General features: G+C 46.5%; 4 protein-coding genes across 4 annotated transcripts in view; 2 read left to right on the top strand and 2 right to left on the bottom strand.

The window, feature by feature from the left end:
- The first annotated feature begins 31125 nt into the window (after window positions 1-31125).
- SLC25A48 (solute carrier family 25 member 48) lies at window positions 31126-71529 on the top strand. Its single transcript, XM_064595587.1, has 8 exons — window positions 31126-31373; window positions 36834-36877; window positions 41547-41618; window positions 43607-43865; window positions 59249-59506; window positions 61918-62051; window positions 69541-69670; window positions 70610-71529. Exons 1-7 carry the CDS (start codon window positions 31328-31330, stop codon window positions 69661-69663), a joined length of 936 nt encoding a protein of 311 aa, XP_064451657.1. The 5' UTR covers window positions 31126-31327; the 3' UTR covers window positions 69664-69670; window positions 70610-71529.
- Window positions 71530-83340: 11811 nt separating this feature from the next.
- Window positions 83341-86097, bottom strand: IL9 (interleukin 9). Its single transcript, XM_045889331.1, has 5 exons — window positions 85981-86097; window positions 85844-85882; window positions 85726-85758; window positions 84409-84540; window positions 83341-83451 (listed from the first exon to the last, which is right to left on the bottom strand). The coding sequence occupies exons 1-5, from the start codon at window positions 86095-86097 to the stop codon at window positions 83341-83343; spliced, it is 432 nt and encodes a 143-aa protein (XP_045745287.1).
- A 40925-nt stretch (window positions 86098-127022) lies between these two features.
- Window positions 127023-133275, top strand: LOC123852494 (F-box/LRR-repeat protein 21-like). The gene is given in 4 exon segments (XM_045886544.1): window positions 127023-127388; window positions 127838-127960; window positions 131649-131820; window positions 132632-133275. Coding segments are annotated over 4 exon segments (1305 nt in total).
- Window positions 133276-138365: 5090 nt separating this feature from the next.
- LECT2 (leukocyte cell derived chemotaxin 2) overlaps window positions 138366-142987 on the bottom strand; it is an 8275-nt gene continuing 3653 nt past the window's right edge. The window contains exon 4 of the mRNA XM_045886553.3: window positions 138366-138709. Coding sequence (XP_045742509.3) covers window positions 138543-138709 — 167 coding nt within the window. The 3' untranslated portion in view covers window positions 138366-138542. The remainder of the gene's footprint in view (window positions 138710-142987) is intronic.

The following is a 142987-nucleotide window of genomic DNA, read 5'->3' on the forward strand; positions in this document are numbered from 1 at the left end:
CCAGTGCTGTCTGACTCCCGAGCTGAGCTCCACACAAAATGACTGTTGGCCTTCTATTGGCGTGTCCCAATCTGCAGGGCCTTTCACACACCATACCCCAGTGAGGCAAGGAAGGTGGGGATTATGATCCCCTTGAGAGATGGGTACTCGGATCCCAGAGAGGGTGACATGTCCAGAGACACCCAAGGCTGGCAGCAGAGTCAGCCCCCCTGACACCCACTTCTGTGTCCTTTGCCTAAGCTGCACGACCCCTCCTATGACCCTGGAGCCTTGTGTGGCTGAGAACACATTGACGGAATAGTAAGGTGGTTCTTCATGGGAACCAGTGGTCCTTGTGAGCCCAATATTTGGTGTGGCTGGTACTAAATGACAGTGGATTCCTCAGAATGGTTTGATGTCCCTAGACGGTTCCAGAAACCCTGAAGCCACTGCTTAGCCCAGCCCCCCACACAATCGTGGCAGATCTTGCGCACCTGATTGTCTCCCACAACCCACTGCACAGAGATGCCAGGGTCAAAAAAGGAGAAAAACATTCCAGGCCTAGAAACTGCTGGACTCACACCAACCAACATGGGGAGTGAAGCAGGGTGGTGTAGGGAAGGGAGACTATTTTAGGCGGTGGGTGTGGTGGAAGCCTCTGGCTGGTGTCAAGAAGCCGGGGTTCTGGCCCTACCCTCCGACCCTGACCTGCTGCACTATCCTCGCATTCTTGGGCATATGCATGTGAAGATGCTGCTCAGAGAAAGGGATGTTCTGAGGGGCCAGGAGCGGAGGGGAGCCTGGCTAGAGGGCTCTGCGCTGCCATCCCCATTTTAACCAGCATTGTTCCATGTCCACGGGATTGCATGTTGGGGGCCACCTAAAGTTACTCGTGGGGAGGATTTCACAGCTGAAGCTGGTTGCAAGCCCTCAGCTAGATAATCTGAGCAAATCTCTGCTCTCCAGAACCAAATGTAGGAGGCAAGAGGGAAAAAACAAGTTCCTGTAGGAGGAAGAGACTTCTAACAGGGTGTGGGTCAGGGAAAGGGAGAGAAGGACGCCAAGAAGAACTGTGCGTCCACTGCAGGCCTCGGATAGCCTCGCTCGCTGACAGGGATGACGCCAAAACTCTGGGAACATTCACCTGGACGCAGCCCAAGGAAGATGCGGCTGTGAGACCCTGAAATCGTTCTTCGATGATTATTAGATGGACTGTGGTGACAGCGTGTTGCTGAAAACCAGCGGTGAGCAGCAGAGCGGGCATTCAGCCCAGGTATGTGCGGCTTCTGCAAGCTGGCTCCAGAGCATCCCTGAGCAGGGTTCAGTCCACACGGCTCTGGATCCCATGCTCATGGCAAATGGTGCCTTGTGGTTTTGCCTTCGCTGTCAGCAATTCAGAAGGCCCAGGGCAGAGCAAAAGTTTAGAGTCAAGTATCTTCTTCTGAGTCTGTGTGCAAAGTGCGGATTGAACAACCAGGGATCAGGACTTCTTTGTTCTCTTCTGTCCTCTGCATCTCTAACGTTGCTCCTTTGTGTTTGCCCTCCACAAAAACAGCACTGGGTCAGGCCATCTGGCTCTGTCTGCTGGTCCATCCTCCCAAAGTTCCGTGCTTCCTGTCCCCATGTTTCTCATGCTGTTAGCAGCAGCTGGTACCTTCTGGGCAGTTTGACCTCGTAAACCTGCTGTCTGAGGAACCTGGGGTGGGTGTGTGAGCGCAGAGGGAATTTTGCCTGCAGTTTCTCTTTCCTTCCTCTTTCCAGGCACTTGGCTGCCCCTCCATGTTTTTTCATTATGGGAAACAGGCAGGAACAGGATGTAGATTTGAATCACACCCCATCACTTACAGGGATGCGTGACTTTGACCTTGAACAAGTTACTTGTTTCTTTGAAGACTCGGTTTCCTCACCTGGAGAGATGCAGCATTACTGTTCATGGACTCTGCCCGGGAGAGGCTGAAGGAGGGGAGAGCCTTACCCCATCCCAGCTGAGCTGAGGGACAGACAGCCTGGCTGGGCCCCAGATGGGAAGAAGGGAGAACAAGGCTGGCATTCCAGGACATCATTCTCTAAGACCCCCTGACCATCGGGACAATGATGGGGGTCATTTCTATTGTTTCCAACAGGAGTGATTATTTACGGGTACCGCATCTCTCCACCCAGGCTGCCCCTGAAGGCCAGAGCACAGGTCCCCAGGTGACACTGTAGTCTCACTACACAACATCTTCTACTCTTCAGAGAGGCCTGCCTGGCTAGGTGTCCTTTGGCTAATGAAGTAGCTGGGCCCAGTGGGCTCCAGCTGAGGGCTCAAAGCTTTCCCTCCTTCACAAGGCTCCTTGCAAACACATGTTTTCATGTCTTACCCCCTCTGCCCTTAAACTCTTTGAACTCTCCATCGTGCTGCAAACCTTGATAACAAAGCCCAACAATGTTTTTTCTCATTGGCTAATCAATTTGCTATTCTTTGAGCTACTGTAAATCTGCAAAAATCCCTCTTCAACAGGCCCTGTTGGCCGGAGCCATTTCGATTGGTAGCAAGTGGGAGTGACTGAGTATCAGGGAGGGAGAATGAATGAAGGGGTCATCAGAGCCAGGGACCCCCACGTGCATACAGTCCTGTGCAATTCCTCACTCGCTCCTTTTACTTAAAAAATGACAAGAGACCACAGTGTAACCGCCAGAGCAGAAATGTTGCTTTAATCACTCCCAGTCCTGTCATTCAGGCGAATCAACTGTTGTTCATCTTTGCTTCTCCAGCCTGCCTGTGAGCAGACATGTTTCTAAGCAGCTGTAATTGCAACACAATTCTGTATTCTGTTTTTCCCCCTTATTTCCTAAGTCTTGCCTCCCATTACCACAGTCTTTCTAGGTATTGTTTTTAAAGGCTCACTCAGTTGTGCCTTCTGGAATTTACTGACCATCCCCCTGAATGGCCATCACGTCACATTAGCTGGGAAACAAGTATGGGGGTCATTTGTGCAATCTCTTAGTGTTATGAAGTCTAGAAGTATCTGGCAGGAAAATGCTTCCTTGGGGCAGGCATATGACTGTTCCAGGACGGGAGCTCTTCTCCTTGCTTCATTGTTGAAGGAGACTCAGGCCCAGACTCCTTGCACACATACTTTTGTCTCTCAACAGTACAAGCAGAGATCATTCCTATTGCTGCTTGTCTTCAGTGTGAATTCGTCTCCCTCTTCAACTCCTCCATCATCATCCTCCTCGCCATCTTACTCAGGGCTGCCATTATTGAGTGCTTACCCTGTACCAGGCACTGTAGTCTCACGTCATGGCTTTATTCAATCCCATCAGGTGCTGTTGCTGTTGTTGTCTTCAGCTACAGATGGGGAAACTGAGGCCCAGGATGCTGAAGTAGCTGCCAGAACTCTAATAGCTCTCAACGGTCAGAGGCTGCCTGCCTCCAGGTGGGGGAGCCTTTATACCATCCAGCTCCTCACGGGAGGACCTTTCTTCCAGAGCAGGGTTTGGTCTGAAGCCCCTAGGATGGCCACTGGGCCTAAGGAGGCTTACTGTCTTAGTTCCTCTAGGCTGCTATAACAAAACACCATAGACGAGTAGCTTACAAACAACAGAAATTCATTTCGCACAGTTCTCGGGGTTGGGAAGTCCGTGATCAAGGTGTTGGCAGAATTGGTGTCTGGTGAGGGACTGCTTTGCTGTATCCTCACAAGGTAGAAGAGGCAAGGGAGCTCTCTGGGGTCGCTTTTTTAAGGGCACTAATGCCATTCATTAGGGTTCCACTCACATGATCTGTTCACCTCCCAAAGTCTCCCCTTCCTATTTTCTTCACCTTGGGGATTAGGTTTCAACACAGGAGTTGGGGGGATGCAAATATTCAGTCCATAGCATTTATCATAATGAATCTCTCTCTCTCTCCCTCAACCCCACAAGAATCCTGGGCAGGATGGAACTTGCCTGGCTAAGATGGCAGCTGAGAGGTCATGTGTCCTTTCCAGAGACTCCAGGGATGGGACGGGCCTCCGCCAAGGTCATGGGGAGAGTTATTGGCAGAACGGGGCTAGCATCTGGGTCTTCTGACTTGTGAGCAAGGCTCTGTCCTTCTCATTTAGAAGTCATTTCAAAAGACCGCATCTGAAATTGAGGGAGAGGCTTTAGAATTACCAGGTCTTCTGTTCTTAGAAAATGCTGGTGCTGTCCCATAGATAGCCCAGGGCAGGAGAGAAGACCAGAGAAGAGACAGTGCCCAAGCCCAGAGATGGAGGGCAGATAGAATAGACTTAGAAGTGTAGGATATACAGCCCTGGGGGCCCTGAGCTCCGTCTCAGCCGGCCGACTCAACTTGTCAGACTTACCACAGAAGCTCCTACCAAAGGGACTTCTAAAAAGGTAAAGGCTCTTCGCTCTTTTGAGTCTCCCATGGGTAGCAAAACCCCTTGAAAGGGGCCTTTATTGTGACTACAACCTTTCCTGAGCAGAATTAACCCAGAATTAAAGCTGCCACAGGAAAAAAGGTAGTTTTACAGATTCTTTCAATGGGTATTTATTGAAACTTTCTGTGTCAGGTAATGGGAAGAAGACAGCTGAGCTTCCTATCTTTGTGGGGCTGCCGCTTTGGTGGGGATAATACACTAGTAAACAAGACACTTCCTGAAGGTAAGTGCTATGAAGGACACAAGTGGGGAGATGCTGTAGGGACTGTGGGTGGAAGTGGGGGCAGGAAGCCAACTTGGAGGGAGTTGTCAGGTAGGGCCCTTCCCAGGAGGAAGCACGTGTGTTGAGACCCAGCAGATAACTGGGAATCTTCCCAGATCTGGGGGCAGAGCCCTCAGACTGGACAAACGGCAAGTGCAGGGGCCCTGAGGTGGGCAGTTGAGCAACTTGTAGGAAGAGAAAGAAGACTGACGGGAACAGTGTTATTTTTTTTAAAGATTTTATTTATTTATTTGACACAGCGAGAGAGGGAACACAAGCAGGGGGAGTGGGAGAGGGAGAAGAAGCAGGTTTCCCGCTGAGCAGGGACCCCGATGCGGGGCTCCATCCCAGGACCCTGGGATCATGACCTGAGCCGAAGGCAGGCGCCCAATGACTAAGCCTAGCCACCCAGGCGCCCGGGAACAGTGTTATTGAGGTTCAGTGTTGATGCTGTTTAGAGCAAAGAGAGAGACAGCCCACTGGGCTTGTTGGCCTTCCTCAAGACAGAACATCCACTTGGACTGGATTCTTCTTGTCTCTGTAAGTCATTACTGTGTTCCCCTCCTCGACGCCTGTGTTTGCATGCCTGTGTGGCTGGTGCTCTCATGCAGACAGTAGCTCTTCTAGACCAGGCCTCCCTCCAATCTCTCAGTACCCTCAATCTGATGGCTTGTTTACATCTGATAGCTGTGTGTCCTCACTAGAGGCCATTAACATGGCATTTCTTGGATCTCATCAAGTAATAAATCATGTTATGTTTACCTTTTGTTACTAGGCGAAGTGCTAGGGTTTGCAAAAAAGAAAAAAAAAAAGAAAACAAAACAAAAACCCCTGCCTGTGGTTACTTAATTGGAGAAAGCTGCTCTTGTTATAGACACTGAGCTAAACAGGCCATTAGCTCTGGGAGGAACAGCCCTGAGCAAGCCGTGCCTACTCATTTGCTGCTTGCTGATGGACACCGACTCCAGATCTCACCTGGGAAGAGACGGTGTCACTCTTCCATCCTGCCCATGGGCGGGGTTGATCCACGTGTGCCTGGCACTGAGGTCGGCTGCTGGAGTCTGGCGCTGCCCAGTGGCCCAGAGCTGACTGGGGAGAGCCCCTGACATCCTGGGTCCTCTCTTCCCCTTCCTCTCAGGGCTGCCAATGGGACAGGGGGAGGATGTGCCATCAGGGGCTCAGAGGAGGCTCAGGCTGTTGGGGACCCCCCATGGCCCTCATTCTTGCCACCCTGGTGTCACTTGGTTGCTGAGTATTCTGGGCTCCCTGCTGGATACAAGGCCTTTGATGCATCCCCGAGTAGCACAGCACACAGGCCCAGGTCTGCCCGTTTTCTGGGGACCATCTCATCTCTGTCCTTCTTATTCTTTTTTTGTTTTTTTGTTTTTTAAGATTTTATTTATTTATTTGGCAGAGACAGAGACAGCGAGAGCAGGAACACAAGCAGGGGGAGTGGGAGAGGGAGAAGCGGGCTTCCCGCCGAGCAGGGATCCCGATGTGGGACTCAATCCCAGGACCCTGGGATCATGACCTGAGCCGAAGGCAGCCGCTTAACGACTGAGCCACCCAGGCGCCCTCTGTCCTTTTTATTCTAATGAAACTTTTAATTTGGAGATCATTGTAGATTCACAGAGTTGTAAGAAATAATACCGAGAGATCCTGCATACCCTTTACCCAGCTTCTTCCAGTGGTAACATCTTGCAAAACTATAGTACAAGATCACAACAAGGATATTGACCTTGATAGTCAAAATACAGACATTTCCGGGACACCTGGGTGGCTCAGTCAGTTAAGTGTCTGCCTTTGGCTCAGGTCATGATCCCAGGGTCCCGGGAACGAGTCCCTCATTGGGCTTCTTGCTCAGCGGGGAGCCTGCTTCTCCCTCTGCCTCTGCCTGCCACTCCCCTGCTTGTGCTCTCTCTCTCTCTCTCTGACAAATAAATAAATAAAATCTTTAAAAAAAATACAGGCATTTCCATCACCCTAAAAGATCCCCCAAGTTTCCCCTTTATAGTCATGGCCACTTCTTCTTGCCTCTACCCCTCCTTAACCATTTGTAACCACTAAACCGTTCTCCATTTCTATAATTTTGTCATTTTTGAGAATGTTCTAGAGAAGGAACCACAGAATTACAGAATGCAATTATAAAATGTAACCTTTGGGGATTGACTTTTTACACTCAGCATAACTCCCTGGAGCATCATCCAGATTGCTGTGTGTGTCCGTGGTTCTTTCCTTTTTCCTGTTGAGTAGTGTTCTGAGGTATGGACATACCGCAGTCTAACCTTTCACCCACTGAAGGACATCCATGTTGTTTCTAGTTTGGGGCTGCTGTGAATGTAACTGCTGTTTATACTCATGTGTGGATGACATAAGCCTTCATTTCTTTGAGATAAACGCCCAGGAGTGTCATTGCTGGCTTCTGTGGTAGTTGCATGTTTAGGTTTAGAGGAAAGTGTTTTCAGGAGGGAATGTTCAATGTTACCTTCTCACTATCAGTATATGCGTGATCCAGTTCCTGTGTATCTTCCCCAGCATCTGGTGTCGTCACTATTTTTTATTTTAGCTATTTTGACAGATGTATAGTGAAATCTCATTGTGATTGAGGTTACATTTCTGTAATGGCTAATAACATACGTCTTTTCATGTGCTTATTGGTCATCAGTAGATCCTGTTTGGTGAAATGGCTTTTGTCTTTTGTCCACGTTCTAGTTGGACTCTCTGGTTTTTTTACTGTTTGGTTTTGCAAGATATTTATGTGGTCTAGATACTAGTCCTCAGTCCTGTATGTGGTTTGCAAATACTTTCTCCCACTCTGTGACTTGTTTTTCATCCTCTTGCAGGGTCTTTTTCAGAGCAAAGTTTTTATTTTTAATGAAGCCCAATTTACCAGTTTTTCCTTTGAGGGATTGTGCTTTAGATCTTATATCTGAGAAATCCCTGAAGATCTTCTTCTATTTTTTTGTCGAAAAGTTTTATAGTTTTACATTTTAAATTTAAGTTTGTGATCCGTTCTGAGTTAATTTTCATATTAAGACAAGAGACTTAGGTTGAGGATCATTTTTTTTGAGAGAGAGAGAGAGAGAGAGAGAGAGAGAATCCTAAGCAGGTTCTACATCCAGCAGGAGGCCAACACAGGGCTTGATCCCACGACCCTGAGATCATGACCTGAGCTGAAATCAAGAGTTGGACGCCTAACCGACTGAGTCACCCAGGTGTCCCTGCTTTTAAACTTTTGTCAAAAGTCAGGCATATTTGTGTGAATCTTTTTCTGGGTATCTGAATGCGTCTCCAGCGATACGCATTGCTGTAGGTACATAGTAAATCTTGAAATCAGGTAGAATGATTCTGTTTTATTCTTTTTCAAAAATTATTCTAGCTATTCTAGTTCCTTTGTCTTTCCATATACATGTTAGGATAATCTTATAAAGCTACAAAATATCTTGCTGGGATTTTGATAGGAATTTGGGGTTCTATCTTTTTTATGTGACTTTTCTATAGTGTCTATAGTGTATTTTATATAGTATTTTTAATAGGGTGGAAATAATTAACAAAAAGAGAATTATGAACATCTGCAAATCTACCACTATATATATATATATATCCGGTATAGACTGTTTCATAACCAGCTTTTACTTAGTATATTAAGACTCTTTTTCAATGGCAACAAATACATTTCTATGTTATAATTTTTAATTGTTTCATAATATTTACTTGTGTGGGTACAGTATAATTTTTCTGACCAATCCCCCATTGTTGGATATTTAGGGTTTTCCTTTAAAATATTTTTTTTGTTGTTTATTTACTTTTCCTTGTTAGAAACAACACTGTGGTAAATATCTTAAAGCTACATCTCTGTAAATATCTTCAGTTATTTCCTCAGAAAAAGCTTCTGTGAGTAAAATAGCTGGTATCTTCTTGATTCTTCTGTGTTTCTCTTCGCAGATGGAGTTCCAGTTCTTTGAGCTGAAGCTCATGCTTGGTTATTAGCTCACAAAAGGATTGGGCATCAAACCACTTTCTACCTCTGGCTTGCCTAACACGTTGGCTTGGAATGCCCTCACCCCCACCTGGACCAAAACTGCACATGGGGGATCCAAGTTCTCCTCAGCTCTCTGTTTTTAACTGTCTTGGAGGCTCTCCCTGTAGTTCAGAGCTCTAAGTCCTATTTCTAACCCCAGATGTAAAACAGATGGGAAATGGATCCTGTGCCTTACTCTTAGAAGATTTCCCCTCACCCCTATGTTTGCCTAGTGATTCTCTGAAGGCTGTTCTTCCTTTCTGGAAAAAGGTACATGGGGACCCATGGGGCCTCTCCACCTCCACTGTCACTTAAAAGCCTCTCTCCCCCACCCTGAGTAGCGTGTGACTATTTTAAGAAAAATTCTTTAAGGGCTTCAAAGAGTAATAGGATAGTCTTCCGGGATGATTATTAAAATTCTTGAATACATTTAAGGGATTTACATTTTCAAAGAGAGAATGTTTTCTGTTTGATGTTGAAAAAAGATGATTTTTTTTCCATCCCTGTGAATTTAAATAATTTGCTTGACTTTTTAGTGGATAACCACAGTGCTCTTACGTTCTGGATGTGGCATTGGTTAGAATCCTCCATGATTGACTGCAGGGAGATTGTGTGTGTAAATGATTTTGAAATATGTTTTCAAACCAACGGCCATCTGTAAGTTGTCAGCTTAGAAAAAAATGGCATCTTCCTTGCATAGAGAAATTTCATTTCTTTGAGAGAAATAGTCTCTCTCTCTCTCTCTCTCTCTCACACACACACACACCAGAAATACCAGTTTTAAATGATCTTTAATGTTGACCCAATGGATACCTTTCAGAAGAAATGGAATCAGTCTTCCCCCTTGTGGAATAACTAGGAAAGTGTCTCTTTTCCAGGCTAAAAGTTACACGTAAGAGTCTTGAGGGAACTGTAGGGTGTATGATGGTTTTCTGCCTCATTTAAAAGTAATTGTGAGTACATTTTATTTAAAATTTGTGTTAAAGTCACAAAATGTCTCTATAGTGCTGATTGGCTTTATGACTAGTATTTTAAAATGAGACACAGGAAAAAATAAGTACAAGGTGTAGTGTGAGACATGGTTATTTTTATATATAATAGAATGTTTTCAGCTATATATATATTTAAAACTTTAGAGTTTCCTGTCCCACATCCCCAGAGTACTGGCAACTGCATCAGGTAAGTCAGTCTTAATGTCCCTGTCTGGATCTTGTTAGCTGGGAGGTTTGGGCAGGAGCTTTGGGGACTCACAGGAGAGGTGACAATAATGATCACTGTCATTTGGTAGCAGGTTATTCTATGTCAGTCATTCTTCTTAACCTTACTTTCTAAATTAATTCTCATAAGAAGCTTAGGCTGTTATTGTCCCCGATTTACAGCTGAGGCATTGGAGACTTGGGTTATATTCCCCAAAGCAATACTGCTCAGTGACAGAGCTGGGATGTAAAAGCCTCTGTCCGCATGCACCCAGAGGGCACAAGGCGAACTCCCTGCTGGGAACCAGCATAGCACCAGAGCAGCCCTGGGTGTTGGCGAAGTGCGAGGCCTGGTTCCTGCCCCCGGGGAGATGGTGGCCCTTCTGTCTGTACCCCAGCCTGAGGGATGCGGGCAGAAGAGGTCTGAGCACCTCATGTCCCAAACAAACACATAAAACAAGGCAAAGTGAAAACGCCCCCAACCCTTGGCTAGAGGAAGCAAAAGACTAAGTCTGAGGATGGAGAAGAGGATCTAGAATATCTAAAGTCCACCTCAGAGGACTTTATGGGCTACATCGTGTCCCCTAAAATTCATGTGTTGAAGGCCTCACCCCCAGCACCTCCGAATGTTAACACCATTTGGAGATCAGGTTTCTTTAAAGAGGTAATTAAGGTAAAATGAGGTCAAAGGAGACCACGTGCAGACTAGGGAGAAGGCCATCATCTATGTACAGGCCAACAAGAGAGGCCTCAGAAGAAACCAGCCTGCAGGCACCTTCATCTCAGACTTCCATCCTCCAGACCTGGGAGATCACTTTCAGTGTCTAAGCCCCCCAGTCTGGGGTACGGGGTTAGGGCAGCCTAGAAGTGAAGAGAGCATCTGTGGCCACCTGGGCCATGTCTTGGAGGAAGGGAGTGGGACTCCCCTGTGAAAGAGAGCACAGTGGGGGGATGCACCAGGGCTGCTAGGGGTGCCTGAGGGGAAACTCGCTTCTCATAGCAGAGAGGCAGCTGGATTGTAAAAGACCTGGGGCACCGGACCATACAGTTTGGATTTGCTTTCCTGAGCAAGAGGGAGCCACCAAAGGTTTTTGAAACCCTGGGGCCCTGGTCTTGCGTAGCAGCCATGAAGAGGTGGCTCTCTAAGAGTCACCGGAAGCTCCTGGCAGGTGAAGAGGAGCATCCACCCCACAGAAGGGCCTGAGGGGCTGGCTTTAAACTGTACGTAAGGGGAAGGGCTAAGTCCAGCACACATCGTGGAATGAAGAAAGCACATGGTGACGTGTGATTCCTTTGATGTGAAATTAGTTAGCGTCATCCACACCTATAGACACACGTGGATGCAGGGGCTAGACCGGAAGGGGTGAAGTGTCGTGGATGTGGCCTGGAGTGCAGGTCTTCTCACGTCACCTGTGTGTTCTCCCCATATCTGATTACAGCTTTTAATCAATGTGTCAGTTGACTTGGCGTTTTATTGAAAAAAAAAAAAAATCTACTTTACTCTTGTCCCAGGCAGAAATATCTGAAAAATCGTGGCTTTGATGTCACAATATTATTTTTTCTAATTTATGGTAAATTAAATATATTTGCTGTTAAAATTAAAACTATTTACCTGTGTCACCTGAAATCATTTGCAATGGCAAAGTGATTAAATACTTCGGCCTCAGAGCCGAGCTGCCTAAATTTGAATTTCAGCTGCCCTTTACTACTGGCCTTTGATTACCCTCTTTAAACCTCATTTCCTTGTCTTTACATAAGGGTAATAATGGCACCTTGTATATAATCCTGATAGGATTATTAAGAGGACATAATCAACGACAACTGATGAGCACAGTTCCTGGCGTAGAGTAACTACTGAAATAAATGCGACTGATTAAAAACTGGTTAGAGAGACTTCTGCTTCTAGTCATGTTAATATAGCTGGTACTGGATTTGTTCTCCCACTGTGAACAACTGGAAAACTGGACAAAGTAGGAAGCTACTATTTTAAGACAGTGGAAAACAGGAACTGCGGGACAGGGATCTAGGAGAGAAAGGAACAAATGAAATGAGCCCTAAAATCTCCCCAGCTTTCTGCAGGATTTAAAATGCAGCAGGGAAGGGACACGTGCAGAGCACCATGACCTCTGGGAGTCAGGAAGGCAGAGATCGTGTTCAAGGAGGATGAGTAACTAGAACTTGCATGTGATTCTACTTACGAGAGTTTTGGGGGAAAGGGAAAATCACAGGGACAGAAAACAGATTGGTGATTCCATGTGGGGTGAGGAGGGTTTTCAGCCAAAGGGCACAGTGCGTGGTGCCCTTGAGGCGGCTTATAGCAGCTCACGAGAGCCTGGGCTGCATATCTCTTCCCAGCTGCACATTTAAGTGATGCCATGTCAGCAGTTTGAAACTGGCTGGGGCAGGAGTATTTACACCAGGGAAATTAGCAAACAATCAAGGCTTAGTTCTGTTGTGTTGTTTGTTTTTGAGAGCTGGTTTACCAGCACACCACTGGGCAAGGGGGAACTTGGGGAGATAATGGAACTGTCTATGTTGATTAAAGTGGTGGTTACTTGATGAGATGCATTAGTTAAAATTCATAGATCTGGGGCGCCTGAGTGGCTCAGATGGTTAAGCGTCTGCCTTCGGCTCAGGTCATGATCCCAGGGTCCCGGGATCGAGTCCCGCATTGGGCTCCCTGCTCGGCAGGGAGTCTGCTTCTCCCTCTGACCCTCCCCCCTCTCATGTGCTCTCTCTCATTCTCTCTCTCTCAAATAAATAAATAAAATCTTAAAAAAAAAAAACAAAAAACAACAAAAAAATACGTTTCTATGAATGTGGACATAGGATTTTAAATATTTGTTTTTTAAAAGTTCAAGTATATTTTGAAAAAAGACAAAACCAGGGCACCTGGGTGGCTCAGTCAGTTAAGCGTCTGCCTTCAGCTCAGGTCATGATCCCAGGGCCCTGGGATAGAGCCCCGCATTAGGCTCCCTGCTAAGTGGGGAGTCTGCTTCTCCCTTTCCCTCTGCCCCTCCCCCTGCTCCTGCTCTCTCTCGAGCTCTCTCTCCAGAAAATAAAATCTTAAAAAAAAAAAGGGACAAAATTGGCCAACGACCCTACCTGATTTCAAGGCATATAGTAAATTTGCAGCTAAATAATGCATGCTCAAGGACAGAACCAAGTCAATATAGCATAGTCTTAGAGAACTAAACTTAGATTTGAATTGCTACATACGGAAGGCAAAGCAGAGCACGTAGCTTGATCCTAACTCAGTTGATTGCGTGCTGAAACAAAAATATGGATTTCTCTGGAGGATTATATACAAGGCCCAAAGTCTACACAACATAACATTCACAATGTCTGGGACAATTCCATATAAAATTCCATATCCCACCATATAAAGAACCAGGAAAATGTGGCCAGTTCTTCAGGGAAAAGACAATGAATGCCAACCCTAAGGTGTCCCATGCATTGGAACTATCAAACAAAGACTTCAAAGAAGCTATTATAACTATGTTCCATTAGGTCAAGAAAAACACATTTGGAATGAATAAAAGGATAGAAGTTCTCAGCAGAGACATAGGACCTATAAAAAAGAGCCAGATGGAAATGTTAAGACTGAAAAATACAAAATCGGAAATTTAAAAATTTACTGATTTCAATAGCAGCCTGGTGATGATGAGGGGGGGGAAAAACCCTATAAACTTTAAGATAGATCAATGGAAATGACACACTCTGAAGAATAGAGAGAAAAGAAAATCAGAAAAAATGGGAAGAGCCCCAGGGACCTGTGGGAAAGATACTTAAATTTTTAAAAATTTGTTCAGTTTAATTTTTAAAAGTTTAATTCTGTAGAGAAGGTATTGTGGAGGTGACATGGAGCAGGAAGGGGGCAATCCTGGGGGACTGGGCACAGGCAGGTCAGGAAGGGGAGGCAGATGGAGATCTGACCCCACCATGGGAGGTCCTGGAGCCACTGCAGGGAGGGGAGAGCCCAAGGATCCCCTACCCACTTCCCACTGTGTGACTTCAGGTGGGCAGCTGCGGCTTGGAGAGGGGCAGATGGTTGCTCAGGGTCACAAACATCGGGAAGGGGTAAGAGTCACAGAACGGAAAGCAAGAAGGGGCAGAAAGAACTCCCAGCTCATGAGAGTCACCAAGAACCCTCACTACCATTGCAGCTCGATTCCAAAACCCAGCCCCCACCACATCCTAATAATGTTGTGGAGCAGCCCCCAGGTCAATCCATGCCCCTCAGGGTGGGAAACCAGAAACAGGAGCTAGGTGGCCCCTCAAAGGTGTCACTGGAGTCCCAGAAGAAGAGGAAAAATCAACTGCAAAAAAAAAAATATTTGAAGAAATAAAGTCTTCCCAGATTTGGTGAAAGACATAAATTGACATATTCTGGAGGCTCTGCAAACCCCCAAAAGGATAAGGTCATTGGAAACGATGCTTAGACACATTATAAACAGCTAAAAATGAAAGATAAAGAAAAATATAATCAAAATAGCTAGAAAAAAACCACACACTACATAGAATGGAATAATGATCGTGGTACATCCATACAATGAAAAAGCACTTAGTAATAAAAAAGGAACACACTATTGGTACACGCAAAAACATAGAGGAATCTCACAAGTATTATGCTGTGTAAAAGAAGACAAAGTATAGAGTGTTTAATTCTAGTTATGTAAAATTGTAGGAATTATAGTCTATATCAACAGAGAACGAATCAGTGGTTGCCTGGAAAGGGAGGGACAGATTACAAAAGTGCATGAGGAAATTGTGGGGACTGATAGAAATGTTTGTTATCCTGATTGTGTACACTTTGGTTTCCCAAGTACGTACATTTGTGAAAACTGGTCAGATCGCATACTTTGAATATCTGCAGTTTGTTGTACTTCAATTAGAACAATAAAGTTGTTAAAATGGGCAAAAGGTTAAAAAACTTAACAAACGAAGGTATATAAGTTGACAATATGCACAGGAAAAGATGCTCAACATCATTAGTCATCAATGCAAATTACAACCATAATAATATACCAGTACACACCCACTAGAATGGCAAAATTTTCAAGTGATGGCAAGAATGGGAAGCAACTAGATCTTTCATACATCAATTGCCACTGGTAATGTAAAATGGTGCAACCTTGCTTTGGAATCAGTTTGGCAGCGTTTTTTGTTTTGTTTTTTAAAATATTTTATTTACTTGAGACAGAGAGAGAGAGAGAGAAAGTACAAGCGGGGAGGAGGGTCAGAGGGAGAGGGAGAAGCAGTCTCTGCAGAGCAGGGCTCCATCCCAGGACCCTGAGATCATGACCTGAGCTGAAGGCAGATGCTTAACTGACCGAGTCACCCAGGCACCCCAGTTTGGCAGTTTCTTAAGTATATATACACTTACTGTACTATCACGCTACTCAAATCCTAGGTATCAACCTAAGAGAAACAAAAACTATGCCCACACAAAGTCTTATACGTTACTATTCGTAGCAGCTTTATTGATAATGGAAACACCTGGACTGTCTGTACACTGATGAGTGGATAAGCCAACCATGTTATACCATACAGTGGTGTCCTCCTCCTCAGTAGAAAGGCGCAAACAGAACACCAACACATGGATGAGTCTTAAAAACAAAATGTTAAGTAAAAGAAGCCGCACACAAAAGTACAGATTGTGTGATTCCGTTCATTCTAGAATAGACAAAATGAACTTATGGCATCAAAACTCAGATCACTTGTTGCTTGGGACTGGGAGGCCAGGGTGGGGGACTCTCTGAAGAGAGGCATTTCTGTATATTAATTTTGGGGTTGTTATGTGGATTTTTAGGTTGTAAGTAATACACATTATGATGTATGTAAACTAGACTTCAATAAAGCTGATTATTAAAAATATGACTATAATGGGGACACCTGGGTGGCCTGAGTTGCCGAGTGTCTGACTCTTTTTTTTTTAAGATTTTTTTTTTTATTCATTCGAGACACAGAGATACAGAGAGAGAGAGAACATGAGCAAGGGGAGAAGCAGAGGGAGGGGGAGAAGCAGGCCCCCCACTGAGCAGGAGCCCGATGCGGGGCTTGATCCCAGGACCCTGGGATCATGACCTGAGCTGAAGGCAGATGCTTAACCATCTGAGCCACCCAGGCGCCCCAAGCGTCTGACTCTTGGTTTCTGCTCAGGTTGTGGTTTCAGGGTCACGGGATTGAGCCCTGCCTCAGGCTCTATGCTTGGTTTGGAGTCCGCTTGGGAGTCTGTCTCCCTCTCCCGCTGCCCCTCCTCCTAATCGCTCTCTCTCTCTCCAATAAATAAATAAATTTTAAAAAATAGTAAAAATATGACTGTATAATGAATTACAATCATGATAAAACTAAAGAGCTCAAGACAATTTAGCACTGGTACCAAGAGAGACAAAGAGGAACAGAACCATAAATAATTTTGAGAAACTGACTTGCGTTTACAATAGTTAAGAATTTCGAATGTGGTTACTCTGGTATTTCAAATCAGGTTGGTGGAGGAATACATTATTCATAAATGATGTTGCATCACCATATATAACTCAAAATAGAAAATAGAATTAGAGCCTTATCTATTACCACTTACAAAAAATAAATTCCATGTGGATTAAAGAGTTACATCTACCAAACAAGAAAAGCAAGCTTTCATGGCCCAGGGTAGGGGTGAGGGGGATCCCGGCTGGGTCACCCTGTGCTTGGAGAAGCTTGAGGTCCTGGCGATGGCCGGGTCCCGTGGCCCTGTGCGGTGTGTCCGGGCTCCTGTCTCCTGCCCTAGGGCTAAGGACTACCTCTGAAAGGCCATCCGAGTGCTGAGCCTCAACTCCCCAGACGGTAACACGGCACCATAGTGGTACCATTCCTGACTCGAAGGGCTGTAGCAAGGGCTGCCTGAGGGGAACACCCAGCATGGTAGCTGACAACAAATGCTGGTCTCTTCCCCCGGGGCAGGAGCATCGGCCTGGGACCCAAGCTGGGGATGGTGGCTCTGTGGGGGGAAAGCAGGCGTTCGGCATGAGCACTTCTTCTGTCCTCTCACCTGGTGCTCATGAATGACTGGGGAAGACCCACAGAGGAGAGGAGGCAGGAGCAGAGAGCCAAACGGGCTGAGGCACCCAGGGAAGGAGGGGTCCAGACAGCCCTCGGCAACAACATGGACCCTTGGGGGGAGCCCTCCTCAGCTTCCACTGGCGGTGCTGGGGCACTCTCTGAGTCTCTGGGCACAAGCCCCCGAGCAAGCTCACTGGCCCTGAGAGCTGATCTGATTCCCGAAGCTGTCTGCCTCCCCTTTGTTTCCCCCGAGTCTCTGGGGAGAGCTGGATTAAGTGGAATTAGAGGCAGGTGAGGATCACAGGTGTTGGGCGCTGGGACAGGAGTCTCCGTGGTAACGGAGCCATCTGGCTTTCTTGCCTGGCACCAGGCCTTGTGACTTCATGGTAGAATCTTCTCTGACAGGCAGAGGGGAATTTGCCAGGGTGAAGAGCAGGCCAGGAGGAAGGGACCTGCCAAGGGCAGCTTTGTCTTTCTCGCCAGAGTTTAAAGATTAGCCTTGATCATGTCACAACTTGGGGCCACTGCTGGCTCCAGGATGGATGCCAGAGGCGGTGGCCGAGGGACAGCATACGTGGCGTTGGGCACGTGCTGCTTTGCCTAGCCCCTCTGGAGAGTAGGTGGGGGCACACCTGGCCTCCTTCAATCCAGAACCCACTGATGAAGCAGAACCAGGGCCCAGGTGGGGAAGACTCAGGTGTAAGAGAGCCTCTGGGTCAGCACGGCGGGATGGCAGGAAGGGTAAGGCCTCGGGGAACCCAGCCCCTGCAGGGACAGTGCAGCCCTAGTGATGGGCTTCTCCCCATAAGCTGCTCAAGAGGTACTGCCAGGGGAGCCCTGCAAACCTTCATTCTTGTGGCAAATCCCTTCACCCATGCAACCAGCCCTGTGACCCACCTGTATGTGGTAGGGTCCTGGGGCTGCCCGAACCAATCATCACCAACTGGGTGGCTTAACACAGCACAAATGCATTCTCGAACAGTTCTGAAGGCAGGTTCCTTCTTGCGGGCTCAAGGAGAATGTGTTCCCTGCCTCTCAGTTTCTGGCGGCTCCTTGCTCTCCTGGCTTGTGGCAGCACCACTCCAGTCTCTGCCCCCAACGTCATATGATGCTCCCTCTGTGTCTGGGTCCAAATTTCTCCCATAAGGACAGCAGTTGTTGGGTTTAGGGCCACCCTAATCCGGTATGACCTCATCTTAACTTGATTGCATCTGCAAAGACTCTACTTCCAAATAAGGTTGCATTCCCAGGGACCCCGGGTACATATCTTGTGCCCCCACACAGTTCAGACCACAATACCACATAGGTCACAGCTTCGGAATAGGGTGGACTTGGCCTCAAACCCTGGCACCGCCTCTAGCCCGTCTTGTTTCCTAGGCCCAGCAAAGCTGGAACGGGCCTCCTGTGGATTGTCTGAGAGTGAGGACTACAGAGGGCCCATGGGGTGTCTAGGGAGTGGTGGAAACTTAGCACAGGGAGCCCTGAGCTGGGCACCAGGACTCAGGGGAAGGGGGCCTGGTCCCTGCTCTTCTGGAGCTCTCAGTCTCTCAGGCCTTGGGCTCTCACCCAGGGTTAGGACTCCCAGTGGCGACTACGCTGGTGAAGCTGCACACAAGGAGTTAGGACCAACATGACCACATGACATGGGATCAGGGAGGGAAACTCAAGGCCAGAGGCCCCAGCAAGGATCAAGAAGGCTAGGGCCAGACCATAAGTCCTTCCTGCGGGACTCAGAGTCCACAGGGTACCCCCCGGACCTCACATGTACCCATGGGCTCTGGGTCTGATCCTGATTGGCAAAGGTGGACAAAGGTTACTGACAGGTGCTCTGGGCTTCTCTGTTCCCTCTGGGCCTGGGGAGTAATTCCTCATTCCCCTCCCCAACCTCACCACAAGACATGTCTTCCCCTTCCTATTGACATGGAGTCTGGCAAGGACTTTGTTCCTGGCCAAACCCAGTGTAATATTCTCTTTCTTCCTCCTTCTCTCCCTCCCTCCCACCTTCCTTTCCTTTATTCCAATATTTGGTATCTGCCATGTGCCAGGGCTGTTCTAGGTTCGGAGGATGCAGAAGACAGATGGGCATTGCCTCAGTGGAATTTGTAACTAGTAAGATGAGAGATATTAATAAGTAACCATGCAGATGAATGTTTCATAGCAGAGGAGTGGGTGCTCTGAATGAGGGGCGTCAGGGTGGTGGGAGTCAACAACAGAGTGATGCGGCTAAGTCAGAGAAGTGCAGAGAGTGGCCTGGAGCCAAGGGCTGAAGTTGTTAACCAGGGAAAAGGAGAAGGAAGAGATTCTAGGCAGGAGCATTAGCAAAGGCCCTGAGGCGGGAGGCTCCTTGGTGAGTGAGAAGGACCAAGAGGTCTGTGTGGCTGGACTGGACAGTGAAGGGAATTTGAGATGACCTGAGAGTTAGCAGATTAGCCCAGTCATTTGTTGGAAAAGTATCAGTTGCATGCCTGCCATGAGCCAGGAGCATCAGACAGACAAGACCACCACACACCAGAACAGGCAGACCACAGAGCAAGAACATTCCAGTGTGGGAGATGTGAGGGATGAAGTGATCAGGACTCAAGGCAGGGGTGGGGAGATGCAGGGGTAGGGAAGGCTCCTCTGAACTGAGAGGCGAAAGGCAGATCTGGGCATAGGCTCTAAAGCTGGGCCAAGCTGGGTATGACCGAGGAAGGGCAAGGAGACTGGTGTGTACAGAGTGGAGCGAGCAGGGGAGAGGGACGCAAGGCCGGCTGCAGATGCTGGTGGGGTCAGGTCCTCCAGGGCTCTTGGGTAACCTACTCACGGCTGGCCACCACCGCTGGGCTCTAACAAAGGAGAGCTGCACTCAGGTTTATGCTTTGGAAAGCAAGACCCCTCTGGCCTCCAGTGTCAGCAGGAACGGGGACAAACCTCGGGGGCAGGGAAGCTGGGCTGCTGTAACAGGTGGAACCCCTTTCTCTTCCCAGTCACCCCAGAAGAGCTGTGAGTCTGATCCCAGGGTCTCGGTCTCCCAGAGCCTCCTGGAGGAGGACGGCCCAGAGCCCCTGTCCCAGCACCTCCAGGCCAGCAGCCTCGACCTCTCGCATGGGCCCCTGGTGGCCTCGGAGTACCTGCCCTTCTTCCGCACCTACGGGAAGCTCCTGGCTGTGGAGGAGCCCGCCCCACTGCGCGAGGTTGGCAGGGACCGAGGCAGAAACCAGAACATCAGAGAGGTGCCATTCCCTGAGGACCCAGAACCGCCCAGCGGGTTCTTCCCCTACTATCGCTCCAAGGAGGAGAGTTTTCCCAGCCTGGTCCTTCCTGGCAGGTCATGTGGGGGCTCCCGAGACCCACGCACAAGGGAAGAGGCCCTGGCTGGCTGCTTCTGCAGCATGACCGTCAGCTGCGGGTGCTCTGTGAGTGGGGGGCGGGTGGGGGAAGAGGAGCAGCCCCAGGCCCCCTGGCATCCTTCAGACCTCTGTCCAGAGGTCTGGGACCCCACCCAGCAAGCCAGGCCAGTACCCGTGCCGAGGTCCTGCAGTTGCCAGCGACCCGGATTTCTGGCCGAACCTGCGAGCCTGGCTCACCATCATCTTGTCTCCTTCCCATACAGGCAGTCTCGGCAAGCCCGGGCACCATCCCCGCGTCCTTACGTTCTCCGCCCTGCTGCCCCATCCTGCTGGTCTCGGCAGGCCACTCCCATGACAGCAGGCTGGCTGTCCCTCTCTCCAGGGATGCTGGCTTCAGGGGCCACGGCCTTTGTGCCTCGGGACCCATGCTGCGCTACAGAACCCCTGGGGAGGAGCTGTACTCCAGCCCTGGGCCTCCTTCCTCCCCGTCAGGGGGCCGGGAGCCCACGGGGAGCTGCCCAGGCCTGGTGCAGCCACAGTGTGAGGGAGTGGAGCTGGTAGCAGCAGGAGAATGGGCCCCGGTACCTGCTCATCAGCAAAAGGTGAAGGTGGCTGGGGGCGAGGCTCCCAAACTGGCCTGGGACCCTCTGCCTCGGTGCCTATGACCTGCAGAGTGGGCAGGAGGATCCCGACGGCTGGCAGGCCCTTCCATCCCCTCTCAGTCTACTTCGGCGGGGGGCAAACACGGGACCCTGTGCCCTGCCGATGGGCAGCTCCATACCAGGGTCCCACTCGGCAGGCCTGGGGGCTGCCTTCTCTTCGGGGAATGGAGGGGAGATGCTCAGCCTTGCCCCACGACCCCACAGCCTCAGGAAGTGGCCCCACAGCCCTGGGGGCTCCCTTGGCCCTCCTAGCCAGAAAAACTGCCTGATGACAAATGGAGAGCATCAGCCCCAAAAGGGGCTCCACCGAGGGGATGTCAGCCTGGCCCAGCACTCGGACCTCCCCACGGTCCTGGTTCTGCTCTAGCCTGCCCCAAGCTCAGAGGGAGGGAGCAGGGTCCACGGAACAACCGAGGGATACAGACCAGAGACTAAGTTGCAAGGGTTGCAACTGATGCCCTAACGGGATGCTTTGGAGAAATACGTGCAGCTTCCATGTATGGAGCATTTGCTATGGGTTAGGGATAGACGCTGTGTCCACTCCATCCTTCCAGTGAAGGAACAGGCTCAGAGAGGTAGGCTGCATGCCTGGGCTCATACAGCTCACAAACAGCGGGCTGGGATTCATACCTGGGTCTGTCTGTCCTCGGGGCCTGAGTACTTAAAACCCTTTCCTCTACACCCCTCCTCAGTGAGTCTCCACACAGCAAGGAAAGGGCCAGCGACCCCCTGTCAAGCTTCCTGGAGGCCATCCCACAGGCCTTCCCTCCCTGCCCCCTTTCCTTCCCTGGCTTATGGCGCTTGGGAGTAGCAAGCAGAGGAAAGCAACATAACACACGGCTACCGAAGACCTGCCTCCCTGACCTCTGCGGGTAAGATGTCCTGGTGCCCCAGCCTGGCCCCAAACGCCAGGCTCACCCCATGCCACAGCAGATGGCCCCGAGGCTGAAGCACGCGGTTACGATGACAGGACTCCCCCCCCCTCCCCCGGGGCAGTGAGCCGTGCCTCCTATTCGAAGCAGTCTCTTGGTACCCACGTTCACCCTTTCTGTCCCGTGGCACTGGTTTCATGCTCCCACCCCTCCCCTGTGATGGCTGGATCCCTGTCCCTCCACCCAGCAGGACACCCTCCCCTGCTGCCCCATCTGCCCGAGGATGGCAAAGTTGAGAGGACGCGCGCGAGGAATCAGGCGGCCGTACTTCGGTTACCTCCAAGAATTGCTTTTTTAAAAAATGCACTTTTTAAAAAAATTTCTGAGCCACTCATATGATTTCCCTTCGGGCTGGGCTGACAGTAGGGTGAAGACATTCAGTGCCCTTGCTGGAAGACTCCTTGGCTTTGTTCTTGGAGGGGGTGACTGGTCTTTCCCCCTTCCGTGTCCCACAGGGCCGGGTCCAGCCAGCGGGTGTCCCTGGGCTCTCGTCGCCCTCAGAGAAATGGACTGGGCTGGGAAGTGTCTGGCTGCCTCTTAGAAACGGGGGCCACTCTCCCCTGGGCCAGTCCAAGCTGGGGTGGCCGTGTGGCTTCCTGTCCCCACGCGGGCGGCCTCCCAAGCATCAGCAGGGCCCCCCCGCCAGTGCTCCCGAAGGAGCTGGACGAACGTGAGTGGCTCGCGTGCCCAAGAAAACCGCCAGTGTTTCGGGACGGAGAGTTTTCTGGAGTGAGCAGTTTGCAGGAAGGATCTGGGGCAAGAGACGACCAGGGTGAGGGAATGGGCTTACCTGGAAGAGCAGTCTGCTTGCTGCTCGTCAGTCCAGCCGGCATCGGCTGGGAGTTCTGTGCTGGCACAAACACATGCACGAACACATGTCAGGACACAGAGGCCGTAACAAGGGTAAGCGCCACCTCGCTGCCGTTGTTTACCCTGTGCCAGCCCGGGGCTGAGCACTTCACGTGCAATGAGGAGGAGTTAAGAACGATTTCGTCTAGGGGCGCCTGGGTGGCTCAGTCATTGAGCCTCCTGCCTTCGGCTCAGGTCATGATCCCGGCGTGCTGGGATCGAGCCCCAAGTCAGGCTTCCTGCTCCGCGGGGGAGTCTGCCGCTCCCTCTGCCCCTCCCCTGCTCATGCTTTCTCGCTCCCCCTCTCTCAAATAAATAAATGGAAAAATCTTAAAATACAATATAAAAAAAAAGAATGATTCTTTTAGGCATGATTGGCGCTCCCATTTCACAGATGAGAAGGTCTAGGCGCAGGTTGATTAAATGGCCGAGTGAAGAACCCAGAGCCAGAAAATAGTAGAGCCAGGCTGTGAACAGATCTCAGCTGGACCCCATGCGTTTGACCGTTATGCTTAGACCATAGTGAACATTACATTACGCTTACGTTACGTCTATTAGATCTCGAATTCTCTGTAATAAGTCATCTCAGTGGCTTCAGATAATGACATACCTGTATTTTCTCCCAGTTGTGAGGGTCGGGAACCTGGCAGCAGCTCGGCTGGGTGGCTCTGGCTGGGGTTTCTCGTGAAGTTGCGGTCAGGGTATCGGCCAGGGCTGTGGTCACCCGAAGGCTTGACGGGGGCTGGAGGCTCTGCTTGCTCGCTCTCACAGCTGGACTCTTCCCACCTAGCCTCACGAGTCCCGGATTGTCACCTTCGGCATACTCTGTGGGTCACGCAGATGAGCTGTCATTCAGTGTGGAAAGAGACCTCACAAGGGCATGAATGTAAGTGCTGGGGGTCCTCCTGGACACTGGCCACCGAAATGCTGTCATACAAGGTCCAGAGCCCGATCCTGGTGACTCACAGGGGGAGCGAGCTCGTTCACTGAGGCCGGTGTGCAGGAGGGAGAAGGTGGGGCTGTGGCCGGCTGACGTCACAGGGGAGCTGCCGCAGGACCACGCGGGTGTGGGCCAGTGGGTGGCTTCCCTGCTGCCCCGGCCCCAAGGGGCCTTGTAGTGGGCCTGAGCCTCCTCCCTGGCCGCAGGTTTTGTCACTTAGCAAATCTTTCTTTTAGAGAAAATATAATCCATATGGTTTGGGATTTTGTTCTTTTAAAGTTTTCCTTTGTACTTTGTACAGAATTGAGATGTCTTTGGAGTCCTTTAAAATCTCTCCTCTCTTAACAACCAGAAGTCTGCTCTTTGCCACGTTCACAGGGACCCTGGAGCAGAGAACAATGGGATTTGGGTGGGTTCAGAGCTGGAGGTCTGGTCACACCCTGTGTCTTTCCTTAAGGCGATGCATAGCAAGTAAGAAGGCCTGTGCTGTCCCTGGGTTCGAATCCCTGCCCACCTGTCCCCTGGCCCCGTTCCCCAGTCCTGGCCACCACCCTCACACAGAGGGCATTTGGTTGTGCGTGTCCTGGGGTGACGGTGAACTGCCCAGGCAGGTGTGGAGAGGGAGACCACAGCCCTTCTGAGACGCTTGACCAGCACAGGCCTCCGCTTTCCCTGGACAAGATGAGCAGGTCCTCGCTGAGAGCAGAAGCTGGTTTGCAAGGAGCCCAAGCCCTCCTCAGCGTGGGTCAGGGAGGTTTGTCTCGGTGAGATGCAGATGGCTGCAAGACGGGTCCTCTGTCCACTCACAGGGAGCAGCACAAAGCCTGAGGACCACCTATAGTCACTTTGCTGGCCAAGGTCCTCCACCATCAGACCCCCAGCCTTCAGCCTCCCCTCCCACAGCAAGGAGCCTCTTCAGGGTCTCCTGCCTTCCCTGACTGGCATTGTTCAGGCTCTTGCCTCCGCCCACCTGCCCTTCTCTACTACCTTCATGGGTCAAAACCCAGGTTGTCTCTTTAGGATCCGCTCAGATGTCACCTCCTTCCTGCGGCTTCTGAGTCTGCCCTCGAGACTTTCTTCTGTCCCTCCTGGCCTGAATTCTTTACAGGTCATCCAGAGTATGGAGTTTCCTGGCCTCCCCCCAGGACCCTGTAGCTGATGTTTGGAGAATGCATGATAGGGGAGACCCCCCCACATGGCAGAGCTGGGGCAAACATCTTCAACACAAACTTCTCTCCTGAGTCAGCAGCTCAAGCCTTCTGCATCCCCGGCAGGTTGGTCCCCAGTAGGTGTTTAGCCGGGACTTTGGGATGTGGTCTCAACTGCTGTACTGGATCCTTCCACCCCTCCTCCCATGCCCCTCTCCTCTTGCAGAAACCAGTCCACTCTAGATCTACCTGGTCCCCTGACCTGCCTAGCCTCCACCTGTCCTGGGCACCAGCCCACTGATGTCCATCAGTTGAGAAGAAAAGCCCAAGGTGGGCCAGGCTTTCCTTGCTCTCAGACGCGCACAGAACCAGCTCGGCCCATGGGAGTCTGTCAGGGAGGACAGGACAGAGGGTATCCCAGGGCATTCCCCATGATTACTGGGGCATCTGCTCCAGAAGCCCTAAGAATATGAGTGTGGTTGGCAAATGTTCATACCATCTTATTGATGGTGGAGAAACTAAAGCCCAGAAGTTAGGACATTTATGCAGATGGGCCAGGGCAGGGATGGGGGCAAGCAAGGGCTTTGGAGAAAGTCACCTCAACTTTCTGAGTCTTAGCCAAGAGGCAGCACCTTGGTTAAGAGCTGGGCCCTGGAGTCATACAGCAGGTGTGTAATCAATCCTCCATTCACTGGCTGTGTGGCTTTGGGGAAATTGCTTAACCTCCCTGAACCTTACTCCTTTCACCTATAAAATGGGGAATTTCCTCACAGAATAAAATGAGATGTTATAGGTGGAGCATATAGTACTGGGCCAGCTTGGAGCCCTGGTTTAAAAAAAAAAAAAAAAAAGACCCTGGTATATTCAAGGTCTTGATAACTGGGGCATTCTCCCTCCAAGAACAGTCAGCTTGGAAAAGCCTCAGATGGATCCTCCTCAGTCCTCTCAGAAGTCCTCTCTGGCACGTTCAGATTCCTCTGAGCCTCCCAGGTCAGCTCCTCTTTCACTGCCCAAGTGTATGCTCTGCCAGCCCCGGGCCAAGGAATCTGGGCCCAGAAACTCCCCCTGGGGCCGCCAAGCTGGTTTTTTCCTCCCGGGATCCCAAGTGCTGGACGGCAGCGCCCTCTGCTGGCACATCTTGACAAGACACCCAGAGCTGGTGTCGCTGCGGCCCAGAATTTCATACTTTTTGGATACTGCCTAAGACGGAAGTCATCTGTACTCTCCAAAAGACAGAAGGGGAAACTGAGGCCTGGACTTGCCCACGGGGCCCAGGGAGGCAGCAGCAGCACCAGAAGTAGAGCCCAGGCCACCCAGTCTTCCAGTGGCTGCTTTGCCCCCCGGCACAGCCCTGCAACTCTGTTTCTTAACTTGGAGTCAAACTGAATTGCTGCTGGACCAAATACAGTCTGAACATGCTCTGAATAGACTTTCTCAAAGAACTGTCAATAAAGGAGGGAACGTTGCCCCAAATGAGAAGCTCGAACAGCACCTTAAAAATCACCGTAGGGGCTCTTTTCTCTTTCCATTAGAGTCAGGGAGGGATCCAGAGAGCTCCTACTGTCTGAGGCCAGTACAGGATGGATGCAACAGGTGCAAATGCCCAAAGAAAAAGACAACATACACATGTGTTTCCACTCCATTCATTTGCATTCAGCAGTCAGGAAGTCCTGTTCATCTGCTCCGTGGCTGAGGCTTAGGATGCCATGGCGGTGGATGAGTCAGAAGAGTCCTATGCTCCCAGGCGTCCCAGGCATTGCTCGAGGACTGACCAACATGGTAAGGGGTGGAATGAGAAACAGGGATGCCTCAAGAGGGACAAGGGCTTGACCTTGGCCCAGGGGTCTGGGGAGGCCTCTAGGAAGAGGACGTTTCACCTTAGGCCTGAAGGGAGTAGAAGCTCTCCTCCAGAAATGCAAGAGGAGGGAGCCACAAGCAGGAGTGGTTAGTGCAAAGGTCCTGAGGTGGAAAAACATCTGGTAGCTTTGAGGGCCTGAAAGGAGCCAGGCTTCTGTGACATGCCAAGAAAGGCCCAGGGCCTCATCTGCTCTGCCTTGTATCTGGACCCTGTCTTAAACTGTCGGCAGTCAGCAGGCCTTTCTGACTTCTGCTCCACAGCCTTCCCCATTTAAGGCCCACTGAGTGGTGGCTGTCCACCGGGCCTGTGCCAGGTGCTGCAGGCTTACAGGAGAATAAGGCAGCACCCTGTTCTCAGGAAGACAGACTAATCTTTAGAGGGTGGTAGCCGTGATATGGATATGCCCGAGATGTTCTGGAAACACACCGGGGAGAGAGCAGATCCAGTGTGGAGTGGGGTGGTGAGTGCTTCATGGAAGGCATGTCAGGAGAAGGTGGGGGCCGAGCTGAGTCTCAAAGGAGTCAGGTACAGGGGTTAGCCAGGGAAGCAGAGGAGAGGGTGTTTGTAATAGGAGAACATGTGTGCACGGTTGCATGCAGAAAGCAGGTGGGGTTTGGGGGGCACACTGCCCAGCTGGGGCTCCAGCCTGAGGGGAGGTGGTAGGAAGTAAGAAGTGGAAAGGCCGCCAGACCCAAGCCCGCAGACCCTTGCATGCCAAGCTGGGGTGTTGGAATTATGCTCAAGGCCATGGGGAGTCATGGGAGGTCCCTCAGCAGAGGAGGGCTGGAGCAGATGGAAGGTTTCAGAATTTCACTGCGGTAGTGGCTGGAGGCTAGACAGGGGACGGGGCAGAGCATCTCTGTCACCCTGATGCAGGCACACAGTGGTACAGACCTGAGCTCGGCCACATAGGGAGAGGTCAGAAAGGGCTGGGCGTCAGGGTCACGGAGGAGATGGCTGATGGCATGAGGCCTGGGGCAGAGAGAGGAATCAGACCACATCCAGGGTCTGGCTTGGGTGACGGCTGGGTGGGGAAAGAGGAATACTTTGGGAGTTACAGAGTTCAAGGGACGTGTCACATTAGAGATGATGTGGGGCCTCCCAGGTGGCGGAGTTGAGTAAAGAAAGGTGTGTGAAGTCTGAGTGGGAGCTGGGATGTGGCTCTTGTGAGCAGAGAGGCGTGGGCGTGGTTGGGACAGGGGGGCCATGAGGGCCCCGAGAAACCCCGCACGGAGGGCCACACAGGGGAGGAAGCACCAAGGAGGGAGAGCGGGACAGCAGAGAAGGGGAGAAGAGCTGAGCGGGGGGCGGGCTTCCAGAAGGCGGGGCCACAGCCGCAGGCCATGGGGCAGGAGTCCGCTGACCCAGGACTGCGCTGCTCAGGCAAGGCCCGTGGGGAGGGAGGACTTGGCTGGGAGAGCCTTGAGGAGACGGAGCCGTGAGGCTGGAGAGACGCAGTGCAGGCGCCCAGAGCCTGAGGCCTGGAGGCCATCCCTGACAGCCGCCTGGCACACAGCTCCCTCCCAGGGCTCTCACCGTCACCTCCCTGTGGGCAACCCAAACTGCCTCCTCTCTGTCAGCTCCCAAGAGCGGAGACTGGCCCATAGCTGGGGCTCAGGGAAGTCGTCCCCTGAAAAGGCGAAGGAGAGGTGGGAAGTGGGCCGCAGGTGGTCAGAGGTTAGCAGCCCATCCCACGTGTGTACCCCACGGCAGCAGGAAATGCTCCAGGAGGGTACCTCTCAGGAAGAGTTGAGGGAGAAAGGAAATGGGGATTTTTTCTGGCCCTAGCAACCCAGGGAACTGACCGCTCTGTGCCTCAGTTTCCCTACCCGCTCCCTCCCAAGGGTAGAATATAAATGCGTATGGCAGCATTCCAAATGCTCCCAAGCAGGGAAGCCAGGAGTCAGCCACAGACCAGACCCCCTCCCCAGAGTGAGCATTCGGCCAGGTCCCCCGGCCTAGTGGTCTGGGATGCTCCAGGCCTGCCCCTTGACTGCCACTAGACCTGGGTCCTCCCCCTGCCTGTCGGGTGAGGTGCCTCATGCACAGGTTGGTGGCACACATTTGGGAATGGAGCACAGTGGTGTATTCTGGAAAGGAGCCCACACCTTCCATTCTGTTGCACTCATTAGCAGTTTAAGCAGTAGCTTTCGGGGCCACTGCCTGCCACCTCAGGACCTGCCAGTTACTGCTGACATGGGACTGAGGAATGACAACCGGCCTGGGGGTCCTCCAAGAGAGAGGGCCTTCCCACCTGTTGACTTGCTCAGTGGTGAACTCACAGAAAGGCCACTCTTGGGAGACCTTTCATTTCTTAGAACTGTCCCAGCACATACCCCAGACCTGGTAGGCGGGGCATAGCTTGGGGGTCAGTGCTGATGGTGAGCCCTGACTCCTCAGCAGGCTTCTAGGCCCTTCTCAGCAAGCCTCAGTGGTCAGACTTCGTCTTGCTTTGGAAGGAGGCGGCCTGGGTGGTGGCAGCATGATGGCCTGGGTGAGGTGATATGGACGTGTCAGCGGGAGAAGAGCGGGCCCAGCAGAGGCCCCTTCTTCTAGACCATACCCTCACGATGTGGGGGTGCCAAGGCTGGGGTCCTGCTGGAAGTTAGCATCAACTCACCTTCCTTCTTGGAAGGAGGTCAGGGAACTCCCATTGCGCCAAAAGCACCTGCACACAGCCAGGCCATGTGCCCCAGTGAGCGTGGACCTCCGGCTGGGTCCTGGCTGGGTGCAGAGCTTCCCTACAGAGAGGATATCTGAGGGACAGAGGACTACCCCTCGGCCTCCCTGGGTGGCCCAGGGCGGACAGTGTAGGCTGAGCCTGGATCTGAGGGGAGCTAGGCCCCTGGAGAGCTGTACCTGAAGATTAGACACGACCCTGAATGTCCAGGTGCTTGCTTGCGTGGGTGCTGAGTGGGACATGACAGGGATGCCAGTTAGCATCAGTTCCCGGGGCTGGGAGATGGAAGAGAAAGCCCACAGCTGATTGGAATCAGTGCTGTCAGAGTGGTGTCCGGTGAACGCAGGGTCCCACCCGGGAAACAATCGGTAGGGGATATACGTATGTTATGTAAGTGTGGGGTTTAGCTGGGCAAGTCTGAAACCTGGAGTGCAGGCTGCAAGGCTGGAGATATCCAGGCAGGAGTTGGCACTGCATTCCACAGGCAAAATTTCTTTTCCCTGGGGGAAGCCTCCATTTTGCTCTTTTAAAAAGTTTTTTTAATTCTTAAAAAAATTTTTAATTTTATTTTTTGAGAGAGAGCGCGCATGAGCGAGAGAGAACAAGCAAGGGGGAGCAGCAGAGGGAGAGGGAGAAGCAGACTCCCCACTGAGCAGGGAGCCTGATGTGGGGCTCGATCTCAGGCCCCTGAAATCATGGCCTGAGCCAAAGGCAGCGGCTTAACCGACTGAGCCACCCAGGCGCTCCTAATTTTTTTTTTTTAATTATTTTTAAGTAACCTCTCCACCCAACAGGGGGCTCAAACTCAAGACCCGAGATCAAGAGTCGCATGCTCTTCCCACTGAGCCAGGCAGGTGCCCCTCCGTTTTGCTCCTAAGGCCTTTAGAGCAAAGATTGGGTGGGACCCACTCAGGCGATCAAGGATAATCTCCCATACTTAAAGTCACCTGGTTTGGGCTGCGAACCGTATCTATAGAGATAGCTTCCTATCTCTATATCAAACACCTAGGTTAGTGTTTGATGGAATCACTGGGTACTGTCGCCGCCGAGCGGACACATAGACCTGACCCGCGGCAGGGCTGATAACGAAGGCCTGCTCACAGCCGCTGCAAGGAGGAAGTGGAACCCTGCACAGCGCCCCGGGCACAGCCTCTGGCCTGAAGACCTCCAGAGAGCGAGTATTTATTTAGAGCTGACTTGGAGCCTACCTTTGGGCTAGGGACTTTGCGCACACTCTTTGAGTTACTCTTGAATAGATAGGGTTCTGCAGCCAGAGAGGCGTGCAGGCTGTGGCCGAGAAAGAGTCCCTAACCTCCAAAAAGGACCTGCAAAACTGTGTGTCCTGTGTCTTTCATGGTGAAACCGTCTCCCAGCTTTCAATCAGCCCCTCGGAAAACGAGGGGCTTGCGGCCACGCTGGCTGCTCGCTGCGCCTTCAGTTAGCGTTCCTTCAGCGCTGTTTTACGATCCTATCACAGCGCGCTCTTGGGGCTTGTGATCGCGTTCTTGCCGACTCGGGATGAAGCCGCCCTTTCTACCTCTTGTGATGAACTTGGCAAAACTCTCCCTGACATCCCTTGCCGTGTCCCGGAGGAAGTGTGAACAAGGCAGGGCCGGCATCTTCGCCTCAAGGCCTGGAGAGAGGGTGTGAGGGGGCCAGGCGTGGGCGCCGGGGGGAGGGGGGGGCGGGGAATGCGGCGCCCCGGGCCCCAGTGTCCCCGGGCCCCAGTGTCCCCGAGCGGCGCGGTGCGGCGCCTTTAAGGTCCGCTGGGGGCGTGCTAGCCGCGGCCGCGGGCGCTCGGAGAGGTGAGAGCGCGGCGGCGCGGAGACCGGGCGCTCGGAGAGGTGAGAGCGCGGCGGCTCGCGGGCCGGGCGGCGCGGAGACCGGGCTCGCGGTAGGAGCTGCGGGGCGCTCGAGGCTCCCAACTCCTCCCCCGACACGCGGGCCGGCGGGCCACGCGCCGCGGACTCGGACTGGGCACCGGCCCGGCTCCAGGAGCGCGGGGCGCCGCGGCTCCGACCATGGGCAGCTTCCAGCTGGAAGACTTCGCGGCGGGCTGGATCGGAGGTGAGCCCAGCCCTGGACGGGAGGGAGCGTCCCGGGAGGTGCGTGTGCCCGGGAGAGAAAGAGAGACCGGCCGCGTTTTCAGGCCGTGCCGTGGTGGGTCTGGGAGCCCCGCACCCGTGCGCCTCCACCACGCGCGCAGCGTGCGCGCCGCCTGCTACCGGAGTGCCCCGCCGCCCCGCGGCTGCTGGCCTCGCTGCCCCTCGCCCGCTGCCCCACCCGCGTCGCGGGTTCCCCCGGAGCTGCGGCTTTGCCTCCGCGTGAGGACCGGGCGACCTGGCCCCGGTAACTATTAAACCGGCCGTCGAAGCCGACAGCCAATGGAGCGCCCGGGCGCGCACACACCCTCCGGAGGCCGGCTGTGCGCCTGAGTGGGGGGACGCGGCTGCAAGAACTTGCGGGTGAGGGTGGCGATTGTCCCGGGCGCGGGATGGGGAGCCCGGCTTCGCGGTCAGGCCGGCCCTAGGGGGCGCCCCGGCTGGAGGGTGCGGGGCGCGCCGAGCTGGGAGCCCAGCGCCTGGCTGCAGGTGCCCATTGCCAGATAGGAGGAACCCCTCCTGTTTTCAGCCTTTATGGACTGTCACTGCTCGCGGCACTCTTGGACCCGCTCCTCCCTTGGAGTCGCTCCTGGAGCGGCTGTCTGCTGGGCCCGGGATGGGTCGGCTTGGGCAACAGTTGCATCCATTTCCTTGCTTCTCTGATCGTCTCTTTACAGTAGGTTTATTTCTCTACTTTTGTCAGCTACTGACGGGGTGTGGGGAGGGTTTGAGAAGCACTAGCACGTATTGTAAAATATCTTTCTTTTTGGCCATCTAAGAGAATCATCAGAAAAGGGATGTTGGCAAATGCAACCCCTGCCCGAAGTCAAAAGCAAAAACAAAACCAAAACCTGAGGTGCTGAGACAGAGGCTATCATTAATATGTTTGTGCCCCACCGAGTGTTCTAGGAATGAAGACCAGGAGATTTATAGGAAAATGAAACAAATAAAAAGAGCAACAGATCAGATAGCGTTCCAGGATCCCTTTCTGAGGGCTGCTCCCGCCTCTGTCCCCCAGCAGGTGGCTGCAGGGCCCCTGCTTCTTGCTGTCATGAGCAGAGGAGGTCCCTTTCACCATAAGCAGTTATTTTGCACAGGCTTTCTAGACCTTCCTCTCCTAACTTTACCATGGGGCGGGGGGCTGTACCCAGAGACCCACTAGCTGTGTTCAGGCCCTCTTTGGACAACTAACTATCAGCCATTCTGGGGGAGAGCCTTCCGTACTTAAGGCTATCCCCTTACGTAGCCAGACCAACTTCAGTCGGGCTGTCCTTGGCTGGGTTTGAGGGTAAGGCTGTCCGAGTAGCTGCAGGTCTCTGATGACTCCGGGGCCCTCCCCAAGTCACACAGTAAGTAGTGGATTGTCCTTTATTCTGCGATCGTCCTCACTTTGTTCATGTTAACATTTTGTTGTTGTCTTTTGGTTTGGGGGTTTTCTTGCTTCCATGAAGTGAGGATGAGCGTCGTAACAATACTCAGTCGGTAGCAGGTGCTGTTGAAGTGCCACAGGTATTTTTAAAACAACTTCACTGAGGCTATTTTATGCATCATAAGATATACCCATTTCAAGTATACAATTCGGTGATTTTTAGCAACCTTACCAGTGTTTCAGCCATGTCCGTAAATTCGTTCTAGCACATTTTCTTCCCCGGTAAGATCCTTCATGCCCATTCACAGTTAAATTCCATCCCCTCCTCCCTCTGGGCAACCATGAATCTACTTTCTGGCTCTATAAATTAGCCTTGGTCTCATGTCTATTGATGTATATTTCTTTGTAGCCCCAGTGAGGTAGCTACAATGATTATATCCTCGTGTTACAGACGAGGAAATGGGTACACAGAGACATTCAGTGACTTGCTCAAGGCCATGCATCTAGCTTGAGCCCTGGGATTCCAACCCAGACAGCCTGGTTCCAGGGCCATCTTAACCCCTGTACTCATCTCTAGGTGTTTTCTTTCTTAATGAACTTGCAGAATAAAATTCCACCATGACATCCTTTACATTTTGTTTGAAGTTTTACTGGTCCGTGAGGTCCTCAGGTCTGGAAACCAGTGACCTGACTGTCCCATTTCTGATCTTTGCATTCCCTGCTTTCAGATGTGTGGGCTAATGAGTGACCAGGGAGATAAACATCCAAGGTGAGCTCTGAGGCTGCTTCCCTGGACTAAGGGATGCCCACAATGAAGGGGGCACTCACTAGTGAGCAAGCAACTAGAGTCTGGGGACCAGAAGTCCTTTCTTCCCTTGCTGGGAGGGGCTCCTACAGAGTGAATACTCCAGCTTCCCTCTGCTTGTCACCTTTCGGCCTCTGCCCACTTCCATGGGAAGGAGGGGCTGAGAGAGGTCTGGTGGTTCTAGATGGAACACATGTCTGTTCTGGGGTTAGCTGGTTCCTCTGCCCCTCTCTCTACCTGTCTCATATTCCAGGACTGCCTTACCAGGTTAAATCACCCCTGCTAGCAGAGACGCTTCATTCCTCATCAGCGTGGCAGGGAATTTATTCTAGAGGATTGGTTGCTGTTTCAACCTCACAGTCACCAACTTCGACAACAAGGGCTTCTTCATCTACATGACCTCAGGGCAGTCTTGCTTCCCACTGAAGCTGTTTGGGCCTTGTGACTCTGTGTGGATGGGCATTTTTCTGTGAGAAGAAAAATTCTTCTTTAATTTAATTTAAATTTAATTTAAATTTAATTAATTTAATTTAATTTAAAGAGGGCTTCTTTAAAAAAACAAAACAAAAACAAAAAACAAATAATAATAATAAAAAAACTGGATAGTGACAGCATCTCTTTTTGAACAGCCTATAAGAGCCAGGACTTTGCTGGTACTTGACTTTCATTAGCTCATTTCATTCTTACAATGGAACTGTGAGGTAGGTGCTAATATGACTCCCACCTACACCTGCTAAAAGTGAGGTCTAGAAAAAGTGAAGTAACCTGTAGGTAACCGAAAAGTTTCTGGGTTTTCTCTTCACACCTTCCCCGCTTTTCTTTGAGGTAAAAATCACATAACCTAGAAATAACCATTTTCAAGCATCCAGTTCAGTGGCATTTAGTGCATTCACGGTGTTGTTCATCTGTCAGCTCTGTCTAGTTCCAAATTTTCCTCATGCCCAAAGAAATCCCTGGATCCATCAAGCAGTCACTCCCGTTTCCCCTCCCCCCAAGCCCTGACAACCCTTAACCAGGTTTCTGTCTCCGTGGATTTGCCTGTTCTGGATAATTTGAGTAGATGGAATCAGACACAATGGGACCCTTCTGTGTCTAGCTTCTTGCACCTAGTGTACCGTTCTCAACCTTCATCCACACTGCAGTATGCTTCGTTCATCCCCACTGATGTCCAACAAGATTCATCAGAGGGATTTACCACATGGCATTTACCCACTCACGCACTGATGGACGTTTGGGCTGTTTCCACCTTTTGGCCGTTGCAAATATTCCTGCCGTGAACATACGTGTTCATGCACTTGTTCCAGTGCCTGTGGTCTCTTCTTTTAGGTCTCTCGCTAGGAGTGGAATTGCTGGGTTGTATGGTGATTCTTTGTTTCACTTCTTGAAGAAATGACAAGCCATTGCCACAGTTGTTGCAACATTATACATTCCCATCCCAACATGCAAGAGTTCCAGTCCCTCCATATCGTTGCCAACACTTACTGTTTTCCTTTAAAACAGAACAACAACAACAAACAAACAATTATAGTCATCCTAGTGGGTATGAAGGGAATCTCCCTGTGATGTTGATTTGCCTTTCCCTAATGACTAATGGCGTTAGGCATGTCTTCATGTACACATTGGCCATGGGTATATTATCTTTGGAGAAATGTCTCTTCATGTCCTTTTCTCATTAAAAAAAAATTTGTGTGGGGGGGGTCACCTGCGTGGCTCAGTCGGTGGAATGTGTGACTCTTGATCTCAGGATTGTGAGTTCAAGCCTCCTGTTGGGTGTGGAGCCTACTTTAAAAAAAAAAAAAAACTTTTTTAGTTTTAAGTATTTCTTATAAATTCTGGATACTAGACCCTTATCACCTATATGATTTGCAGATATTTATCCCCATTCCATAGGTTGTTTTCACCTTCTTTATAGTGTCCTTTGCTGCACACAGGTTTTTTTTTATTCTTATGTTAATCCCCATACATTACATCATTAGTTTTAGATGAAGTGTTCCATGATTCATTGTTTGTGCACAACACCCAGTGCTCCATGCAGAATGTGCCCTCCTCAATACCCACCACCAGGCTAACCCATCCTCCCACCCCCCTCCCCTCTAGAACCCTGTTTGTTTTTCAGAGTCCATCGTCTCTCATGGTTCGTCTACCCCTCCAATTTCTCCCGCTTCATTCTTCCCCTCCCGCTACCTTCTTCTTCTTCTTCTTTTTTAACATATATTGCATTATTTGTTTCAGAGGTACAGATCTGAGATTCGACAGTCTTGCACAATTCACAGCGCTTATCAGAGCACATACCCTCCCCAGTGTCTATCACCCAGTCACCCCATCCCTCCCACCCACCCCCCACTCCAGCAACCCTCAGTTTGTTTCCTGCAATTAAGAATTCCTCATATCAGTGAGATCATATGATACATGTCTTTCTCTGTTTGACTTATTTCACTCAACATAATACCCTCCAGTTCCATCCACGTCGTTGCAAATGGCAAGATCTCATTCCTTTTGATGGCTGCATAATATTCCATTGTATATATATACCACTTCTTCTTTATCCATTCATCTGTCGATGGACATCTTGGCTCTTTCCACAGTTTGGCTATTGTGGACATTGCTGCTATAAACATCAGGGTGCACGTACCCCTTCGGATCCCTACTTTTGTATCTTTGGGGTAAATACCCAGTAGTGCAATTGCTGGATCATATGGTAGCTCTATTTTCAACTTTTTGAGGAACCTCCGTACAGTTTTCCAGAGTGCACACAGGTTTTTAATTGGTATGACACACAGTTTATTTTTTCTTTTGTGACTTGTGCTTTTGGTTTCATATCTAAGGATCTCTTGCCATTCTAGGATCAAGAAGTTTTCCCCTGTGTTTTAGTAAATGATTTTTATAGTTTCAGTGTTTCCATTAAGGTCTTTGGTCAATTTTGAGTTCATTTTTGTATATGATATGAGGTAAGGGGTCTAACTTCATTCTTAGGCATGCGGATACCCAGTTGTCCCAGCACCTTCACTGTCCTTTTTTGGGGGTGCTTGTTTCTAGAGGCAGAGCCCACATTTTACTTCATTTTCTATGCCTTCCCCAGTGCCTGGGCTGGTGCCTAGCACATTGCTGGGGGGTGGGAGGGCTCTGGGAACTGGGCATTGACTGAACGAGGGGATGTGAGTGCCCGAGCCGTCTGTCTTATCCCAGGAGCCAGCCGGTGCACGTGAGGAGTCCAGGGGCTCAGTGACCAGGTCGTCTTCTTTGATCAACAGGTGCAGCGAGCGTCATCGTCGGCCACCCTCTAGACACGGTCAAGGTACTGCGGCCATGTTTGCCATTACTTCTTGGAAAGCGGCCTGGAGTGAGTCTGCCTCCAGCAATATATCTGCTGTTTCTGATCCCAAGACAGTCTCCAGCCCAGGGCCGAGGTTCTGTGCCAACCCCGGAGGGTGCGGGCCTGGAGGACTGGTTTGGAATCATCCCTCTCCTCTCGTTACTTGGCAGCGAGCTTGTTTTTGTGAATGCCGCATTTCTGCCTCCAGGTTCTCAGGGGCTGTGGGGGAGGGCCAGGCAATGGAACGGATCCCCTGCCAGTCTCAGCAACTGAGGAACCGGGAACGGCTTCCGGCGTGAGGTGGCATCTGAGTCCAGAATTTAAGGTTGGGTTTCAGGTGGTGAAAAAAGATGTTCCAGGCTCAGAGAGCAGCAAGAGCTAAGGCACCAAGGTGGGGACGCTGTGTGGGGGTCATGCTTGGGAAAAGCCAGCATGGCTGGTTTGGCTGATGCATCAGGTTTCTGAAAGCAGCTATAGAGCAGAATCCAGGAAAGGTGGGTCAGCACTCAACCCTGGGAGGCCTTCACTATCAGATTAGGACTGCGGACTTGGGTTGGGAATGGGAAGCCATTATAACTCTGGGAAGCGCAGGAGGTATGAGGACTCAACAGGGCCATCTGGTGGGGGGGGGGGGGGGTCATCCACGCCCCTTGTTCTACAGATGGAGAAACTGGCCCAGGAAGGGGAAAGGGCTTGCCTGAGGTCATGCCAGGTGTTAAAGCATTGAGGAGTGAGGGAGTGAGGAGCTCTACGAAAGGACATTCTTTGACTCCACGCCCATCCCCGCCCCCTGTTCCCAGGAGTGAGCAGGACTACAGAGCCATACCCTGGGAGCACAGCTGGTCCCAAATAGTGCCTTCTCACCCCTGACTTGCACATTTCTATCTAAAGCTTTGCCTGGATCGTGCACTAAGAGGAACCGCTCAGGCTTTTCCCAAGTGGCTGCTATAGTCACTCCCCCCCCCCCCCCCCGTCTTCTTCCCTGTATGACAGTGGGCCCCTCCTAGGGCAGAGACGAGGCCTGCTTTCTTCTTGATGGGGGATCAGCCTATTTGTCTTAAATAGCTTAAGATCTTTCCTGGCTCTTTGTGTCCCCCGTATGGGCCCTGCTTTTTGCTCATACATCAAATGCATACTGGACACTTTCTGTGTGTAGATGGTATGGGGATAGCAAGGCATCAGTTGTAGACAAAGCAAATCCAATCCCTGCCCCTGTGGGCCTTCCAGCTATATTCCCAGCACAGGCAACCTCTGTGTCTCCCTGGTTAGAACATCCTTCCCTTACCCCCAGCTTGGCCAGGGGCTGATGGAGCTTGTTGGAGGTGCCCCCTCCCTGCACAGGCAAGTCTGGCCGCCTGAAAAGGCTGGAGTGCCCCTCCTTCTGTCCACTCTGCCCCTTGAGCCTCTGAGAGAGCCCTTCCTGATGCATCAAATCCAGTGTCTGCCCAGCCTGAGAAATTCCTCGCTCAGGGTACCAGCCTGGTGATGCCAGCCTTCATGGCTGGCCTGGGCCCAGCCCAGGGATGTGGCTCAGGGCCCTCGTTACTCCCCAAAACATGCTCCTTCCTTCCTTTCTTCTGGCTGACATTTTCTCTGGAGTCCCTACCTGAGAAAGGTCCGGGCAAGAGCTTTAGAGTTGGAATAATCTGGAGTGCGGTCTCAGCCTGCCTACCTACTCTCCTGTGACCAGGGTGCAGCATTTTACCTCCCCAAGCCTTGCTCTCCTCATCTGAAAAATGGGTAAAGAGCACCTCCCGACAGGGCTGCTGTGAAGATCGTCCCTGTGGCACTGAGCATAGAGCCATGAGTGAGCCATTCCTACCCTGATGAACACACATGCTTGTGTGTTGTGAGGGACTTGTGACTTGTCCAAGGTCCCAGGCCTTGCCTTGGGAAGAGCCGAGCTAAAAGCACCTGGGCTGCTAACCCAGGTCAGAGGCTCCTTCCCTGCCTATGGATGTCCCATCACTGGTGGGAGAGTCAGCCCTGGCTGCTTGGTGGCCGTGAAGCTGGGATCCGGATTCTCACCTGACTCTCTGCCCACATGGTGCATTTCAGGTGTATGCCTGATGCAGTGTGACCAGGGTTTCCTGATCAGGGCTCAGCCGCCTTTAGACCAGCTAGCGAACTGTAAGAGAACAGATATGCGTTGTGGTAAGCCGCTAAATTTGTCGTAATTTGTTACAGCAGCTATAGGACAACTAATACAAGAAGTCAGCTTTCTCCATCTGTAAAACGGGGACAGTACCCAGGCCGAGCGGCATTTGTGGGATTCTGTGAGATAAGTTCTGGAAGAGGCCCAGTACTTCCCCAAGAATGCAATTGTCACACACTAAATTCCAGCCCCTATTGTAAGGAGGCCCTGGAGGCGTGTGCTATGTGGCTGGCCTCCGTGGCAGCCTCCTCAAGTGTTCAGCATGGCTGGGGGGGCCGTTGCTCCATGGTTTTGAAACTCTTGTGTGATTTGGGTTTGACTCCTGGGTTGAGTTTCCTCATGTACGGTTTGCTTGAGTGACTCAGGCATTGGAGTTTTTCAGTGGAACTTGATCCTTCTTGGGGCCTCAACCTGTGGATTCAGTCCCCAGAGGCAGCCCTGTCAGCGCTGGGGCCAGTGGAGAGAGCATTCACCCCCATGCCAGCCTTAAATGGGGGAAGAGAGGGAGGCCTGTGCCCACGTCCCCTCGCCCATAATCTTGTCCAGGTTGGGGATACCCCACCCCAAGGTAGAGCTCTGTGGGTCTGCTCCACCGTGAAAGCCCACTTCTCATCTCGCTGCGCCTTCCCCCATGTCTTCACCTCCAGACAATTAAATACTGCATTTTCCCTCAAGCAGCCCACACTTCTGACCCCCAGGTCTGTTTTTCCCCATGGTACTTGTCATCATCAGACATAAATATTTGCTTGGGAATTGCCTATTTTTGACTCTTTTTTTCCTCATCCCCACTTGGTTCTAAGTTCCACGAGGCCAGGAAGTTGATTTCCTCTACTGCTGAATCTCCTGAGTGGAACAGTGGCTGTTGGAAAACAGGCCTTCAATCATACAGGTTGAATGAGTCAACCGCTACATTTCTTTGATTATGAAAGTAACACTTATAAAAACATATACCATTTACCTATCATGCCTGTGAGAGTGCTACAGATTTCCCATGGATATCTGGGTCTCTAACCCTGTTGAGATGAATGCCAATGAAGCTCTCAGCCATGCTATTAGCCAAGGTGGTTAGCTTGGGGTTGGGGGTCAGGGAGGGAGAATGTGGAATTTTTTTATTCAGAAAATTTATTCTCCTATTGTGTACTTAAAATTATTTTTAAATTACGTAAATTGAACATAATGAAAGTGACCCCTGTCTGTCATAGGAAAGTTGGAAATGAACCACCATTCAGTGTAGAAAAACATCGCCCGTGATTTTCACCTCAGAGACCAACACTTTTATGATGTGTGTTCTGCCAGAGTCTTCGCTCCTTGTCTACACACTAAGCTCAGGCTGTTGGCATGACGTGTTAGTCTGCACCCTGGGTCTTAGTCCTCACGGGACCCTGGTTCGAGGGGGTAGGGTCCAGTCACCCCTTCTGTGGTTCTCAGAGTTCCTTCTTACCAGATTCAGGGGGGGGTGCCCTGGCACTTTTGTGAGGCTCCTCAGACCCTCTGTGGCTGTCTGCCGTCTGTTACCAGAGCCAGCCTCCATTAGGGGACACATGTCTTCCCCTCCAGCCCCTCATTTAGCCAGTGCAAAGGGGACATATGCCAGGGCCATGCTCAGCGTGGGGACAAGAAGGAAATATGAGACAGCCCTGCCATAGAGAGGGGGCCCAAATAAACCCAAAGTAAACAGACAGAGAGATAACGCCATTGCAACATTGAAGCTCAGCCCCCAGAGATAAGCAGGACCTGGAGGAAGAGCCTTCTGGGGGAAGGAAGAGCCAGTGGAGAGCTCAGGCAGGGAGGGGGAGGGGGAAGGCGAGGCCAGGGACTGGGGGATGTGCCACATGGTAGGCACAGAGGGCAGGGCCATGGAGGAAGGGGCACGCAGGGGTGAGAGGCAGGCTCGGTGTCTACCCAGGCCTCTTTGACACTGGTAGAGAGTGAGGGGTTTACTCTGAGTCTGATGGGAAGCCACCAGTGAGCTGTAAATAGCGATTCGCTGTTGTCAGAAATGATCAGTGTGACTGTTGTGTAGACGCAGGCCAGGGACTGAGAGGGAAGCAGGAGGCCAGTGGCGAAAATAGCCCACCGTCCAGGTAAGAGATGAAGGGGCTCTGGAGCCACGAAGGGAATCCTTAGGATGGCAGAGTGATGGGCAGCAGATGGGGCAGAGCCCCGGAGTAGTGCTTGTACTCAAGAGACAGGGGTCACATGTCCCCCAACAAGCATCATTTTTGAACAACAAATGGACTTTTGTTCTTCTCTCAGACCAAGACAACTTCTGCCACACTCAGCAAGGCTGGAATGGGACACTGAAGGAGGCAGTGTGGGCAGAGGACAGAGCACCAGCCTGGAGGGGACAGAAAGCCAGCCCTCCTTACTGGCTCGGTCGCTTTGGGCAGGGCCTTCCCCTCTCTGGGCCTCAGTGCCACAAGCCTAGCATCTCTGGGGCAGTGAGGGCGTGAATCATCTCGGCCTGGGCCCTCACCTCCTTGCATCTCTCCGCAGACTCGCCTGCAGGCCGGCACCAACTATGGAAGCACCCTCAGCTGCATCCGCACAGTGTATAGGAGGGAGAGTGTAAGTGCCTCTGGGGTGGGCGCTGGAGCAGTACCCCTCCGGGACTCCTGCAGAAGGCTCGAAGCCTGCCCGGGGCCTGGGCGCCGTGGCCATAGCCCCAACCCCAGCCCGTCAGGCCGGAGGCCTGTTCATTCCTGCTCATCACATTTGGCTCGGTTTTGCCTCCTGTCTCCTCATCTCACACCACACCTCAAATATTGTGTGTCACCCAAACTTAACCCTGCCATCTTGTGCACTGTTACTGGGGGGGAAAACTGATTTTGTGGAACCTCTCTGGAGAAATTCTGAGGAATCTAGAATCACAGAGTGGAAAATTCCTGCAGAAACAAGGGGACCTGTCAGTTTTCACAGCCAGAGTCGAGGCCGGTAAGCCGTGCGCTCACAGGCTTCCCTTCATCCAGGGTGGCTTTGAGCCAGGCACTTGGGATTCCAGATGCCCAGAGCTGGCTTGTCCCTCAGGTTGCTGAAAACCAGGGGACCCAAGGTTTTCCTTTCCAAAGAGGAAAACCTGAGTAATATTTTGTGGAAGATGTATCAGGTGCCCTTCTTAAGAATGAGGATATGCTTTCGGAAGACTTTCTAAGGCCCTGCCTTGGGGAATTTAAAATACATTTTCTAATTAATGATGAAATGACTTGACAATTTAAAGAAATGGTCAATAGCAGCCCTGGGCTTTGCCTTGAGTCCCTGGAAATGTGGCCCCGTTGTCGACCACCGTCTCCACAGCCTCCATCCTAGCGACTACCCTGGGGTTCAGGAGCCTCCTGCCTGCTCCTGGACTTTTTCCTCAGAGGTGTGTTTTGTGTCAGGGCATTGCTCGAACTCTCTTGCTGGGCTGCTTTACAATGGACTGCAAACTTGGTTCAAGCTGCGCAGGGTGATGTGTGATTCCCCAGTTCTCTGAGAGGTGGCCATTGATTCTGTCCACAGTGCCTGCCAGCCACAGTCCCAACCCCGGGGCGTTTTGTGGGGACTGTGGGCATTCCTTGGAGACACAGCCCCTCAGGGCTAAGTGGTGTCCCCACGTTATCTGAGGGAGCTTGTTTTGGAAGAAGAACCTGAGGTGGGGTGTGTGTGTGTGTGTGTGTGTGTTTGCGAGGTGTCCTAGCTCTGGCAAATAGGATGCACAGACCCAGGTTTGTGTGCAGCCTGCAGTTGGGACAACAGCTTCCTGGTACTTTTTCATTTTTGGCACAGGGCTGAAAGTGAATGCTGCCCTGACTCCTCCAAGGGCCTGTGGAATATTCCAGATCTCAGAGGAGTGTCTGTGATGTTCCCCCGAGAGTGCAGTGTGGAAAGGACCCTCTCCTCTCAGCCTCCAGCACCCTCTGCTGTGGTCTCTGCTTATGTGTAGAAGAAGCCTCTTGGTGCTGTCCTTGTGGGAGCTCCCCTTCCCTTAGACCCTCACCACACACTTAGCACGTTGAATTTTCATCACCTGTCAGTTTATCTGCCCCCTCTCCCCCGAGTGTGGGTTCAGTGAGGGCAGCGAGTATTTCGTTCTTACAGTTGTCCCCCAGGGCCTGGCACATGGCAAGTGCCTTAGAGAATGCTTTTGGTTGAGTGGCAAATGAGGAGGGTATGGGGTGCCCCGCAAGTCCACTACCCACGAGGGCTCCATGCAGCCTGGTATCTTTCCAGCCCAACAACGCTGCCACTCTGCTGGCAAAAATGGGTTCCAGGCCCAGGGCACCCTGACTCAGGAAACAAAACTGCCTACAGAAGCGGGTTCTGCCCCGGGCCAGAATATGCCCTGCCCGGGAATGGAGAGCGACTCCTCACCCACCTGGTCCCCGCCGTCAATCACCTCAGCATCCTTTTTTTATTCTTGTCGCTGACATAATGATTTATTTTTCCCGTGGTGTCACCTCACCAGCCTGCAGCCTTCAAGAGGGCAGGGTCTGTGCCCAGGACCACACGGGGAGCCTGGCGCCTGGCCTGCAGACGGCCCTGGGCCCTCATGCTCCTGCCCCCTGGTTTTCCCACAGGTGTTTGGCTTCTTCAAGGGCATGTCTTTTCCCCTTGCCAGCATCGCTGTCTATAACTCGGTGGTGTTTGGGGTCTTCAGTAACACGCAGAGGTTCCTCAGCCAGCACCACGCCAGGGAGTCCGAGGCCAGCCGGTCCCGCACCCTGTCGGACCTTCTCCTGGCCAGCATGGTGGCCGGTGTGGTCTCTGTCAGCCTGGGGACGCCCGTGGACCTCATCAAGATCCGGCTGCAGATGCAAACACAGCCATTTCAGGAAGGTAAGAGTAGGGGAGGGGGCCTGGCGTCTGGGCACCTGTGGCCCTTTCCTGGTCCGCCAGATCTGGGATGTGGTTGCTAATCTCCTTTTCGTTGAGCAGAGCATCTGCATTGTCATGTAAGAGTCTGCAGTTAGCATTTTGATCTATAGTAGACACTGTCATTAATTATCAATTCCGTGCCAGGCACCTGCTTAGAGCTCTGGGTACGTTCTCTTAATTTGTCTTCCTAACAGTTCTGTAAGGTAGGTGCTGTTACAGTTTTCGTCTTACAGAGGAGAAAGCTGAGGCTCCCAGAGGTGAAGACACTTAGACAGGGCCACATAGGCACTGAATGACTGGTAGGTGAGGACCAGCGACATCATTAGCAGTGTCCAGCACAGAAGGAAAACGGGGGATTCCTTGTTCAAAATTTAAGAATTTTAGAAGAGCAACCCAGAACATTAAATCAGGCCCGGGGCCCTGAGGGACTCAGAGGTCTCAAAGCCACACCTGTCCCCATCCCCAACACCAGGGAGTGCCGCCACGAGGCCTCACCCCTGCACCACCCGAGGCAGGGGGAAGGGGTCGCTCCTCTTCCCCTCCTCGACGTTCTGGTTTGAGCTTCATTTCTCGGTGTGCTAGACAGCCCTCCTGCCCCATTGCCGAGTCTGTTACTTCCTCCCGCCCGAGAAAGGAATGTGTGTGTCTTTGCTGTGCTTTGGATAAAGGAGGATGGAAAGAATGGGAAGGCACTTGCTGTGCAGAGTAGAAAGTACCAGCTCTCGAGGAAAGATGAGCTCGGGTCTTAGACAGATTTCAGTATCTCCAGGTTTGGTTCTTGGCTCTGATGCCACTCTGTCTCTTCAGGCAAGATTCTGCTCCTGCCCGGGCCACTGTCTCCTTCCTGCATAATGGAAGGGCTGGATTTGTGGTCCTTCCTGACACCCCAGATATCTGATCTGGGCTGACAGCTCTCCTGGATAAGACCCCTCTCCCTGGCAGCCTTCTGAATGGCCTGCATGTGAGCCCTCTGCCACAGAGGCTGGGCTCAGCTGGGCTCCACAGCCAGAGCCCCGATAGTGCACTCGGGAGCATTGTCCAGCCCAGCCGCTGTCCTGCACCCAGTCCCGGTGCCTTGATTCAGTCTGCACATCTTGCCCAGCCCAGGAGGTATCCAGGACAAGACTGCACATCCCCTGAGCATGATGCTGGTATCCTCACTGGGGCCCATGGAGAGCCTGGGACCAGCTGTCCTAAGAAGTTGGGTCATGCCTGGGGGAGGCTCAGTGCCCGTGGGCCCCTGGTCACTGTCGGCATGTGGGGTGATACAGGACCACAGCAGGCTGGCTCATCCTGAGGGTTGCAGCCTACCCTCCTTGGGGCCATTCAGAGAGATACAGGGCAAGGGGAGCCCACCTCCATCTACTTGACCTACTGAGCCATGCCTTGGTACAGTTTAGTTTCAGCAAAGGGTGGCGTCTCACAGAAGCGTTTGAAGCTCGCCGATCTGGTCCTGTCCCAGAGACAAAAGCAAACATGTTGAGGAATGAAGGGCATCGTGAGCAGATTGAGAACCAGGAGGCCTGGCCCCCAGGTTGGCATTGGGCTCTCTCAGAACAGCTTGTGTCAGTCCCAGGGGCAGAGGAAACCTCTCTCCCTAAGTCTTCAAACTCGTTGGGTCCAGATGTTGGCAGAATTACCAGTGATGGGTCTCCTCTGCTCCTGGGGGCAGACCTGCCTCCTTCACAACTTGGGCACTTTGACCCGGGAAGGGGAGGAGGAAGGGGAAGAGGAGGGGTGAGGCGTGCATTTCTCTATTGGGCGAGGGGAGGCACAGCCAGCCTGGACACCAGGGAGCTGTTTCTGGAAAAATGCCTTCCTTAGAAACACCTGGGACACTTGGAAGCAAATGAATTGATTCCATCCTCTGTCCTGTCCTCCTCCACCCCTCCCTTCCCTGCAGAGGGTGCTAGAATGGTAACTAACTCGGCAAGCCAAGGCCTGAACTACAAGGGATGCTGAGGCTAGGCGAGAAGCCTCTGGAGCTTGGAGGAAGGATGGGAGGCAGTCAAGGAATGGGCAGACCCAAGAAGGTTCCCAAAGCTGGGTGTGCAGGGGCAGCCAGTTTTAGGGACGGAAGCAGCCCCCATCAGCAGCTGCTAAAGCTGCCAAGACACTCACCGTATGCCTGATACCGTGTGTGCCCCGTTTACTTAACACCCACCATAGTACTGTGAGGTCCATATGTCCATATGGCTGCTAGCCCTGTTCATTTACCCAACATGCTACGTATGCACCTGCTATGTTCCAGACACAGAGCTAGGAGCTAGGGACGTAGCACTGAACAAGAGTCTACATCCTAATCCTCCTGTCATGTTCTTTCCAGCAGACAGGAATTGGGCCACTCCAAATGTGGTGGTGGGGAGGGAGCAGGACAGGCTGGGGGTCAGGAAGGGCTTTGAGGCAGGTAGTAGGAGGGTAGAGGGATCGGTGCAGATCAGGGCTGTGCACCTGGTCAGGGACGCATTGAGGGTTATCCCTGCCTGCTCGCCAGGGCCGCGAGAGCCCGAGGTGTAGCTCTCCGCGGCTTGAGGTTGTCAGCTCATTGTTGTGCCAGAAGGAAACCTGTTCGCTTTAGTCGATCCCTTGAGGCAGCGACAGAAAGTGAGCATGTGTTTACTCTGTCCTTTTCAGTGTGCCAGGAAACTGGCCTTGTGTGAACCCCGAGAAGGCTCTCAATGGGAAGCCAAGGGAGGTTCCTGCAGGCCAATGTTTCTGAGCCCTGCAAAGTTCCAGGTCATTAGCACCTGGGCCTGGGGACTTAGCAGGCAGTGCAGAGACAAAGGAGACAGGCAGCTTACCTGAGCAAGTGCAGGCAGGGTAGAAACCGAGATTGGAGGGTCTGTCTGAGCCGTGCTCCTCAAGCCTCTGATCTGGGCGAAGCCAGGTCCCAGCAGGGGGGGTGGGGGCAGAGTAACCAGTATTTACTGAGCCCTTCTCCTGCGCCAGGGCCTAGTCTAAGAGCTCTGCAAGTGTTTTATCTTTCTATCAACCCAATTCCTAGAGGTTAACAAAGGGGAGCCTGAGGCCTCAGCAGCTTCTGTAGCTGGCCTTGGGTCACTCTCCTAGTAGGAGGTGGAGCTAGGATGCAGCCCCAGGCATTCTGACTCAGGGCCCACTGATGCTCTGTTGCTGTTTCTGCCCTGGGATTTTGTGGAAGCTGAGAAGACAGCAGCTTTGATAACACCTGGGCCTTTGCACAGACTCATCACAAATCTAGCTTCAAACTTGAGGGAGGAAGCGGGCTGGGAGCATGTCTCCAAAATAACATTGCTCAAGTAATGGGCACAGCTCATGGATTCCCAGGGATGGGTCTGAATTCCGTGGCTTTGGGCCGCCCCTCTCTGCCTGGCCCACCGTTCCTCACCTCCCACCCCAGCTGCTTGCGGGAAGGTCCTTGGTGGCTGGGCAGGATCGCTACTGGGGCTGGAGCAGGGCAGGCAGGCAGTGCTTTCTGCCAGGAATCTCCCCAGGAAGGGAGGAGGATGCGGTTTCCTTCTACTTGTACCTCAGAGACCCTCTAGGCCAGAGATGGAATCTCAAAGACTCACTGGGACCAGGGAGGTAACATAAGCGAGCAGAGGTGCCTGGAAAAAGGTACCCTCTTCCATTTATCTTGACACCCACAGCCTTGCTAACCCATGTTTCATTTTTCCTCTTTTGATCGAAACTGGACACAGAACATCTTTCACTTTCCGTATCACTCTGCTGTTACAAAAGCAGCAACTCCAGCCCGTGTCCACTCTGGTGCAGGGGAGTAATAGGGAGTGGTGGGGACTGTGGCAAGCCCACATCCTGTCCGAGGGGTGCCTTCGACTCTGTTCCAGCTCATGTTTGCCACATGGCCGGGATTGGAAATTGCCAGATAATTTAATTAAGAACAAAAGCAGATGCAAACACCACACCATGAAGCCCAAAGCAGTGCGTGGGCGGGTAGTGTGGGGCTGGTCCTGGCTGCGAACTTGTGGTCTCGGTCCTGGGTCAGGCCTGCTCTGCAGGGTGATTGTGCTGAGATGGGCATTTCCAGGCAGCCTCGGGCCAGGCATGTGGTTTGTGGCCTTACCCCAGAACGGCCTGACCACTTCCTGGGTGGAGGTGATGGGCTGTGAGGGACTGCGCCCGTATACTGTGCAGGGGGCTGGAGGCCTCTGGCATCTTCCTTTGGGACATGTGACAGGGAGAATGGAGGCCGCATTGAGGTAAGAGGTGAGCTTACCTGAAGGCTTGCAAATATAAAGCCACTGAGCTCATCCTGATAATCTATTAATGGTGACCAGTCGTTGAAAATGTACACAAGCTAGAACATTCAATGTGTAGGGAGAAAATGTCCATCCACCCAAATCCAGTCACTGTTAATACATTAATGTGTTTCCTTTTCCTTTTCTAAATACATAGATTAAATATGTTAAGAAGTTGTACTCAGACAGTTTCATGTCCTCTTTTTAACTCAGTTTTATAACACACATCTTCCATAATGTTATGGCATTATGAAAATGGCATTTAAAATTATTGGCAAGAGACGACTAATATTCAAAATAGACGTGCAGTATTCCATCACCGTGCCTGTGTGCGCACACACGTATCGAGAGGGATGATACAGTGTGGCAAAAATTCAGTTTCTGGAGTTAGGCTACCTGCTTCTGGTCCTCCCTCCACCACAACCTGGGAACTCTAGATAATTCCCCTCACGTCACCAAGCCTCCGTTGACTCATCTGCAAACCTGCCGTCGTCACAGTAGCTCCCTGTAACTGGGAGAGAACAGGATGACAGACTGCACGTGACGATCCGAGCATCGTGCCTGGCACCCCGCACACCTAAAATAAATGTTTGCTGTACTACACTTAGGTCGCCACCTTCCTAGTGAGGGACATTGACATTGTTGCTGGTTCGTCCTCTTTTAAACATAGTGATGTGATCGGGAAATCTGTCCATACGGAGTTGCCCTCCTTGTAGGATTATTTCCCTAAATATGTGGGCTCTTTGCTTCATGAATGAGTCAAAGGGTCTGGTCATTTTTAAGATTCTTGGCCCATACTGTGAAATTGTTATACAGAAGGGTTTTTTTTTTTTGTTTTTTTTTTTTTTAACCACATTCCATCAGCAGTTGCTGAAGTTGGGAGGGAAGTTCCATGTGGCCCCCACTGGGGTTGCATACTAAACAGCAGTTAGCCCTCATGAAAACTGTTGCAACTTCACGGAGGTTGCTCCTGGCGCCCCTGCTTGGCAGCAAAGAGAGGCTGGCCTGGGTTCAGTTGGCTGTGGCCTGCACTATAAGGCACCGGTGGAAAAACCCTCCCTCTGGAAGTCATCCTCGCCCTTTGTGTGGGCATGAGCCTCCCTGGGTGCCCCGCTGGGCCCGAACTGGAATTCAGGGCTGTGGTCCTGGAGGCGGGCAGTCCCTCCACTGCCCGGGCCAAGTCACATCCCGGAGGCCGATGGCCAGTGACACTTACTTCTCCCCAGTCTGGGAGCTTTTGGTCTGTGTTTTCATGGAGAGCCTCATTAATGTGCAAATCACAAAGGCCTCAACACCCCGGGAGGGCAGAGTTTGGGAACTGGAGGAGAACTCAGCATTAACTCTGTGCCGACCGACCGTCCTATGACTGCACCAGGCCCCGTTGGAGACAGAGTGCTGAGTGTGCCACCTGTTGGGACTCACTCTCTGGCTCCTTCATTCACAAGCCTTTCCCGAGCTCTTGCTCGGAGCCAAGCAGAGTAGATAAATCAGAGGTATCAGGCACACAGCCCCTGCCTTCAGGGAGCGCACAGTCTGGTGGGGAATCAAACGTGTAGCAGAATGAGAAGGGCCTGTGGAAGGCTCTGGAACCTCAGAGTCTGGCTCTGCAGGTCAGGAAGGCTCCAGAGAGGAAGCGGCCACTGATGGGGTGTTGGAATACTGGCTGGGCTTTGGAGATGGGCACGTGGGAATGGAGCGATGTTTCGGACTGAGGAGCACTGTAGGCACAGGGTCGGAGTTCTGACTACAGTGCGGGGAGGGGAAGGTGCAGGGGGAGTTGTGAAGAGCTTGGATTTCTTAGCTGAGGGTGGGCTTAGGTGGCCTTTCAGCAGACAGTGAGGCATCTTGGGCAGCAGAATGACCCGAGCAGAGCTATGTGGGAGGAAGGTGGTTCCTTCAGGAGAGGTAGAAGGGGTGGGGAAAGTAGAGGTGGCGGGTTGATTTTGGGGGCGCTGCCGCAGACCAGGTGAGAAACGGGAACAGGGGCCCCAGGGCCTTGGGCTTTGGGAATGGAGGGGGTGGCTGATTGGAGGTATCGGTGGTGGAGAATCAGTGGGGCCAAGCAGGAGAGAGGGCATTGTCTGAGATGGCCCAGGACTGCACAGTTGGGTGACTGTGAGGGAGGAGTCCCTCCCCACCCCCCCTAGCCCCCCCAGGGAATGAAATGACAGGTGAAGTGTGTGAGGCAACACTTGGTGTGGGGCACGTGATCCATACACACTTGTTGTCAGTGCGGCTGTTTTGGAGCCTGGCAGGAGGGCAGGCTTGAGCGAGAATATGCCGAGTCTGGCTTGGTTTGTGTGCCAGGTGTCGCCGCTGGAATATCAGGGCTGGAAGAGGAGTCTGGGCTGTGACAGAGAAGGGACAGCTGAGGCCATGAGTGAGGTGCACATGCAGGTGAGCTGCAGAAAGGAAGAGGTGGAGATGAAGGGGAAGACTCAGGAAGGACTCGGGGAGGAGCTCCCGCAGCACCAGCAGCCGTGGTCCTGGCTGATCCCATGCCATGTGAACTGTGCTAACGCATGCCTGCCATTGCTGGGTAAAAGAGGTGCCGTCATTCTCTTTCTCTTCCAGATGGGGAACCTGAAGCTCAGGTTGGGTTTCGGGTCCGTGCTCCCTCAGGTGGGACTCACTGCAACCGGGCATGGCCCCGGGCCGTCCACCTCCACTGCCCCCGCAGGCAGAGTCCTGGGAAACTCTTGTCACCAAAGTAGGCAAAAGGGAATCAAGAGGGGAGAATGAATGGCTGAATTGGGAGGTGACACTAGGGACAGAGAGCAAGGGCTGGGGCAGGAAAAACCTTTTGTTTCTGGGCCGGGAGAGGAGAACAAAACAGACAGTTCAGAGAGAATGTTGAGGGCAGGAGGAAGGAGGTTGGGAGAGCCCTTATCACAAGGCCTGGCACTAGCGTGTTCAAGATGACCTGAACAGAATGAAGGGGACAGAGTGTGGCCAGGATTTGAGGAGAAGGTCCTAATTTCTGAGCATGCCTAGGCAAGATAAATAGGGCTGGAATGGTAACATCAGAGAGGGCCACAGGAGGGGTGGACCTGGCTGAACGAGATCATCAGCCACACACCAGAACACAAAGGCCGTCTGAGCCCAAGGATCCACATGATGACAAAGTGCGGTGAAACCATTTCTCTGATTTTTCTGAATCTTCAGCAGTGTCTGGCTGGGAAGGTCGCCAACTGTGCCTCAGAGGCCCTCACCACATCAGTTTGTCTCTTTGGCAACATAGTTTTATTGCTACCATAAAGATATGTGGCTGCCAAGAAAAACACTCTTCTTTAGGCAGGTTGGCCTTGGGGAGGAGCAGGCTTCTGATACAGCAGATTTTTCAAGACTTTCCCATTGCAGGACAAGAATAACTGATGCTAAGCTCCCTGAATGTTGCTCCATTTAACTCCTGAAGAAGAGAGTCTGTGTGGGGGGACAGGAGGAATCCTTGGAGCATGACAAGGGACTGGAGACAAGCCAGGACCATACAGCCTGAACCTTCTTGTCAAGTAGGCTGTGGGCTGCCAATAGGAAGTGAGGGCTGGAGCCATAGCAGCCCAAAAGTGAAGGGAGGAAATTTGTGAAGAGGCCAGGCATTGAGCCATGTAGTTCAAGAGGAGTCCCTGAATTCTGGATGGTTTGGCTGAATCTTTCCCAAACTGTGGTCCCACACAGCTAGCAGAAATGAATGACGGTGCATACAGTGTAACACACCATTGTGAGGTTACATACGTGGGTGACACATCCATTTGGTCTTTCAATCAACTGATGAGGGCAGGTATTGTCCTGATTTGGGGACTCAGCACTAGTATTGGTAATTGTTGGCCCTGTGTGGGCATCCACAGCCTTCCACAGTAGGCTTGGCTGCAGGCAGTTTTAGCACTTCCGGAATCTGGAGTCATATCAGGATAGGGATAATAAAAATAGGAATGACTGTTTGCCTCAAGTAAAGTACATTTGCCAACATTGTCACTCAATTTTCACAAAAGCCAAAAGAGGTGGCAGGCTATTTATTCTTCCCCTTTTGTAAGTGGTGGAGGAAACCGAGGGCCAGCGTGGTGGAGTCTCTTGTACCAGGTTGAACAGTAAATAGAAAATGAGCAGCAAAGCGAACCCCAGCTGCTTCTAATCCAGGGCTCTTTCTGCTAAACCATTTGCCTATGATGATTCCTTCAGATCATAAGGAAACTGCTGGATTCTTTGGAAATAGGAACTGGGCAAGAGCTTCCTGGTTGGTAATTTTCTGAGGAAGCTCCACTTAGAGGGAACTGAGAGCAGTTTGACCAACCTGCTCAAACCCAAATCACAGAGCTTCCATGGCATTTTGGAATAGCGCGGTAGCTGGGACCATGATTTAGGAGTTGCTTTTAGGATCTGCAGCCTCTGGCACAAGGACCAGATAGGACCAAGCCTGGAAGAATGCCAGGCATGGGAGGGAACCTTTGGGAGGCCCAAGTCCTGAGAGCTAACCAGTCAGATGCTCACGTATTTATTGAATGGATGTTGAGGCACATACGGGACATGGTGTCAGGCGCAGGGTCCCAGTACTCTGGGAAAAGCCACAGTGTGTTACTCATGTCATCAGGAAACTCACTGCATGGATTAGGGTAAAACAACATGCTCAGAAAACAATAGCATCCAGAACAGACCTTATAAAAGGGGTAGAGCCTCTGGCATGGGCTGGTGGGGGGGGGTCCCAGGTTTTCCTAAGAAAACCTTTTAAATACATTAAATGGGGTCCAACCCATATAATAGCAGCTGTACATTAAGTGCCTTTGGATTAAGAAACCTCATACGGTAAGAAGTTACTATAGATAATTAGTATATTTAAGTAAATTTTTGTTGTGTTCCCCACAATAGCACCTACACATAGGAGAAAAATGGTCACACGTGTATGTGAGTTACTTTAGGAGTCCTGTGAATCTGTAATGCCTGCCAGTTTGTGGGTCCCTTGAAATAAGTCCATGCTCCCAACTTCGATTTGACAGCCCACTGGCCTAGAAGTATTTGAGCACAGAAAACATGGTAACCCTGCACATCACTGACTGGGGACGTGCAGGACCTCATCTGTGGATGGCTTAGTTATTAAGGATTTTCTGTAGAAAGTGACCTGTTGAGAAGTAATGCTGTGTTTTCATTCCACGTCTGACTATACATACACAGGAGAAGTCTCGTGGCACTCTCCCTTCTAAAAAGTGGCCAGGCCTTTGTGTTTCTGAGGGCCGGCCCCCTCTCAGTGCAGTGGATCAGTGACCAGCCATTGTGTTTCGGCTGACTTTCCTGTTTCCACAGTTATGGCCCATTGAAGAAATTGAACAGCAATATCTGAGAAAGGAAAGAGATGAGACTTCTCCATGCTTGTATCTGGGAAGGGCCCAGCAGTATGCTGTGGCTATACCCCTGGCTTCTGAGAGGCCAATCTGTGGGGACCCAGCCTGCATCTAGGCTGGTTCAGCCCCTCTGAAGTGGAATAACTCCCAAGACGTGGCTGTGTGGGTACCTGTTAGGATTGGCCAAACCTGGAAACTCCTACGCCCTACAGAGGCACCTGCCTCCAGAGGGACCTCCTCCTTGCTCAGGCAGGGGCCAGTGAGCAAGATACCTTCCCCTGGTGCAGAGCAGTGAAGTCAAACAGCCACACCATGTAGTCTAAGGAATGATGGTCCCCAGCTCCTGTGCCTCCTGCCTCCCAGCAGCACGGACCAGGTAGGCCAGCTGGTCGAGGTGAGGGAGCTTGGAGGAGGGGGGGGGGGTTAGAACTGTGTAGGCTCTCCTCTGCTCCTGGATGAAGATTAGGAGCTGGGTAGGGGCCAATTTCATTGACTCTGAGCATCCTGCCTGTCTTGATATAGGGGGCTTGAATTGGTCCTAGCTGAATTTGGGAAAACAAACAAAACCACATGCATCTTGAGTGTTTCAGGTTTTTAATCCATACGTATCATAGGAAAAGGTATAGGGTCTTCATTTAGAGTACAGAAAAAAGTGGTGTCAATAGCAAAGCCTCATGATGAAAAATCAAAATTTGATTCGTAATTTAATCCTCATTTTAGGACAAAAAATTCTAATTAGAGAAACTAAATTCATTTTGTGCCAGAAGAAAATATGCCCTATATGAATCCCTTTACATGCACGTGTATACTTCCAAGCCAAGCCCTGAAGGTTCAGGAACAACAGGCTGAGAGCTGGTGGTTCAGTGTGAGCAGAGTACTCACCCAGCACCTCACCACCTTCCTTGGGTTCCTTGCACAAACAACATGCAGATCCATGGATTTCAGTTGGATGGGAGTTGTGCCTATTTCCAAAAGCTGCTTGCCGGCAACCTCCCAAGTCCATTTTTAAAGGTCACCAAAGTTTGTTTTAAACAGCTAGAGTTACCAAGAACTCTGATTCAGCCCTTCTCTAAGTGGAGCTGCCAAGCCACGCCTCCCCAGGCCCTGTCTCCCATACCCCGCCTCCTGCCGCCCCACGTTGCCCAAGCCGTACCTCCCTGGGCCACGCCTCCTAAGCCGTGCCTCCCCGGGGCCACGCCTCTCAGGCCACGCCTCCCCAGGCCCTGTTTCCCAAGCCATGTTCCCCGGGCCACGCCTCCTAAGCTGAGCCTCTCAGGCCACGCCTCCCCCCCCCTCCAGCCCCAGCTCTCTGGGCCACGCCTCCTGGGCCACGCCTTCCAAACCGCACCTCCCGCCTCCGGGGCCCAGCCTCGGGGCATGTCTTGGTTGGAGCAACTGATAAGAGTTGCCGCTGTTTTCTGCTTTGTGGTCCCATTTGAATCGCCCGGGGCCACTGTTGCTAATGCAGGTGGGCCCGTAACGACCATCGACCAGTTGAAAGATTTGCTTCTCACTGAGTGACACATCACTGATGTCGCAGAGTTCTTATACCTTGAAAGGCAAGCAGGAGAGGGTAGGTAGGCTTGGAATCTTCGCTGTGTCTTAGTGGGCTGTGACCAAAACAGGTTGCCTCAAGAATAAGACGTCATTGGGTGCCTGGGTGGCTCAGATGGTTGGGCGTCTGCCTTCGGCTCAGGTCATGATCCCAGGGTCCTGGGATCGAGTCCCGCATCGGGCTCCCTGCTCCTTGGGAGCCTGTTTCTCCCTCTGTTTCTCTCTCTCTCTCTGTCTCTCATGAATAAATAAATAAAATCTTTAAAAAAAAGAAAAAAAAAAGAATAAGACGTCATTTTCTCAGTAGGGTGTGGTGACCCAGGTGCGTGCAGTTGTCAGAACTCTTCAACTGTACACGTACAAGCTACACCTCTTATTGAATGCAAATTATATCTAAATTAAAAAGAAAGCTAATAAAAACTAGGATAGGAGGCCGGAGAAGAAGACCAGGGGCTCCTGAGCGTCATTAGTCCTCATGGGAGGAGAGGTGAGAACAGGGAGGAAGTCCGGCCAAGAATGCATCATCTCAGTGTGATAACGAGGAAACATCAAACAAACCCCAAATGAGAAAGGTTTTATTCATAAGGAGGGAGGCAGCATACTCATAAAAAAAAATGTTGGTGTCATTAATAACAAACAAAAAAGCTGTAGAAATGCTCTAGATTAAAGGAAGCTAGGGGCACCTGGCTGGCTCAGTCGTTGGAGTGTGTGACTCTTGATCTTGGGGTCGTGAGTTCTAGCCCCACATCGGGTATAGAGCTTACTAAAAACAAAAATAAATAAAGGAAGCTGAAGAATTGTGACAACTGAATGCAGAAACTGGCTAGACTAGATTCTGCACTCCTGAGGGGAGGAATGCCATACAGGTCAGTATGAGATCAAGTGATAATTTGAGTATAGACAGTACATTAGGTAAAGTTATTGTTAATGTAGATTATGAAACTGATAACTACTCTGACAGGTAAGGCAATATCCCTATTCTTAGGCAACACTTACTGAAGCATTTAGGAGTAAAGGACCATTTGGTATCTAACCCTGAAATGGTTCAGAGAATAATAATATGTATGTACATGTGAAAAAAATATGCATTGTGTGTACAGAAGAATTTTCTTATTGCTTACCTTGGGAAAAAAGGTTAAAAAAAACCCCAAAGCACAAGTTTGGGTCTTGTTGACATGGCCGGTTCAAAGTTTGTCAAATATTTTTCCAACATTGGCACCTCCAAACAAGGAAGATTTTTATCAGATACTTTCCTATCAGTAACTCCTGAAAGCTACATCATACCCATAGCTGATTCATGAAACCCTTGATTCCGGGTCAGGTCACTGTTACCTGGAGATGAACATAGCCCAGGCAAAGTTTATGCACTCGGACAGGGGCATCTGTTCAGTGAGAAGGGAGGGGAGAGAGAGAGAGTGCACACAAACCATAAAGCAAATGAGGTAAAATGTTAACAATAGATGAATCTGGGGAAAGGATATATAAAGGTGTTGTTTGTATAATTTCTCTTTCTTGCCCTTTTTTTGCAAATCGAAAATTATTTCCAAATAAGTGTGTATGTGTGTGCGTGCTTTAACACTGGGGATGAGGGAGCTAGAAGGAGTTCCAGGGGCTTTGTGTCCAGAAGGAACTGGCTGCCAGTTAGATTCATGTCAGTATTCCGGAGGATGCCAGTCCCCATGACAATTATATTGCTCTAACAGCCATAAATGGATAATTCTCAAGCAATAAAAACTAGATTGCTTATGTAACAAACCTGGTAGAATATGAGAGAAGTTCCTTATTGCTTATCCTGGGAAGAAAAGGAAAAAAAAAAAAAGTACAGGTTTTTTGTTGACAGGGCATCTTGAAGATTGGGCAAGTATTTTTTTCAACATCTATACCTCTACCCAAGCAGAATATTATCAGGACACTCTCCTTCAATCAGTAACTTCTGAGAGCTACATCATACCCGTAGTTGATTCATGAAAACCTTGACTCCTGGGTCAGGTCACTGTTATCTGGACATGAGCATGGCCCAGGTAAAGTTCAGATGCTGACACAATTATATCTATTCTGTCTCATCCCAGAATTTCCCAGGGTGACCCTGGCAGCATCATAGTGGATTTGGGAAAGGAAGGGGTGTGCAGTGCTATCTCAGTGGGCTTTCAAAGACCATAGGGTCTGATCTTGCTCTGAGCTCAGAGGGCCCTTTGCCCGCAGAAGTGGCCACCGCCCTTACTCCCTTCCTGGGGGGATCTGCTGTGGAAGTGAATGGGACTCAGCCTCCTGCCCACACTGTAGTTGGCTGAATGCACATGGCCGTGATTAGTCTCTTCCCCCTACACAAAAAGAAAATACAGGATTCATTGGTTCAAGCACACTTCCCCAGGCAAATAGAAAGCTCCCCTTCTATCTCACCTTCTTCTGGGATAAGCGAAAGGACAGGTTGCACTTGACTCTCAAACCTTCAGTTTGGACTATGGAATCATGAAGCTGAATCTTTGCTCCTAACCTTTCATCTTAAGAATGGGACTATTTGGGGAACTTGGAAATTCAGCTGTTCGGTAATGAAAGTTACTGCCTCTTTGTCAGCAAAGTGCAAAACCAAAGTGAGATGCCACATACAGGGAATGAAACCCAGGTGGTAAAATAGGTGTGTGTCACAGGCAAGCTTCGTTCTATTTCTTTCCTAGTGATATCACGTTAGTTCTTCAGGAACGGAATGTTGAGAATAAGAGCCCACTATATCTGCACTGGGACTGGGAGGCCTCTCTGGTCATGAGTCAGAGCTGAGCTAAAGGGTCTGTAGCAGGGGAGATGAGCATCAGAGAAGCAGACAGGGGAGCCTGGAGGAAGGATTAAAAGGAAGAGACAGGGCCATTGCTTGCTGGCCAAGGCTGGAGGGACAGAACAGATGGCTCTCCAGCCCATGTATCCTCCTGATTCATGCTGGTCACCTCAGTCTCAGTAATAACCTGTGGATAACTTATTCTCCCCCTACAGCATTTCCAGTACCATGCGGAGCAATTTATAGGTATTATTTTATCTATACTCACCTGTTCTCTTCTTTTTCCTTTAAAATTTTTTCAGCTTTATTAAGATATGATTGACATATAAGTTTAAGGTATACAACTTGATTATTTAATATGCATGTGTATTGTGAAGTGGTTACCAAGGTAAGGTTAGTTAATACATTTGTCATAGCCTATAGTTACTGTGTGTGTGTGTGTGTAGAGAACTTTTAAGATCTACTTTCTTTCTTTTTTTTTTTTTTTTTAAGATTTTGTTTATTTATTTGACAGATAGAGACACAGCGAGAGGGAACACAAGCAGGGGGAGCGGGAGAGGGAGAAGCAGGCTTCCCGCTGAGGAGGGAGCCCGATGCGGGGCTCGATCCCAGGACCCTGGGATCATGACCTGAGCCGAAGGCAGACGCTTCACGACTGAGCCACCCAGGTGCCCCTAAGATCTACTTTCTTAGCAACTTTGTATACAATAAATTATTGGCCTGTTCTCTTATTTTTTTTTAAATAATTTTTTTAAGGATTTTTATTTATTTATTGAGAGAGAGAACGATAGAGAGAGAGCATGAGAGGGAGGAGGGTCAGAGGGAGAAGCAGGTGGGAACCCGATGCAGGACTCGATCCCAGGACTCCAGGATCATGACCCGAGCCGAAGGCAGTCACTTAACCAACTGAGCCACCCAGGCGCCCAAGTTAAGGGACCAAAGGCCAAAAAAGGTGGCCTACCGAGGTCAAAGAGTTTTTAAGTAGAGGGTTCTAGATTTGGAACCAGAGCAGTCCAGGTCCAAACCTCATATGCTTTTTTACCACACTGTGAACAAGTACCCACACATACACATGAACACGGAGTACGTTGAATTTGCAACCTCTGCTTTAGGAAAGAGTTGAGTACAGCTTGCTCATCTTTGATCTTGGACATCGGCAGTCGGTGCTGCTCACAAAGACATAGTGATGGTTGACCAGAAACCATTCAGGCACCTGGTGCTTTCTCCCGGCAGACACTGTCTCCAGTCTGGCTGCACAGCTGGCTGCATGTGTTGGCCTTCGTCTTGGGACTTGAGAATCTTGGTGTGAGCTGCTACGGTCAGCAGTTCTGGTAAAAACCAGCAGGCCATGCGAGTGGAAGTTGTCAGTGGGCCGGGCTGGCTCCAGTGCTGGAGATTGGCCTGTCTTTTGTCCCCTGTGTCCCTTGCCATTTCTCCCCCCTGTCTTTGCAGGCAACTTTGGTTTGAAACCCAGGGCCGTGGCTCTTGGGGTGCAGCCAGTCTACCAGGGAGCTGTGCATTGCATCGCAACCATCGTGCGGACTGAGGGCCTGGCAGGCATGTACCGAGGTGTTGGCGCCATGCTGCTGAGGGATGTCCCGGGCTACTGTCTCTACTTCATCCCCTATGTGTTCCTGAACGACTGGATCACACCCGAGGCCTGCGCAGGCCCCAGCCCCTGGGCCGTGTGGCTGGCTGGCGGCCTGGCAGGTAAGGACCGCCATGCTGACCCCTGTCCCTGGGCTGATGCCTGTAGTGGGATGCCTGGGGAGCCCATCATACCCTTCTCAGCCCAGGGAAGGGCACGATTCATCCAGTCACTCGTCCAGCAGTTCTGTGTTCAGCACCCACTATGTGCCAGACCTGGCCAGACACAGGAAAGCCTGGGTATGGGGAATGGTCTCCCTCTTTTTTGCCTCTCCTTCCCTCTGGACCTGTGGGAGTGGCAAGTCCCTCTTCAGGGTCGTTGGACTTTCAGTCAGAAGATGTATTCTGACCATTTCTTTTGTGTCAGGTATTACTGAGCTTTGAAGAGGAAATCTGTTATTGCGGTTCACCTTTTTTTGAATGTTGACACAGCAAGCCTTTCTAATGTGAGAATGTCATTAACTCTGTAAGGGAGGAGTCAGTCTCCCCATTTTTCAGATGAGAAAACCGAGGTTCAGAGGGATTAAGTGACCGACCCAAGGGCACACAGCTAATGAAGACAGTATAGCAGGGGCTCGCCAGTCAGCAAGATCCCAATTCAAATCCTCATCTACTCATTCGGTGACCATGGACTGGTTACCTACTCTCCCTACTCAGAAATCACACAGCATCCCCACTTCATTTAGGGTAAAAAATCCGTGTTCTTACAGTGGATTTCAGTCCCTTTATGAACCAGCTGCCTGTTACCCTTCTGCACTCCTTTTCTGCTCCCCTCCCTTTGCTTGTTCTGCTCCAGCCACCCAGGTCTCCTTGCTGCACCCTGATCATGCCTGGCTTCTCCTCACCACGGGGCCTTTGTACTTGCTATGCCTGCTGCCTGGATTTAGCAATATGTAGGTCACCAGGGACTGTGACAGGACCCATTTTGGCAAAGAGAAGGGTGTGAACACCCAACTGAAGTGGGATCAGGAGAGAATGGGATGGAAGAAATTGGACAGTCCAAGGACACACGGCATGTCTGGGGTTTGGCTGGGCTGTGATGGGGAAGAGAGGTATGCAGCTGTAGCCAGAGTGGGGTAGGGAAGTCAAGAGAGCATTGCTTTTTAAGAAGGCTGATAACATGGCATGTGTGATGTTGACAGGAAAGATCTTCTGGAGAGAAGAAAATGATCATTCCTCCTCCTCTTCCCCCCCCCCCCCCCATCATCATTAGCTAGGCTCGAAACTCCGCAAGCATATAACGAAGCCCTTGTCTTAGCCACCAAACACCAATGTCCGCCCTCTGCCCCCATGCATCTGAGGCCTGGCCTGTGCCAGATCCTAGTAAGTGATTAATAAGCACTTGCTGGCCGAGAAGACACACGAGGCCCCATTCGTTCTTGATTCTGGTGAGAGCAGGTTTGAGTGGCCTGGTAGGCAGACCACGTTTTATAAAACCCTGGCCCGTGGGCTGAGGAACAGGCGAGTATGCCAGGGCAGCACCTGGACAGTCTCCAGGGGAAGCAGCCCCATTATCCCGGCAGGGGGCAAGAGGGAAGGGAGGTGCAGAGGATTCCCAGAGGATCATGGGCAGGAGCCCACGGGGGCTGGAGGCTGGGATGGGCAGAGGGTCCAGGACAGACTAAGGCCTCATTTGGGAGTCTCTGGGCAGCAATCAGTAAACCTTGCAAACCAGCTGCCTTGGACTTTGGCCTCAGTTTGTTTTTCTCTTCCTGTCTAAGGATGTGCCAATTTTAGTGTTTCTACAGTAACCTGGCATTGTTTTCCGAGAGTCCTTTAAAGTCATCAAAGCGCTCAAACTAGGGCACCTGAGCTTCTCCAATGAAGATGACCTAGTGTTACATCGTCCCAAGGCTTCAATTTCAGATGTCTGGAAAAGGGGCAAGATTTGTAAAGACCTTCCTGCTCTTTTCAGGCCTTAGTTGGCCCTCCGTTGGCGAGTAGCCGTCTGCAAGTGTTCGCTTAGCTTCTCTGTATTCAGAGTCCCTTCTGTCTCTGGGGAGCTGCAAGCCTTCTGCCCCAGCCTTCACTCTGGGCTCTCGCCCCTGGTGCCCTGGAAAGGCACTGTGAAGTATTGGTGGGGCCTTTTCCTGTGTCTCCAGTAAAAGCTGCTAATAAAGGTGTCCACTGACAAAGCGCTGGCTGTGGGCCTGTCACTGTGCTAAATGCTTCACGTGCATCCATTTATTTGGCCTAACAGGAACCCAATGAAGGTAGGTACTGTTGCCCCATTTTACAGATGGCAGACTCAAGGCCTAGAGGAGGAGACTTCTACAAAGTTCCACAGTGAGTGGAAGTTCAGGGATGGCCTGAAGTGGAAGTTCAGGGATGGCCTTCACAGGTCCTGCCTGAGCTCTGCCCGCTTCCCCCAGCAGCTTGTTAAGCCTGTCAGTGGTAGAGAGGGGCAGGGAGCCACGTCCCCTCCAGACCCCAACCAGCCAGTCCCTGACACCTGTTTGTCTCTCTCTTTACAGGAGCAATTTCTTGGGGGACAGCGACTCCTATGGATGTCGTGAAAAGTCGACTCCAAGCTGATGGGGTTTATTTAAACAAATACAAAGGCATCCTGGATTGTATCTCCCAGAGTTACCGGAAGGAAGGTCTTAAAGTAAGCCCCACCGCAGTGATGTGGGGTCGGTGTCAGTCCCTGGAAGGTGGGCCAGACATTTGGGGGGATGTGAGATTACAGAGGGGAATCAGGAAACCGAAGTACTGGAGGTTACCATATCAAGCCCTACTTCGATCCTTGTCTCGTCTAGTCCATGCCCCAGGCTGGTGGAGGAGACAGGCTCAGAGAGGACTGGTAACCTACCTGAGGTCACACAGCTGGTGCATGGCAGAGCTAGGACCTGGGCCCGCATCTGTGTGTCACCAAAGCTTACCTTCTCATCAGGAAAGGCTGGGGGCACAGCTTCCTCACTCACTGCTCAGTGCCTCGCCCTCCTCCAAGTAGGGGGTCCCAGAGCCACATCAGTCATCGCATCTCACAACATCCAGTCCCCCGCTCTGTCTTCTGTTCCCTCACCCCACTCGAGTCCACACCCCGTCACCTCTGGTTTTGGCTATGAGGCAGCCTGCAACCTGGCCTTGTCTACCTTCTCTTTCCTCCTCCCTGCACCCAAAGGGCTCGTCTAAATCCAAGCCCCTTCCTGTCTCTGAACTGTCCTAGGATGACGAACAGCATTCCAAGTTTGGCATCCAAGGCTATAAACAAAATCATCCCTGTCTGTGTTGCCTCCCGTGACACCCCCTAGTACCCTTCAGAGAAACCATCATGCATGTTCTGCCTCCTTGGGCCCCCAGCTTTCGTGGCTTGCCCCTTCAAGTCAGCAGGCTTGAGTTAAAGCCAGCCTGGCTACTCATGAGCTGGGTGGGGGAAATCCAGGCAACTTGTTTCCCCTCTGGGCCTCAATTTCTCCAAGGATAATCATCCTCACCATGAACAATAGGGATATTTGTTAGTGGGATTAAATTAGGCATATAAAAAGTGCTTAGCTTCATGCATAACACACAGAGTATATTTACAAAGAGCTGCTTGTCATTGGCTTTAGTATTAGTATTAGTAGTTTTACTAGTGTCAATCTTACTACTGAACACTGGACCTTTCCTCACATGGCTGCCTCATCCCCCACCCTCCCTGCTCCAGTGCATCCAAACTCACAAACTCTCTCTCTCTCTCTCTCTCTCTCTCTCTCTCACACACACACACACACGTATTTACTGGCCAAGTCCTTGTTCTCCAAGTGCTCCCAGACTGCAGCTGAGAGGGGCTGGAGCCAGTTCATAGGCTCTCTGCCTAGTACCTGATACACAGGAGGGCAGGACTTTTGGGTCCCTTAGCATGTGGTGCTGGATCCCACAACTCCCACAGAGGCACCTGTATGGGTGGATGGATGCCCAACTTTTGTTGTTGAGGTGGGGACAAGATAGGGACATTTTGTACTTCCACGGTGCTGGTGTCACTCTCTTCGTGTCTTAACCTTTATTGAGGTTTTTATTTCTTCATACAGATTCAAGTGCTGTTTCATTTCACCCTCCAGAGCTCCTTTGAACATTTCTTGCAGGGTAGATCAAGTGGCAGTGAACTCCCTCAGCTTTTGTTTATCTGGGAACGTCTTCATTTCTCCCTCAGTCTTGAAGGATAGTTTTCCTGGATACGGGATTCTTGACTGACCATTTTTTCTTTAACACTTTGAGTATGTTGGCCTATTGACTTCTGGTCTCTAAAGTGTCTGATAAGTAATCTGCTGTTAGACTTACTGAGGATCCTTTGTATGTAATGTGTTCCTTCTATCTTGCTGCTTTCAAAAGTTTGATTGTAATGTGTCTTGTGTAGGTCTTTTTGAGTTTATTTTACTTGGAGTCATTAAGCTTCTTTGATGTTTATAGTCAGGTCTTTCACCAAATTTAGGAAGTCTTTGACCATTATTACTCCAAATATTCTCTGCCCCATCTCTCTTCTCCTTTGGGACTCCCACGATGCATATATTGATTTGCTTGATAGTTTCCCACAGATCCCTTAGGCTTGTTTCTTTTTCTCAACCGCAATAATTTCCATTGTCTTATTCTTTTTTTTTTTTTTAAGGTTTTATTTATTTATTTGACAGAGAGAGCGAGAGCAGAAACACAAGCAGGGGGAGTGGGAGAGGGAGAAGCAGGCTTCCCGCCGAGCAGGGAGCCCGATGCGGGGCTCGATCCCAGGACCCTGGGATCATGACCTGAGCTGAAGGCAGACGCTTAACGACTGAGCCACCCAGGCACTCTCCATTGTCTTATTCTTTTTTTTTTTTTTTTAAGATTTTATTTATTTATTTTGAGAGAGAGAGAATGAGAGAGAACACATGAGAGGGGATAGGGTCAGAGAGCAAAGCAGACTCCCTGCCAAGCAGGGAGCCCAATGCGGGACTCGATCCCGGGACTCCAGGATCATGACCTGAGCCGAAGGCAGTCGCTTAACCAACTGAGCCACCCAGGCGCCCTCCATTGTCTTATTCTTAAGTTTGCTCTTTTTTTTTTTTTTCCCTGCCTGTTCAAATATACCTTTGAATTCTTGTAGTGAATATTTCACTCGAGTTATTGTACTTTTCAGTGGCAGAATTTTTGTTCGGTTTCTTTTTGGATTTTCTATTTCATATTCATGTTTTCATTTTGTTCATGTATCATTTTCTTGACTTTCTCCATATCTTCCTTTAGTTCTTCAAGCATCTTTAAGACAGTTCTAATGTCTTTGTTAGGTAGATCTGCTATCAGGTCTTTTTCAGGGATAGTTTCTCTTGATTTATTTTTTCTTTGAATGGACCATACTTTCTTGTTTCTTTTTATGCTTTGTTATTTTTTATTGAAAATTAGACTTTTAAATTGAATTATGTGGTAACTCTGGAAATCAGATTTCTCCCCTCCTTCCCCAGTGTCTAGTGTCTTTTGTTACTGTTTATTGCTTCACTTTTTTGATTGTTGTAGGCTGTCTCTATGCCAAAGATCAGCCTGAAGTGTAAACTTAAGGTCTTCTCAGGTCTTTTCTGAGCCTTTCTCTGCACATGCATGGTTACTTTCCAACTTTCCCCATACATGCAGTTGCTTTTGAATGTCCTAGTCTTTAACATCTAGCTCCCAAGACGGGAAAAAGAGAAAAAGAGAGAAATGAAGGGGGAAAGGGGCATTGGCCAGAGGAGGAAGGACTTGTGGGGTAGAGGAAGAAGCAGAGCCTAACTTCCTCTTTGCACCTCTGTGATCAGAAACAGCAATCAGTGATCAAAACACAGATCTCCAGTATTTGCAAGACAGGGTCCTCATTGCCAACTCTGGCTTCCACAAGCTGTGTGTGCAGGTTGCTCCCAGAGCGTCTGTGCACCTACCTGCCTGCCACAGGTCTGGGGGTGGAGGATGGGTAGCTGCTACCTTGCTAAGAGCTAAAACGGATTGAAATTAACCAGATTTACTGTCCAAACCTTCTCCTTGAAGTTGTAAGCATTCAATAAACCCCAGAATTCCAAAATGGTTACATCAGACAGATTCCGTCAGCACAGTTTTTATCTAGGTAAGGAAACAGATTGCTGGCATTTCCCATTCTGCCACATTTCTAGAATCCTCACCTCACTTGTCTTTTTTATTGTTTTAGCAGAAGCACTGTGATTCAACCAACAAGCACAGAGGGACACATAAGAAAGATTCAAAAAAGATGCTGTTTTATTTGAGATATTCTTGTCTACTATTAATTAAAATACTAATGTGTCGAGTTATTCAAATTAATGTCAAAATATTAATGTGTCCTAATTCTATAAAGTCTATAGAGGCTAAATATTTTGCTGATATTATTTCCTCCAAAAATTACTGTGCTCTGTTAAAAACAAAGTCTTGGAAGGCAACTGAAGTCAGAGGATTGATTTTTTAATCTCAGTAGCGTTGGTCCATAGTTTATATTCAGAGACAGGTTTTATTTTTTATTTTATTTTTTATTTATTTATTTTTTAAAGATTTTATTTATTTATTTGAGAGAGAATGAGAGACAGAGAGCATGAGAGGGAGGAGGGTCAGAGGGAGAAGCAGACTCCCCGCCAAGCAGGGAGCCCGATGTGGGACTCGATCCAGGGACTCCAGGATCATGACCTGAGCTGAAGGCAGTCGCTTAACCAACTGAGCCACCCAGGCGCCCCAGAGACAGGTTTTAAATAATGGCAGCAGTATTCAGCTTGGATTAACCACTCACTCACTGAAAGTCATTTTTAATTTTTTTATTAGTTGGTTTTAAAAATAGATAATACATGAACATAGGAAGTTTCAAAAGATATAAGAGGATATACTGTCTAATTGTCCCTCCTTGGTCTTCAGTCTTCTCTCAAAGGCAATCACTGTTGTGAGTTTCTTATAACATATTCCAAAAATATTCACGGACTGTGCTGTATGTTTGTATATGTGTTTGCACGTAAACATAAACGACAGCATGAAGAAAACATCCCACATAGCCCTGGACAGCTGGCTTGTCTCATAGCCCTTCCCAGCAGCAGGAGGAATGGGTTTTCTGGGGGCCCAGTGGATGGCTCCCGTCCCAGCTGACTGTGCGGCCGGCTCTGTGGAGCATCATTCCCAAACAGTTTGTACTGTGGCTCATTGAGGCAGGGTAAGCCCACCTGTCCCCGCTGCACTATGGACGGAGAACTCAGTGGGAATGAAGACTTGGGAAAGAGTAGAATAATGGTGATGGTACCCAAGTTTGGCAGTTCCTTGTAACCCGCTTAATGATTACTGAGAAAGCAGCCTTTTTGATAAAGGGAATTAGAAGTCTAGGACTTTGGGGGCATCCCCGAATCCAAAAAGAAGTCCATTCTCTCCCTGCTGTGAGTCCGTTCTCTGCCTGCTGTGACATTCGTCATGGGCCACTTGGGCCATTGCTCACACTGGGAGGGTTACTGTCTGAGATGAGGAGGCCAGAGGAGGGACTTGGTATCCTTCAGCTGCATGGAGGTGGCTGTTGGGAGGGGGTTTGTGACAGTGGCTTGAGATTGAATGACAGTAAGGAGAGGTGGAGAGGAACATTTGTAGGAAGAGCCGTTTCCTGAGGCAGCAGAGTTGGTTGCCCTTTGGTTCTGCCATCTGGGGACTGGAGCCACCCCTCCACTCCCGGAATCCCCCACTACCACTAACACCAGCAGGACTCTTTCAGCTCAGAGACTGTTTCCTTTTCACAACAAGGAATTTGTTCATTCCATCCATCCATTCATCCATCCACTGATTCATTTAGTAAGACTTACAAAGGGCCCACTGGGCCAAGAAAAGCATTAGATGCTGGGGGTTCTGAAGTGTAGATGTTGGGGATTCAGAGGTGTAGATGCTGGGGGTTCTAAGGTAAACCACACACAGCCCTGCTCTCACTGCCCTGAGGTTATTAATGGGGGTACAGACAAATGATGGGTGGGTAGAGACAGTGTGAGAAGTGCTGTGATGGCAGAAATCCTGAGTGCACAGAAGACAGCGAGTCACAGTCCAGCTTAGGGTGGCCCTGGGAAGACTGCTGGAGAGTGCAGCCAGGCCGGGGAACATTCCAGCCGATGGAATAGAAGAGACCCAGTGGTGGAAGAGAGCTGGCTCCCTGGAGGAACGACAGGTTGTTAACGTGCCCAGAATGTCAGGTGTAAGAGGCTGCCCAGAGAAAGTGCAGGGCCCGAGCAAAAGTGTCTTGGCAGACCAGGGAAGGGTGTAGACTTCCCTGGGCAGTGGGGAGCCATCGAGGCTTCATGAGGAGAGACTAGGTCTGGTGGTTTTGTGTTCCAAAAGCTCAGGGTAAGAGCCAGCAGGTCTGCACTTTGCCATCTTTGGACCTCACAGCAGATCAGGCCAGGGCTGCTGGAGGGAGGTCATGTCTGTATGTCTGGAGTGTTCCATGGTTCCCGCAGGGCCCAGCACTGTGGGAGAGGCGGCCCACACTCCAAGCTGGGCCCTGCCTGGCGTGACCTCATAGAGCAGAGCCAAGCCCAGGCCCGCAGGGGAGTGTTTATGGGCACCCAGTGTGGAATTTTCCTTTTGGAGCTTGGGCCAGTTCCTTGCTGTTATTCAGTCACTCTGGGTGAGCCTGGGGAATTCCAGAAAGGTTAGACATTAGATGTTACAAATGTCCTGCTTGCCCCTTGCCTGAGTCACTCCAGGGTTTGGCTGAACCTCTTGCTCCCCTCTGGGGTCCTTGTCCATCAGCTCCCTTCCCTGTAAGGGGTAAGGCTTCCCCCAAACCCACAGAGGCCATTCTCCCCCCACCACAACCAGGCTGTGTCTTGCCGGCTGCCATGGAGTTCTAAGGTGCAGGTGCCCCTCCTGAAGACCCCGTGACATCCTGGCCGACGACAGTGGCCTCTTCCTACCCTGACACCACAGTGCCTCACAACCAAGGAAACTGGGGAAATGTAAAAGGGCTGGATTTCTACTTCCTCAAAATTATACTACCGGTTCTATTTATTACACTTAGTAAATATACAGGAGTCGGCAAACAGGTGTACGTCGTATTCCTGACAGTTCTTGGGTCGTTTATGCTTGGGTAGGGTTTCCTTTAGACGTGTTGTCTCTTCCCAGGGAAGACATGTGAGGACAGGTCCCTCCTCCCCCAAAGCCCTGATCTGTTCTCATCACATTCTAGATTGTATTGTAATTATCCCCACATGGGGCTTATCTCCTCCGAGTAGGTTTTGAACTGGGCAAGGGCTGGAACCACATTACACTGACCAGTTTCTACCCAGCACTAGGCAGGACGACTCAAGGAGGAAGTGAAGCATCTTATCATATGCCCTAGTGATGGGAGGGATAGAAGACAAATACAGGGTTCTCGTATGAATGGCTGAGTTAAGCAGCTCATTGATACAGGCCAGTCCCCTCGGCACTCATACTAATGACCGAAGGTTGAGTGTCACTTGGCGTAAGGATGGCTCCTGCTAACAATGAGGGTGATGGGACCGTCAGCAGTTCATGAACGCTGGCTGCATGGCAGGCCCGGTGTAAGAGCTTTGAAAGCATCATCTCGTTTCCTTCAGCAGTCACATCAGCTCAATAGTATTGTTACCCCATTTTGCAGTTGGGAAGTTGAGTTTCAGAGACTTTGCCACTTGCCCAAGTAACACAGCTATCGAATGCCAAAGCTGTGTCTCCACTTCATGCCTAAAAGTATGGCCTGAGTTCTTCCCCGCTCTGCCCCTTGGGGGACATCCTATGAAGCACCTGGTTGCTCTGTCCGCCATTGCAGAGTGAGTGCAGTGGAGAGCTCGGACGGCCAGGTTCCAGAGAATCTTGTGTGTGCGTGCATGTGCGTGTGGGTACGTACATGAGAAAGAGCTGCAATTAAGCAAGTGTATGTGGGTGTTCATGGTCAACAGTTTGCCCCCAGTATTTAGTGTATGTGCACCAGGCCTGGGAGGAAAAGCCCAGTCCCAGGGAATGTGGGTCGAGGCAGGGGCATGACTGCGGCATCCGGGGTGGTTTAGGCTTGCAAGGGTCCTTTGGGCTCTATAGAGTCCAGCCTGGGACAAGTGGCCAACATCCCCAGTCCGTCCTCTGCGCCTCCGTGGTGGCGCTGCGGAGGGTCTGGGTCAGTCCTCTGATAACGCTGCCTCCTGTCACAGGTGTTTTTCAGAGGCATCATGGTGAACACTCTGCGCGGCTTCCCCATGAGCGCCGCCATGTTCCTTGGGTATGAGCTCTCGCTGCAGGTGCTCCGTGGGGACCACACCGTGACCAGCCCCTGAGCGTCAGGTCAGTGTGCTTCCTTCCCAGCCCACTGCACCTCCCTGGGGCTTGACACCCTCTTCTTTGCCATGGACACGTCGTGACTTTCTGAAACGTCCCTGTCATTCATTTCCTATCTAATCTGTGTCACTTCTGGGGCGACAGTAGCCACCCCTCTTGTCATCAGAAGGCCCTTCTGAAATGCCCACCCGTGACTGGTGGTGAGCCGGGTACTCAGGAACTGAGATCGGCACAGAATATGCCTGTAGATAGTGAGCTTACCGATCTGTTTTCCCACCCAGCAGCTTCAACAGCCCTTGGAGAGAAGTGTATTTCACTTTACTCTACAAATTCAGTGGCTGAGGCCCAGAAATGAGGACTTAAAGCACACTGCCCACCCTCTGTTACAGGGCACCATCTCCCCACCTCCCTAGTGGACTCAGAGCATGAGTCTGAGGGCCATCAATGGGCTCTCAAAGCCCTGAAGGGACAGCCTTTGCCCTCGTTCCCTGCCTCCCATATCCTTTCTCGGTCCCTCTCTCATTGCAAAAGATCACTGCGGTCCCAGCGTTCTAAGAAAAGCAATCTGAGCAAGTGACTCCCTTAGTTAAATGCCCTCAGTGATTCCCCATTGCCCTTTAGGTAAAGCTTTAGTCATCAACCCCAACATCACCAGCATCCTGAAAATAACATTCTCGCTCTTGCCTCTGGATCTTCGCACATGCTGTCCCTGCCTGACACCATCTTTTAACCGCCCCCCCTCCTCCCCCCGCTTGTCCTTGGCTTCACCAACTCCTCTTTGTCATCCAGGCTTTAGTCTAGAAGTCTCTTCCTCCAGGAAGCCTGCCCTTATGCCTCAGCCAAGATGAGCTGTGCCTGCTGTAGGCTCTCCCCCACAGCCCCTGCTCAGCCCCTACCACATCCCCTTTGCATCATAACTGCCTGATGACTTTCCTCACTCCCCAGCTGGCGTGAAGGTCCCGGGAGAGCTACGACTGTTTCTTCACTTCTTTATCACTGGTGCCTCACACGGAGATGGCCACTCAGAAACATTGTTGAGAAGATGGACGATCAGCTTCCAGTATCCTCTCAGCTCCTTCTCTTCTTTCCCCCACTGTTTCTCCTTCTCTGGCTCCACACTGGTAACCTGCAGAGCTGAGAAGATCAAGGGGGATGAGTCACTGAATTTTTTAGGTAAAAAGAAACCATTTCGCTTCAGTCTTGGTGACTGCAAATTCTCTCAAGAAGGATGGTCGGGCGCCTGGGTGGCTCAGATGGTTAAGCGTCTGCCTTCGGCCCAGGTCATGATCTCGGGGTCCTGGGATCGAGTCCCGCATCGGGCTCCCTGCTCCTTGGGAGCCTGCTTCTCCCTCTGCCTCTCTCTCTCTCTCTCTCTCATGAATAAATAAATAAAATCTTTAAAAAAAAAAAAAAAAGAAGGATGGTCTTCGTCAGAAAGGTCTAGCAAACCGCCCTGCTGCCTCCCCTGGGGCAGCAGGGGCCTGCTGGCATGTGTGGATGGGGCCAGACCCTAGACCCCGGGAAGGGCGTGATGGATCAGGCTGACAAGACTGAGCCCAGGGCAAACCCTGGAACGCCGGCTTTTACGTCAAATACTGCAGCTCTTCACTAAAGCACCCACCTTCACGGCTCGCCTGGCTCTTGGCCCTCTCTTACAAAAGGGAAACAGGAGTAACACATTTTGCATACTTAAACATCTTGAGTGAAGCACAACTGTCCTTGGGTTTTGTCCGGGGCAAGGCAGAGGAATGGTCTGGTTCTCAAAGCTGTGCTCAGATACCAGCCACTCCCCCCTGTAACCAGATGAAAGTGGCTTTCCAGAAAATCCTGTAATAAAATCAGTGCCTCTTTACTGTGGGGAAAAAAACCGAACATATAAATAAACAGAACAAAATACAATACCTGTTTTATGCAGTATCTTATTACTCATTCTTCCCATTTAAGAGTTCAGGAGCATCTGTCTATGTGATTAAATACTCAGCAGCAAGGTGGCTGGAGGGCCAAGCAAGGCCTGGCGGCACCCGGAGTGGCTGGATGCTTGCCTGAGATGTCGCACCAGCCACTTGTCACCAGCCTGCCGATTGGCTACTTCGGGAGGAAGGAAGAAGTTTCTAGCAAGCCAAATTCTGATGGTCCTGGATTGGGCCATTCAGAGCAGTGAGCACCCCAGTCGGAAGCTCCCCTTTCTGAAAGTCCTCTCACGGGCCATGAGGCACAGATGGGTGCTGGCCTTGGCTCTGCAGGCGTGGGCCTGGAGGCTGTGGCTCTCCGGTGGAAGAGGAGGGTCCCCGGTGACTTTTCTGGAGCCTCATCCTGCACAAGTCTCATGCAAGGAGTTACAACTTCCGAGGCCCTTTATCAAGTCCTGGATTTGGATTTACCAAGTAGCTCTGAGTTCATGGGCAGGTCATGCTCTAGGCGGCAGGAGCACCCAGTCTCTGAAGACGTGGACACCTGTGCCTCCCTTGGGAGTCCAGACTGGGCACGGGGTGAGACATGATGTATGTCGGAGAGCCACAGAGCCCCGCGGTCCCCGCGAGGGGTGGGAGGGTGACTCTCTCTCGTCCCTGGGTGTAGGTGGTGGGAAGGCACGGGATTGTTCCCGGTGTCTGCAGCGAGCAGAGTCCAACCCCCGACTCCTCCAGCCTCCTTCCAGCAAGCAGGGGCAGAGTCCTCCCTCACCCCCACCAGCTCCGTGGAGGAAGAACGCTGACTTTTCATTCATCCTCTCAGTTATTTCTCCCCCAGGATCACACATATGAGTGACCCAAGGGCTGTGTGAAACCCAGTGAATGCTGCATGAGGCGGTAGTTTGGGATGTGGTTAGTTTTATCTGTTCACAGGGAGATACCAGACTCAGCACGAGAAAGATGACCCTTGTTGGTAGAATTGGGGTCCCGGCCTTGTCAGGTGTCAGCTGTTCGACTTGTTGGAAGCCCCTGATTCCAGCTGGGCCATCTCTACCCACCGACCAGGATCCACTGTCCCAGAAGCTTCCCGGAGTAATGCTGGCCTGCCTCCTGCTGTGACCTTCTTGCTCCAAACCTCACTGATCCACTTTCAATTCCTGAGAAATCCAATTTCAAGAAAAGCAGATACATTCTTCCTGGAATACCTTTTTTTGAACATTTAGGAATAACCCCAGACAACCTCTTCGCACTTCACATCTGTTCTGGTGATCCTCTGTCAACGGTTGCTTCACAGAAACGATTTTCTCAATGGGTTCCTGCCCCTTAGATCTTGCTGACTGATAACCCCAGTTAGATGAAAGCCTTATTTTTTTCATCCTTTTCCCCCAGAGCCAGCGTCACCTGGCCAGAGCGGGTGTCGCCTGCCCACAGCCTCATTTGGCTACCGCGGGAGGCGGCCATCCAGAGAAGCCATGGGAGTGGATTTACGGAAGAGAAAGAGGGCCTCCCCTCCACCCATGCTCTGGGCCGGGTGGGCACTCGGCCATCGGCGCTGACCGCAGAATCCCTTCTTTCCCCGATCTGAGGACTCTGTTCCTTACCTCCTGGCTGGGGCCACTCAGCAGCTGCCTGCAGAGGGAGCGGTGGACCGCCGACTGGCACCAGCTAATTCCGACCCGTACTGGCTCCTGGTCCAAAGCTGGGTAACATCGACCTTGCCCCCCACGCCTGCTGTGGGCTCGCTGGGAGTTCGTAGAGGAGTGCCGTTGTCTCCACGTTTCCAAATAAAAACATCGAAAACCTCTTTGGGTCATTTCTGAATCAGATGTTTCTGCCTGGCTTCCAAGGGACACTGACCACCCTCATTCTTTAGATCGCTACAGCGATCTCTACAGAGATCTGCACCCTCCTCTCGGTCTAGATCTCTGCGGGTGGCGCCGGCCCACAGAACCCCTCCCCGCAGTTGAGGAGGAAAGCAAGGATGGCAGTCAGGCTTCTCTTTGCCCAGCTGCGATAGGTGGGCAGGGCGGGCGCGGCGGAAGGAGAGGAAGCCTGGTGAGGGCCTCCCCATCTGAGCAGTGGCAAGGGCTGATGAGGCACTTGGGAGGCGGTGGCGCTGAGCGTGCTGGGATGGGCCTTCTCTGGGCCTTGTGGTCACATGGAGAACAAAGCCCAATAAAATATTTTGTCCACAGTCTGGTTTCCAGAATGGTTTCATTATTCTGAATTTTCTCTCTCACTAGAACCACATGGGAAGGCCACTGCTCTTTGGCTGTGCTGTGGCATGTGTCCATGATGCCACTCTCCCTTCTGTGCCAACGACAGGTGCCCCTAATCAGTCATAGAGCCTTTTCCTGACGCGCTGAATGCCACTTGAGAATCCCCAGCGGAGGGCCCTGGGCAGCCACCAGCAGCCAGCAGAACTGGCATAGATTAATTGCCATTCTTAGCTTAAATCCCAGTGGGGAAAATATCCTTAGATTCTTTTCCTTTCCCCTTTGAGACTGTTTTCCTTGATTTCCCTGTTCCCTCCTGCTGCAGTACAAAAAAAAAAAAAAAAAAAAATCAGTCACCAGAGGCCTCCCTCAGCTCATGAACTGCAGAATCACCACTTGGTGGCAGCAGAGGTCAACGGAACCATCCAGAGATGTGAGCTGGTAGCTCGTGACCAGGGTCCTCCGTGGTGAGAGTATCTGAGCCCCATGACACTTCTCTTCCTGTTTTCGGGATCTCACCATCTACCTTATTGTTGTCCTTATACTTCTCTGTGGTGGAACGAACCTCAGACGAGAGAGAATTCCGCCTTGCGTTCCAGTCCAGGCTATCCTCAGCTACCTTCGTGAGCTTGGCAAACTTTGGCCCACTCTGGGCCTCAGTTTTCTCATCTGTAAAATGGGGTATTTAACAATGGGTCTCCATTATTTACCTATTAGGGCTTTAGTAAGAATCAAATGTAAACGTGGTTTTGTAAACTATAAAGTAAAAAAGCAGGAGTTTGAGACGGCAGGGGAGGGGATCACTTATGTGATTTTTCTGGTTTCTTGTTTTGACCTCCTTTCCTCTCTGTGAGTCTGGGTTGTTTGCAACACAGGGTGGCTGCTGTGGTGTTCCTTGGACCTTGTCTTTACAGGTGAAACCCCAAGAACTACAGGTGCCTGGGCCCTAGGCCTTTGGACCTCCAAATGGACATGCAGTGAACACGCTCGGGGTAGGGTGGATACGGATACTGATGTGGTTCTTCTGATGCCTGGGATGTCTGATGAATCACGGATGCAAGCCCTTCAGGATGCTGACTTCTAGTGCCCCTTGCTGCCAGGCTGACATCAAAGAAAGGCTTTCCAGTAAACATTTGATCCCCCAGAGAAGCCCAGCCCATGAGTACCTGGGAGCTAGAAGAACCATCCAGAGAATCGCTGCTTCTCTCCCATGGCTAAGAGTGGGGAGGGGCCAACATGCTCTGAGACTAGTCACCCCTGCCAGGCGTAGGACCCGTCCGCAGTTCCTGTGCCTCCTGCGTCCCAGCAGCACGGACCAGCTAGGCCTGTGGGTCCACACCCATACGTCCTGGACGCACCCCTGCATCCTACCTGTGTGTTGAGCCCAGCACCTGGCACTCACCACATGCTTCACGGGTGTCTGCTGAATGAGTCCACCACACCCTCAGGGGTACAACAAAGAAATAAAGCCTTTTAAATTTTTTCTTTAAGTTTAGTTTTTTTCAGGCCTCCATTCCGTCTGATGGCAGTAAAAAGTAATTTTGCCGCTTCGTGGTAAAACTCCAGAAACTTCAAGTCAGGCAGTTCAGGATTTTCTCCTTCTCCTCCCTCTCCTGGGGATGACTTGGGGGGGGGGCTTGGGGTACAGGGAGAGGCTCCTGGCTCTTGGGAGGTGCTCCATCCTATGCCGGCGTCCTTCCCATCTCGTCCTGGGGCACAGCCTTCCCTCCGTGGGGACTCCTGTGGAAGCATCTTTATTCCTGTCTGGTCGTGGCCACGCGGTCCATGCACAGCCATATCTGCCCAGCCCCGGGCCCCGCTCTGTCCTCTGGGAAAGCCTTGGCTTCTCCATCAGAACTACTCAGGGGCCTACATCAAGCACATCTTTGGGACTCCCTATGCCACACCCTTTGCCACACCATACCACAATCCTAAGGACCCCACTGAAAAAATATTAGAACCAATAAACACATTCAGCAAGATTTCATTCAGCATCCTGAAGGGCTTGCATCCGTGATTCATCAGACATCCCAGGCATCAGAAGAACCACATCAGTATCCGTATCCATGTGCTAATGGTAGGAGGTGTTATCGTGTCAGACTGCTGTCTTCCAGGACAAGCAATCCAGAAGGCTTCCATTCTCAGGTCCTCACCCCTGCCCGGAGTCCTGCCAGGACCGGTGTCTGCTGTCATCCTCTCCTCTCCGACGTCCGTCTGATACTCGTGGGTGATAAAAGCACTCAACAAACAGAAGAGAAGGGAATTTTCTCAACCTGATACAGGGCATCTATGAAAAGTCTGCAGCCACCGTCACACTCAGTGGTGAAAGGCTAGATACTTTCCCACGAAGATCGTGAACAAGACAAGGAAGGCTGCTCTCACTTCCATTCCACATCGCATGGAGGTTCTAGCCAGGGCCACTAGGCAATAAAATGAAATAAAAGGCATCCAGGTTGAAAAGAAGAACTAAACCACCTCATGTGCAGATGATATGATCTTGTCCATAGAAAATCCTAAGGACCCCATTGAAAAAGTATTAGAACCAATAAACACATTCAGCAAGATTTCAGGATACAAGATCAACAACCGAAATCAATTATATTTCTATACCCTAGCAATGAACATTCCAAAAATGAAATTAAGAAAACAATTCCATTTACAATACCATTTGAAAAATGAAATATCTAGGCATATTTTAACAGAAGTACAAGACTTGTACACTGAAAACTACAAAGCCTCATTGAGAGAAACTTTTAAAGATCTAAATAAATGGAAAAGTATTCTATGTCATGGGTCAGAAGACTAAATATTGTTAAGGTGGCAAGACTCTCCAAATTGATCTATAGATTTAATCCAACCCCTCTCAAAATCCCACTTGGCTTTTTCTTTGGGGAGAGGGGTGCAGAAATTGACAAGCTAAAATTCATATGGAAATGCAAAGGATCCGGAATAGCTGAAATCTTGATAAAGAAAAATAAAATTGGAAGACCCACACTTCCCTACTACAGGGCTACAGTAATCAAGACAATGTAGTTCTGGCATTAGGAGAGATACGTAGATCAATGGGATATAAGTGAGAGTCCAGAAATAAACCCTTACACTTACGGCCAATTGGTTTTTCCAAGGGTGCCAAGACAATTCAATGGTGAAAGAAGAGTCTTTCCAATAAGTGGTATTGGGACAACTGTACATCCACATACCAAAAGAATGAAGTTGGGACCTTACTGCACACGATATATGAAAATTAACTCAAGATGGGTCATAGACCTAGAGGTAAGAGGTAAAGCTATAAAACTCACAGAAGGAAATATAGGAATAAATCTTTATGAACTGGCATTTGGCAGAGGTTTCTTAGAATACCAATAGCACAAGTGACAAAAAAAAAAAGTGCAAGAGACAAAATGAAATATAGACCATTTGGACCACAGTTAAAAACTTGTGCTGCAAATGATCCCATCGATAAAATAAAATGAAAACCCACAAAATGGGAGAAAATATTTGCAGATCTTAAATCAGATAAGGGACTTCTATCCAGGATATATAAAGGACTCTTACAGTTTAACAATAAAAAGACAAGTGACCCAGTAAAAAAATAGGCAAAGTATTTGAATAGACATTTCTCCAAAGAAGATATACAAATGGCCAATGAGCACAAGAAAAGATGCATCACTAGTTATTAGGGAAATACAAATCAAAGCTACAATGAGATACCACCACATAACCGCTAGGATGGATATAATTGAAAAGACAGAAAATATCAATGACTGACAAGAATGTGGAGAAATTGGAACCGTCATACACTGCTGGTGGAAATGTAAAATGGTGCAGCCACTTTGGAAAACAGTTTGGCAGTTCCTCAAAAAGTTAAAAAGAGTTAGCATATGACCTAGCGGCACCTGGGTGGCTCAGTCAGTTAAGCATCTCTTGATTTCAGCTTAGGTCATGACCTCAGGGTCTTGAGATCGAGCCCCACATTGGGCTCTGCACTGGACATGGAGCCTGCTTAGGATCCTCTCTCTCCCTCTCCCTCTGCTCCTCTCCACTCCCCTCCCTCTCTCTCTTCCTCTCTAACAACAACAAAAATTACCATATGACCCAGCAATTCTACTCCTAGGTGTATACCCAAGAGAAATGAAAACATATGTTCTCATGAAACCCTGTACGTGAATGTTCATGGCAGCATTATTCATAATGGCCAAAAAGTAGAATCAACCCAAATGTCTATCAACTGATGGGTGGATAAATAAAAAGCAGTATATCCACACAACAGAGTATTATTTGGCAATAAAGGAATGAAGTGTTGATACATGCTACAACATGAATGAAAGCATCATACTAAGTAAAAGAAGCCAGTTACAGAAAAAGACATAATGTATGATTCCATTTATAGGAAAAATCCAGAAGAGGCAAATTTATAGAGAAGAAAGTAGACTATTGGTTGATAAGGCCGGGGGAAGCGAGAATAGGGAATGGCCGCTCATGAGTACAGGGTTTCTTTTGGGTGTGAAGAAAGTGTTCTGGAATTTAGACCACGGTGGTGGTCACACAGCCCTATAATGACACTAAAAACCACTGAATTGTACCCTTGAAGTGGGTGGGTGGTCTTTACATTTCTTCCGAGGGCTCCCTTTGCAGCAGAAGAGAGGTCTTGGCCTAGACTAGGTGAGGGGAGCAGGCTCGGAAAGGAATGGTAGGCTTGAGCCTTCACCATATCTTCCTGCTTCAAATTGGATGGATGGGCAAATAGACAGACAGACAGAGGGGGACTGGTCATGGCCAGTAACCTGTGGGCTTGGCTTTGGTCAGCATCAGTGTACCCTGGACTGGGGCTGGGTAACCTGGACAAGGCAGATGGCTGTGTTGAGAGTTTCCACCCTCCTGCTGGTTGGATGTAAGATGTGGCTCTAGAGCCAATTACCTGAGTCCGAGCCTTGGCTTCACTTCCTGTGAGTTGTGTGCCCTGGCCAAGGTATACCAACCCCTCTGGGCCTCAGTTTCCCCATCTGTGCACCAGGAATAATTATATACAAGAATTATATTTCTACTTCATGAGGTTCTTGTAAAGATCCAACTAGATAGTCCATAAAACATCTTAGTAGAGTGCTTGGTACACAGTAAACACTCAATACATGTTCCTTCTTCTCCTTTCTCCGAGGTGCTTTTTAGATAAATCTCAACTCTCCTGACCGAGGCGGGAAAGTAATTACTGCGCACCGCATCACAGGCCCTGAGAACTCTACGCTGAGCTGGCCTGCAGGGGTGTATCCTGTGGGTTATGTGACTTTTGCAGAACAGCTGAGGGAAACCACCAGGCCACAGCGGTGACTCATCTGTGACAGTGGATTGCAGCTCATCTCCCAGCCCATCTTCTGGGGCAGCTGGTTGTACTCCCAGGCTGTGTTCAGAAATCATCACCAGCCACCAGCATCTGTCCTCGCTCTGAGCCCCGCGCGGGCGGAGTTCTGCTGAGGTGACAGCTCCCATTGTTGCAGGCTGTAAACTGCACTGGGAAACGTGTGTGTGGGGGGGCATTCAGAAAACCCAAGTGGAGGAGACGAGAGAAGGCCCTGTGGCCAAGACCCTGGAGGCCCTGTGGCGGCCATCCAGGGGGCTACAGAAGCCTCGGTCCCTTCTGGAGATGCCCAGCCTGGCCCCCGATAAGCCCTTGGGAGGGAGTGCCCCCACCTTCTGTCAGTGGGGCCAGGAGTAGGGAATTATCACAATTCTGAAATCCAAACAGTCTTGAAAGCCCAAGATTTCTTTTTTTTTTTTTTTTTTAAGATTTTATTTATTTGGCAGAGAGAGACACAGCGAGAGAGGGAACACAAGCAGGGGGAGTGGGAGAGGGAGAAGCAGGCTTACCACGGAGCAGGGAGCCCGATGCGGGGCTCGATCCCAGGACCCTGGGATCATGACCTGAGCCAAAGGCAGACGCTTAACGACTGAGCCACCCAGGCACCCCAAGCCCAAGATTTCTTGAGACTCATTTGGCTGCAAAACCTGACTACTTTCTGTGACTGCTCATGTGGGTTTTTTTTTTTTTTTTTTTTTTTGCAGAATATTAATGTATTTCATCACAGAATCCTGCCCCAGGCCCTGCTCTGGGGTTTACGTAACTTAAGGCATCTGAGCTATGTGTTCCCTTTCTAGAAGGCCAGTTTCAATTCTGAAAACTATCTGGTCCTCGGGTTTTGGAATCAGGGAGTGCGGAACCATATTATTATGAATCTGTTTACCCTCAGACTGTAGTCAGAGGAAACACACCTGAAAATACACAAAATAAGAACAGAGTGGAGAGAGCAATAGGGTTGGGATGAGACATTGGGGCAGGGGTCGTGCTCTAGGTCTCACTAGGTATAGGGCCTTGGGAAGGTCTTTAACCATTCAGAGCCTTGATTTCCTTACTTATAAAATGGAAATAATAATCCCTACCTCCTGTGCTTATTAGGGGATTAAATGAGATAATGCATGCTTATGGCATACAGAGTAAGTGCTTAGTAATTACATGCTTAATATGAATAGATAATAATGTATGTATTAGCCAGATAGACCTTTTTCCTCAGTGCCCTGTGCACTGGGACCCCCAGACCAGCTAGGGAGCCAGGCAAGACAGCCACCCCTGGATTCTGTGCTCAGGGTGCCTCGCAGGAGCAAGACCCAGCTTGGGGAGCCCTGTGCAGAAAGAGGGAGGGCGCGGGGGACACTTAGTGCTCAGAACTTCCAGTGTCGGGGAAGAAATCATGTGGGAGAGGCTGGGATATACTACTATAAACAGTAATAGTGGAACACCGAGTCTGGTACCCACTCTTACGGGAGATGCTCAGAAATCCTCGTTGGCAGAACCTATGCCCCCGGCCTGCCCACCCACCACTACCACATGATGCTTGTCGCTTCTCTTGGGAAGCAGGTGGGTCAACAGGCTGTGACGACTATCTATTTGTCTTAAAGTCTGCGTCCACTACAAAACGCTTACAGCCTTTGGCACTGAGAGAGGACAAAGGCTAAACCATGGGTCCCCTTCTGAAAGCCTCTTGACTGAGAAAATCTGACTTTGCCCTTTCATATTTGTGTCACTGTAAATAAATCACTGAGAAACTTGTTTCTTTCTGTGAAAACTAAGATGAAAACAATTATGATTGGATGTCCCCATGGACCCACAATTTCTGCACCCCAGAAGTTAACCTGGGCTCCCCTGGCCAAGGCACTCCTCGCTAAAACTCCTTCTCCATCTCCGCCAGGCAGGAGGGGCTTGGCTGCCGTGCAGCACCAAGCTGGTGCCCACCCCATCCCTAAAGGGTCTGCACAACTCCGGGGATCAGGGCTACTTAGACTATCAAAGAATCTTACTTTTGGCCAAGAGCTGTTTAAAGGACAGGTCACTTCTGGGGCACCTGGGTGGTGCAGGTGGTTAAGCATCTGACTCTTGGTTCTTAAGAGTCTGCTTGAGAGTCTCTCTCCTTTTCCCTCTGTCCTTACCCCTCACCGTCCCCCCCAACCTCTCTAAAATAAATAAATAAACCTTTTTCAAAAAAATGAAATAAAGTTCAGGTCAGTTCTGATATTGCTTGACATCATAACTGATAAAAAGAAAAGCCGAGCAAAGCTCCTTGAGGAATTCTTGATGCTCTGAACTTTCTGTATTATTATGATCAAAAGGACCCAAGGCTGGTCCAGCTCAATAGGGAGGGGAAGCCATCCTAATTTTGACAGTACCTGGAAAAACGCTCCCCACGGTAGATTCCTGTAAGCTCTTCCCAAGCCTCTAACCCTTTAGGTCGTGGGGGAGAGGGTGATTATGATTGTCAGACCAGCCCAACCCCAAGACCCTCGCCTTAACCCTGCCTCCACCCTGCCAATCCCACAGAGCCAGACAGGCCCGGCAGGAAGTTGCTGGCGGGCAGCCCCCTCCCACGCGGCCAGGTCATTTGAACCCCCAGCCTGGGGCCAGCCTGGAGCTCTGGGAAGGGACCTCACCTCTCTGAGTCCTGTAGTATGTTGCCCTCTCTTCTCCAGGTGAGCACATTCCTGAGCTCCAGACCAGGTCATACTCTGCTTCTGCCTCTCGAAGGTCTTTCATTCAGTCGTCCGTATTTATGGAGTTTCTGCTCTGGTACAGGAGGGGTACAGACTCAGGACAGGCATCTGGGCTACACCAGTGAGCTAATGAAGTTCTCTGCCCTCAGGGGGCTGGCATCTGGGCAGGGAGAGAAAGACAGTAGTAAGCAATAGACGTGGTAAAGTCAGAAATGCCAGAGCATCTTAGAAGGTAGTAAGTACGGTGGAACAGAAGACAGGATCTGGGGTCCTGGGGGAAGTGGCAGGCTGAGTGTTAAAGTCAGATGGATAGTTTATTACTTAGGGTTCTCCAGAGAAATCGAACCCATAGGCTGGAGCGATAGATACACAGATAGATAATAAGGACTTGGCTCAGGTGATTAAGGAGGCTGAGAGGTCCCATGCTCTGCTGTCTGCAAGCTCCAGGCCCAGGAAAGCAGCTGGTGTGGTAATAATACGAGTCCAGAGAGCCAGGGAGCTGATGGTGTAAGTCCCAGTCCAAGTGTAGAAGAATGTCCCAGCTCACGCTGTCAGAGAGCCAATTCTTCCTTTGCCTTTTCAGGCCCTCAGTGGAGTTGCAGGAGGCCCACACACCCTGGGCTGAGCTTCGCAGTCTTCCCATTCAGATGCTAATTCGTCCAGAAACACCCTCACAGACACACCCAGAAGCAATGTTTAGTTAAATATCTGGGCCCCCTGTGGCCTAGTCAAGCTGAATATAAAATGTACCATCAGAGACAGCCACAGCACGCCAAGCCAACAACCTAGTCCAAGGATCCCTGCGGGAGAGTGCCCATTAGGCTCTGCGCCCCAGCCGGGCACTCTGCCTGGCATGGGGTAGGTACAGGCGGAAGGTCTTTGGGAGTGAATAGGTGACTATTGATCCCAAGGTGGCTCTAACTCAGAGGGTCCCCCCTGTGGGTCTTCCCCTGGCTTGACTTCAAGTACTTTGCTGTCTTCTGTGGGTAGGTGCCCACATTCCTGGGGAGGCTCCCACCTCCTGGGCTTACCACACTGCCTTCTCCCGTTTCAGGTGCACAGGTGGTTTCTCAGTTCCCTGCACTCCTTGATGGTGCCCTGAGTATCCCTCCCTCAGCACCCACAAGTAGGGTGCCCTGAGCCTCCTTAAGAGCAGCCCTCAGACTGTCCCCACACACCCTTCCTGACTGTGCCCTCTGTGTCCCCAGGCACAGCCAGTGGTCCCAGTCTGTTCAGGATCAGGAATCTCGTTATCACAGGAGTCCTTGATCTATTCAGTCCCTTAACGGTGTTTGTAGCTTTCTTTTTTCTGAGCAGCAAGGAGCGAATAAGCACCCAGAGACCAGATTGTATTCTTTTCCTTCATATATGTTTATTCCAAAATAAAGACATACAATTTTAAACAAGGTAATTATAACTGATTTTGATTTAGCATGGCTCTACTTGATTTTTTAATGGCCCCAACTTGAACAGGAGGCTTTTTCATTCAATAAATAGCATAAATAATATTTCATCTTCATACTTTGCCCATCACCCCTTGTTTCTGGAAAGTTTCCTGGAGACTCTTCAGAAACGTCAGTGTGTTGCCTCTTGTAGTTTGGTTACATGGCTGTTCACAGGAAAAAAACTGTGGGGAGAAAAGTTAGCAAAGACAGAGTGACGAAAACAGTGTGAACCAGGAACCACCCAGGGGCTTGAAACAGCGAATGCACAGGAAGGTCCAGGGCTAGCATGTTGTGTAGACAGTGTAAGCGGCTTTGTATTGCCATTTCAGGGGTACGACGCACAGACACACACGGACACGGACACACACGGACACCTATCAAGTGGTCCTAAATCTCCTCATTAGAGGAAAACTTTTCTTGGGATTCTTCGAGTCCTAACATTTCATTATCCTTTTGAGGTCTTTGAATAGCCCTATGGCTAAGAGTGGGACTTTGGGGTCAGATAGACCAGACCTCCAATCTCAATTCTGCCACTTAGGGAGTTTGGTGAACCTCACTGAGCATGTTCCCTCCTTCCATAAAGTGAGGGTGATAAATGATCACTGAAACAGTTGTTATTGTAATGAAGCAATAAATATTAAGCATTTAGAACTACACGCTGTTGACTGTAAGTAGCTCAGTTAAGTAGCTGAGGGAAGGGCTCTCAGCCTTCTGGGGACACCTGGGGGGATGCTAATTCCCAAAGAGTTCACGCCCTCCTTTCCCTCCAGGGACCAGGGCATATGCTGAAGAAGAGAAGGTGCCCTCGTATAATTTAGCATCATTTGAGGCACAGCTCTGATCCTCTAGATTTCAGCTTCTTTTTACAATCAGGACAGATGCTTTCCTTATTCAATAGGGTGGAAAGAAGAAAATGGCAACGTGGGTGTGAGTATTTTTTAAAACTGGAGGGAATAATGAGCTATCCGGGGCAGATCTCACTTTAATTTTGTCATTTGGAATAAATTTCTTAGAGGTCTCTTATTGACCTTGAGCTACCAGTTCCAACTTTACCATCCTTTTTCATTTCGATAGAGTTGTCATTGACCCTCACATGAAAACAACTAAGTAGAGTATATCACAGATAAAAACAAATTCACCTGGCCCTTGTTGTTCTTTAGGACTTGGACTGTTTTTTTTACTCGATTGAAAATCAGAGGGTATCTTTTTTCCACTGTGGAGTTGGTCATCTGGGACAGACCTTCCTGGAAGCATGCTGTGGTACAGTTGTCCTGGTAAATAAAAAGAATTTATTAAAAGAAACCTTCTGAGGACCACTTTGAGAAGAATCGCAAAGAGAATGCTTTCAGACACTATTTTAATTTATCCAATGTAACCTAAACTGGTATTATATTTAGACAGGTCCCTTCCCAGTCTAGGAGATGATCTTTAGCTTTTCAAGGCAAGACCATTTTTCCTCAGTGACACTCCTTGGAGATTTCCAGATGCTCCATCCAAGGAACACAAAGCCTATGGATGGTGGAAAACAACTAGTTCTAGTCTCCTTTGCACCTGATGTTCCTCCATTCTATGTCTTGTGACAGTAAGTTCCAAAGTAGAGAGATCACACCAGTCTGATGGGATGTGTCAATTGAATAGAGCTGGTGTTTCAGCAGTAGCTAAAATCATGCAATGTAAACTGAGGGGCTGGCCTGGGCTTTAGATGCATGGTTTGTCCTCAGAAGGCACCCCACACTCGTCTCATCTAAGGGATGTACCCTGATGGGATGTGATATCTGACCCCAGCTAGGGTGAGCAGTTCAGATTCTCCCAGGCTTTGCTTGGGGGGAGAATAATGCAGGAGGCACCTCCCTCCTCACCTAAACCAGAAAGTTCCTGCCACACTTCCTCTTTGCCTATGTGGGGAATGAATGACCCTCTGGAAGCCCTTTCCACTTTCCCTCTGCCTTAGACATCCTAAACTCCCCCCATTCAAACTGTACAACCTAAATCAGCCAAAAAGACAGATAGGAAGGGAGGGAAGGAGAGAGAAGGTATAGCACCTGGAGAGTTTATGCAAGAGGAAAGAAAAAGAGTTACTTTTACTTACTTGTTTTGCAACCCTAGAGTTTCAGGAAATAAGTCAGTAAGCAATATGATATAAGCTATATTCTGATATTCTCAGCTCCGGCATGATTTAATTGTGCACCTGGCCACTAATCTAAAAAGACATACAAGATTCGTTTCAAAGTATTGAATAGTGTTCAAACCTCTGAGAGGGCATAAAGCTGACTAAATACAAAGTGATGTATATGGTATAGAATTTCAGGAGCCTGCTTTTAAAAGGAAACACTGAGCAGTAACAATTACAATCGAGTAACATTTTCTTACTTAAAGTATCAAATAGAGCAATTCATTTTTACTTGAGAACTTTTAAAGAACACAACGTCAAGATTATACTGTTTCACTATACTTACAGAAGGGATGGGCAGACACAAACAATCGGTCACCTGCAAAAGAAAAATTCCAGAGTGAAGATGCCGGATGCAAACGTGGAAATAAGTTTGGAAAGGTCTTAAAAGAGCATTGACTCACACTGGCACTGCTGCAGGTGCATTTTGAAGCTGGATGTTCCTAAAGTAAGTAGAAAAGCAAAACCCATAATGGGTGGTGAGTTTTTCATTCTTACGTTATGTCGTCTTCCCCACTGGCACCCCCCCTCTGCAGCTTACCTGCAGTTTGTCAATGAGGTACGTGACATCCCTGATCCCCATAAGGATCAGACACCCCTGGCTCATCACGGAGCAGAGGAGCAGGGCAGAGGCAAGCACCACTGAGGGCAGGAGCATTTTGACACGGAGGTGCAAGTTGGCTTGCCGATGCCTTGAAATCGAGTCGTATTTAAAGCTCCCTTGCAAACCTGGAAAAACCCTGACATCAAACTGATACCAGGTGCCCACTTTTTCTATGTAAGATTGGGTCACTTGACATTGAAAGAAAAAATATGTATACATCGAACTGAGTCACTTGGCAAAGACTATGTGACATTGTGCTAGGAAATGTCATTCCCCAGAAAAGATGCTTTTCAAAAAGTTGGGTACAGAGATGCTGAAGGAAAAGTTAAAGATCTTAAAACCATAATTTTTTTTTTAAGGCAGATACTCTAGTTGTGAGAGTTAGAATATTTTCCATGACAGCCCAGGTCTGTATTTTCCCCTTTTTACTTTATTGGAAATGCTGATATACTAGCCAGTCATGGGTATTCTAATGAAGGGCCAGGAGGGGGTGGGAGAATGAGAAATCATGCCTGTGAGCTGCTCTGTCAGGGTTTTGCAAGGTCACGCTGGTGAAGTCATTGCAACCTTAATCTTACTATACTTTCTTCTCAAATCTTAACAGTGTTCTTCATATCTGGGGCCAGATCCTCCACCTCATACCAATGCATCTTTGTGCGAGTATTCCTTTAAATGGGTGTCTGAAAGAGGAACTCTTCAACTGTACCAGCAAGAATGTTAGCAACAGTGGCTATTAGAATTGGCCTCGAGGATTCCTTAGTATCTTTCGGGAAATTATGTAGGACTGCACAGCATCCAGTCAACACTAGGTGCTTGAAATAGGATAACAGCTAACATTTATTGAGCACTTACTACCTACTAAGCACCATTTTAAGCTTGATGGGAATTAAGCCATGTACTACATGAAGCCACCAAATGAGGTAGATACTAATTTGTCATCCCCATTTTTTATCTTTTTTTTTTTAAGATTTATTTATTTATTTGAGAGAGAGAGAGAGAGTTAGGGGAGGCACAGAGGGAGAGAGAATCTCCAGTAAACTCCCTGCTGAGTGCAGGGCCTGACACGGGGCTCAATCTCACTACCTCGAGATCATGACCTGAGCCCATTTTTTATCTTTTAAAACATTGTATCTTAGCTTCCTGGCCCTTTGATGTGGCTGTTTTTATCACTATGAGCCAGAAAGTTGTCTCACTGTCACCCTATGAGATAAATACTATGATTACCCCCATTATTTTATAGATGGGGAAGCTGAGGCACAGAGACGCAAGTAGTTTTCCCAAAGCCACACAGCCAGGTAGCAACAAATTTCATACTGAAGCCCAGAAGTCTGGCTCCCAGGTTCAGCTCATAATCCTGCTCTCCTGCTTCTCTGTGTTTGTTATCTTTCTCTCCCACCGGGATATATGCCCCCTGTGTGTCTGGTTCACCCTTATATCCTCAGCCTCTGGGCAGGCCCCTGAGGAACAGTGGGCTATCACTAAATGCTTGTTGAATCAAAACATTAATGTGAAAAGCAGTTTTTGAAATAGTAAGAAAGGTACACAAAAACTATGATTTTATAAGGTTTCCCATCTAGTTTCTAGTTTCCCATCTAGTTTCCCAAATACATCTAGCATGTATTTGGAGGTGTGTGGGCTTAAGAAAATGTATCTTCCACACACTAGAGACTGAAAAAGTGGGGACACTTTGGCTTAGCCCTTTGAGCCATACTAGCGAGTGGAACAAATTCGTACGATTTTCTGACCAGCTCTGTCAGAGTGTGTGGTATTCCTGCTGTTCCCGTTCGTGCCATTCCTTAGGAGGGGTGACGGACGATGGCGAAGGGAGGTCTCTTGGTAGCAGACAAGGGAAATTGGCTTTTTGCTAACTTCCCCAAACCCACCTGGAGCTCCATGCCTGTCCCCTGCAGGCAGTAAGGAGAAGTTACAGAGGCCCGCCAGCCTATGGCAAACACTTTTATTACAGAGTCTGGTAGCGATGCCCTTTTCTTGCTGATAGAACCCTCACTAGTTCGGGGTGGCAATGGACCCAGCCGAACACCCACTTTTTCAGTCTCTCTGCTGCGGTGCTGCAGGGGGGCAGGTGACGTGTTCTGATCAATGCAATGCCCCTAGAATTCATTAGCTTTTCTGGTTAACAGGAGGCAAAAGTAGCTGAGACCTGCCCTTTACCCCCTTATTGCAATTTGAGAGTGGATGTGATGGCAAGAGCTTCTGAGGCCATCTCATAACTATGCAGGAATGGACAAGAGAATTGTAGCAATTGCAACACAAACACTTTACAGAAAGAAATAGTCTTTAAAAAAACAAGAAAAATAAGATCATGAGAGCAACAGTAGAAGGTTACAATGGAACTACAATGGAGCTACTAAATTCTAGCTAGGTATCATTGCCTACGGAAGACCCTGCGGCTTGAGGCTCAGTAAAAATGGAAATCTCTTCTAAAAATGGAAAGTGGCACGAGCTAGAGAAATGTCAAAGATGTGTCAGCATCAGATTGAACCTTTTTTTCCTAACATCATTAGAAGACCTAAAAGAGACTTGAAAAGGCAATCACCTTCCCATTGTGTAGATCAGTATTATTTAACGCCGTGCGCGCTTGAGGCGTGGCAGTCATTTCCCACTGCTTCAGCCGTGCCTCCCACCCGGAGGAAAACACTACACTGCCCCTCTCACTGTACAGATGGAGGCTATATGGAGGAAAAGTGGGCTTGTTCAGTTACCAGCGGGGGATAGGAGAGCATAGTGGTTAACACCTGTGACCCTGCGATCAGACTGCCTGGGTTCCAATGTTACTTCTGTCACTTGCTGGCCATATGGACGTGGGCAAGTTGCTTGGCCTCCCATCCTTCTGTTTCCTGACTGTAAAACAAAGATGTGGATGTGGAGGATGGGGAGGAGGATGGGATTGCAGTTGTCATGTAAGGCCTACCTCAGAAGAGTCTTGTGAAGAGTGAAAGAAATGTTTCCTCAGTGCTTAAGTTTGATGTTTGATGGGACAATGTAGTCTGGTGTAGACGTCAACCAACCATAACCCACTTGGCCAGATGCAGTGGAAGGCCTACAAACCAAGAATTGTTTTGAAGGGTTGATTGAAAAATAATTAACAAGGAACAGCATAACATACTGTCTGGTCTTTTACAGACACAGGACCTGCCCCTGGTGTACTTCACATGGCACATTCCACATTTTCAGTAGACGTCATCTATGATCTTCCCCTCCCGGAAGTGTCGAGCTAGGAGTTGGTGGCCTCAGGGCCTCTTTTCCCGTTGCCCTTCCGGTTATTCAGCTCAGAGCTCTGTACAGAGGGGAGGGCAGGGGAAGCTCTGGAAGCTGCCAGGTTCTCTGAAATGTTGGAGGCCCATCATCTTCTGCAGCGGGCTGTAGAGTGAGCTTCCTGGCCCCATGAGCCAAAGGTCTTCTCTTGGTGTAGCCAGGTACCTACCATCAACGGTATCTCAGGTAGGTCCTAGTTTAGGGGAAGAGCCCCACATATTGCGGTCAGGAGAAAAGTGGGTGAACTGACATTCCTTTCTCTCTGGGCCAAATCCTGGCCTGACCAACTGGCCTTGGGTCACCCACCCTCGTATCTACCCCCAAGTACTGTTGCAGGGAAATGTTGTCAGTGGACATGGGTGCTCCTTGGACGGGTTACCTAGCCTTTCCAAGCATCCATGTACCACCAACACTCACCCACACGGGAAGGATTACTCAGTCCCACCTCATAGAAGGATAGAAGTATTCAATTTGGGATGCTTCCTCAAGAGGGAACCACATTTCCACTTGGAAATGTGATCTGGTCTGGTCCAGACTCTGCTCATATTCTGCTCTTCCTCCTAGCTCCCACCTGATAGTCACATTGGTTGCTTTCTATTTCCAGCCTCCAGGCCTTTGTTCTTACTAAGCTCTGCCTGGAATATTCTTCTTCAGCTCTTCCATGTATGGCTTGTTCTCATCCTTCAGGCTTCTACTCAAATGCCACTTTCTCCATGATGCCCTCCATAACCACAACAGTCATTGCAATCTGCATGATCCTGTCTTGTGTCTATTCCTCGAAGTGGGATTGAGTTCTATGAGAAGGATATGAGGTTGGAGTCTGGTTCATTATTGTATTCCCAGGGCATGGTCTATACTAAGTGCTCAGGAATTGCTGGTTAAGTGAATGAATGACGAATAACTTTAATTTTGTAAAAATGCATTTAATGTATATTATTTATGAAATGACCAAGACATGTTCCCAGTATATCAGTAACAAAGAACAGATATAACATTCATAAAACCTGAGCAAGGAAAGCATTTGAAGAGTGAGGAAGCAATCAACAAAATACACCCTCCTGCAGGGCAGTCCCTTCAGAACTTTGGAGAGCTTTTTAATTTCTTCTCCCTTCCAGTTCTCATAGTCACTACATGAGGAATGCATGTCAGGTGTGGGAACTCTGACTCTATAGATGAAGAAACAGGGAGAGAGAGGTGACCATTCTTTACAATTCTTTTCTATCTTCCCAGCCACTCGGTTATAAAAATGAAAAGAACTAAGAATATTCAAATGGCAGCTCTGCAGTTTAAAACACCGTTACAACAGCAGATGTTTATCTAGCAAAGTCTACAGCTTTTGAGGTTTAGCTTTTAGGATTTATTGTGATACCAGAATGTAAGTAAGCAAATGATCTCCTTCAGAGGAAATACACCAAGCTGAGAAATTACTTACTCACCTGTTTTAAATATCAAGAAGATTGGAGAGTGGGATGCTTACCAAGATTTAGTGTAGATAACATATTTTACAATAAATGAGAAAAGACAATACTCAACCATTTATTTTGTTTCAAAGATAAAGTTTGACATTTTTATTTTGTGATTAAACCCCCATGTGTCATGGATTATTGCTCTAGGAATAAAACAACATGGTTATTTGTTCTAGGAAGCCACAGCATGAAATGACACACACAAAAAAGACACAAAATTTCTAAGTAAAACCCATTTGGCCTTTTCCTTTAAACAGCCAAGAGATAACTAGTTATGAGAATCCTCAAGCACTAATTTCTTAATCAAATAGTTATTTCTAAGTCATTGTTTCCCAACCAACTGTGAGGGGCAAGCCCCACTGGATACTGTTATCCCTGCAGGGGATTCTCCCCCAAGGAGGGTGACTTCTAGGTGGTGCTCTGGACCTCTCCCCTCTCATTCCTCTGACACACATTCTGGTTCTCATGGACCCGGGGTGCACTGCTCCAAGTTTAGCTTCTAAGCAATTTCCAGAGCTCCAAGATCTGGGCTCCATTCCTCTCTTTTCAGCTTCTGCTTCTCCTCACCATCAATGAATAATAATCCAGGCCATCCTTGTAAATGCACTTTTTTTTCCCCCACTGATACAACCCATTATTAGCTGAAACCTGCCCCTATGTTTCTTAGAGACTGAGGGACCCACTCCCACCCCTTACAGTGGACAATTTATTGGTGTACCTCTAATTAAGAAAGGATGAGAACTCCTGTTTTGGGTCACATTGGGGAAGGCACTAGAATTTGCTGAACCCTTACTATATGCAAGGTAATATATTAAACACTTTATATATATTATGTCCCTCTGCCTTCTGCACAGTCTTTATTAGCCCCACTTTACAGATGTTGAAGCTCAGAGAGGCTAAGAGGGTTGCCTTAATCACACAGCTAGCAACTTGAACTGGATTTATCTGATCCCAGAGTCTGTGCTCTCGTCTGCTATGCCATATATTGATCTCTATTTCTGCTGACCCAACAACATAGACTATATTTCAAGTCCACTCAATGCAATCAGTATATGAAAGTACAGTTTTAGGCCTGAAGGCAGATTCTAGATATCAGCTGTATTGATTGGAGCATATCAGCTCCCACATACACAAGACCAGTGAGATAATCCAGAAACATTATGCTTATGGTAGTGGAGGAAGTATAAGAGGAATAAGGCCAGTGCTCAGTTTCATCTCAAGCGTCTGTTGGCATCACTTCTGCCAACATCCCAATATCAAAGCAAGCCATAGAACTGATCAGTGAGCAAAGCAGGTCACCTTGCCAGGGTGAGGGCACACTGAACAGTTAAATGGCAAAGAACTTGGCTATGGGGAGGACTGATGAATTAGGGCCAAATGATGCAATCTAACACAAAAGATTTATTAATATTATATCTTTATCTTATACCCACCAACTACTGAATCCTCTTATTAGTTCTAATGATTTTCAGCTGATTCTCTTTGGTTTTTTTCCTTAAGTGGATGTTTTCATTTGAAAATAATGATCCTCTTTAAACTTTTTTATATATCCAAGAGTAAATATTTTTAAATATCCAATAGTAAATATTTTGAACTTTGTAGACCATATGGTGTCTGTTTGTAACTACTGAACTCTTTGGTTGTAGCAGGAAAGTAGCTATAGACATAATGTAAATCAATGAGTATGGCTTTGTCCAATAAAACTTTGTTTAAAAGAAAAATAGGCAAAAAACAAAACAAACAAATGAAAAAAAACCAGGGAGCCAGCCCAAGTTAGCTGATCCCTGATGCTGTAATCAATTCCTTTAGAATACTATATCTTGTTTTTTTTTCTTTCTTTTGTTCTTTGTTTCTTTCCTTTTTTTTTTTTTATAATAGTAGCAAGCATTGCTGCCATTTTCTTCATTTTACTGGGATGCTTTCAATGTTTTCCATTTAAATATCATGCTTGCTATTGATTTCATATTAGGGAATAGTTTTGAATTTCTAGTTGACTAAATTATTAGAAATGATAGCTGAATTTTATCAAGTATCTTTTCAGTTCCCATCAGGATCATGATTTTTATCTATTCAGTAATTCATGTGATAAACTATTTTAATAGATTACCAAATGTTGAACCATCCTTACATTCCTGCAATAAGTTCTATTTGGTCATACTATATCACCATTTAAAAAAAAAATGCTGCATTCATTTTGCTATTCTTTTCTTTTGGATTTTTATCTTCAATGCCCACTGGGAGGTCTTCTTAGACTCAAACACTCAACAAAACGTAGGCTCAACTAAGCATTCAGACTCATAAGACCATCATAGGTTACACTTTGTATGTATCTCTGAAGAGTAGATGGAGCATAGTTTGCCAAGATGACAGCGTTAGCTGTTCCTCTCACTGGGAAAGATCCTTACAGTCATCCAGGAGCTATCCATTTAGCCGTCTCGATGAGATGGCTCAGGTGTGAAGCAAACTCCCGTTTGGAGGGGATGGGCATGATCCTGGCTTAAAAGCCTTGTGCCCATGGTTGCCAATACCTCTTGGCAAAACTCTGTAGGTGTAGCTTCTAAGGCCCCTGCACTTGGGAGCCCAAGGCTGTGGTGTCCCCATGAGGAATTTATAGTTCATTTAGACTCCTCCCAGTCTAGATACATTTTGCCAATCAGGCCTACTTGATGTTTTACCTTCATTTGGTTTTCAGGGGAACAAAGCTAAGCAAGATTAATGGTAAGGCCAAATTCTCGTTCAGAAGGGGAAATGGCTAACACATTACCTACATCATCTACATTTGTAAGTGAGTTCATTCTTAATTTCCCCTTTTGTGTGTGTGTGTGTGTGTGTGTGTGTGTGGTCAGGGTTTTGGTCCGTGTTACCCTACCCTTCTAATGTGAATGAGGAAGCTTTCCATCTTTTTCTGTACTTTGGAAGAGTATAAATAGCATGAGGATATTTTTTTGTTCCCTTACTCCTCTGTGGAGAGCAAGGGATTTTTCTTGCTCATCTCCACAAACCCGGTGACAAAACAGCGCCCGGGACACGGCAATTAGAACAGCAACTGGAATATTTCCTGGCCTTTCTGTGGGACCCAGAAAGGGGTCCATACGGCATTGTTCTGGGTACCCGTCATAACTTAAAGGGAAACGTTCACAATGTCCAAAGCGCTTGATGTCCTGCAGAGGAAGGAGGAAGCTGTCCTCAAATTCCTCGCAGCAGGAGCCCACTTAGGTGGCACCAACCTTGACTTCCAACTGGAACAGGGCATTTGCAAAAGGAACAGCGATGGCACCTACGTCATAAATCTGAAGAGAACCTAGAAGTTTCTGCTGGCAGCTCGTGCCATTGAAAACCTGACTGACGTGCGCGTCCTATACCCTCCAGGAACACTGACCGGCGGGCGGTCCGGAAGTTTGCTGCTTGCTGCCTTTCGAGCGCCCCTGCCGCTGGCCCCTTCGCTCCGGGAACCTTCCCTCACCAGACCCGGGAGCCGTGACTTCTGGTCTTACTGACCCCAGGGTTGACCACCAGCCCCTCATGGAGGCCTCTTAGTTAGCCTGCCTACCATCGCCCTGTGTAATGGAGACTCTCCTCTGTGCTTTGGGGACACTGCCATGCCCCGCGGCCACCGGGGCGCTCTCTCAGCGGTCGGGAGCGGGGGGGAGGGGGGCGGGGGAAATGCTGGCCCGGGCAGGTCTGCGCATGTGCAGCACCGTTTCCCATGAGCACCGGCGAGAGGCCGTGCCTAACCTCTAGTTCTGGGAGGGCCTTCAGAAGGAAGAGTAGGGGGCTGCTGAAAGGGGTTGATCTGGGCGCAACCTCAGGGTGCATGGACTGCTCCAGCCACCTAACTTACGGCTGCTCACCCTGACGTGAGGCTTGTCTGAAGGGAGCGGGTGCCTTCGTGCGTATTGAGCCCGTCCCCGCAGAAGACTGCAGCCCTCCATCGCCACTGAGGACTGGACCGCAGCTAATGGGTAGGAACAACCACCCAGTGGTCTTAAGCTGTTTTTCCAGACTCTTTTTTTTTTTTTTTTTTAAGATTTTATTTATTTATTTGAGAGAGAGAACGAGAGCGAGCGAGCACACACGGACAGGCACGCATGCGTGCGAATGTGGGGGGAGGGGCCGAGAGAGGGAGAGAGAGGATCCTAAGCAGGCTCCGCGCGCAGGGCTCGATTTCACGACCCGGAGAGCAGGTCGTGAACAGAAACCAAGAGCTCTACGCACAACCCAACTGAGCCACCCAGGCACCCCTGTTTTTCCAGACTCCTAAGCAGAAAATGGAAATAAGCTTGATGGAAAATAAAGTTTCTTAAAAAAAAAAAATTGCTGAATGAATTAAGTTTTTTTTTTTTTTTTTTTTAATTCATGAAAGTCAGAGAGAGAGAGAGGCAGAGGGAGAGAAGCAGGCTCCCCGCCTAGCAGGGAGCCCGATGCGGGACTCGATCCCAGGACCCTGGGATCATGACCTGAGCCGAAGGCAGACGCTTAACCATCTGAGCCACCGAGACGCCCCTAATTAAGTTCTGATAAACCTGTCCGGAAAACCTGGGTCTGATGGCCTTTGGGCATTAACTTTTTGGAATTTTCTGGTTTTTCTCTTTTTAGTGCTGCTCTTTTAGGTTTTCTTGCTTCTTAATTTGTTATGTGCATTTTCCTAGAAAAGGACTCCAGATTTATGCTAACAAAGTGGTGAGATTGTGCGTTTTACCCACGTTTTCTCTTTGAAAAAACTCGTAAGAAATGTGTATATTTGATTATTTTCAGATATTCAGGTTAGGCTTTTATTTATCAACTCTGTGCATGATTTTTCTTAGCTTTCCAAATTAGCATTTTATGTACTTGCATTCCTTCTTACTGGATTTGGATTTATTTTGTTGTTCCTCTTGTAGCTCCTTGAGTTGTATGTTTGCTTCATTTTTTAAACAGTAGCTTCAGTTACTGAGTACACTGTATGGCAAGCAGAGTGCTACCTGTTTTATTTGCATTATCCCACTGAATCCTCATAACACTGCATGAGGCTTCATAAGAAGTCTTTATAGCTTGGTGGTGATGAGTGCAGACTCATGCTAGATGGCTCCTGTTACTTCTAACTCTGTGACCTTGTGCAAGTGACTTCTCTGTGCTTATTTCCTCAGCTATAAAATGGATTAATCATGTCCTCTACATTATAGGGCTGCTGTGGGGGATAAATTAGTACTTAAAGCCCCCAGAACAGTGTCTGGCACATAATTAGCACCATGGAAGTAACTGATATTATTATTTAAAGATGAGGGATTGAAGCTTTAAAAAGTTAAGTAACTTTCCCAGGATTACACAGCTGTTAGCAGATTAAGAGCCATCTTCTTTGGAACACAGCCTGGGCAGCATTGCGTAGATTTTGGTATTTGCTTATTTGCATTAATTTCTTAATAGTCTGTAATTTCAATTTTTAATTCCATCTTTGATGAAGTTCCTGTTGTTTTTTCCTCTGTAGGAAACCTTTTTGGAAACCTTTCCCTTTCTGTCTGCATGATCTTCATCCTTGAAACTCAGAAATTTTACCAGAATTTGTCTAGTTATGGCTATTATGCTTTTTTTTTTCCTGACCAGCACATAGCCCATTTGATCTTAAGATCATAGTCTTTCTCCAGTAAAAATCTTTCTTTTAGTTCATTGATCTCCAGTTCTCTTTTTTCTCCTTCTATAATTCCTATTGTACAAGATTGAAATCTCCTAAGCGTATTTCTCATGCCTTTGTTTTTCCCTTTAATTTCTTACCATTGTTCTTACTTCTGATTTTTGAGGGAACTTCTGGATTGGGTCTTTTAATTGCCAATTCATTTATCTGCAGAACCCAATCTGTTGCTTAAAAGCCTCTATTGAGGGTGTTTTTTTTTTTCCATCAGTGAATATTTTAATATTTTTAAATTTTAATATACATTCCACAAAGTAAGTAACAAGCTCATGAAGCCCACTTTGCACCATTTTCTTATAAAAATGAGGAAGAAAGGTGATACATACAAATCACGAAGACACATAAAATGGCCTTACATTTTCCACTAAGATTAAATTAATTAAAAATTCCACTGAAACTTTCACTTCCTCTGAAGTTTTTCTACCCTGGATACAGCCATCCAGCTCCTCTTTCTCCAAAATCTGACACCCACTGCCAGAACCCAAAAGCAGCCTACTCTCTCCCACACTTTACCAGTGTCTTTCTGTCTTCTTTTTTGATCTTTAATAAAGTTTTTCTATTAGAGCAGATTAAGATTTACAAGACAATGGTGAATGTAGTGCAGAAAGTTCTCATATACCCCACATCTAGTTTCCCCTATTGTTAACCCCTTACATTTGTTACATAAATACCACATATTTGTTACAATTAGCAAAACAATATTGACACGTTATTTCTAACTAAAGTGCATACCTTAATTCAGATTTCCTTTGTTTTTACTTACGTCCTTAATGTTCAGCATCCCATCCAGAACACCTCATTACATTTAGTCATTTTTGTATCCTTAGGCTCCTTGAAGCTGTGACAGTTTCTCAAGACTGACTTTATTTTTGATGACCTTGACAGTTTTAAGTACTGGTTAGGTATTTTGTAGAATGTCCTTCCGTTGGGATTTGCTTGATGTTTTTCTCATGATTAAACTGAGGTTAGGGAGGAAGACCACAGAAATAAAGTTTTATTTCCATCACATCCTATCAAGAATACATACATCAACATGACTTATCCCTGTTGATGTTGGCCTTGATCATCTGGCAGAGACAGTGTTGTCAGATTTCTCCACGGTAGATTTCTCTTTTCCCCTCTTTCCATACTGTAGTCTTTGGAAGAAAGTCAACCATACACAGCCCACACATAAGGAGTGGGGAGTTAGGTTTCACTTCCTCGTGGGCTGAGTATCTACATAAATTATTTGGGATTATTCTGTGTGGCACTTTTGTCTTCCTGTTTATTTATTCATTTATTTATATCAGTATGGACTCACGGGTATTTATTTTACATTTTGGGTTGCAATCCATTATTGCTTTATTTATTTTGTTGCTCATATTGTTGCAGCGTTGACCATTGGGAGCTGTTTCATTTGTCTCCTGTGTCCCTTTTGACCCCGTTATTGTGGCTTTTCTGTTTCTGTTTTGTGAGCACATTACTTTCTGGCACCTCAAGATGTTCCAGGTTTGTATTGTCTACTTTCTGTGCCAGCCCTGGAATCAGCCATTTCTCCAAAGAATGCTGATTCCTTTTACTGGAGAATGGCATTAGAAAGCAAGATGGAAGCTGGCCATGCTTACTGCTACTGGGATTCCACTTTTCTTTTCAGTTTTGCAGTTATAATTTTTATCTTCAAGAATTGTTATGCTTCCTTGCCATAATAGCCTGCTCTCATTTTATCAATGCAATGTAAGAATAAGAATTATAAAAAAATAAATAAATACAGAGGAAACAGGAGGGAGAAGAAGTTCTTTTGTTTTTTTTTACTCAGGGTTATTCACTCTGAATGTTCTGTTTAAACTGCTGAGTATTTTTATATATCTGGTAATTTTTTGCTCTGCTGATACATAAGAACAGTTGTTCAGAAAGATAATCTGAACTGAGATGGGTCCTAACAGAACCTGTGTAAGCCAGTGCAGTTTCTGTCTGTCCTTAACAAAAAGAGAAGACACATTTAGATGTATGTTTTTCTCCAGCAGCTGAGAGATTGAGTAGTTTGTTCAGGACAGGGACAGTGCAGTCAGCAGTGTGGAGAGCTACTTGGGTGGAATTCCACCTTATCGCAAGAGCCAGGTCTCCTTCTCAACTTGGAAGTTGGACATCAGCCATCACAGAGCCACCTCCATCTCAGAGGAGACAGGGCTCTGTGTAGCCGCACTTTAGGATTGTAGCGGGACCCACTTCCTGTGCACCCGCCTCAGATGGGTTAACTATCGAGTTGGTCCTAAATGCAAACTATTGGCTTCAGTCTCCGTTTCTACTTCTCTATCCTGCTCCCTTGGATGGAATTATTCAAGGTGACTCTCTTTTTAGTTTCTGACTCAGTCTTTCACCCCACAATCATGGCAAGCTCTGCTCCCCCTCCACGGCTAGTGACAGGTTCTAAAAACCCAGCCCAAGTTAGAGGCCAGGCTTCTCACCACCTATTCACACACCTGCCATGTTAGTTAGACCTCCACGGTCATTCAGCTAGTGAGAGACAGAGTCAGGATTCAACTCATTCTCTTTGCATTTTCATTCTGCCTCAGAGGCTGACCATTAAAGTAAATAGTTCAAACTCTGCACTCAAAACACTATTCATGGATTATTATTTCCATAGTCTAGATAATCCAGTTTGATTAAATAGATAAAGTGGAACAGAGAAAATCAATAAAATTCCTACTATGGTCACAGTCACAACTGAAAGTGAAGGTCAGGATAGGGATGGTGGGCACCAGAAATTCAGAACAATGGTGGGCAGATGCAGGACATGGGTATCATGCACACCCCAAGGCTTTATTTCAAAGCTCCTTTTTGTGGAAAAGGAGACTCTACCTCTGATTATACTTCTGCTGTCTCCAGAGCACCTGGGACACCAAGCATAGCACCCAGCAGAGGCCCCACCCACAAAACCCTGTACTTTGGTGTCTGAAAGAATGAGAGACAAATGTGTTTTCCAAGTTGATTTCAGAAAAAGATAAGCAAAACAAAGAAAGAAGCATTGCTCTGCTTCTCATGATGCTTCATAAGAAGCAGTCTAAAGGATCCTGCGGAGTACCTCTAAAAGTTCTCAGTAATAGTGGGGGATCTCCAATCACCACTGTTCATTAATTCATTCATCCTGATGAGGTTTCAGTTTGGCTGAAAGAGCACGGCGTTCTCTGAATAGAGCATCATCTTAATTAAAAATGGTGACACGATTTTATGAAGTTTTGTTGCCACTGGCCCTTTTAGATAAGGTATTTTTTTAAATTATTATTATTAATTTCAATTTGTCTCATTATCCTTCTAAGAAAGAGTTGAAGGTTTGTGGCAGGGTCAGGGTCAGGATCAGAGTGTGGGTTAGGATCCTTCCACAGTCTGGACCTCCTGGGAACATTTGATGCTGCTGAGTGCTCCCTTCCCCTGGAAACTTGCTCCTCTCATGGCCTCAGTGACACCACAAGCTCTTGACTTTCTCCCTATGTCATACACCATCTCTCTGTATCCTTTGCTGGCTCTTTCCCTCCTTTTCAGCCTCTCCCTATTGAGTTACCCCAGTACTCAGTGCTGGAGTCTCAGCTCTTCTTTATCATGACATAGATGTCTCCTTCATTCTTGACTTTACCCCGTCCACATGCTGATGACTCTCAAATTATATCTCTTGCTGACAGCTTCACTGGGCTACAAACTACAAATTTGCATTACAAGTGTAATATATTTAAATATGTCCAGATTTTGTTTCCCTGTGGGGAATCATATCACCACTTTTCACACTCCCTCAGCCATCAAGGTTTAGCAGTGAGACCAGAAGGAATTTTTCTATCTTCCAATATATTAGGACTTGGTATATAAAGAGACGATTGCCACCTGAGTTTGCCGGCTGGGCTGTGAAGCCCAGGGCAGGAGAGGAAGAGACCAAGAGGAATGAAAGTTGGAAGCCCACCTCTTCTGGTATTAAGGGATTATATGGAAAAGAAGATAGGGCAGAAGAGGCAGAAAGAGACACGGGTGCGATCTTCCCTTGCTGAACTCTCACTTAGGCAGAGGGAGGTGTGTTACCACTCTTGTGGACAGTGCTGAGTATCCTTGCCCATTTTACTTTGGAAGCTCTGAATGGAGAGCATCACCTAGCTAGCCTTTATGGCAACCTTGGTGTTGAGGAGCAGATGGTGGATGAACATACCTGAGTAACGTCAGTGGTATGGCATGGTCAGGTAGAGATAGGCTGGGAGGTAGCTCTCTAAAGCTATCCCCAGTTCCCACATAGTGAGGATGGAACTCAGAAATTCCCACATGTTGGCAATGTGTCCACAGATCATGGCTGGATAGGGAGCTAATAAACATCCATAGGGCCAAGGTGGGTGTTTGGGGCAGGAATTGGGTGGAGAATATGGCAGACAGCCAGACAGGTGTACAGGGTCAGTTGGCATAGGCTGAGTCAGCCAGGGTGTCTCAGAGCCCTCACCAAGCAAGCCACACTGGCTGCAGCATCAGCATGCCAGCAGGGCGAGCAGGGACCAGGTCCACAGGAGGCAGAGGTTGCCAGAAGAGACAAAGACTGCCTCCAGGCACGGCTGGGAGGGCACCAGGGTCTCCCACCGCCTTGAGGGAGAGAAGTGTGCAGGGATGGAAATCTGAGAGTTTCAACCTATTTAAAGTCTTCCGTTGGATGAGGAATACTAGTCTAGACTAACTCTAGTTCCCTCCCTCTGGGGGTGGTCAGGCATCATGAGGAAGACCTGAGAAGAGGCTATAATTCCTTTATACTTCTGGAATCACAGATTCCCTCAGCTCATGTATCTGATTGACATCTAGCATGTATCTTGGACTAAATCGAGCTCAACATGAATTCTTGCCCTCTCTCCTAAAAAGAACCCTGTTCCACCCCCAGTTTTCCCTACCTCAGTCAGTGGTAGCACATACCCCATGGGTTTAGGGTTCACTGTTGATTTCTCCGTTCCCCTCACCCTCCCATCTAATCTGTCAGGAAGCCCTGCAAGCTCTACCTCTAGATATAGCCTAGGCCCACTTCTCTCTTTCTCCACTATCATTTTATCCTTGCAGAGATTACTCGAATACCTTCCCCTCTGTTCTCATTCATGCCCATCTGGTACCTTGTGTGTGATAGAAAAAGATACCCCTCTGTACAGGTGAATGTAGCCTCAGGCTGGACATGGGGCTTGGGGTATGGCACAAAGGCTAGATTTCAACCCCCCACTCACCCTCTCTGCCTGGCATCATTGTGTGGGATCCAAGCTCCAAATGAGCCAGTAATCCTCCTCATTCCTGTGCTCCTCCTTATGATCATTTATCTACCTGCACCCAGAGTGATCTTTTTAAAACATAAATCAGATATTATTGCCCTGCTTGAAGACCCTCAATAGCTTCCCCAAACCCGTAGAATATCAATTTCCCACCATGCCTATGATGTCCTACATGCTGGGATCCCTGCTTCCACCTCTAGCCTTGTCACATTTGCTGATAGCCATTGTTTATTTTCCTCTGTGCAATGCCGGTCTATCCTTTGGGCTCTTGCTATTCTCAGACGGGGAAATGCAGGCTGGCTTCTTTCCTTCTTCCAGGTTTGGGCTCGGTTGGCCCCTCCTCAGTAAGGATTTTCCCACATGACCCTATTCATGCTGCCATCCTCCCGTACCCTCGATCATATTACCTGTGTTGCTTTCTTGATAGCAATTATGAACCTCTAAATCTTCTTTTTCATGTATTCATTCATTTGTTCCTTGTCTCTCCTTTCTCACACAAGAATAAAAGTTCCCAAAGCAGGGACCATTTCTTTATGGTACAGCTCTGCTTTCAGAGTCTTGAATAGTGAATGGCACATATTTGTTGAACAAACCCTTGAATTAAAGAATCAGTGGTGAAGATTGCATGTGGTGCTACTGTAGGCATCTCATAAAAGGACTGCAAATTGCTGACCAGCAAAGCTAAGATTTTAGTATTTCTCCAGAGACAGTGTTGTGGATCTGCAAACATGCGCATGGGACAATAAACACCGGAAACCCTCCAACAGTTTGCTGGACGGCAGATCACGCACTCACATTGTAAGGTTTTCAGCCATCAGTGAATCTTAACAAAATTCATACTTAATTTTTTATAAATCTTTCAAAAGTTCAAAAACTGTTACTATAATGTACTCTGTGTAGAATATAAAATTATTGATAGAAAGATCAATAAAAACCCACTTATAAGTGTGATGAGATCTTCTAGATTACCATATAAGTTAGGCTAAAGATTTCTTACCTAAAGAAAACCTAATTTTAGTAAATAAATCATACAATATATTCTATTTTGCTAATTCAGTCAGGGTGATAGTGAAATATCTCCCCCTTTCGTTTTTTTTGTTTTTTTTTTTAAAGATTTTATTTATTTGACAGAGAGAGACACAGCGAGAGAGGGAACACAAGCAGGGGGAGTGGGAGAGGGAGAAGCAGGCTTCCCGTGGAGCAGGGAGCCGGATGTGGGGCTCAATCCCAGGACCCTGGGATCATGACCTGAGCCGAAGGCAGTCGCTTAAGGACTGAGCCACCCAGGTGCCCCTCCCCCTTTCGTTTTTATAGTGTTTAAATTTCAGCTGAAGATAGCATGATATAAAAGATGCCTATCAGCTGCATGATTATGATGCTGTGGAATCTTTGGCCTTCCATTACTCAGTGTAAAACTAGGAAAGATCAAGTTTTAAAGTGGTGGAGTATCTTTACAAGGCCATGAGAAACACATTCTTTTGATGATCATCTTATCTTCTGACTCTGAAAACTTTTTTTTTTTTTTTACCATTTCTCTATATCCTGTTTGTGGTTTAAAGATTCTGATCACAAAGAATAATATAACATCCACTAAACAATAATTCAAATAGAATGTTCTTAACATCTATTCATCATCAAGTGTTCAAGTTTCCTAAAACATTATTCATCATGTTACTAAATCCACGAACCGGCCACTTTCACACAGTTTACTCTAATGTGTAGCCCTTGTAAATGAGTATTACTGAGCATGACTAAACCCTGTTGTAACCAGTTCACAGAACTGCTACAATCAGGGTATTCATCAAGGGTCACCGCTGTTAGTTACCTCATTTGCTTCTAAATATTCAGTGCTACTAAGACGGGTTCATGATCTGTGGCTCCAGCTTGAGGTTTCTTCTGTTCAATTTAGAAAAAGCATTGGTTGCATAGTAGACTGGATTTCACAGACATATTGTAAGACTGCTACAAGACATGATGTAATATGAGCTCTGCTCAACAAGAGAAAATAACAGTTAATTTTTACTTGAAACGCACTCTACTTTTCTTCGCCTTTCCTCTTTCTCTTCCTTCTTGTCTCCCTTCCTTCCTTTTCTCCTTCCAGGACTTACTGAATTTCACCTATGCATGAAGCCCACTGTGAGGTAACTACACATGAACACATTGATGGAAGACCCTGTTGCCATGTCTAGAACAAAGCATATTGTTCTGGGGCGGGGGTGGGGGGTGGGAAATAGAATCGAGTCCATGATTTCTACCTTTGATCCTGACATAATTGAATCTTTTATTTGGACTTAACCTAGACACAAGTCAATTAGTCTAAGCTCTCTTCTGTGTCATAGAATCCTTAATAAATGATTCTCCATCTTTTGTTTAAATGAATGAATGGATTTTGCCATGATGCAGTATGGCATGAAAATAGACCTGTACTATCACTCAGAAAATGCTGAATGATTCACAAAACAGTATATATAAAGCACAGTAAAATAGGAAATGCATTGGAATGGAAACTCTTAGACCTGATTTCAAGTCCAAATTGTGTCCCCAGTGTGCTATGTGACCTTGAGTCAGTCACTCCCTTCATATGAACCTCACTTTCCTCATTTGAAAAATTAGAGGATTCTTTTAATCAAAAGTGGCAGAAACCCAGCCAAACTAGTTCAGGCATAAAAGAGAATTTTTTGGACTCAAGCATCTTCAGGCATGGCTGGATCCAGGTATCGGGCAGTATAAAAGGAATATTGTCTTTCTCTCAGCTCTGTTTATCTCTTTGTTGGCTTCATCTCCCCACTGATTGATGGTGTCCTGCCATGGTCCCAAGGGAATGAGCCACTCTACTTCAGGCTTGCATTACCCTACCTTATTAGCTCCAGAGAAAAGGAATTTTATTTCCCCAAGATCTGTATACCGGTCTGAGGGAACAACTTAGATTGGGTCTACTTTGGTTCCCTTTCTATCCTTTGGACCTATTTCCAATGCTAGGGGGAGTAGGTACCATCACTGGCCAAGTATGGATCACGGTCTATCACTGAAATCAGGTTGGGGGAAGGATCTTTTTGGTTCCTACCCTGGTTCCATCTTCTGGCCAAAGAAAAGAACTAGAAAGTCTTGGGATAGCACAAGTGTGTTTTAGCCTTTCCAGACAATCTGTTTCTTCAAGTGTCTGCTAGATTAGGAGATACTGAACCAGAGAGGCATTTTACCTTTAAAGCAAAACTACTGTCCATTTGCTTTGCTCATCCATCTGCCATGTCCTAGCAGATGACAGTAAGTTTGGATACATACTAGGAGGGTTTCTAAGTCCCAAAGAGACGAAGTGCTTGCCCAAAGTGAAATGGCTAGCTTATGATGAAGTCTGGGCTGAAACCCACATCTGCCTTCTCCCATCCAGTGTCCTCTTCATACCACCAGGCTTTTTCTTTGGTCAATCAGATAATACCGATTTACCATCTATGCCTGTGGCCATGGGGCTAATCTAGTGTAGAGTCAGATGACAAGTTAGTTCCTCCTGGGTCCCACTTGAAACTTTTTTTTTTTTAAAGATTTGATTTATTTATTTGAGAGAGAGAGAGAGTGAGAGAGAGCATGAGAGGGGAGAGGGTCAGAGGGAGAAGCAGACTCCCCACTGAGTGGGGAGCCCGATGTGGGACTAGATCCTGGGACTCCAGGATCACGACCTGAGCTGAAGGCAGTTGCTTAACCAACTGAGCCACCCAGGCGCCCACCACTTGAAAACTTTTTAATTATATAATCTGTATTCCTAGAACTTGGGCATTTTTAGAGCATCCTGATCGACAGGCTCAGTCAAATATTACTGTTTCAGACTCAGAGGATGTGCAGAATGACTATGATGAATTATAGGGCCTTTTGCAAGAAATGCAGTCCAGTCATTTCCAAGCACACACAAAATCAAGATATGGAATGTGCACTGAGGAGATCACAGGCCAACAGTTAACTTTTTGGAACCTTAATTTCCTTATCTGTAAAATGAGAAAGTTGGACAAAGTGACTTCTAAGGTCCTGCCAAAGTCTGTGAGTACATGCTTGAAGACCTGTTGAATTTCCTTCAGACTTTAGACCCATGGGCAGAGATGATAATTTTAATTAATTTTAATTTTAATGTTAGTAATTGTAGTAAGTAGAGCAGGTACATGCTTGGGGTATAGGGGCTGTGAGTGTCTGTCCTACTAGGCTTTATCTCTAGGGCACTGGCAAAGTCCTGTCTGCTAAAGCAGAGACTGGACCTTGCTTGTTGATTCCTGATACTTCATTCACTTTGCTTCTGGTTTTCCTCTCTCCAAAAGGACACATCACAACCTAGCAAGAGGCAGCTTGTTTCATCTGTGATGAGCGGCTTTCTTGTATGCCAGTTTTGAAAGGAAGAAGAGTGAAGGTCCTGCGCTTCTGAAGAGAGGACTGAAGGTGCAAGGGGCATGCTGTTAGGAGGCCAGGGTTCCAAAGCCGCCCCCTGAACGGCTAGCAAGTTTGTGGGGGCTCCATCTCCTCAAGAACACTTGTCTTGTCATTGTACGTGTGGTCAACACCAAGTACTTGTGGCACTCAGACTTTGACCTCAGGAAAACACTCTTGGTTAACTGCCAAGAGTGAGCCCTACTTCCTTCTCAGAGCCTTCCCTGACTAATGTGTTCAGCCGTGACATGCCCACGTAGACTGGAAGAACCATGTGAGGTTAGCTGAGGTAAACGACTGGCCCAGGGTCACCATGGTACTCTGTTGACAGTCTACAAGTCATTTCACTTTTTTCTTATGCTAATAAGCCAGGCAATAATAGACTTTCTAAAGCTAAATGGCTTATTGTAAATGTCAGACTGGTTCTTGGGCTCATCTACATTTTCTTTTCCAATACAAAGGTGTCAGAAGCTGAGAGATTTTGACTCCATGAAGCCTTCTATTGCTACCTGATGTATAATAGAGATGTATAAGTACATGTAATTATGCTACTTTTTTGGGGGAACACATTTTAAGGTGTCCCAGTGAAAGGTGTTATTTAATACTTAATTTCTGAGAAATATAAAATGTGTAATGATTATATGCTATCCTTAGGCTAAAATGGGAGATTTCTATCTAATTCTGTCGTGGTGCTTATGCTGCCTTTTCTGGAAAGGGCCTGGGGCATGGTAGTGACAGGTCATACCAGCTTATCTGCAGGCTCATTTTACCTCTCTGTCCATCCACACCCATCCATCTTCTCTCTCCTGGAACAAAATATGATGTAAGATAACAAGACATTTACTCATTCAATTACGCAGTAAGTACCCGCTTCATGCCAGGCACCACTCTAGGTAATGCAGGCGCACCAGAAAACAAAACAGGCAAAGATCTCTGCCTGCCTGGAGCTTACGTTTTAATGTGAGTGACACATAAGCAAAGCATGTAGTATTGGTGGTTAGTGAGAAAATAAAACAGGTAACATTTGAGTAAGGCCCTGAAAGAGAAGAGGGAGTGAGTCTTGTCAATACCTTTGGAAAGAGCATTCCAGATAGAGGGGAAAGTGAGTACGAAGGGCCCAAGAGAGGAGAGCACCCCAGCAGGGCTTGGGGGACAGAGAGGAGGAGGCCCTTGTGACAGGAGCAGAGGGAAGGTGGGAGGAAGGAGGTGAGAGAAGGTGAAGTCAAAGAGATGCAGTGGGCAGAACAGATTAAGGGGAGGTTTCGTAGGTGCTGTAAGGATTGCCTTTTACTTTGAGGTCAAGGATGCCATTGGATGTTTTTGAGCAAAGGAGTGACGTGAGCTAACATTTGAACAGGATGGCTCTGGCTAGTGCCTTAAGATTATATTGTAGGAGTGAGAGAGGAGGCAAGCAGGCCAGTTAGAAGGCAACTGTGCCCTCCAGGTGAGAGATGATAGTGGCTTGGACAAGGATGGTGGTAGTAGGGGTGGTGAGAAGTGTTCAGATTCTGGACATGTTTTGAAGGTCGAACTGAGAGGATTTGCTGTCAGATTGTACAGAGAATATGAAAGGAAATACGGGAGTCAAAGACAACTGCAAAGTGTGCCTTAGCAATGGAAAACATGTCATTGCTATTTACTGAGATAGGAAAACCACAAAAGAAGCAGGTTTTGAAGGAGGAGAGCTGGAAGTTGCTTTGGATATGTTTGAGATGGCTTTTGGAAATCCAAGGAAAGTCAAATAGAGAATTGGATATAAAAGTCCGGAGTTCAAGAGAGAGGTCAGGAATGGAGATACACATTTAGGAGTCAGTAACATATAGATTGAGCTTAAAGCCACAAGAAGGATGACATCAGCCAGAGAATCAGCACAGGCAGAGAGAAGTGCTCCTGAACTGAGCTGGAGGCACTCTAACATTGAGAGATTGAGGAGATGATGGGACACCAGCCAAGGAGTGAAGTGGCCAGAGCAACTGGGGAAAGACTAGAGATTGCATCCACAGTCTTTCACCATCGGACAGGACATAATTAAAGAGTGCACTCAAAAGTTCATCTTACATTATTGTCCTCTTTCTAGAAAAATGTCAGATTTGGGCTGGGAGTCAGACAAACTAAAGCTCTAAGAATAGGATAGTATGATATCATCAGGTCAGAGAAATCTACCGGGAGATGCCTTCCCGTTATTATCTCTTACTTTAAATCAAATGCTAGAAATGATTAAGCTTAGTGAGGAAGGCATATTGAAAGCTCAGAGAGGCCCAAAACCACACCTCTTGCATCAGTTAGCCAAATTATAAATGCAAAGGAAAAGTTCCTGAAGGAAATTAAAAGTGCTATTCCACTGCATAAACAAATGTTACAAAAGCAAAGCAGTCTTACTGCTGATACGGAGAAAGCTTTATTGGCCTGGATGGAAAATCAAACCAGCCAGAGCATTCCCTTAAGTCAAAGCTTCCTCCAGAGCAAGGCCCTCACTCTCTTCAATTCTTTGAAGGCTGAGAGAGGTGAGGAAACTGCAGAAGACAGTTTGAAGCTGGCAAAGGTTGGTTCACAAGGCTAAAGAAGCCATGTCCAGAACATAGAAGTGCAACGTGAAGCAGCAAGTGCTGATGGAGAAGCTGCAGCAAGTTATCCAGAAGATCCAGCTAAGATAATTCACCAAACAGCAGGTTTTCAATGTAGACAAAATAGCCTTCTGTTGGAAAAAGATGCCATCTGGGACTTTCATAACTAGAGAGGAGAAGTCAATGCCTGGCTTCAAAGGACAGGCTGATTATCTGTTAAGGGCTAACGCAGCAGGTGACTTTAAGTTGGAGCTAATGCTCATTTACCACTCCAAAAATCCTAGGGCCCTCAAGAAAGATGCTAAATGTACTCTGCCTGTGATCTCTAAATGGAACAACAAAACCTGGGTGACAGCATGTCTGTCTACCACATGGTTCACTGGATATTTTAAACCCCCTCTTGAGATACACTGCTCAGAAAAGAAAGATTCCTTTCAAAATATTACCAATCATTGACAGTGCACCTGGGCATGCAAGAGCTCTGAGGGAGATGTGTGAGATTGATGTTGTTTTCATACCTGCTAACACAACATCCATTCTGTAGCCCATGGATCAAGGAGTCATTTTGACTTTGAAGTCTTATTCTTTAAGAAATACATTTCATGGGGCGCATGGGTGGCTCAGATGGTTAAGCATCTGCCTTTGGCTCAGGTCATGATCCTGGGGTCCTGGGATCAAGCTCCACATCAGGCTCCCTGCTCAGTGGGGAGTCTTTTTCTCTCTCTCCCTTTGCCCCTCCCCCCAACTTGTGTGCTCTCTCTCTCTCTCTCCCTCAAATAAATAAATAAAATCTTTTAAAAAAATACATTTCATAAGACTATAGCTGCCATAGATAGTGATTCCTCTAATGTATCTAGGCAAAGCAAATTTATTAAAACATTTTTTTTTTAGATTTATTTATTTATTTGAGAGAGCGAGAATGAGAGAGAGTACATGAGAGGGGGGAGGGTCAGAGGGAGAAGCAGGCTCCTCGCTGAGCCGGGAGCCCGATGCGGGACTCGATCCCGGGACTCCAGGATCATGACCTGAGCCGAAGGCAGTTGCTTAACCAACTGAGCCACCCAGGCGCCCTAGGCAAAGCAAATTTAAAACCTCTGGAAAGTATTCACTATTCTAGATTCCATTAAGAATATTAGTGATTCATGGGAAGAGGTTAAACTATTGACATGTACAGGAGTTTGGAAGAAGTTGATTCCAGCCCTTATGGATGACTTTGAGGGTTTCCAGACTTCAATGGAGGAAGCCACTGCAGATGTGGTAGAAATAGCAAGAGAACAGAATTAGGAGTGGAGCCTGAAGATATGACTGAATTGTTGCAATGTGATGATAAAACTTAAATGAGTGAAAAGTTGCTTCTCATGGATGAGCAAAGAAAGTGGTTTCTTGAGATAGAATCTATTCCTGGTGAAGATGCTGTGAAGATTGTTGAAATGATCCAAAGGGTTTAGAATACTACATAAACCCAGTGGATAAAGCAGTGGAAGGGTTTGAGAGGATTGACTCCAGTTTTAAAAGAAGTTCTGTTGTAGGTTAAATGCTATCAAAATACAGCATGGATGCTACAGAGAAATTGTTCGTGAAAAGAAGAGTCCATCAGTGTGGCAAACATCACTGTTATTTTAAGAAATTGCCACAGCCGCCCCCCCCAGACCTTCTGCAACCACAGCCCTGATGAGTCAGCCGCTATCCAGCATTGAGACCAGACCCTCCACCAGCAAAAAGATGACAACTCATGGAAAGCTCAGATGATGGTTAGCATTTTTTTGCAATAAAGTATTTTTAAATTAAGGCATGTACATTTTTTGGACTTAAGGCTGTTACACACTGAATAGACTACAGTATAGTGTAAACATAACTTCTAAACACTGTGAACGGTAGTGAATATTATTGTTGTGAGTGCCTATCTCCTTGCACAGAGGCTTGCGTGGCTCACGGTTTATTCTTTTATACTCTTCTCTGTCCTGGATTGGGGACAGAAACCTGGAAACCTTTATTAAAGTTCAGTTTTGTGAGCCCCATTTTTTCAGTGTCCTCCTCAATAATTTGCACTGGGAAACCAAAAAATTCATTTGACTCCATTTATTGTGGTATTTGTTTTATCACTGTGGTCCAGAACTGAACCTCTACTCTCTCCAAGGTTATTTCTGTAGTTAATTAAAGGAAATGCAACTAAATTAAATTTGGAAGTCAATGAAGTAGATGCATATCAGCACCACCCCTTGTTAAAAAGCAACCCATATATGTCATTCTGCAAGTTTAATATTTGTGAATTTTTCTGGATTGAAAATGAAAACTCTGTTCCCAAGGGAAATACATCAATCTAATAAGAGTTTGACTGGATTCTCTTCTGAAGTACCTCTATAATTATCCTCTAAAAGTAACGACTCACTTTCAGGATATGACTCAACAGCAATTTGCTCTTAATGAAACACACTTCATTCAATAGTGGACGATGTCGTGATTTCCTCTCAAAGATTTGATAAGTTCCCTAAAGGTAAGAAGGTGTGATTGATGTTGATAAAGGAAAATAAGTAACAAAATTTTCTCTGAAGAGAAAACCCCTTTTATGAAACATAAGGGCAAAGATGCTTAATAAGGATTTGGGGATCTAAATACACTCTTACTATGATTCAACACAAAGGGATATATATGCTGTGAATCATCATTGTGGGAAGAAAATAGCTCCAACTCTCACACATGAGATCTCCTCCCTCCTTTGGGAGGAAAGTCATTCTCCCAAACCTAGAACTTTGTGTATTCTCAAAAGACTGGGCTTTCCCCCAAAGCCCATCTTAGATCCCACACCACCCTAAGTACTAGAAAGACATGTGGTCAAGAAAGTGGTTTTACTTAGATTTTTATTTGTACATGTTTTGCATACTTCATCCTATTTTTGGAAGGCTCAAATAAGAATACTCATATGAAAGATTTGAAGATGTAATTCTCCCTGTGAATGTTGAGCTTTATACTTTTATTCAGTATAGGGAGTCTATACAGGGAAATGGAAAAATCAGACTTGCTGTGCTCTGTTTTAATTTCTACTATTGTAATAAGTGTTATTACCACCATCAAGCAGCCCCAAGTAGGGGTGTGTGTGTGTGTGTTTGTGTGTGTGTTCAGCAGCCACGTGAGTTTCCTGTATGGTTGTAAGCACTTGGCTATGTTGCACAGATGACCATGCGACTCACAGTTTGTTCTCTTGCACTGTTCTCTGTCCTGGGTTGGTTACCATCTTGGTTGATTGGCAAACCATGTTCACGTTTGTGAGCCTGTTTTTCAGTGTCTCCTTAATAACTCGGTGACAAAGAGCTGCCCTATTTCTGTTTGGGTATTTGATTAGTGTGTTTGCAGGCAGTTTATTGCTATCCTGTGGCATTTTAAATATTACTTCTATTAAATATCATAGTATTGTTTTCTATTTCCTCTGACAGTTCTGCTTTATGATCTCATTGTAACTGACTGGCAATATAGTATATTCCTTATGTTAATGAATAATAATCATTAAAAAAAACACTGGAGCATTTTCTTTCTAAAACCAATAAGTCAAATTAAATAGCTATGTACTTTTCAATTTTAAGATATGTCATTTTTCAAAGATTTTGAAGTAACACAGGAAAACTTGCCATAAACAAGGAAATTTAAATTTGTATCTTGAAAGAGTTTACTGTTTTTTTATAAGAAAAATAGCTCAGTGTTAAAATGTTCCTTTTGTTCAAAAAACTTTCAAGATATTTTCATTTTTGTTAATGACTCTTTTTTGAAATGCCCTCAGAAATGGCTGATCACCGCAACAGCTATAAAACATGACCTACTAACCTACTTGTATTAATTGATCTGGAATGACTGTCCCTGTTTCTCAGTGATCCTAGATTTGTGCTGACAATCAAATAAATAATATAGCTTTTGCCTTTCATAAATAAAACAACTGCAAAAGAATTATATCTAGATTGACAAAGTATTTACATGAAATGTTTAGTTAAACAAGAAAATAAATGCATTCGCTTTTTTTTTTTTTTTTTTTTTAAGTAGGCTCCATGCCCAGTGTGGACTCCAATGCAGGGCTTGAACTCACGATTCTAAGATCAAGACCTGAGCTGAGATCAAGGGTCGGATGCTTAACTGACTGAGCCACCCAGGTGCTCCCATTTGCTTTTTTTAAAAAAACAAAATGTGTTTGCAGAATTTTTTACTTGAGTTACAGCTTCTAAAACTAAGTAATCTACAAAATTGGAAAACAATGTTACATTTCATTTTAAAGACTTTGCATTGTAAAGGCTTGATTAGAAAAGCATTAGCGAAAAGCAACAGGTTAAAAATAATTTTTCTTCTTTGCTTTAAGAAATGAAAAGTTCAGACCCATGAAAGAGTACAAGATAAAGCTGCTTCACACCGGATAGAACATGATGTTAATGAAATCTTGGGATCCACGCAACCCTCTTGATTTTATTCACTCTTTGAAACAGGGTCAATGTTATCAGTGATGACTAATCCTGACCCATTTAGAAATGCTTATTTCATAATTCCCCCTATTTACAGGGGCTTCCTACTGTGTTTGAATACAGTGCAAACAGAGACAAGTTCATCCACGTTTAGAGACATACTAGCTGGCATTTGTGATTTAAAATGAATTGCGTTAAGGTTTCTGTAAAGTTAAATGCCCCCTTCTTTCCTTTGGGGAACTTACTGTAAAAGAATATGAAGTAAAAGCTGAATCTTCAGAAAATACTGAGAATATTTAGAAAATAGGCTATATATCTTTTTAAATATTAAAAACCAATTTCTTAAAAGAAAGGCAGGATAGATCTTCAGAGCATATTTATATTATTGTATTGTAGAGGTCAACTGGGACAAACTATAACAAAGCAAATCTTAGAGTATCTTTTTATGTAGGTATTGTGTTTGGCAATGTGCAAGAGAAAAAAAGTGGGAAATGTACCTGAATTTTTCTCTGCTAAGTGGACAGTTAATATATTAAGGCAAATATGGCATTTTTTTTTTCTGTCACACTGTCAAAAATAAAGACTTTATATTAGGTAGCAAATATTACTGATACAATTAAAAGGCATGTTTCTTTCCAATAGGATACACAGGCAATTTCATTGTAGAGTTCTGAAATCATGTTGAATCAAATATGATTTAACTCTGTGTAGTCAGAAATTATCCTTACCCAAAGAGAGGTCTGATCTTTACCCTCAGCTCCTGTGTTACGATCTAAGTTCTTGGAATATTCTGCCCGATAAGAATATCTGTTTATCTAGGGCTTTGGGTCACACCAAATAGTCTATCAATATGATTTATGGTGAGGGCTTTGGGCCAGGAGGTATCATCTCAAATTCTGGAGGGGCTGGAGACTGAAAGTTATCTACATAGGCAGGCAGTCAACCATGTCTATGTGACCAGGCCCCGGTAAAAACTCTGGACACCAAGGCTCAGCTGGGCCTCCCTGCTTGGCAATACTCCATGCATATGGTCATACATTGTTGCCAGGGATATTTAGTACTGTCCATGACTCCACTGGGAGATGACAACTGGTACCTCACATCTGAAACTCTCTTGGAGTCTACCCCATGCTTCTCTTCCCTTCGCTGACTTTAATCTGTATCCTTTCATTGTAATAAATCATAACCGTGGGTATAACAGCTTTCAATGAGTTCTGTGAGTCCTTTCAGTGAATTATCAATTTGAGGGGGGTCTTGGAGATCCCTGGTATCTGCTGTTGGTGTTAGGAGTGACTGCAGTCTGAGGGACTGCCCCTCCCCAAACTATATATAACTACCCCCCCCCCATGAAATAACATTTTATGCTTGAGAATATTTTTGGTGAAATTTTTGTTGCACACTTTTACTATTGTGACAGTCATGATGGGTGTTTTCAAACATTCCAGGTTTCTCCTTTCAGGCATGTGGTAGGATTACATTTTCTCACCCACTTAAAGGGAGGTGTGGCCATTCTGACTAGCTTTTGGCCAAGGAGAATGGAATTAACATGTGGTTAGAAGCAGAAGTTGCAGTGTATTCATCCCACTTTCTCTTTCCCTCCGTGACAAACTGACAACTTTCTAGCTAGTAACTGCTCTATCATCCTTGGTCCTGGAAAGAAGACAACAGGGACCAGAGCTTTTAGCTGAATTTGGAGAGAAATGTAGTTATGACTGAGAAATAAACCTTTGTTGTATTAAATCACTGTGATTTGCAGCTGTTTGTTCCTGCAGCATAATTTAGACTATCCTGATTCAAACAACCAGAATCACTATTTGTTCAAAGCATGACAAAATGACTATAAAAATATGCTGTTTTTTAAAAAATTAGTATTGGCATAATTCTATGCTCCTTGGTTTGAAAAGAAGTATATCACAATTATCAGACCAGCACTATTTTAGATATTGCCATATCTATCAAAATCTAAAATATTTTAACCAGCAATTCCATTTCTATAAATATTCTTCATTAATAGTCACATAAATACAAGATACATCATCTTCACAGCATACTTCATAGTAGCAAAAAGTAAATGTTCAGCAATAGTTACAGGACTTGTGATGTTTCCATATAAAGGGAACTTCTCATTCAACCATTACAAAGTATGAGGCAACCTCTCATTCCAACCAAGATAGAGAAACAGGGACTAGATTTACCCTCTGTGAAAATACCTCTCCCCCCCAGAAGTACACAATATATGAAATAGGCACTTTCAAGACACAAGTGATCTGAAGCCTTACGAGTGCCCCCATTTTACTGCCTTGAGAGAGTTTTAGGCTGCTATCTAGGAAGGAAGAAAGAAGGAACCCAGACTCAGTTTAGTAGACTCCCTGAATTTAGGTATCAGTGATAGGCCACTAAGGGAGTATTTAGGGGAATACTTAAAGCACTAAAGCCCATTTAGAACAGAAGAAAATACCTTAAATCAATGTACTTTGTTTCTACCTTAAGAAACTAGAAAGAGAATATCAAATTAAATCCGAAGGGAACAAAGGAGAAGAAATATAGGTCAGAACTGAAATCAGTGAAATATAAAACAGAAAAAACCCAAGTGAACCAAAACTGGTTCCTAGAGAAGATCAATAAAAATTGATAATCCGGGCGCCTGGGTGGCTCAGTCGTTAAGCGTCTGCCTTCGGCTCAGGTCATGATCCCAGGGTCCTGGGATTGAGTCCCACGTCGGGCTCCCTGCTCAGCAGGAAGCCTGCTTCTCCCTCTCCCACTCCCCCTGCTTGTGTTCCTGCTCTCGCTATCTCTCTCTCTGTCAAATAAATAAATAAAACCTTTAAAAAAAATTGATAATCCTTTAAGCAGACTGCTGAGTAGAGTATACCAATATCAGGAATGAGAGAGCTGACATCCTCACAGATACTACAGACACAAAAGGGTAATAGGGTAATATTATGAACAATGTTATGCCAATCAATTTAACCACATAGGTGAAGTGGAGAAATTTCTTACAAAGACACAAACTTCAAAGCTCATCCAAGAAGGAACAGATTAAAAAAAAATAAAAAAGAAGGAATAGATAACCTGAGTATATCTACTAAAGTAGATAACTGAATTTGTAGATCAAAACTGTCCTGCAAAAGAAACTCCAGTCCCAGATGGCTTCGTTAGCTAGTTCTACCAAGCATTTAATGAATAAATAACACCATTTTTACACACTCTTCCAGAATACTGAAGACAAAGAAATACTTCCTAACTTGTTCTGTGGAACCAGTATTACTTGATATCAAACTCTGCCAAGGATATTATAAGAAAAGGAAATTACTAACCAGTATCCCCCTCCCCCCCACCATGGACATAGATGCAGAAATTCTAAACAAAATTTTAGCAAACTGAATTTAATAATTGGTAAAAGATAATGAATTATGACTGAATGAGGTTTATCCCAGGAAAGCAAGGTTGGATTAACATTTGAAAAGCAGGGCGCCTGGGTGGCTCAGTCGGTTAAGCATCTGCCTTTGGCTCAGGTCATGATCCCAGGGTCCTGGGATCGAGTCCCACATTGGGCTCCCTGCTTGGCGAGAAGCCTGCTTCTCCCTCTCCCACTCCCCCTGCTTGTGTTCCTGCTCTTGTTATCTCTGTCTCTGTCAAATAAATAAATAAAATCTTAAAAAAAAAATTTGAAAAGCAATCAGTGTAACTCCATTTTAACAAATGAAAAAATAAAATCATAAGACCATCTCAATAGTTACGGGAAAAAGCATTTGACAAAAATCTAACATCCACTATTCATTAACCAAAAAAAGCTCTCAGCAAAGTAGGAATAGAAGGGAATCTCCTCAACCTGATGAAGGGCATCTATGAAAAGCCTATAGGTAACCACATTCTTACTGGTTAAAGAGTGAATGCTTTCCCCCTAAGATCAGGAACAAGTCAAGGATCTCCTCTCACCACTATTATTCAGCACAGTACTGTAAGTACAGTGCAATCAGGCAAGGAAAAGAAATAAAAAGCATTTATATTGGAAAGGAGGAAGTTAAACTTTTTATTCACGGACAACATGATTATGTAGAAAATCCAATGGAATGTACTAGATTCCAGTGGAAACTCCTAGAATTAATAAGTGATTTTAGCAAGGTTGCAATATACAAGATCAATATAGAAAAATCAACTGTATTTCTGCATACTGGCAACAAACAATTAGAAATTAAAATTTTAAAAGTAATACTATTTACATTAAAAAAAAACCTACGCAATACCTGGAGAGATCCCTGATAAAATTTGCAAGACCTGTATGAAAACTATAGACACTGCTGAGAGAAATTAAAGACCTAAATAAATAGATACATTGTGTTCCGGGTTTGAAGACTCAATTTTTTTTTTTTTAAGATTTTATTTATTTATTTGAGAGCAAGAGAATGAGAGAGAGCACATGAGAGGGGGGAGGGTCAGAGGGAGAAGCAGACTCCCCGCAGAGCAGGGAGCCCGATGCAGGACTCGATCCAGGGACTCCAGGATCATGACCTGAGCCAAAGGCAGTCGCTTAACCAACTGAGCCACCTAGGTGCCCTGAAGACTCAATATTTTTAAGTCCGTTCTCCTCATATAGATTTCTAGATTCCAGGCCATCTCTAGCAAAATCCCAGCAAGATTTTTTGTAGATATTGACAAGATGATTCTTACATCCATAGAATGAATATAGTGTAGCCAAAACGACTTTGAAAAAAGAACAACTTGGAGGGCGAAAACTACCTGATTTCAATAATTAATATAAAGTTATAGAAATCAAGGCAGTGTGATAATAGAATAAAGATAGGCAAATATATCAAACAGAATAGTCTAAAAATAGATCCACACATACATGAACAATGGATTTTCCACAAAGGTGCAAGGGCAATTATGTGGAGAAAAAAGTCTCTTCAAAAGCTGGAGATGGAATAATTGGATATGCATATACAAAAAAAGTGAACTTTGGTTCACACCTTGCACCACGTACAAATATTAACTCAAATGAATCATATGCCTAAATGTAAAATGTGAAATTATAAACTGGGAGAAAATCTTTGTGAACTTGGCTTAGGAAAGGATTTCTTAGATTTGACATCCTGATGCATAAAAGAACAAATTGATAAACTGAGCTTTATCAAAATGAAAACTTACGCTTTTCAAAAGAAGAGTAGAAACACAAGCCAAAGACTGGGAAGAAAAATAGTTACAAGTCATATGTAGGAGAGCCAACACCACTGACTCCATCTCTCCATCTTTTAGCCCTCTCTTCCTTCAAGTCTGATGGCTAACACCCCTCCTCCCCACCACCAACACTGCCAGGCTTCTGGAACTCCTTGGAGATTAATATACATCCCTTAGAAATGCCAGCCAAGGCCAGGATGTGGGGGGGCTTGATTTGGCCCTTTGTAAATTTGTTAAAGATAACATCAGCTCTCTCCTTCCTAGCACAGGTGGTACCACAAGATCTAATGGAATGTTTGATGTCAAGTAGGTGCACGTGAACCCTTCTATCTCACTACACTGCCCTTCTGCCAGTCCTCTTGCACTATAAAATCTATAGACTAAGGTCCAGACTTTATGGAGAATAACTGCACAGCTGGATTGTCACCCACCAGATCTTCCTTGTCAAGTTACCCTGAAAGTAACTCTGTGTTAAAACTGTGTGGAGTGGCCTGCTTCGTTTTTCAGTCTCAGAGTGCCTTCTTGATTTGGTGGATACTTTCTAGTCCCTCTACCACCTTCTAACAGTCGTATATCTGATAGAAGAATTGTATCTAGAATATATAAAGAATTTTCCAAATGCAATAATGAGAAAAACCAACCAATTAAAATTAGGCAAAAGATTTAAATAGACTCTTCACCAAAGATGTACAGATAGTAAATGAAAAAAATGCTCAACATCATTATTCATTAGGGAAATGTAAATTAAAACTGCACTGTGATACCCCCAGGCACCTATTAGATTAAAAAGTGTGGGTGAGGATGTGGAAGAAGTGGATCTCCAGTAAACTGCTAGCAGCAATGAAAAATAGCCTCCTTGGAAACACATTGGCAGTCTTCTTTAGAAGATAAACCTATGCCTTATATTCAATGTAGCTATTGCACTCCTGGGTATCTAACCAAGAGAAATGAGAGCATAATTGTATATAATGATGTGTACAATAATGCTCACAGCACCTTCATTTTGCAATAGCCCCAAACTAGAAATAACCTTAGTGTCCATCTTCAGGTGAATGGATACACAAACTGTGGTATATCCATACAATGGAATGCTACTCAGCAATAAAAAATGAACTATGATACATCCAGTAACCTGGATGGATCTCAATACAATTACGCTGTGTGCAAATAGCCAGATAAAAAAGAGTACTGCTCTGTGATTCATTTTACATACAATTTCTGTATGTATTCTGACGCTACATACATTTCTGACACTAATGTAGTGTCAGAAAGCTGATGCAGGAGGAATTGAAGGAGGGATTACAGAAGGGTGTAAAGAAACTTTTGGAAGATGTGCATATATTCATCTTGATTATAGTGACGGTTTCAAGGGGGTCAAAACTTACAAATTCTATGCTTTAAGTGTGTGCAGTTTGTTCATTATACCTTAATAAAGCCATTTGGAAAAAAAAAAAAAGTTGGGGGGAATTATCTGTGTCGATATGGAACGATGTCCATGATAAGCAAAAACAGAAGTTCCAGAACATTATGTATAGTTTGACCTCAGATTTTATTTTATTTATTTATTTATTTTTAAAGATTTTATTTATTTATTTGAGAGAGAGAGAATGAGAGACAGAGAGCAGGAGAGGGAAGAGGGCAGAGGGAGAAGCAGACCCCCAGCTGAGCAGGGAGCCCGATGCGGGACTCGATCCCGCGACTCCCAGATCATGACCTGAGCCGAAGGCAGTCGCTTAACCAACTGAGCCACCCAGGCGCCCTGACCTCAGATTTTTTTTTTTTTTTAAAGATTTTACCCATTTATTCATGAGAGAGAGAGAGAGGCAGAGCGAGAAGCAGGCTCCCAAGGAGCAGGGAGCCCGATGCGGGACTCGATCCCAGGACCCTGAGATCATGACCTGAGCCGAAGGCAGACCGCTCAACCAACTGAGCCACCCAGGCGCCCTGACCTCAGATTTTAAAAGAACTAATGATTAAGGAAAAGTAATAAAATCCTTACCTCTGTGTACTTTTTTGCGTGTATGTATTGAAGGTCTGGTAGTTTACACAATCAACTATTGCAGTGGTTAGCCCCAGGGAAAGAGATGTGACACAGGACAGAGAGGTAATGTATACACACTTAACACTGACCTTTTACCTCTTTTCATATTTTAAATTTCAACTAATTGTATATTAATAAAGGGTGCCCTTTCCCCGGGGAGGCGTATTTCTAGAAGCTGGAACTTCTAAGTTCCCTGTCATTTGGCTGGCCGTCAGTTTTACGACTCAGGTGGTCACAGAGGAGTAGCTCAAGACCAGCAGGCAGAAGACCTCCCCCTCAGCACGTAAGGAGGCGCCCCCCCCCCCGCCGGCCCGGGACCTCGGAGCAGGTGTGCACGCGAGCGCGTGGACCTCCCGCGGCAGGGGCGCAAGGCCGCGTGCTGGGTGGGGCCGGGCCAGGGCGGGGCCGAGGGGAGGCCGGGGGGAGGGGCGCCCGCTGCCGCAGGGGTCTGGGTCCGCGTCCCCGCGCCTCCAGCTACGGGGCAGCCCCTGGACCACCGCCGGGGTGGGCGGGCACTGCCGAGCAGCGCGGCCCGCGGACGCAGGAACGCGCGCGCGGAACCCCCCGCGGTTACAGGTTTGAAGGTAGCAGTTCTTGTGGGGGGCGCGGTGGTCTTCGAGGGCTGCACCTCCGCGGACTTTGAGGGAGCCCCGGGCCGGAGCCTGGGCTCTGGCTCAGGCGGGTGGCCATGTGGGGTGGAGAGGCGCCGGCGGGCCCTGCGCCTGCTCGGGGCACGAGGACGTGGCCTCCCCGCCCCGAGGAGCGACCCCACCCCAGACCCCCGGCCTGGCCGCCTGGCAAAGCCGGCATTTGATTTCGGGGGCGAGGCGGCGGGTGGTGAGGGGCGTTGTCGTCTGCCCGGTGTTAGAGCCTCGCGTGGTTCGCTTCTCACCGTGTGCGTTTTTCCCCAGGGGCCTGCGCCGGACCCGCGTTCCCGAATTCAGTCATTTTCTTCGTCTTTGGAGGGTGAGCTTTGAGAGGATTGTCTTCAAACGCGCCCTCGGGGAGATTTTGAATAAGGGGAGTTGGGGAAAATGAGCAGTGGCCACTGAAAGACGTGGTCGCTTTTGCACGACAGCTGGAGGGGCTTTAGGTAACAGGAGGGTAGCGGGCGAGAGTTTATGTCTGCCACAAGGAAATGGCCAAGAGAGAGGTAGACTCCAACCTTTCCCGTGACTTGGGAGAGTCTGCACTCAAAGGTGCACTGGTTGTGCCTTGGCACCTGTGCCCAGAAACTTCCCAGAATGTGAAGTTGAATGAATTGATTATGTTCTCAGAAAAATGTTGCAAAATACTTTCTTGAATCCCTTGTATTGATTGTTAGATCCCTTAATGTGCCAACCCTAGGATGGGACCCTCCCCAGTTCCGAAGGCTTCCCTGTAGAGGACCTGGCTTGGTGTCCTCACTGCCTTTTCTTTTTCAGAGTCTGGCTGGCGAGATGGGGGTGAGGGAGGGACGGGAGGGGGGACAGGAGAGGGAAAAGCTGCCTAACAGCCTCCCATCACCAATTCAGGGATTCTCACAGATTGCCTGGTTCAGATTCTCTGTAACCCTCTCCTTGCCTATCAAAAGGTGTTTTGAATCTACCTATATTTTGAAAACTTCAGTTTCCCTATGTCATTAAAAGGAAATAGGCCTATTTTAAAATTTAAAGTTTTCTTTTTATTTTTTTAAATGAGTATATCTTAATACCACAGAAAGACTTAGGAGACCGTATAGAAAATTGCTACATCAGTGGTGAAATACGAGAAAACCAAAATGCTGGAAGTCAGTGCTTTAGGAAAGATTAATTTGACATAATACTCTGTTTGTCTTGTTGAACCCTTGGTGATACTGTAATTTGACTTCTGTATTTTTTTTTTTAAAGATTTTATTTATTTATTTGAGACAGAGAGAATGAGAGACAGAGAGCATGAGAGGGAGGAGGGTCAGAGGGAGAAGCAGACTCCCTGCCGAGCAGGGAGCCCGATGCGGGACTCGATCCAGGGACTCCAGGATCATGACCTGAGCCGAAAGCAGTCGCTTAACCAACTGAGCCACCCAGGCGCCCTTGACTTCTGTATTTTTAAAAATTGCGGTTTTTAGATTTAGAAGGCAACTAAGGTCATGTGGGCTGCAAAGAATGAAATGTTTTTTTTCCAACATCTTAAAAAAAATTATCTTTTGTTCTGTGCTTGGGTGATATTTATTGGGAGGAAGTGTTGACCCTTAGCATAATTGGCTCTTTTATGAGAAAGCTGTGTGTTTGAAAGCTGTATTTTGAAGCAGATCTCCAGCTCTCCTCTCCAGGCCACATCTTCCGATTTGTGTAGCAGCAGTAAGATTTCATTTGGTAGTTATTTCTGTTCATTTTCATCTTGGTGCTTCCAACAAATTCGTCTAGCCTTTTAGGTAGTTTTGAATCTTTATTCTGTTATCTGTAATATTTACACAACATTTCTAGCATTGTGACGATTAAAAACTTTTCTTAAATACTTAAATACTCAGAGGATCCAATTCACATGGTCACTTGTTCCACCAAATTAGTAAACATAACAAAAAAGGAAACTGGGTTAGGGTGGTTAGTGACGCCACTTAGTGGACTTTGAGTCATTGTTACATTCTTTCCCAAATGCTCAAAGGTGGACTGGTTTTGCACTGAAGATCAGTGCCAGACTCTCCTTTTTTGTAAGTTTGGCTTATCACTTGATGGGGTCCCGTATTCTGGTTTTATGTTCTCCTGTCACTCAGAATTCCGGATAGTGATTCTGAAACAGCAATCAGATTTCTTCAGTACCCAGGGAAATAGTTCATCTGATCCTGAAGGCTCCAGTGACTTGATCTGAGATAGGTACTTGCTCGCCCTCATCTTAGGGGTCTAGTAATTCACAGTTTATGTACCCTTACTAGATTACTGCTGTATTCTCCAGCATATAGGAAGGCCTGCAGACACAGAGTTAGCTGTCTCGATAACTCAGTAGAAAAGTTTCTGCAGTAAATAAAACTGTGTGTGACATCTGATGAGGGGACTACAAGTCACTTGACTTGTTCCTTCCCTTATTTGTGTTGTTCCTTTGAAAATGTGCCAGTAGCTCCTTTCTGCCTACGTCTGGACTGGAATATAAAGTGGGAGAACCAACCTTGACGTTACCTTGTAAATAGTGGGTTGGATAGTAGTGGAACATCAGGTAGTGGAGGGGGAAATTAAATTGTGGATGTTGAGCTCAAATACATTCTCCCTGTCTGTTCTCCAAAGCTCTACGTTAGAAGTAGGATTCAGAGAGAAATTGAGACCTGGCAAGTAGTAGACAGCAGTTAAGAGAAGTTTTTAGTGGATTATGGGTTGTCTCCTTCCCCTCCTCTGTACTGTTGAATTTGGCTTATGAAGGTAGTAGAATGCATTTATTTATTTACTTTGACTTTACAACATTTATTCATGATGCCAAGGCAGTGAGTTTTATCCTGGCGTAGACCCATTACTATTTTCTTCCATGTCCATAGACTGCTCATAACTCTGGCAAGTTACTTTGCCTAAAATTGGTCAGACCTCAGAGTGTGAATGAATCAATTGAGTATGAGTGAATCAGTTATATCTGTCAACATAAGTGAAAAACTTAAAAAAAACTACAGTTAACAGATTAGTCAAACAGTATTCAATAAAATTTATATGTATTTTTATTTAATTATTATAACTGTAGTGGCATTATGTGCTCCTAAGAACTGGAACTGAAAGATTTACACAGCCTACAAATAAGTATAATCTTGGACTACTTAAACTTTTTGTAATATCTCTCCATACATGTTCATTAAAATAGAAATTTTCAGAGCCCTTTGACTGATCCACAGCTTTCTTAGTAGATCTTCTACCCTGATTCCTGGCAAGGGTTACCATATTCCCACTAACCAGGCTAGTTGTTTTTATGGACTGGTTTTTTCCCCCCAAGTAGAAAACAATTGTTTGGGAATCAGTAATTTCCTAACAAAATCCTTCAACATAATGCGATGATAGGTAAATATCCTAAGCATAAAAGTTACTGGATTTTTACTTATACACCCTCTGATGAATGTGTTTTTGTGGTATTTTACCAAGCTAGGAAGTGAAATCAAATGGATGTTGGTGAGTACCCCATGGCAGCAGGTCATTCGTTCAGAGTGAACTATAACTTGGAAGCCTTCTTTAGGTAAGAAAGTTGGCAGTTTGAAAAAGCAATCATCAGTTTTTTTAAATGATCATGTATGTTTAGGCTGGAGTTTTTATATAAGGGTTTTCAAGCTAGTAAAGATCAGTTTGCCTTGCATTCTAAAATATATTTAACTCATGCTCATTGCTACTGACTTGTATAAAATTTATGATTTGTGGATGAGTCTTAGACTTTGAAAATGAATGTACACAAAGAAAAAGAAAATTAAAATGTTATTTTTAATAGGATGACTGGTATTCATTTAATGTCTGTTGTTTATGGTGATTCTATCAGCGAACTGGCAATTTAATATTTTACTGAATAAACAAAACAATCCGTCCATGTTACATAAAGTCACTTTAATGTACAGCACAGTCCTTTTGTTTACAACTGCAAGGTAGTTTGCTAACCTGACACTTGGTTGAAATCTTATTTTACTTTTGGGTGTCCTGCCTTTCCATTGAAGGATTATATTAGGGATAACTCTTTTTGTGGTCATTTAGTGAAATTTTAACAATCCATTGATTGTTACAGAATGGATTGCTGTAAGTTTACCAAATGAAACATGTACAAGCAAAATGTCCATAAATGTGCTCCATATCAGAATTTAGGATCCATTGTTCATTCTTTTACCTTACCTGGGCCAACGTATTTCAATTTAGGGAATTAAAATTAAGGAGTAGGGCAGCCCTTTCAAAATAAGCATATTTTGAAAAAAGAGCCAAAATAAGAATATTTTGAATAAACTTTGAATTATTGGTGTCACCAGTTTGATATATTCTATATAACTGGTTAAGTCATACTAAATGAGTGTGATAGCTCTTTTGCCTAATGCTTGAGATACAGCTTTGCACCTGTTTTTGTTTTCCATTTTAGTTTTCCAAACCCTAAAGATGACCCTTCATTTTGTTCAGCAACTTTATAGGTCAGCCCTGCTTTGGGATCCAACTCTCTATTATGGCTAAGAAGTGTTTCACATCAGGCAGAGATATATACATTTCTTTTTTTTTTTTTAAGATTTTATTTATTTATTTGAGAGAGAGAATGAGATAGAGCATGAGAGTGGCGAGGGTCAGGGGGAGAAGCAGACTTCCTGCTGAGCAGAGAGCCCGATGTGGGACTCGATCCCGGGACTCCAGGATCATGACCTGAGCCGAAGGCAGTAGCTTAACCAACTGAGCCACCCAGGTGCCCATGAACGCTGTTTCTAAATGACACTTCCAACCCCCACTGCCACTAGGATGACATGGAGAGTGGGGGCTGTTGTCCCCCTTTTTTTTTTTAAGATTTTATTTATTTATTTGACAGAATGAGAGAGACAGAGAGCACATGAGAGGGGGGAGGGTCAGAGGGAGAAGCAGGCTCCCCGCCGAGCAGGGAGCCCGATGCGGGACTCGATCCCGGGACTCCAGGATCATGACCTGAGCCGAAGGCAGTCGCTTAACCAACTGAGCCACCCAGGCGCCCTACATTTCTAACATTCAGGGATGAAAAGTGGGTTAAGTAGTCAACCAAAGTTAAATAAAGTGGAGAACCACTCTTTCCATTATTTTGTCTCTCAAATAATTGAATACTTAAACACTTTGGATTCTTATGTAGAATATATGTGCAAGATAGCCCTATATACTTGGGTATATCTGGACCTGAAATTTGTTGTAACATAGTTGTGTCTCAAGCTGGCGCCTACGTGGAGATTCATCATGCCTTTTTGTTGGGGAAGAATGCTCTTCCCTTTGCTATTTTACATTTGCTCCCGAGGGTCAGGTGTGTTGCTGTGTCCTGGGTGTCACCTGAAAATTGTGCTTCAATTAAGTTATGAAATTAATTCAGAGAAATGCATTAGATAATTTAAGGCAAGAACAACTGCAACATTTATTAAGCCTTTACTATATGTTCTGGCACTTAAGTACTTTAATCCTCACAACTGCCTTATGAGATTAGGTACTGCTGTTTTCCCTGCTTTTCAGATGAGGAGGCTGAGGTTTAAATTTATTCAAAAAGGAATCACATGGTTAGTAAATGGCTGAGCTGGGGCTTTTCCAGGCCTCTGCTTTTGATAACGTTTTACTGTCTTTCAGGACCCCAGGAGTTGTTAGCACAATTGCATTGTGATGCTTTCTTCTCTGTAGGAGATAGTAAGAATACAGTAATTTGCCAGGAATAAACCTGTGAGACACACTGCTTCCATGGACATTCCCGTTTGGAAGCCTCCCCAACCATTCCCTCCCATACATGAACTCAATCACATGTCATTGCTTTATTCTTCCAGTGCAACTTGTCCCCAGGTCAGGGATGGGGCATTTATCGTGGTATTTCACCATTTGACCGTAGCCCTTGGAGAGCAAGCTCCCTCTTACGTACCTCTGTATTCCTAGCACATGGCACTTCTTATCAGTGCAATGCAGTGGAAGATTACTATTAAAATTTGTGTAACTGTTTTTCATTTTCTAATGTTACTCTGTGCAATTAGAGTGCAGATAGACATCTGGTCTGATGGATATATGGAAAATCACAAAATCTTAATGTTTACAGAATGAAGAGGAACAATTTATCTGTTGTGAGTAAAATTGTCTGGTCTTCACCAGCTGTGAAACAACCAAAAGTTGGGTTCTACTCTTCTCTCAACCACACCCATACGCACACTGTCTTTCTAGACTGGCGGAGTTTGCCTCACCATGTAGTATTATGCATTTTTCAGTATCTTCCTTTAATAGTTCGGGCCTGGGCGTCGTCAGTATGTAGGAAATGGAATGAAGTTTTTCATATTCCTGACCTTTGGAGAAAGTTTGAATTTGAACTGAACCAATCAGCGACTTCATATTTTAAGTCCACCCATCCCGATCTCATTCAGCAGATCATTAAAAGGCATGTTACCCATCTCCAGTATGTCAGCTTTAAGGTAAGAAAAATAAGCATTAAATAGCAATGAGTTATGTTTCATTAATGTCATTTTTGTGTATCTAGATCCTTATGTGGAAGCAGTCAGTGAATTTTGCAGAATTTTTACTCCAAGCTATGTCCAGCTTTTCTGTAATGATTTGCATAGATTGAGGTGTAGAACTTGAGCTGTAACTTAAACCTCAGTTTCCTTCATCTGGATGGTATTACTAAAATTCAGGTCATTGTAAAGGATTTGAAAGTCTGGAGCACTTAGAAAGTTACTTTGTCATCAGCTCTATTTCTCACTTTTTGTCTGAGACCTTTTGTATAAAGAAGAAATACTAATTTGTTTATAGCTTGACAGGATACACTACAATTTTGCAATTGAATTCTGTTACATAGTTATATTTCCAGTAAGTTTCTTATAACTCACTTTCAGGAAATAAAGATTTAGAATTGTTTTTATAGGTGGATAGTAGTACTGAATCAGCGGAAGCTGCCTGTGATATACTTTCTTAGCTGGTAAATTGTTCTATCCAGGCCTTGGGCTTGATTTCAATGGCCAAACCAAGTTTTATGAATGTGTCAAAGGTAAAGATACCAGGCTTTTTTGTGAGAGACACAAAAATTCTCAAATATTTCAATCTAGGCCAAAAGGATTCTTTTCCTAAAAACATACCACGTACTCCTTATGTTCAAAGAATTACTTAAAGCAGTTTTCTTTTGACTAACGCTTACTTTTGCTGAAATAGCTTATGCATGGTTTCATCCTTTGGATATATTTTGTAATTTTAATCGTTGTTTCTACGGTAGCTGTCATTAATATAAAATTTAGATGTTATACTTAGGATTTTTAAGTGCCAGTTAGTTTCTTTGAATATGGAGCGTGTATGGCCAGTAGTGGATGTTTTTCTTGTCATTCTGTATCCTCTCCATTGGAGGTTAGAACAATATAGTACTAAATGAACTATACCAGTTAGGATGATGTTGGATTCTGTAAAATAGAAACTCCGAAACAATAGCTTAAACAACACGGCTGGAGTTTCTTTCTCTTACAGTAAAGAAATCCATGCATGAACATAGCTGGTATGAAGTTGTTAGGACCCCGAGCTCCTTCCAGGTATCCCGTGTTCTTGTAGGCATTTCAGATGGCTTTCTGAGCTCCAGCCATCACGTCCTGTTCTAGGCAGGAGGGTGGAGGAAATGGGGAACGAAGGGTATGCCCCCCTGCTTTTCAAGGAACGCTAGCCATGAGTACCACATAATGTTTCTGTTGCTGTCTCATTGGCCAGCACTTAACTGTGTGGCCAGAACCAGGTTTCTGAGAGATGAAGAATGTTTTTTAGTGGACTGGTAGTGTGCCCAGCTCAAAATTGAGACCCAATTACCAAAGAAAGAAAGGATGAATGGGTGTTAGGAAGCCACCAGCCGTCCCTGCCGCATAAACTGTCTTCATTCAGGCTTCAGCTTGGATTCCATCTCCTGGGGCAGCCTTCCTAGACCACTTTGGCTAAAGCAGCGGCCCTTCTCCCAGTTAACACTCTGCTGTGTGAATACGTATTTTCTTTACATCATTCATGAGTACTTGAAATTACCGTCATTATTTAACATGTCTGTCCTCATCCCCTAGAACAAAACATACACTCTTTGAAGGCAAGGGATTCTGTTTTGCTTATTTACCATTAGAAACCCGGAGTTAGAGTGTAGTACCTGATACATAATAAACACTAAGTTATGGTTGTCAGTAAAACTGGCTGATGGAAACCTTCCTGGGGAAGAGGATAGAAGAATAGTAGCATCTTCTCTCTCGTAAACTTGGTCATGGCTCTCAAACATTTCACTAGCCTGTTTAACTTGTCAAGAGATAGTCGGGGGAAAATGGGTCATTTGGGGATTAGAGTAATATGAGCAATCAGATGAAAACTTACTACATCTCAGTAGTTATTCCTTGTGTATGAATGATGGAGTCAGCTTAGCCTGAAATTCTTTATAGAGTCTCTGCTGTCTCAAATGCTGCACATCCGCTTCGGTTCTGGGCTAGCTGGTGTAGTCACCAGCGCGAGGCAATGGTGATTAGCAGACTTCCTTCCTTGCAAGCTCTGCCTTTACAGTAAAATGAGTCGAGGGGCTTCTGGCAAAGTCGCGCATCTCTCTGGGTGTCAGTTTTTTCACTTGTCAACTGAGGAAAGATAGGATAAAAGTGCAGTATTTTGCTAGGCGTAAAGAGTGCTAAAGGAGTATGTGGATACCATCATGAGGCATGTCCTCTAATGCTGAAATACAGCTTTCAGGACTAAGAGTCCACTGAGAGTTGATTAAAGGGAAAAAATAAACCTTATATTTCTTAAGGAAAAAGTGATGTATTTCTCTAATAATTTTTGGCACAGTAAAATTTAGTAAAGAGATCTAGCCATCCACCATTTAAAAATTTATATTAATCAAATTACAATTAATATAAACCAGTATGTTTTTTAATAAATGAATTGAGAGTTATAACCAATTTGGTCATTGTCATAGGAGTAAAAGAAGCTTTGGTAGAATCCATATTGACTTTGAAAAAGGAAAAATGATCATGCCTGGATTTGGTTTTCAGATTTTCTTTTTTTTTTTTTTTTTTAAGATTTTATTTATTTATTTGAGAGAGAGAGCATGAGAGGGGTGAGGGTCAGAGGGAGAAGCAGACTCCCTGCTGAGCAGGGAGCCCGATGCGGGACTTGATCCTGGGACTCCAGGATCATGACCTGAGCCGAAGGCAGTCGCTTAACCAACTGAGCCACCCAGGCGCCCGATTTTCAGATTTTCTATCTGTGTCAAAAAATACTGATCTGAAAACTTGTGAAATTGTACCGATTTTGGAGTCAAACTATAAATAAGCTTTTGTTTGTCAATCTTCAAAACATAGAAAGTTTTTTTTTTTTTTTAAGATTTTATTTAATTATTTGACAGAGAGAGACACAGCGAGAGAGGGAACACAAGCAGGGGGAGTGGGAGAGGGAGAAGCAGGCTTCCCGTGGTGCAGGGAGCCTGATGTGGGGCTTGACCCCAGGACCCTGGGACCATGACCTGAGCCGAAGGCAGACGCTTAACGACTGAGCCACCCAGGTGCCCCAAACATAGAAAGTTTTTAAAATGTATCTTTATTGGGACACCTGGGTGACTCAGTCGGTTAAGCATATGCTTAGGTCATGTTTTCAGGGTCCTGGCATCGAGCCCCACATCCGGCTCCCTGCTCAGCGGGGATTCTGCTTCTCCCTTTCTCTCTGCTCCTTCCCCCTGCTCGTGCTTTCTCTCCCTTTCTCTCTCTCAAATAAATAAATAAAAATCTTAAAAAAAAAGTCTTAAAAATTAGGGGCACCTGGGTGGCTCATCGGTTAAGCATCCGCCTTCCGCTCAGGTCGTGATCCCAGGGTCCTGGGATCGAGCCCCACGTCAGGCTCCCTGCTCAGCGGGGAGCCCTGCTTCTCCTTCTCCCTCTGCTGCTCCCTCTGCTTGTGCTCTCTCTCTCTCTCTAAAATCTTAAAAAAAAAAAAAATCTTAAAAATTAAAAAAAATCTTCAAAAATCTTAAAATGTTTATTTAGATAACTTTCTAGCAAGAAGCATATCACTGAAGAATAAGATCATTTATTTATTCATCAACAAATATTTATTGATCTCCTACAATGTGCCAGATATTATTTTAGGTGGAAATATAGGAGTGAATAAAAATTTGTTTATTCTATAGCAGGGGTTGAAAAGGGTCTGACAGTAAATATTATGGGCTTCACAGACTATAGTACTGGGGCTCCTCCACTCCAGTCTCGTAGTGTGAAAGCAGACATAGTGCGTAAATGAAGGAGCATGGCGCCTGCCAGTCAAACTTTGTGGACACTGGAAGTTTCTTGTAATTTTCACGTCACAAAATATTATTCTGGACAAAATTTTTTTCAACCGTTTACAAATATAAAAACCATTTTGGACTCAAGAGCCGGACACTAACAGACTAGGCTGGATTTGGCCCGCAGGTCATAATTTGCCAGCCCCTATTCTAGGAAATAAATAGTTATATCCTTTTAATATTGAAAATCAAGTCCTTAGGATTGAAATAATTGCAAGGTGTGTTATGAAATCTTTGAGAAATGTTTTTGACTGGCTAATGGTGTCATGAAAAATGCTAATATGTTGATCGCTTTTACTATGTTATTGTTAGTATCTGTTGATATAGTTTCAATGAACTATTTGATTGAAGCTGTAGATTTTTAAATAATATTTTCATAATTCTTTTCTTATTGCTGTGCAAGTCCCATTTTGTGTCAGCACTTACAGTTGTCTTTGTCAACTCAAAATCATTATCATCGATCAAAGTTGAAGACACATCAGTGGATGATCTTTCATTGAAAATTCTAGTGGCCAACAATAGTGATACTCTAAGACTCCTAAAAATGAGTAGCTGTCCTCATGTTTCCTCTGATGGTAGGTTATATCTTTTTAAGCTTGGATGATGTCTTTTATATACTATGTATAATATATATTATATATAATGTATATAATGTATACTATCATACTGTTTGTATAGTATATAACATATGGTATAATAGTATATAGTATATATGTATGTATACTATATGTATGTATACTGTATTATATATATATTATACATATAGTATATATGTATGTATATTATATGTATGTATACTGTATTATATAATATATATATTATATATTATACTTTATGTACATATTGAAAACTACATGCTTATGAAACATAATTGAAAAAATTAATCTTTTTTCGAAGTCTTAATCCATAAGGTAGACATAGTTTAAATTGCTTCTAAAAGTATTTTAGTCATATGTATATTTTATTATACATGTGTTTTTATTATTACATATATAGATGTATGTGTAATATATATATGTATACATATATATATGTATATATCTATATCTATCTTGACATCATGAGAGAGAGAGCGAGAGAGGAGAGAGATAGCCAAAGAGAGATTTAGTGGGGCGGGGGAGGGTAGAAGGAGAGGGAGAGAGAATCCTCAAGCAGACTCCCTGCTGAGCACAGAGCCCAGTGCGGGGCTCCATCCCAGGACCCTGAGATCATTACCTGAGCCGAAATCAAGACTCGGCCACTTAACTGACCACGTCACCCAGGCACCCCATTTGATGTCTGTTTTAGCAAATAATGAATAACTGATGTCAAATTTAAGTTTATAAGATGTTATATTAGTATTGGTGTGATTCTTGGTTCTTAAGAATTTTTCCCCATTTCCCGCAGGAATCCTTTGTGTAGCTGATCACTGCCAGGGCCTTAGAGAACTGGCATTGAATTATTACATTCTAAGTGATGAACTTCTCCTAGCACTTTCAAGTGAAACTCATGTTAACCTAGAGCATCTTCGAATTGATGCTGTGAGTGAAAATCCTGGACAAATTGAATTTCATTCTATTAAAAAACAAAGTTGGGATGCACTTATTAAACACTCCCCTGGAGTGGATGTTGTTATGTATTTCTTTTTATATGAAGAAGAATTTGAGGCATTCTTCAAAGAAGAAACCCCTGTTACTCACCTTTATTTTGGTCGCTCAGTAAGCAAAGCAATTCTAGGACGGATAGGTCTTAACTGTCCACGACTAATTGAGTTAGTGGTATGTGCTAATGGTCTTCAGACTCTTGATACTGAACTTATTTGTATTGCTGAACACTGTAAAAACTTAACAGCCTTGGGCCTCAGTGAATGTGAAGTTAGCTGCAGTGCATTCATTGAATTTGTAAGACTGTGTGGGAAAAGACTAACCCAGCTCTCTGTAATGGAAGATGTTTTGATCCCTGATGATGAGTATAGCCTAGATAAAGTTCACACTGAAGTCGCCAAACACCTGGGAAGAATATGGTTCCCTGATGTCCTGCCTGTCTGGTAATTGGCTACCAAAGATTGTTAATTTTTTATTAAACCATTAAGATTAGCTTCTTTCTTTCTATGCAAATAAAAATTTTAAGATACATTGCTGAACTGTTTTAGGTAAAATATCTTATCATTTGCAAACTGTCTTAATGGATTGCAGCAGAAACATTTGAAAAATTATGAGAAATGTTTAGCCAGAAATTTCCATAAATAGGACATAGACCCTGTATTGTGGATTAGGTGGTAGGTGGTAGGCTAAAAACTACACGTGGTTTGTAGATGAGTCCCTCAGCCTTCGTTGAAGGCACATTTTAGCTTGCTAAATAAATTTATAATATTGAGCTTTGGATCCCTAAATTATGACATTTATAACTTTGTACTGCTTTAATTGCTTCTCCTTCATCTTGGTATGAATATATTTTACAAGATATGTAGTATTAAAATCTAAGAGTAAAATAAAGGTATAGACACAGAGGCTGACTTAATTGTACTTAATTTTTAGCACTATATAAGATCATATTATAGCTCAAACAATTTCTAATTTCTAACACACTTTGAATTCTACTTTAGTACGTTAACTCGGGAGAAGATGGGCTTGAGATTAAAATTAATACTGATCATTTTGTAAAGAGACTGTGATTGTTAATTGATTAAATATGCTACTGAGATCGCTTCTCAGCCTTTTGGCTAAGATCAAGTGAAAAAAGTACATTTTGCGGAGTGTCTTTGGGGAGGGAATCTGCATGTACTGACCTACTACTCTGTCTGGAACCGTGCTAGAGATCCTTTGCAGAAGGGATCTTATAATTTAATTAGTAACCCAGCTAAAACTCTTTAGTTACAGATTACCTTTACAGTAAAGATATATCCTTAAAATGATCTACAAGACCCTACATGATCTGGCATCTGCCTGCTTCTTTGCCCTCATTGCTCACGGAGCTTCCCCTTGCCCTTCTGCTGCATTCTCTTGCAGATCCTTAAGACTGCCATGGGCCCTGTAGTCAGAGTGCATGAGGATATAGTCTCTTTCTACTTAATCGCGCTCTTTGCTCCCTCAGATCTTTCCTTTAGATGTCATTTCCTCAGGAAAGCCTCTGGCTCTCAGCACTCTGTGACTTCCATTTGTGCACTTACCACCATAGTAATTTGCCATTTACTTGTATGATTATTCTCTGCTAATTCCACTGCACTGTGAGCTTTATCAGTGCAAGATCACTGTCAGGTTTTGGTCACTGTTGTATCCCCAGCATCTAGCATAATATTAGGCAAATAGTAGACACTCAGTAAATTTTACTTAGGTACTTTCATTTCCAGAGTTGTTCCCTTATGTCTTTCTCCAACATCTCCATTTTCTTTCTAAGAAAGCAATTAAACTTAAAAAAAATGTTTATTATTTTCCAGCTTTAAACATTTTTTAATTAGGAAAAAATTTAAATATTCTTACCTGTTAAATTAGAATTAGGATACCTTGTGGTTTGTAAGTGGTAATTTTTAAAAAGAGCGTATTTTATGTCTCTTTTTTTTAGAGAGTTACTTGTGCAAGCATTCTCCACACTGTACCACATCCTTTCTCATGGTGAGCTCTGTAAGAACGGGCATCTTCCCTCCTTCACCTTTGTGTTTGAGACTCTCAGACTGCTGTGTGGCACATTCGTATACCCTCAATAAATGTGAGCGGAGCTGAAATACTGTTTAAAGAATCAGATTCTTGGGGCACCTGGGTGGCTCAGTCGTTAAGCATCTGCCTTCGGCTCAGGTCATGATCCCAGGGTCCTGGGATCGAGCCCCGCATCAGGCTTCCTACTCTGCAGGAAGCCTGCTTCTCCCTCTTCCACCCCCCCTGCTTGTGTTCCCTCTCTCGCTGTGTCTCTCTCTGTCAAATAAATAAATAAAATTTAAAAATAAAATAAAAAAATAATCAGATTCTTAAAGACAGTTGTTACTCTTGCAGATCATGTGATTTATACCTTAAGAATTCGGGAGAGTACAGAAGCAACATATCACAGGGCACTCAAGGTCTGGTTAGGATAACGGGACAGACATAAAGGAAGTGGCAAACCTGAGTTGGAGGGTCAGGCTGGTTGGAGGTCAGAGCAATGGTGGAAATACTGAAGAGGTGACCTCTGGTCTCACTGGCTAACGTGATGTGCAGTGGAGGAGTAGGGTGGGAGTGTATATACCTGTATAGGATGCCAGTGTTGGTTTCACTAAAGAGTGAAACAGAGAGGGACTGACTAAGGGAGATCAAGGTGGAGTTTCTCCCTGTTGCCTGCTAGCACAGAACGATAATGAGTACCCGTGGCCTCTTGTACATTGATGAGAAGTTGCCACTCTAAACGGTGGTCTTTAGCAGTGGTTTTCAGTAGTGGTTTTTAGTAGTCGGACCTAGTGCACTAAGCACTATAAGAACTCTTAAAGGAAAATTCAGTAGAATTGATCAGCTCATTTTGATGACCCTGGTTGGCCTAACATATTGGGTTTATAAATTCAATAGCAAATATTTTTAGGATAGCCAAATCAAGACAAGAAAACAGAGAGTATTTTTATGCTTTATATAATGAAAATGTCTCCATTTACTTTGGAAGTCTATGAAAAGTACTGTTTACTTAAGATTAGAGGATTCTAGATTAAAATGGCCACTTATCTTGTTCTTCCATTAAATTACTTTTCTGCAGAAAACTCAAAACATTTTATAAGTAAAAATTAATTGTGTTTGCATTATTAATTTACAGTCATCAAACCTAGTATCTGGGTCACAGTTTTCAAAGTATATTTTACAGTCATTTTCACTAAGGAAAAATATGTTATTCAGTACCATCACTTCTCTGTCATTTGAACCTTAACAATACTTTATTTTTTTATTTTTATTTTTTAAAGATTTTATTTATTTATTTGAGAGAGAGAGAATGAGAGAGAGCATATGAGAGGGGGGAGGGTCAGAGGGAGAAGCAGACTCCCTGCCAAGCAGGGAGCCCGATGCGGGACTCGATCCAGGGACTCCAGGATCATGACCTGAGCCGAAGGCAGTCGCTTAACCAACTGAGCCACCCAGGCGCCCCTGAACCTTAACAATACTTTAAACTGAACATTTTGACACCCAAATCTAAAAAGAAAAGGAAATTAAAAAAAACAACCCTCTGTGGAAGCACACCAGAGGGCGCCGTATTCTGGTTCTTCCTGAGAGAGCAGTCCTTTAGACTGAAGTTTGCATTTCCATTGAACAGATATGAGAGTGCTCATGGAGTGCTAGGCAGAAGGCACCGTTCTTGCTCTGCCTTGCGGAGACTCTCCGTTCCAGGTAACGAGTCTGGTTTTTAAAACAATCACTTAAGAAGGTTAATTATTTATTGTGCAAACATTTTAGAGCTCCTTTAGAAATTGTTTTCAAAGTCTCTGTGCTAATTCCTATTTTGTGTTCTGAATGGGAACCCAGCCTTTGTCCTGTGAAAGCAAATTTAGTTTCTGGAAACAACCAAAAGTGATTTGGCACTAAGGAGATTAATAAGGTAGGTGGTCAAACCAGACAGTGTTGGTTATAGTTTTTTTTAAAAAACCTAAAAATGAAATTCTTAATTTAATTAACATCGCATGTAAAAACATTTACATGCGATGTTAAGATATGGTAGAGTATAATATGTAATTGGATATGAGAATTTACCAGTTGTTTTGTAGAGACTGAAGTGAGAGTCATCACTAACTCTTTCTTCTTTCTGACCATCCACCGGCAAGTCTTGTTACTTACTATAACATGTTATCATAATAAATACTCATGAAATCACCTCCCAGCTGTAAAATGACAACATTGACATGACAATAACTTTAATTTTTCTGCGTGGCTTCCCTTACTTAGTCCTGAGGTAACTAGTGTTCATCATTTGCTTGACTTCCTTTTCATATACTTTTATCACATATATATGTGTTCCTAAAAATTATATTTTGGTTTTAATTGTTTTGACTTTATAAAAAGAGTATGCTACTATATATAATCTTGGGCCTTTTTTTTTAAACTCAGAATTATATTGCTATGACTCATCCGTTTTGTTATGTTTAGCTGAGGCTCATTTTTTGTGACCACTGTACACGATTTCATTCTGTGACTAAATCACAGTTCATTTGTTCATATCAACTGTAGGTAAGCATTTGAGTTGTTCCAGGGTTTGCTGTGACAAATAGTGACATCATGGACATTCTTATACATATGTCCTAGCATACAAATGCAGCTACTTCTCCGATAATAAATCTCCAATAATATAATTAATTATATTTTCCTCAGGCACATCTGTACTAAGAATGGAATCTTTCTGCTGGAGTTTTCTACATTCCAAAAGGATTTAAGCAAAAAATTCATGGAAAGTTTCCAGAATGATAAATTCAACTTACTCATTTCTCACTAACTAAAATCTAGGGAGCCAGTTATTTCTGGTCCTTGGAGCATTTGTATAGTCTTATTTCCCCTTCCTACCTGTTGTCAACATAACTAAGAAAGAATAATCTAGGTTAAAAATGATGTGTAGACATAAGGGGCTGTGGTAGGCATTTGGCTAGATGAGGCTGAGTTTCCATGAGGTACTTGGTTTCATGAGCTAACTTCAGGTTAAAATAGACCTCTTTCTCATCCTAGTACCTCCTGTAATGCAGTCTTACTGAAATCGAGAATAATGATGTATTTTATTGGACGGCCATCATTTATGATTTAGAAAATGTTCTGCTCATACAGTGTGGGGAAGTGTGGATATGAAGACCAGCCAATTCTCTCTTATCCATGCAAACAACTTACCCTTTGACCAGTTTGATAAACCTGAGGATATTGCTGAAACGCTTCCCTACCTTTACTCAGAGTTTAACTCCAGTTTGTTCACTTAATATATATGAAGTGTGTGTGTGTGTCCGGCATTTTGCAACTCTATTCTTGTGCCAGGAAAACAGCTTCAGGCTTTTTCTTATTTTTAGGCAGAAAAGGTAGCTAGTCTTAGAAGTGTCAGAAATGCAGTCTGGAGAGGCTGGAATTCATATGTTTATTTATCCTGTGTGTTCAGGACTGAGAAACTTTAAAAAACAAACAGGTAAAAACCCCTCAGATCCCACAGGTGACAGAAAAATCAGAACTCTCAGAAATTAGTTGACAATCAAACATTCAAGTGACAGTGAGTTGAAACAGGCTGTTGTCTTTCTTGCATGCATCATGTTTTTATTTGGACACAAATTTCTTGAAGAGTAGGGGACGCATCCAGGTTTTTAAGGAGATGGTTTTGTATTTAGTAGATCTGGTCATGTGTCTTCTACTTAGAGGTACACGGTAGGATCACTCAAGTCACAGTTTTCAATATGTATGTGGGATTGTATGCCAGGATAGACTTTCTGCAAGGGCAGTAGAGTTCCCAGTTTTTCTCCCTTCTTGATAGAACCTTTATATTTAACTGGCTTAATGTAGAACATTTTAATACAGAAACCTAAAAGAAAAGAAGTTAAATTAGTTATTATCTGGGTCTCAGTAGCCTTGAATCAAAAATTCAAAAAATAAGAACAAAAATGAAAGAGAAGACAAAAAGAAGTGAAACTTGATTGAACTCAGTGAGGGAACAGAGGAAGGTGACAAAATTGTATCAGAAATGAAGACTAGATGCCCAAGGGAGAGTAGATTCAAATGAGGATTTAATAAAGGCATTGAGGAATAGCAAAAAAACACTAGGATGCTGAGAAAATTGAGACTTTTAACATATTTTCTTGTTCTCACCCAGGATAATTTCAACTCCAAGACCTATTCTAATAAAATGATTAGCCTTTAAAGACAAAGAAAAATGGACATAATTGGCAGAAGAATGCAAATCTTTCTAAACATTAAAAGAAAAATTTAAAAACAAAGACCCACCAAATGGAGAAGTAGAGTTAATTTAATACTGTAATTATAATGTAATATGACTTTTGGGACCACATACATGGGTACATCTATAAATGTTAACTCATCTGTTAAAAAAGAAAATTCTTACTGGCTTGAAAACCAAAACCCAATTCTTTTTTTTTTTTTTTTTATGTCAATCACCGTACATTACATCATTAGTTTTTGATGTAGTGTTCCATGATTCATTGTTTGTGCACAACACCCAGTGCTCCATGCAGAACGTGCCCTCCTCAATACCCACCACCAGGCTAACCCATCTTCCCACCCCCCTCCCCTCTAGAACCCTCAGTTTGTTTTTCAGAGTCCATCGTCTCTCATGGTTCATCTCCCCCTCTGATTTCCCCCTTTCGTTCTTCCCGTCCTGCTATCTTCTTTTTTTTTTTTCAAAACCCAATTCTATGCTGTATCCAATAAAACACAATGCAAGGGGCACCTGGGTGGCTCAGTGGGTTAAGCATCTGATTTCAGCTCAGATCATGATCTTGGAGTCCTGGGATTGAGCCCCACATTGGGGGGGGGTCCCTGCTCAGCGGGGAGTCTGCTTCTCCCTCTCCCTCTGCCCCTCCCCCTGCTTGTGCTCCCTCTGTCTCTTTGTTACTCCTCAAATAAATAAATAGAATCTTTAAATAAAAGAAAAAGGCAAAGAATTAAGGGCTGGATCAAGATTTGTCACGCAGATGGAAATAATAAGACAAGCAAGGGTTATGATTCTATTATCAGAGAGTATAACTCAAGCCAAAAATCACAGAAACAAGACAAAGGAGGACAATTTATACTGCGAAATACAATGAAGATACAGCAGTTGCAACTGTCCATGTGTCAGATAACACAGAAACCATGTATAGAAAGCAGAGACTATCTGAGATACAAGGAGAAATAGAAACCCACCAGTAATAGAAGATTTTTAACACACATATCAGTGAAAACAGGGCAAGTGAACAGAAAACATAAGAAACGCCTTAGAATTGTGCTGTCCACCATGGTAGCCACTAGCTACACGTGGCTAGTCTGCACTTGAAGTGTAGCTAATCACAGATGTACTTTTAAGTATAAGATGCCTGATGGATTTTGGAGACAGTACAAAAAAATTAAAATATCAGTAATTTTTTGGTTGCATTTTGAAATGATAATATTTTAAAGATATGGAGTTAAAATATATTATTAAAATTATTTTCCCTGGGGAGGGAGGGATGGGGTGACTGGGTGATAGACACTGGGGTGGGTATGTGCTCTGGTAAGCGCTGTGAATTGTGCAAGACTGTTGAATCTCACATCTGTACCTCTGAAACAAATAATGCAATATATGTTAAGAAAAAAAAGGAAGAAGAAGGTAGCAGGAGGGGAAGAATGAAGCAGGGGAAATCGGAGGGGTAGACGAACCATGAGAGACGATGGACTCTGAAAAACAAACTGAGGGTTCTGGGGGGGAGGGGGGGGAGGGGGGGTTAGCCTGGTGGTGGGTATTGAGGAGGGCACGTTCTGCATGGAGCACTGGGTGTTATGCACAAACAATGAATCATGGAACACTACATCTAAAACTAATGATGTAAAAAAAAAAATTAAAAAAAAACTAATGATGTAATGTATGGGGATTAACATAAGAATAAAAAATATAAAAAAATAAAAAAATTAAAAAAAATAAAATTATTTTCCCTGTTTTTTAACTTTCTTAATGTAACTACTAGAAAATTTTGAATTATATACATGACTTTTATTTCTATTGGAAGTACTGCTATAGAAAATCTAAACAAAATCAATACAGTATGTCTTAGGTACATGTGAAACAGAATATGTACACAGCCTCAACACTGGAAACCAATGTGACAACTACTAATATTACAGTGCAGGAAGACCTAAATAAATGGAGGGTATAACATGTCTATTCATTGGAAGATTCATTACTTTTAAGGTATCAATTTTTCTTGATCTATATAATCAGTGCAAACCCAATCAAAGTCCCAGCAGAATTTTTGGTGGAAATTGATAAACTGATTCTATAGTGTATCTGGGAATGCCAGTGACCAAGAATTGTCAAGGCAATCTGAAAGAAGGACAAAAGTTGAAAGATTTATACTATCAGATATCAAGATGTATTTTAAAGCTTACAGTAATGAAGACAGTGTGGTATTTGTGCAAGATTGACACAGTGACCAATGAAACACAATAGAAAGACCAGAAACAGACCTGTGTATATTCAGACCATCATTTATGACAAAAGATACTATACTGCAATAATAGTAGGGGAGAAAACAGTCTTATCAAGTTAATGGTACTGAGTCAGATACCAATATGAGAAAAAAGATCTTGATCCCTACCTTATTCCTTACATAATACCCAATCCCAAATGGATTGTACATTTAAATATGAAAGATGAAACAATAAAGGTCATGATCTCAGGGTCCTTAAATGGAGCCCCACATCGGCTTCCTTGCTCAGCAAGGAGCCTGCTTCTCCCTCTCCCTCTGCCTACTCGTGATCCCTCTCTCTCTCTCTCTCTCTCTGTCAAATAAATACAGTCTTTAAAAAAAAGTGAAGTAAGGTTTATTGGTATAAATTTTCGGCCATGTGACAGAGCCCTTCCTCAAAGGGGCTCAGCCCTGGTTTCTTTCAAGGGGCCCTGGGATTGTGAATTGGGTCAAGTCTGGGAGTTCGTGGGGGGTGGGGGGAGGTTTTGTGACCCAGTCTTGTGATGATTAAAGTCACAGTTTTGTTCATCAGAGTGTTCCCATTTATACAAATCAAATAAGGCTTTAGTAGGCTGCCCGTCTGTTCAGCTCTTGGGTCACCGTGATTAGCTAGACAATGCCACAGATCTCTGTGCTTCAGATGAATCTGATTACGCTTCAGCTTTGTTGCCTGTTGGGTAACCATGCCAACCTTGGCCTTGCCTACTAAGTGGACCCTTTCTAGTGGCAGCAGTTTCTCTTGTCATTTTGGGCATATAGAGGACAGCCACCATAGAGCTTCTCAAGAACCTGAGGTCCCTCACAGAGTGTTTCTTTCTCAGGGCTGGGATGAGGGCAGTGTCTTCAGGGCTCACTCCCAATAGGAATGCATATTTATGTTCATTACAAGACACATGCAGGAAAGTTCATAGCATTTTTGTAGTCACCTAAAACTGGATGCTACCGAAATGTCCATTTAGAGAAGGATAATTACATAGATGAAGCTGTATGCATGTAATGGAACAGCCTACATCATTGAGAATGAAACCACATGCAAAGCAAATCTTGCGGACATGATGTGGAATGAAAGAAGTCCCACAAAGAAGACTGCATGCTGTTTAATTCTGTTTATATCCTTTCCCAAGACAGGCAAAACTAGTGTATGGTGGCATAGTGATTATCCTTGCTGGGAAGAATGAGTATAGATAGCACAGGGGGGTCTCTGGAATGCTGCTGAATTTTTTTTTCTTGTTTGGGTGATGGTTATACAGTGTTAATTCACTTTGTGAAAATTTAGGAGCTGTGTGCTTATGCTTTGTGCACTTTTCTGTGTGAATGTTATACCTCAGTGGATTAAAAAAAAAAACCAAACAGATAAAGAATAGGCCCATACCTGGAGTACTAGGTGACCCAACTTTACCTAGAACATAGAGGCCTTGGAAAATATTTCCCAGTCAACTTTTGCAGGAATGCCAACATCTTTGAAGTGTGGGATTTTGGTAAATGGAAGTATCTATTATAGTAAATACTCTTGAAAGTGATTTTGTTTGTAGACTGTTGGACAAAACCACATGGGCCACAAGAAGAAAGTCCTTCAGTCAGCTGTGGGGTTAGGTAGAGTGTGTGCATAAAGAAGATGATATCAGGGGAAGAGCTGTTTTAGT

The sequence above is a fragment of the Mirounga angustirostris genome, unplaced genomic scaffold, assembly GCF_029215605.1.
Source record: "Mirounga angustirostris isolate CCGP_5_RB_7025 unplaced genomic scaffold, mMirAng1.0.hap1 SCAF_7, whole genome shotgun sequence".
Classification (NCBI taxonomy): Eukaryota; Metazoa; Chordata; class Mammalia; order Carnivora; family Phocidae; genus Mirounga; species Mirounga angustirostris.

What these genes read in the sequence shown, in the direction of transcription:
- SLC25A48 (XM_064595587.1), top strand. Translation starts at nt 31,328, where the DNA reads ATGGGCAGCTTCCAGCTGGAAGACTTCGCGGCGGGCTGGATCGGAG. An exon ending in GCTGGCTGGCGGCCTGGCAG is followed by an intron (nt 59,507 to 61,917) that starts GTAAGGACCGCC and finishes CTCTCTTTACAG; the next exon opens with GAGCAATTTCTTGGGGGACA. An exon ending in ACCGGAAGGAAGGTCTTAAA is followed by an intron (nt 62,052 to 69,540) that starts GTAAGCCCCACC and finishes CTCCTGTCACAG; the next exon opens with GTGTTTTTCAGAGGCATCAT.
- IL9 (XM_045889331.1), bottom strand. Translation starts at nt 86,097, where the DNA reads ATGCTCCTGCCCTCAGTGGTGCTTGCCTCTGCCCTGCTCCTCTGCTCC. An exon ending in ACCTCATTGACAAACTGCAG is followed by an intron (nt 85,883 to 85,980) that starts GTAAGCTGCAGA and finishes TACTTACTTTAG; the next exon opens with GAACATCCAGCTTCAAAATG. An exon ending in GCACCTGCAGCAGTGCCAGT is followed by an intron (nt 85,759 to 85,843) that starts GTGAGTCAATGC and finishes TTTCTTTTGCAG; the next exon opens with GTGACCGATTGTTTGTGTCT.